Below are 144,179 nucleotides of genomic sequence, written 5' to 3' on the forward strand. Positions count from 1 at the left end.
AGGTGACAAGTGTTTCTATGGACACATTTTCAATTCTTTTGATTAAATACCAAACAGTTGATTTCCTGGCTTTAGAGCAAATTATCATTAGCTTTATAATAAAATGCCGATTTTCCCCAGATTTGTTATAATATTACTATACACTCACCACTATATAGGAATGAATCGTTTACTACATTTATTCATGTTAATATTTGATATTGTCAGTCTTTCTATTCTGATGGTCTGTGAAGTAATATAAGATTCACATTGTGATTTAAATTACATTTTCTCTAATGTTAGTAATATTGAGTACCTACTCATGGGTCCAATGTTGTTGAGTATATCTCTTGAGTTTATTAAAATCTTTCAAATTTTTTTCAAGTACTTTTATAACTGCTTTATTGAGATATAATTTTCCCTAGGAATCTTCCAATCTACTTTCTGTCTGTACATATGATTTCCTTATTTTTAATATTTCATATAAATGGAATTATAGAATTTTTAAATATTTTCTGACTGACTTCTTAGACATAGAAAAACATTTTAGGTGTTTTTTCACATGTTAGCATATCTTAGTGCTCCATTTTTTATGGCTGACTTGCATTATATATATATATATATATATATATATATATATATACCACATCTTCCTTATACATTTCTCACTTAATGAAAATTTGAATTGTTTTCATTTCTTAGCTACTATGAATAACATGCTATGAACATTTGCGTACAGATTTTTTTTAATATATGCTTTAATTCCCTAGATTATATATTTGGGAGTAGAACTTCTGGGTTGTATGGTAGCTTCATATTTGAATTTTGAAGAAATGCCAAATATTTCTAAATGCATTACACAATTTTACACTGTAACCAATAGTGTACAAGGTTAAAATATATTCACTTTGTTGTCAAAAATTATTATTATTTGTATTTTTATCTTACCCATTTCAGTGGGTATGAAGGGTTACCTCACTATGGTTTTGATCTGCATTTTTCAGATAGCTAACAATATAGGATATTTTTAACTGTCTTATTGGCAGTTTGTATGTATAGCTTAGATGATTGTTTAATCATTTTTAATTGGGATATATATCTTTTTCTTATTGAGATATAACTATTTATGTATTTTAGAAATAAATTCTTTTTCAGGTGTATGATTTTCAAATATTTATTTTATTCTGTGAGTTGTATTTTTACTAATTTGATGTTATATTTTGTACCAATAAAACTTCTTTATGAAGTTCAATTACTGATATGTTGCAAAAATTCAATGTTGTTGGAGCAATAATTTATATAAAATAAGATACATATATTTTTTCTTCCAAAGTTTTCATATAAATCCCAGTTAGTTAAAATACAGTGTAATATTAGTTTCAGGTATAGGATCTAGTGACTTATCACTTACATAAAACATCCATTGATCATCACAAGTGCTTCCTTAATACTCATTACTCATTTTACCCATCCCCTCATTCACCTCCCACCAGCAACCCTGAATTTGTTCCTATTGTTAAGAGGCTGCTTTACGTTTGGCCTTTCTCTCTTCCTCCACAATGTTCATCTGTTTTGTTTCTTAAATTTCACATATGAATGAAATAATATGGTATTTGTCTTTTCCTGACTTATTTTTCTTATTGTTATATTATCTAGTTCCATCCATGTCATTGGAAATAGCAAGATTTCATTCCTTTTTATGGCTACGATTCCATTATGTATACTACAACTTCTTTATCCATTCATCAGCCAGCGGATGATTGGGCTTTTCCATGATTTGACTATTGATAATTCTGCTATAAATATAAGGGTACATCGACCACTACAAATAAGTATTTTTGTATCATTTGGATAAATACCCAGTATTGTGGTTATTGGATCGTAGACAAGTCTTATTTTTAACTTTTTGAGAAGCCTCCATAGTGTTTTCCAGAGTGGCTCTGCTATTTTGCATTCCCATCAACATTTTTAGAGGGTTCTTCTTTCTCCACATCTTCACCAACATCTGTTGGTATTGTTAATTTTACACATTCTAACAGGTGTGAGGTGATATCTCATTGTAGTTTTTATTTGTATTTCTCTGATAATAAGTGACGTTGAACATCTTTTCATGTGTCTGATAGCCATTTGAATGTCTTCTTTAGAAAAATGTGCATTTATGACATCTTCCTATTTTTTAAGTGGATTATTTGTTTTTTGGATATTGAGTTTACAACCTTTTATATAATTTGGATACTAACCCTTTATCAGATATGTCATTTGTAAATATCTTCTCCCATTCTGAAGGTTACCTTTTAGTTTTGTTGATTGCTTCTTTCACCATGCAGAAGATTTTTTATCTTGATTAAGTCTTAATAGTTTATTTTTTCTTTTTTTTCTTTTGCCTCAGGAGACATTTTTAGCAAGAATATGCTATAGCTGAGGTCAAAGAGGTTGCTACATGTGTTGTCCTCTAGAATTTTGATGGTTTATTGTCTCACACTTAGTTATTTCACCTTTGAATTTATTTTTGTGTATGTTGATACAGGTTCATTATTTTTCATGTTGCTGTCCAGTTTTCCCAGTACCATTTGAAGATACTGTCTTTTCCATTGGATAGTTCTTCCTGATTTGTTAAAAATTAGTTGACCGTATAGGTGTTGGTCCATTTCTGGATTTTATCTTCTGTTCCATTGATCTACATCTGCTTTTATGTCAGCATTATATAATAGCTTTGTAATATAGCTTGAAGTCTGGAATTGTGATGCACCTAGCTTTGCTTTGCTTTTTCAAGATTGTTTTGACTTTTGGGATTCCATATAAATTTTAATATTGTTAGTTCTAGCTCTGTGAAAAATGCTGGTGGTATTTTGATAGGGATTACATTAAATGTATAGATAACATTGGGTATTAGAGATATTTTATTTTTTAAGATTTAAAAAAATATTTGATAGGGAGTGAGAGAGCACAAGCAAGGGGAGCTGCAGAGGGAGAGGGAGAATCAGGCCCTCCACTGGAAAGAAAGCCCAATGTGGGGCTCAATCCCAGGAATCTGGGATCATGACCTGAGCCAGATAGACACTTAACAAGTGGAGCCACACAGGCTCCCTATTATAGACATTTTAACACTATTTATTCTTGCAATCCATGAGCATGGAGTGTTTTTCCATTTAATTTTGTCATCTCCAATTTCTTTCATTGGTGTTTTATAGTTTTCAGAATAGAGATCTTTTACCTCTTTAACCCAATTAAAGTTGGGTTATTCCTAGGTTTCTTATGGTTTGGACCCAATTGTAAATGGGATCGGTTCCTTGATTTCCATTTTTGCTTCTTCATTATTGGTGGTATACAAATGCAACAGATTTCTGTATGTTGATTTTATATTCTGCAACTTTGCTGAATTTGTGTATCACATCTAGCATTTTTTGTGGAGTCTTTCAGAATATCATGTCTTCCACAAATAGTGAAAGTTTGACTTCTTTCTTGCTGATTTGATGATTTTTGTTTATCTTTTTTTCTGATTCCTGAGGCTAGGACTTCCAGTACCATGTTAAATAACAGTGGTGCAAGTATACATGCCTGTCTTGTTCCTAACTATAGAAGAAAAGGTCTCTGTTTTTCCTCATTGAGAATAATATTAGCTGTGGGTTGTTCTATATGTCCTTTATGATGTTGAGGTATGTTCCCTCTGTCCCTGCTCTGTCCCTTTTTATCAAGAAAAGATGCTGTACTTTGCTAAATGCTTTTATCTGCATCTATTGAGAGGATCATATAGCTCTTAACCTTTATTTTATTAATGTGATGTATCACACTGATTGATTTGTGAATAGTGAACCATTCTTGCAGCCCTGAAATAAGTTGCTCTTGATTGTGGTGAATGATTCTTTTAAGGTACTATTGGATTAGATTTGCTAGCACTTTCTTAGTATTTTTGCATCCATGTTCATAGGGATATTGGTCTGTAGTTTCATCTTATAGTGGAATCTTTGGTTTCAAATCAGAGTAAAGCCAGCTTGGTAGAATGAGTTTAGAGATCTTTGTTCCATTTCTTTTTTTTTTTTGGAATATTTTGAGAATAGGTTTTAACTCTTCCTTATGTATTTAATAACATTCACCTGTGAAGCCATCTGGCCATGGACTTATGTTTCTTGGCAGATTATTGATTACTGATTCAGTTTCTTTGCTTCTTTTTGGTCTGTACAAGTTTTTTATTTCTTTCTATTTATTTTGGAGTCTATATGTTTCTAAGAATGCATCCATTTCTTCTAGATTGCCCAATTTATTGGCACATATTTTTCATAATATTCTCTTATTGTTTTTCTGTGGTGTTGGTTGTGATATCTCTCAGTCATGATTTTATTTATTTGGTTCTTATCTGTTTTCTTTTTGATAAATCTGACTAGGGGTTTGTCATTTTTATTAATTCTTTCAGAGAAGTAGCACCTGGTTTTATTGATCTGTTCTACTGTTTGTTTGTTTCTATTTTGTTCTGGTTCCATTCTAGTCATTTAATTCTGTTCTAATTTTTGCTGTTTCCCTTCTTTGCTGCCCTTAGGCTTAATTTGTTGTTCTTTTTCTAGCTTTTTTAGGTGTAAATTAATGTATTTGTAATTTTTCTTGCTTCTTGAGGTAGGCTTGTATATAATTCCCTCTTATCACTGCTATTGCTGCATCCCAAAGTTTTAGACCCGTTCACTGCCATTTATTTATTTATTTATTTATTTATTTATTTATTTATTTCTATCTTATTTAATTTCCTGGTTGACCCATTCATTACTTAGTCCCACTTTGTTGCTTCTTTTGTCATTGTTTTTGGAGATTTTCTCTGTTTCTTTGTAGTCTTTTTCACTATTGGTCTTTCCCACTCAAAGTACCCCCTTTACTATTTCTTGCAGGGCTGGTTTAGTGGTCACAAACTCCTTTAATTTTTGTTTATCTGGGAATCTCTTTATCTCTCCTTCTATTCTGAATGGTAGCCTTGCTGAGTAGAGTATCCTTGGCTGCAGATTTTTTTTTCCATTTAACACATCAAATATATCATACCACTCTCTTCTGGCCTGCAGGTTTCTGTGGGTAGTTCTTCTGCTAATCTTATTTGTCTGCCTTTGGAAGTTAGGGACTTCTTTTGTCTTTCTGCTTTTAGTATTTTTTCATCTATGTATTTTTAAAATTTGTGTATAATATATCTTGGTGTTGGTCTGCTCTTGTTGATTTTGATGGGAGTCTCTGTGCTTCCTAGTTTTGAAAGTTCATTTCAAGTTCTTAACTTCCTTAAGTTTTCAGCTATAATTTCCTCAAATAAACCTTATGCCCCTTTTTCTTTCTCTTCTTCTTCTATGATATAAATACTATTATGTCTCATGGAATCACTCAGTTCTCTAAGTATACTTTCATGGTCCAAGTTTTTCTTTCCCTCTTTTGTTCAGCTATATTATCTTCCATAATTCTATGTTCTCTATCACTTATTTATATTCCTCTGTTTCTTACATACTTGTCATTTCATCCACTTGGTTTTGAATCTTGATAATTGCATTTTTCATTTAAGCCTATTTGGTTTCAACTCTTTTATCTCTGCACTAAGCATATCCCTGATATTTTCTATGCTTTTCTCAAGTTCAGCTACTACCCTTACGATTGTTTCTTTAAATTCTGGATCAAGCATATTACTTTAACTGGTTTTGATTAGATCCCTGGCCATGACTTTTGTTGTTCTTTTTTGGGGGATGGATTCTTCACTCTTGGCATTTTGTCTAGGTCTCTGTCTTTTCTGTGTTAGGAAAACCTTTTATGTTTCCTGCTCTTGAGAGTAATTGCTTTCTGAAGAAGAGGTCATATAATGCCCATGGCCTGGTGTCAGCTACATGCATTCTGGTGCTGTTTTATGGCTGTTCTTTCCCTCAGCTCAGTATTCTGCAGATTTTTTTCCTTCCCTGCAGTGGGGATTCTTTTTTTAAAGATTTTATTTATTCATGAGCGACACAGAGAAAGAGAGGCAGAGACACAGGCAGAGGGAAAAGCAGGCTCCATGCAGGGAGCCCAATATAGGACTCAATCCCAGGACTCCAGGATCATCAGGATCATGCCCTGAGCTGAAGGCAGATGCTCAACCACTGAGCCACCCAGGTGTCCCTGCAGTGGGATTAGAACTTGATCAGAGTGTGGTGAGTTTTTACTAAGTGTGCTCTGGTTTGCTTGTTAAGGAACCTGATGCTATTTCCAGGAGAGCTGAAGCTTTGTAGAACTCTATAGTCAGTAGATGTGGTAAGTATGGGGTTTGTTCTGTCTTCTGGGGGAGGGGCCTGCTATGTTATTTCTCAGACACACTTGCCTGAGAAAAGCAGTACCAGTAAAGATCATAGGGGCAGGGCTTGGTGTAAACAGTTTAGGCAGCCACTGTTGGTGCTGTACTGTTTACTGAAGTTAGTTTATGCTGACAGATGAGGAACGTAAATGGTACTAGTCAGCTTCTTTGCCCTGGAGAGGAATTTATGCTTGCTGCTGTCAGGGAAGCCCTCTCAGAAAAACCTAGCCCAAATGAATATTAGGTATTTTTCAGATCACTGTTTTCACACTGTGTCCAGGTTGCTTGCCTGCCTGGAGAAGTGCAGTGCACTTTGGGCTCCCTACCCCATCTAGGTTGGCTCACTTAAAACTCCCAACTTTAAGGACCTGATTTGGCCTGAGCCTTCACTAGTCTTCTGGGGCAGTGTCTCGCCACACTGGGATTGATTCAAGTTAGATGCAGAAGGGCAGTTACACTAGAGTACAATAACATGGGGTTTGGAACAAAGCATACTAAAGAGCCAGTGTCCAGGTTGGCCACCTTTGGGAGGTGTCTCTGTACCTATGCTGAAAGGTGGAGGGGAAGAAAAGGTGTCCACACACTCTTTTGTCCCAGAATAGGAAATGGCACCCCTCTCCGATGTGCTTCAAGAAGAAGGAGCCATCTCTTCCAGTGTGTCTTAGGTGAGCCTCAGATATTTCCATCTGTCTGAGGTTACCTGCTTGCCTTCTCTACTAGAACACTGAAATGCTTTCTGGGGTCTATACCAGCCAAGACATAGACGTCTAAAACTCCAGCCTTTGAGCCTTACTGGTGGCAAAATCTCATGAAAATCATCCCCTCTCATTTCCTCAATGTCTTTGGGAAAGTGTTTTCCTTGTGTGATCCCCCTGTGTGCTCCTCTCTCCCTAATCGGTGCTCCTTCCCCTCTGTAGCACCCTTGACCCATTTCTTCCCCACACCATTTCTCTGCACCTCCTACCTTCCATGATGTGGTCTCTTCTCTCCCTTTAGTTGTGTAGTTTGTTATGTCAATCCTCAGAATGATTTCCTGTGTATTCAGAATATTTTGATATTTATCTAGTTGTGCTCAAGGGATGATAAACGCCTACGATCCTCCTACTAATCCATAATTGTAGCTACTCTCCCTAAGTTACATATATTTTAAATATATATTAAAATGAGTTTGGGGGGCATGTTGGTGGATCAGTCAGTTAAGCATCTATCTCTAGCTCAGGTTGTGATCCCAGGGTCCTGGGATCAAACCCAGAATTGGGCTCTCCGTTCAGCGGGAAGCCTGTTTATCCTTCTCTTCCTCACTCATACACTCTCTCTCTCAAATAAAGAAACAAAATCTTTAAATAAAAATAACATGAGTTTTGGCACTTATATTTATTTCCTACATACCTAATGCAGTTAACCACTAATGAGGTTTCTATCAATATAAATCATTTTGTCACTTCTAGATCTTTATGTAAATGGAATAATGCAAAATGGAGTAATGCAAAAGGCATTGCTTTTTAACTGGTTTCTTTAAACATGTTGTTTCTGAGATTTATTCATGTTGTTATATGTATCAGTGTTTATTCATTTTTATTGCAATGTAGTTATGGCTATACTAGTGTCTTTATCCAGTCATCATTTGATAGAAATTTAGTTTCTAGTTTTTTGTTATTATGAGTAAATTAGCTGCAAACATTTGTTCATAAGTCCTTTGTGTTTACCCATTTTTTATTGAGGGAAGTATAAAAGTTTTTGTTCCATATACAAGACTTTTGTCATATATATTTTTTTATATGTATTCACTTTCATGAAGCAATTGTAACCTTGGAAAACATTAACAAACTGGTCTTGTTGAGGGTAAGAGCTAGTGTAACAGATATTTATACCAAAGAAAACCACAAGGCAACATGACATTTTCTACATAATGAAAGTGGAAGCTTTGCTCAAGGTTGCAGGAAAAGGGGACTGGAGGGAATAAAGAAGTCATAATAAGGTAGATAATGAACTAAAAAAAGAAAAAAAACAAATTCTCACTATTTTACCATATTGCCTGTGTTTTTTATTCCACCAAAATAAATTAATACTCATTTATCTGAATAAAACTTCTATTTATTTCATGTTTTATACTGTCCCTTCCTTTTTTTTTAATTTTTATTTATTTATGATAGTCACAGAGAGAGAGAGAGAGAGAGAGAGAGAGAGAGGGAGAGACACAGGCAGAGGGAGAAGCAGGCTCCATGCACCGGGAGCCCGACGTGGGATTCAACCCCGGGTCTCCAGGATAGGGCCCTGGGCCAAAGGCAGGCGCCAAACCACTGCGCCACCCAGGGATCCCTATACTGTCCTTTCCTTTTGACTCCTTTTACAGAAGGAACAAAATGGTAGGTGCTTCTCCTACCACAAATATATATTTATGGCATAACTTTTGCCAGTGAGAAAGGATGACAATACATTGTAGAGTCAAAGACACAGACTTTACACTCAGAAATATTGCAATTTTAATTATATTTCTGCTATCTTAGATGTGTGACTTTGTATAAGATACTCAGTATCTCTAAGCATCTAGGATTTCATATGTTTTATGATACATATAATGATTACATATAAAGCAGGGTAGTTTCAGGATTTAAAAATGTGTATTTATAATTTGCTTAGCTATTATGATACATGATGATTATTTGTCAGTTCCTTAATTATGGGGGTTATTTCATAATAAATAATATAGCTTTACATGCTCATAATTAAAAAGGTTTAGGATAGGCCAGATATTGCCTCTGATGCTATACTTCTGGCAAGGCCTCTAATATATCATCATCTTCAATTTAGAAACTGAAAGAGTTACATGATCTATAGAATTTATTCCTTTTAGTCTACTATTCACTTATTGTCAGGTTTCTTACAGTTTGAAGCTCCTTGAGGAATAGGATTTATCTTCACAGCAATATCATTGATTAATCAGCAGCAGAAGTAAGAAATATGGCCATTTTACTCATTATTTGTTCTTTAATAATGAGACTCAATAGATATCTTTCCCTAGTTTTATTTAATTCTTATTATTTTGATATTTGCTTTTTTATTTGTTTATTTTCCATCTTTTACCACTGGAATATAAGCTCCATACTGCCAAGATAATTTCTGTTGTATTCACTTTTGTTTATCCAGAATAAACAGTGTCTGATGCATAGTATCAGCATAGTACATATTTTTGATAAGAATAAATGATTTAATGCCATCTTCTAGAGTTTATAATAGAAAAGTCTATTAGGTAGTTTTTACAATGCCTTATGAAGTTTATGAATAAGAAAATAATCCAGTGAAGTAGAAACATCAGTTTATTTTGCATAAATAATGTGCTACTTTAAAATTCTCCTTTTAAAACTTGCTTCTGAGGGCAATCTGAAAAAGTACACCAAGAAAGATAGCTAATGATTTTTTAAAATTTGTATTTATTTGAGGAGAGAGAGTGAGCAAGAGAGAAAGAGAGCATGAATGGGAGGAGAGGAAGAAGCAGACTCCCTGCTGAGCAGGAAGCCCAGTGCTGGGCTTGATCCTGGCCCTCCAGGATCATGATCTGAACCAAATGCATTTTAAAGTAATCACACTCAACAAAGGGCTGAAACTCACAGCCCTGTAATCAAGAGTTGCTCACTAAACCAACTGAGCCAGCCAGGTGCCCCACCCCCTAAGAAGGGTAACTTCAGAATATTTCCACTTTGTCTTCAATAAATATTTAATGCCAAGGGAATAATTTTATTATTTCCTATTGAGTTTTTTCCAGTGAAATTAATACTGAATTGTTTCTTTCCTCAGAAAGAAAAGGTAGCAACAATAAAAATATAGATTTATATCCCTTTCCAGTAAAAATCGTCTAAAGTTCCAAAGTGTTGGAAGAGAAGCTGGGAGTGGTGGTGTTGACTAAAATGTTCAGTGAGTACAAGAACTGTGAAACAATATCAAACTCCACTTAACCTGTGTTCTAAAGAAAAGACTTCTGGATATGCAGTTTGAAAATCAGCTGTAGTATTGTCTGTGTGACCAAACCTTGAGTCACTTACTTAATTTTCCTAATTCACAATTATTTGTATTACAGACTCTTAAAATGAGTGAGAAAACTCATGGCTCTCTGTCTCTTTTAATTTAGTTAAGGAATGTTTATTTCATATACAATGTTCTTTTTAAGGAATATGACAAGCTCAGGCACCTGTGTGGCACAGTCAGTTAAGCATCTGACTCTTGGTCGTGGCTCAGGTCATGATCTCAGTGTCATGAGATACAGCCCCATGTCAGGCTACATGTTTAGCATGGATTCTGCTTCAGATTCTCTTCTTCTGCACTTCCCTGCTGTTCTCTCTCTCTCTCTCATAAATAAATAAATAAATAAATAAATAAATAAATACATAAATACATAAATAAATAAATATTTAAAAATATGATGAGCATAATACAAAGTATTATCTATCATTTAAAGTATTGATTTTGCTCATTAAAAACTCTTACTAAATCTTCCAACTCTGAATTGAGCTTCCTGTTTAATTCCTTAACTATGTCAAACCTTACTGCTTGTGAGCAGCTAGCAGCTTTTATACCTCACTCTTCAAATAGCATTTCATTATTGTTGCCCTATGAGTTAATCAGTGACACCAATAAAGATATGTCATTATCAATACATTTTATTCTCTACAGGTGATATGTACATAGCATAGTTGAAGCTGACAAGTGATGGCTCTGTTAAGAGGGTGTGAGGAAAGAAAAGTAGTATAAATTACTAAAATTCCCTTGGTTTCAAGGATAAGTAGAGTGTCATAGAGTGAACATTTGCATCATTAAATATACTGAAAGTACTTATCAGTGATTTTGAAGATGAAGGATTTTTTTAGCTTTTCATCTGTTTCAAACATAAGGATAAGAATATCAAATACTTTTCTGAAAACTTGCAAAATTCCTAAATTCCCTTTTTAAAATCTTTAAGCCATGTTCATCTTCTGTTTTTTTAATGTTATTTAAGAGGACATGTTCATTTGAAAAATAACCCTGCTATTTGGTTAATTTTATATTTCCTTGATTCTTCACTCATCTTCAGTCATTTTTCATCTCTAAACTCTCTTCATTCCTTTCTACCATCAAATATATAGTGGGCCTATGAAAACAAACAAACAAACAACAACGACCAAAACAAAGCAAAACAGAAAACATTGCTGTCATCATTCTTAATACCTAAATTTACATTTTTAAATCTATCTTCTTCCTTTTATCAACAAACATATGAAAAGAATAAGTTATGCATTTATTTTACTTTAAGATAAGATTTCCATCTATGTGATTTTGAATTCTGCCTTTATCACACTTACAGAAATTGTTGTCTCAGAAGTCAGCTAGAAAACCCTAAATAAAAATTCAAAAGCCTATTCTCAGTACTTCACATAATCTAAATCTGGAATATACCACTCTAATGACAAGCCACTTTTTGAAAATTTCTTTCTCTTTACTTTCATTGACTGTGCACTCTTCTATTTCTTATTCCACCTCTAACTTGTTTTTCATTCTTCACTGACTCTTCTTTGTTCATTTTCCCCTTATGTCAAAGTTGTCTTAAAACTACTCCCACAAGGTCTTTTCTTGGCCTCTGGCCCCTGCCCAACCTAAGCAAATTAAACCACTCTTAAAATTTCAATTGTCACATTTCTATGAATACGAATCCACATTTCTAATTCTGTTGTAAGATTTTGTCATGTATTTTCAATTGCCTTGAATACTGCCATATTGATATTTAGATATCAGCATGTCCAAATCCAAATATATATCATTATTCTCCCACATGTATAATTTTTATTATGTGTGTTTGTAGAACCATTTTTTTATTTTTAAAAAATATTTAATTTTTGTCTGTAACCTGTATACCCAATGTGGTGTCAAATTTACAACTCCAAGATCAAGAGTCACATGTTTTATCAAATTAGTCAGCCAGGTGCCCCAGATCAGAAATTTTCAAAGTTACAACAATATATTAATTATCTACTATTGCATCAATGGTATTTCATCTTTCCTCATAAGTTTATGAGGCAGATAATACTCTCCTTTTATATATAGGGATGTGAATAGTATTTTATCACTTGTTTATATTCATATGACATTAGGTGTTAGATTCAGAATTTGAATGAATTTGTCTCAAGTACATTGCATTATGACATGTTAACTCCCAGTCATATTCAAAAATGTGGAGTTGGTTTTAGTTTTTTATTTCTTTTCTCTGTTAGCCTCAATCCCTTAACTACACACTTAAGAGACCCCAGGAAATTTTAATCTGAAATGTTTCATGTCTATACCTCTTTTCAATTTTTTAAAAATTTTCCTTGTCACTGCTAATGCCCTAATACAGGCCTTCATCATTTCTTACCTTGATTGCAGAAATTATGATAACTGCTGTCCCTTTTTCAGTCTAATTACATACTCAATTATATTCTATATGGTCATGGAGATGATCCTTAAAAAATACTTCGCTGTTTGTGTCAATACATTGTTACAAGTTGCCTGAAAAGGAAAATCAGAAGAGAACATCATATTCAAGGTAATCCAAAACCTTATATCAATCTAACAATCCAATTACTATACTTTTATTTGTGTTTCCACTAAACCCATATCAGGTTATTTTTACTATTCCAAAAGGGTGGGACTTTACTTTTATCCCCCTATACCTTTGCTCATACATTTTCCTATATATTTAATGCATTTCTCTTTGTTAAAAAATGATGCAAATCAAGAAACAGATTTACATATAAATAGGCAGTTCATTTAAAACAAAAGTTCAAAGCAAATTGATGAAGAATCAATAGTCTTTTCATTAATGGTGCTGGAAGAATTGGATATCTCTATCCAAAATAAATAAAATAACATAACATAAGGTAAACTTGATTGAAAACTAATATTATATACACACACACTGTCTCAAAATGTTTCAGCAACCAACAATCATAAAACTAATAGAAGAAAGCAAAGAGAAAATTATGTGGCTGGATTAGGAAAATATTTATAAATATTTAACAAAATTATATTCACAGGAGAATAAAAATAAATAATGGACATTATAAAAAAAAAAAACTTTTCTCCAAAAGACATTGCCAAGGTAATGAAAAGACAAGCTACAGGTACGCCTGGGTGGCTCAGCAGTTGAGTGTCTGCCTTCAGCTTCACGTGATCCTGGAGTTCTGGGATCAAGTCCCACATCAGGATCCCTACATGGAGCCTGCTTCTCTATTTGCTTATGTTTCTGCCTCTCTCTCATAAATAAATAAATAAATAAATAAATAAATAAATAAATAAATTCTTTTAATAAAAAAGAAAAGACATGATACATATTAGGAGAAAATATTTACAAAACATATGTCTGATAAAGGACTCATAACCAAAATATAAAAAGAACATTCAGATATCAATAACATACAAACAATAAACTTACAAACAGGAGGAAATATATTAATAAACACTTAACAAAATATATGGATGGCAAATGAGCACACAAAATAATCATTTTCAGTTTTCATGGAAAAGCAGGTGAGAAACACAATGAGATATCTCTATACACCTAAATGGTTTAAATAATTTTTAATGATATACTAAGGGCTTATGAATTTATGGAACCAATCGGAGCTCTTATACACTGCATATAAAAATGCAAAATAATACAGTCACTTGAGAAAAAAAAATGGTTGTTTCTTAAAAACTTGAACATGTACTTACCATGCGATCTGGTAATCCCATTGACATGTATTTTCCCATGTAGAATAAATATTCTACTTCACACAAAAACCAATACAATGATGTTTATAGCTAATTTATTCATAATTATGAGACACCAGGAACAACACAAATACCTCTGGAAACCCATGAATAAATGAGTAAACACAGTGTAGTACATGCAGAGTTGAATATGACTCAGAAATTTAAAAAGAATAAACTATGAAAAAACTAAAAAGAAAAGACTATGAATCCATTCAATAACATTGTCAAAACGCTACATTCTAGGGAGGGGCAAGATGGTGAAGTAGCTGTCTCAACTCATCTGGCCCCACAAACTTACCTAGATAACTTTCAAAATATTCCGAACACTTACTTATGAATTCGACCTGAGATTTCTTTCTCTGTTTTTTTAATATTTTATTTATTTATTCATGAGAGATGCAGAGAGAGACAGAGACACAAGCAGAGGGAGTAGCAGGCTCCACGCAGGGAGCCCGATGTGGGACTCAATCCCAGGTCCTCAGTATCACACCCTGGCCAAAGGCAGCACTAAACCGCTGAGCCACCGACTGCTCGTTGACCTGAGATTTTAAGAGAGAACAGCTGGAGTGCTACAGAGAGAAAATTTTTCGCTTCTAACAAGGTAGGAAGGTGAAAAAAAAAAATGAAAAAGAATAAATTGTGGGGGAGGGGAACCGTGAGTAGCCCTGCTAAAGCAGATCAGGAAAGCCTCCAGGGCAGGAAAGTCCATCCCTGGAGAAGGGAGAACTTTAAAAATCCATGCCAGAGTTTTCCCTGATGGAAAAGTGCTAAGCAGGGAAATCGGGCAGAATTGCAGGAGGGACAGTGAAGCCCGAAGATTCCCGAAGTCACTATAAGGGGAGGGTAGACCAGGGGAAATCTCAACGCAAACCTTGGTCAGATATAGGTAAAGGGTTGGAGCGCTGCAGCCCTCTGGGGCATTTGGGAGAAGCCAGTCAGTTAGGCGAGGCTGTTCTGTTTGGAGGTGGCTGTGCCCCATTCCCTTTCGGAGAGGCGGTCCCCTGGAGCACAGTCCAATGGCACAAGAAGCCCAAACACACAAAGCCCATGATGCATTCCCCCTGGGACAGGCAGAAGCGAGGAGGGCACAGGACAGTGAGAACTCTCCTGTCGCTGGGTGCCCTGTGAGCTGTGCCAATCAGTGCACTGGAATCGGCCCCGGGAGCATCTAGGCCAGTGCGGACTGGGAGACTGCAATTACCCGCAGAGAGCTGGACTCCAGAGCTGGAAATCTGTTTGTCGCCATTGTTGTTTTCCCCCTTTGATTCACCTTGTGCCTGGAAGAGGCAGGGCCTCTAGGGAACAAAGGCCTCACAGGATAAACAGCTCATACTGAGTCCAGCACCTGGCAAGGGGTGGGGCATCTCTGCCTAGGCACAGAAACTTGAGAATTAGCACAGCATAACTTTCCCCCAGAAGACTAGCTGGAAGAACAAGGGAAGACCAATTTATTGACCAAGCAGCACTGGAAAACTCCAGAACTGAGGGAAAATACTATATAAAACTAGAGGGTCCTTTTTTTTTTTTTCTTAGTTTTTTTTTTCTTCTTCCATTATGACTTTTTTTTTTTTTATGATAGTCACACACAGAGAGAGCGAGAGAGGCAGAGACACAGGCAGAGGGAGAAGCAGGCTCCATACACCGGGAGCCTGACGTGGGACTCGATCCCAGGTCTCCAGGATCGCACCCTGGGCCAAAGGCAGGCGCTAAACCGCTGCGCCACCCAGGAATCCCCATTATGACTCATTTTTATAGCAAACTAGAAATTGCCAATTTCACTTCAACTATAATATTTTACCAGCTCTTCATTTTTAAGGTTTTTTTTTTCCTTTTTGACTTTCACATTTCTACAATTACATATCTTAGATATATTTTTCACTTCTGGATTCTGTTCAATGTATTCAATTTAATTTTGGGAGATATATGACATATGAGTATTTGCTTTGTTTTTTTGCTTTTTCTGCCTCATTTTGTTTCACAATAGTGGAAATTAGTATCTCCTAAAACATGACCAACATACACCCAGAACCAAGTGGTTCTGTTTTGGTTCATTATGTGAAATTATATTATCTCCCATTCTGCCCCCCCCTTTTTATCTTGTTTATGTTTTGGTGGTCAGTGTTGGGTCTTTATATAAGTATGGCTGGTTTATATAAATTTTGGATTGAGCATCTTCTAACATAAGGAACAAAACACTCAGAACCAATAGGATCACCCTCTAGAACCCCCTCAGGGAGTCTAGATTTTCTCTCCGCTACCACTTACTCACCACCACCATCCTCCCTTTTTCTATTTCTCTTTTTCCTCTTTTCTTTACTTTTTTTTCTTTTTCTTTTTTCTTCTTCTTTCTTTTTGGTTTTTAGCTTTTTATTTTTACTACTATGATTTGAAAATTGGTTTTCACTTTAGTGGTCATTTTGTTTTTCTTTGTTCTGTTCTTTTTATTCTTTTATGTTCCAGTCTGACCTCTTTGGAGTCATCTAGGGTGTATTTTACTTAGGTTGTGGTTGATAATTTTGACTCAGACCACTCATACAGTCACTCTCTAATAGACAAAAAGACTAGAAGGAAGATTTCACCACAAAATAAAGTACGGGAAACAGTATTCTCTGCCACAGAGTTTCAGAATTTGGATTTCAATATGATGTTAGTAATTCAATTCAGAAGTATGATTATAAAGCTACTGGTGGCTCTGGGAAAAAAAAAGCATAAAGGACTCTAGAGACTTCCTTACTGCAGAATTAGGATCTAATCAGGGCGAAATTAAAAATAAATTGAATGAGGGCAGGGCAAGAGGGCAGAGGAGTTGGGTCCCCAAGTCAACTGTCTCCACCACCTTACCTAGATAAGGTTCAAATCATCCTGAAAACCTACGAATTCGGCCTGAGATTGAAAGAGAGAATAGCTGGAATGCCACAGTGAGAAGAGTTCATGCATCCATCAAGGTAGGGAGATAGAAAATAAATAAATAAAAAAACATCCAGTAGGGGAGGGGCCCCCGGGAGGAGACCAGCTAAGGTCGGGCAGCGAGAGCCTCCAGGACAGGAAAGCCAGACCCGGAGAAGCATGAACTTTACAAATCTTCCCAGACAGAAAGGCGCTCCCAGGGAACTCAGGCAGGACCACAGGAGGGGCAGTGGAGCCCCCAGTTTCCCAGGGTCACTAACAGAGGAAGTGCGCCCCGCGGGAGAGCGAGCCACCCACCACCCGCCGAGCTCCCTAAAGGGCTGGAACACGTGCCGGGTGAGGCCTCGGGAGTGGCTCAGGTGAGGGCTCAGGCGGGGGCTCCGCATGGAAGGGGATGAGTGGCCCCATGAGTACGATTCCAGCCGCCCAGGCCCCGGAGCCCCGGCCGCAGGGGGACAGAGTCCAGGATCCTGCACTCTCCCCCGGGATACGGGGAGGCCTGGAGGGCACAGGACAGTGAGGACACTCCTGCTACCACCAGCCCTGAGCTGTAAAGATCAGAGACCCCGCCCCTGGAGCATCCAGGCCAGTATGGACTGGGAGACTGCAGTAGCTACTGCCGGAGGTGAATCCAGGGCTGGAGATCTGGCCGCCACAGCTGTGGTTGTTCCTCCCTGTGTGACCTTGTGCATGGGATGGAGCAGAGCTTCCAGGGAACAGGGGCCTCACAGGATAAACAGCTCCCACTGAGCCGTGCACCTGGCAGGGAGCAGGGCAGCTCCCCCAGGTGCACACACCTGAGAATCAGCACAGCAGGCCCCACCCCAGAAGACCAGCTGGAAGGACAGGGGAAGAGCAAGTTCTTGGCTGAGCAGTGCTGGAAAGGTCCAGGGGAAGTCGAGGGACTTGTAGTATATAGAATCAGAGGATAACCCTTCTTGTTTTTCCTTTTTCTTTATCTTTCTTGTATTGTTTTGTGTTTTTGTTTTTGTTCTTTGTTTCCCCCCTGTTTTTCTCTTTTTTTCCCTTCCTTTTCCTAATACAACTTGTTTTTAGCCACTCTGAATTGAGCAAAATGACTAGAAATAAGAACTCACCACAAAAGAAAGAATCAGAAATAGTACTCTCTCCCACAGAGTTAAAGAATTTGGATTACAATTCGAAGTCAGAAAGCTAATTCAGAAGCACAATTATGAAGTTACTGGTGGCTCTGTAAAATGCAAAAAGAACTCAAGAGACTTCATGACTGCAGAATTTAGACTTAATCAGGCCAAAATTCAAAATCAATTAAAGGAGATGCAATCCAAACTGGAGGTCCTAAAGACGAGGGTTAATGAGGAACAAGAATGAGTGAATGACATAGAAGGCAAGTTTATGGCAAGGAAGGAAGCTGAGGAAAAAAGAGAAAAGCAATTAAAAGATCATGAGGATGGGTTAAGGGAAATAAATGACAGCCTCAGAAGGAAAAATCTACATGTAATTGGGGTTCCAGTGGGCGCCAAAAGGCACAGAGGTCCAGAATGTGTATTTGAAAAAATCATAGTTGAGAACTTCCCTAAATTGGGAAGGGAAACAGGCATTCAGATCCAGGAGATAGAGAGATCCCGCCTAAAATTAATAAAAACCTCTCAACACGTCAACATTTAATAGTGAAACTTGCAAATTCCAAAGATAAAGAGAAAATCCTTAAAGCAGCAAGAGAAAAGAAATCCCTAACTTTTATGGGGAGAAGCATTAGGATAACAGCAGACCTCTCCACAGAGACCTGGCCGGCCAGAAAGGGAAGGCAACATATATTCAGGGTCATAAAGGAGAAGAACCTGCAGCCAAGAATACTTTATCCAGCAAGGCTCTCATTCAAAATAGAAGGAGAGATAAAGAGCTTCCAAGATAGACAGAAACTGAAACAATATGTGACCACCAAACTGGCTCTGCAAGAAATATTAAGGGGGACTCTGTAAAAGAATGAGGAAGTCCAAGGAAACAATCCACAACAACAGGGACTGAACAGGTATCATGATGACACTGAATTCATATCTTTCAATAGTACCTCTGAACGTGAATGGGCTTAATGACCCCATCAAAGGTGCAGGGTCTTAGACTGGATAAAAAAGCAAGATTCATCTATTTGCTGTCTACAAGAAACTCATTTGAGACCTAAAGACACCTCCAGCCTGAAAATGAAAGGTTGGAGAACCATATAACTTTCAAATCGTCCTCAAAAGAAAGCAGGGGTAGCCATCGTTATATAAGATAAATTAAAGTTTATCCCGAAGACTGTAGTAACAGATGAAGAGGGACACTATATCATACTTAAAGGATCTCGCCAACAATAAGACCTAACAATCATGTATTTTTATGCCCCGAATGTGGGAGCTGCCAAGTATATCGATCAATTAATAACCAAAGTTAAGACATACTTAGATAATAATACACTTATACTTGGTGACTTGAATGCAGCACTTTCTACAATCGACAGATTTCTAAGCACAACATCTCCAAAGAAACGAGAGCTTTAAATGATACACTGGACCAGAGGATTTCACAGATATTTTCAGAACTTTACATCCAAATGCAACTGAATACACATTCTTCTCAAGTGCACATGGAACTTTCTCCAGAATAGACCACATAGTGGGTCACAAAACAGGGCTTAACCAATACCAAAAGATTGGGATTGTTCCATGCATATTTCCAGATCATAATACTTTATACATAGAACTAAATCGCAAGAAGAAGTTTGGAAGGATTTCAAACACGTGGAGGTTAAGGACCATCCTGCTAAAAGATGAAAGGGTCAACCAGGCAATTAGGAAAGAATTAAAAAGATTCATGGAAACTAATGAGAACGAAGATACAACTGTTCAAAATCTTTTGGGATACAGCAAAAGCAGTCTTGAGGGGGAAATACATCGCAATACAAGCATCCCGCAAAAAACTGGAAAAAACTCAAATACACCAGGCAACCTTGCACCTAATGGAACTGGAGTAAGAATAGCAAATAAAACCTATACCCAGCAGAGAAGAGAGTCAATGAAGACTGGAGCATAACTCAATGAAATAGAGACCAGAAGAACTGTGGAACAGATCAAAAAAACCAGGAGTTGGTTCTTTGAAAGAATTAATAAGATAGATAAGTCATTAGCCGGCATTATGAAAAACAAAAGAGAAAAAATTTTAATTAATCAAATCATGAATGAGAAAGGAGAGATCACCACCAATACCAAGGAAATACAAATGATTTTAAAAACATATAATGAGCAACTGTATGCCAATAAATTAGGTAATCTAAAGAAATAGACGCATTTTTGGAAAGCCACAAACTACCAAAACTGGAACAGGAAGAAATAGAAAAAGGGAACAGATGAATAACCAGGGAGGAATTTGAAGCAGTCATCAAAAACCTCGCAAAACACAAAAGTCCAGGGTCAAATGGCTTCCCAGGGGAATTCTATAAAACATTTAAAGAAGAAACCATACCTATTCTACTAAAGCTGTTCTGAAAGATAGAAAGAGATGGAATACTTACAAACTCGTTTTATGTGGCCAGTATCATCTTAATTCCAAAACCAGACAAAGACCTCAGCAAAAAGGAGAATTAGATACCAATATCCCTGATGAACACAGATGCAAAAATTCTCAACAAGATACCAGCCAATAGGATCCAACAGTACATTAAGAAGATTCTTCACCATTACCAAGTGGGATTTATCCCCGTGATGCAAGGCTAGTTCAACACTGGTAAAGCAATCAATGTGATAGATCATATCAGCAAGAGAAAAAACAAGAACCATATGATCCTCTCCATAAAAGCAAAGAAAGCATTTGACAACACACATAATCCATTCCTGATCAAAACTCTTCAGAGTGTAGGGATAGAGGGAACATTCCTCAGCATCTTAAAAGCCATCTACCAAAAGCCCACGGCAAATATCATTCTCAATGGGGAAACACTGGGAGCCTTTCCCCTAAGATAAAGAACAAGACAGGGATGTCCACTCTCACCCCTGCTATTCAACATAGTACTAGAAGTCCTAGCCTCAGCAATCAGGCCCCCCAAAAAACTAAAAGGCATTCAAATTGGCAAAGAAGAAGTTAAACTCTCTCTCTTTGCAGATGACATGATACTGTATGTAGGAAACCCGAAAGACTTCCCCATAAAATTTCTAAGACTCATACAGCAATTCAGCAGTATGGCAGGATACAAAATCAATGCTCAGGAGTCAATGGCATTTCTACACACTAACAATGAGACTGAGGAAAGAGAAATTTATGAGTCAATCCCATTTACAATTGCACCCAAAAGCATAAGATCCCTGGGAATAAACCTAACGAAAGAGGTAAAGTATCTATAACCTAAAAACTACAGAACATTTCTGAAAGAACTTAGGAAGACACAAAGAGATGGAAAAATATTCCATGCTCATGGATTGAAAGAATTAATATTGTGAAAATGTCAGTGTTACCCAGGGCAGTGTACACATTTAATGCAATTCTTATCAGAATACCATGGAATTCCTTCACAGAGTTGGAACAAAATCATCTTAAGATTTGTGTGGAATCAGAAAAGACCCTTAATAGCCAGGGGTACATTGAAAAAGACAACCGGAGTTAGGGGCATCACAATGCCACATTTCAGGTTGTACTACAAATCTGTGATCATCAAGGCAGTGTGGTAATGCCACAGAAACAAACACATAGATCAGTGAAAAAGAATAGAGCATCCAGAAATGCCCCCTCAACTTTATGGTCAACTAACATTCAACAAAGCAGGAAAGACTATCCAGTGGAAAAAAGAGTCTCTTCAATAAATGGTGCTGGGAAAATTGGACAGCCACATGCAGAAGACTGAAACTAGACCATTCTCTTACACCATACACAAAGATAAACTCAAAATGGATGAAAGATGTAAATGCAAGACAAGCATCCATTAAATTCCTAGAGGAGAACACAGGCAACACCATTTTTGAACTTGGGCACAGCAATTTCTTGCAAGATACATCCATGAAGTCAAGGGAAACAAAAGCAAAAATGAATTATTGGGACTTCATCAAGATAAGAAGCTTCTGCACAGCAAAAGAAACAGTCAACAAAACTAAAAGACAACCTACAGAATGAGACAAGATATTGGCAAAAGACGTATAAGAGAAAGGCTAGTATCCAAGATATATAAAGTATTTATTAAACTCAACAGCAAGGAAACAAAGAATCCAATCATGAAATGGGCAAAGACATGAACAGAAATTTCACAGAGGTAGACATAGACATGGCCAATATGCACATGAGAAAATGCTCCGCATCACTGGCCATCAGGGAAATACAAATCAAAACCACAATGAGATACCACCTCACACCAGTGAGAATGGGGATAATTAACAAGGCAGGAAACAACAAATGTTGGAGAGGATGTGGAGAAAGGGGAACCTTCTTGCACTGTTGGGATTGTGAACCGGTACAGCTTTCTGAAAAACTGTGTGGAAGTTCCTCAAAGAGATAAAAATAGAACTTCCCTATAATCCAGTAATTACAGTGCTGGTGATTTGCCCCAAAGATACAGTTGCAGTGAAACGTTGGCACTCCTGCTCCCTAATGCTTATAGCAGCAATGTCCACAATATCCAAACTGTGGAGGAAACCTCTGTGCCCATCCTAAGATACATGGATAAAGAAGATGTGGTAGATATATATATAATGGAATATTACTCAGCCATTAGAAACGACAAATACCTACCATTTTCTTCGACATGGATGTAACTGGAGGGTATTATGCTAATTGAAGTAAGTCATTCGGAGAAGGACAAACATTATATGGTCTCATTCATTTCGGGAATATAAAAAATAGTGAAAGGGAATAAAGGGGAAAATAGAGAAAATGAGTGAAAATATCAGTGATAGTGACAGAACATGGGAGATTCCTCCCTCTGGATAATGAACAAGGGGTAGTGGAAAGGGAGGTATGTGAGGGATTGGGTTACTGTGTGATGGGAACTGGTGATATGCTATATATTGGCAAATTGAACTCCAATAAAAAATAAATTTAAAAAAATTAAATGAGATAAAATCCAAACTGGATATTCTGTTAGGGTTAATGAGGTGGAAGAAACAGTAAGTAGCACAGAAGCTGATGATAGGAAGGTAGCTGAGGATAAAAGGAATAAAAAACAATTAAAAGCCCTTGAGCAAAGGCTTAGGGAAATTAATTATTGCTTGAGAAGGAAGAATATACATATACTGGGGATTCCAGAAGAGGTTAAGAGAGAGAGAGAGAGGACCACAAATACTTGAGCAAATCATAGCTTAGAACTTTCCAAATCTGTGGAAGGAATTAGGCATTCAGACCCAAGAGATAGGGAGGACACCCCCACAAAATCAATAAAAACCGTTCAGCACCTTAGCATTTAATAGTGAAACTTGCAAATTTTAAAGATAAAGAAAAGTTTCTTAAAGCAGTGTGAGTCAAGAGATTCTTAAATTATATGGGGAGAAATATCAGATTAACATAAGACCACTCCACACAGACCTGGCAGGCCAGAAGGGCCTGGCATGATATATAAAGGGTACTAAATGAGAAGAACATGCACCCAAAGATACATGATCCAGCAAGGCTGTCATTCAGAATAGAAGGAGAGATAAAGAGCTTCCAGGATAGACATAACTGAAAGAATATGTGAGGACCAACCTGGCTCTGCAAGAAATATTAAGGGGGACCCTATAAAAGAAAGAGGAAGCCCAAAGAAATAATCCACAAAACAGGGACTGAATAGGTATTACAATGCACTAAATTCATATCTTTCAATACTTACTCTGAACATGAATTGGTTAAATGATTCTATCAAAAAATGCAGGGTATTGGACTGGATAAAAAAAGCAAGACCCATCTATATGCTGTCTATAAGAGACTCAATGTAGACCTAAGGACAGTTCCAGCCTGAAAATGAAGGGGTGGAGAACCATTTACCTTTCAAATGGTCCTCACAATAAAGCTGGGGTATGATCCTCATATCAGATAACTTAAAGTTTACATCAAAGATTATAGTAAGAGATGAAGAGGGACACTATATCATACTTAAAGGGCCTACCCAACAAGAAGACCTAATAATCATGAATATTTATGCTCCTAATGTGGCAGATGCCAAATCAATCAATCAATTAATAACCCAAAATAAAGAGATATTTAGAAAATAATATACTAATAGTAGAAGATTCAACATGGCCATTCTGCAAATGACAGATCTTCTAAGTAGAACATCACCAAAGAAACAAGGCCTGGAATGATACAGTGGATGAAACAGATTTCACAAATATATACAGAACATTACTTCCTAATGCAAATGAATGCACATTCTTCTCATGTGCACAAGGAACTTTCTCCAGAATGGACCACATACTGGTCACAAAGTAGGTGTCAACCAATACCAAAAGATTGGGATTGTCCCCTGCATATTTTCAGACCATAAAGCTTTGAAACTTGAATTCAATTACAAGAAGAAATTTGGAAGAAATTCAAACACGTGGAGGTTAAAGATCATCCTACCAAAAGATGAGTGGGTCAACCAGGTAATTAGAGAAGAATTCAAAAGACTCATGGAAGCTAAGAAAAATGAAGATAAAACCAAAATATTTGGGATGCAGTAAAAGCAGTCATAAAAGGGAAACACCTGTCAATACAAGCCTCCCTCAAAAACTGGGAAAAAACTCAAATACACAAGCTAACCTTGTACATAAAGAACTGGAGAAAGAACACCAAGTAAAACTTACAGCAAACAGAAAAAGAGAAATAATAAATATTTGAGCAGAACTCAATGAAATAGAGACAAGAACTGTAGAACCATTCAACAAAACCAGGAGTTGGTTTTTAAAAGAATTAATAAGATAGATAAACCATTAGCCAGCCTTATTAACAAAAGAGGACTCAAATTTATAAAATCACAAATGAAAGAGGAAAGATCGCAACCATTACCAAAGAAATACAAACAATTTTAATAATGTGTTATGAGCAGCTATATGCCAACAAATTAGGCAATCTAGAAGAAATGGATGCATTTCTGGAAAACCACAAACTACAAAAACAGGAACAGGAAGAAACAGAAAACATGAACATGCCAATAACCAGGAAGGAAATTGAAGCAGTCATCAAAAAACCTCCCAAGACACAAAAATCCAGGGCCAGATGGCTTCCCAGGGGAATTCTACCAAACTTTTAAAGAAGAATACCCATTCTACTAAAGCTGTTTCAAAGGATAGAAAGGAACAGAATACTTCCAAACTTGTTTTATGAGGCCAGCTTTACCTTGATTTCAAAACCAGACAAAGATGTCACCAAAAGGAGAATTCGAGATCAATATCCCTGATGAACACATATGCAAATATTCTTAAAAACATATTAACCAATAGGATCCAACAGTACATTAAGAAGATTATTCACCATGACCAAATGGGATTTATCCCTGGGATTGAAGAGTGGTTCAGTATTAGTAAAACAATCAACATGATAGGTCACATCAATAAGAGAAAAAACAAGAACAATATGACCCTCTCATTAGATGCAGAGAAAGCATTTGACAAAATACAGCATGCATTCCTGATTAAAATTTTTCAAAGTGTAGGGATAGAGGGGCATTCCTCAATATCTTAAAAGCCATTTATGAAAAGCCCACAGTGAATATCATTCTCAAAGTGGAAAAGCTGAGGGCCTTTCCCTTAAGATCAGGAACATGACAGGGATGTCCACTCTCACCACTACTGTTCAACATAGTACTTGATGTCCTAGCCTCAGCAATCAGGCAATAAAAAGAAATAAAAGGCATTCAAATTGGCAAAGAAGAAGTCAAACTCTCCCTCTTTGCAAAGGGCATGATACTGTATATGGAGAACCCAAAAGACTCCATCCCAAAATTGCTAGAACTCATATAGCAATTCAACAATGTGGCAGGATACAAAATGAGTGCGCAGAAATCAGTGGTATTTCTATACAGGAACAATGAGACCAAAGAAAGAAATTAAGTAATAAATCTCATGTATAATTACACCCCAAATCATAAGATACCTAGGAATAAACCTAACCAAAGAGGTAAAGGACTTATACCCTAAAAACTACAGAACACTTCTGAAAGTAATTGAGGAAGACAAAAATAGATGGAAAAACATTCCATGCTCATGGATTGGAAGAATTAATATTGTGAAAATGTCTATGCTACCCAGAGCAATTTAGATGTTCAATGCAATCCTTATCATAATTTCTTGGACTTTCTTCACAGCGTTAGAACAAAGGACCTTAAGATTTAGACCCTGAAGAGTCAGACAAATATTGAAAAAGAAAAAGAATGCTGAAGCATCACATTGCCTGATTTCATGCTGTAGTACAAAGCTGTGATCATCAAGACAGCATGGTACTGGCACAAAAACAGACACCTAGATCAACAGAACAGAATAGAGAACCCAGAAATGGGCCCTTAACTCTATGGTTAATTAATTTTCAACAAAGCAGGAAAGAATATCCCCTGGAAAAAATACAATCTATTAAATAAATGGTGTTGGAAAAATAGGACAGCCATGTGCAAAATAATGAAACTAGACTATTCCCTTACACCACACACAACGATAAACTCAAAATGGATGAAATATCTAAATGTGAGACAAGAATCCATCAATATCCTAGGGGAGAACCCAGGCAACAACCTTTTTGAACTTAACCACAGTAACTTCTTTCAAGATATATCTATAAAGGCAAAGGAAACAAAAACAAAAATGAACTATGACTTAATCAGGATAAAAATCTTGTGCACAGCAAAAGAAACATACAGCAACACTAAAATACAACCTACAGAATGGGAGAAGATATTTGCAAGTGACATTTCAGATAAAGGGCTAGTATCCAATATCTATAGAGAACTAATGAAACACCCAAGAAACAAACAATCCAATCATGAACTGGGCAGATGACCTGAACAGAAATTTCACCAAAGAAGATAAAGACATGGCCAACAAGCACATGAGAAAATGCTCTGCATCACTTGCCATCAAGGAACTACAAATCATAACTACAATGAGATACCACCTCACAACAGTGAGAATGGCTAAAATTAACACAGGAAACAACAAATGTAGGAGAGGATGTGGAGAAGGGGGAACCTTCTTGCACTGTTGGCAGGAATGGAAACTGGTGCAGCCCCTCTGGAAAACAGTTTGTAGGTTCCTCAAAAAGTTAAAAATAGAGCTACCCTATGACTCAGCAATTGGACTAGTGGGGATTTAGCCCAAAGATACAAATGTAGTGAAACGTTGGTCCACCTGCACCCCAACATTCATAGCAGCAATGTTCACAATAGCCAAACTGTGGAAGGAGTCCTGATGTCATTCGACTGTTGAATGGATAAAGAAGATGTGGTATATGTATACACTCCAATATTACTCAACCATCAGAAAGGACTAATACCCACCATTTGCTTTGATGTGGATGGAACTGGAGGGTATTACGCTGAGTGAAGTAAGTCAATCAGAGAAGGATAATCATTATATACACTCACTCATACAGGGAATATAAAAAATAGTGAAAGGGATTATTAGGGGATGGGGAACATTAGAGAGGGACACAAATCATGAGAGTCTCTTAACTCTGGGAAACAAACAACGGGCTGCAGAAGGGGAGGTGCATGGGGTGTTGGGGTAACTGGGTGATGGGCATTAAGGAGAACATTTGATGGGATGAGCACTGGTTGTTATAGTATATGTTGACAAATCAAACTTCAGTAAATAAAATTTTAAAAAAACCCTAAAGGCTACATTCTCTATAATTCTACTAATATGATATTCTTAAATAAACCAAACAATAGGAGAGGAGGCTAGAAAGATGTCAGAGTGAAGTAAGTATCCTAAGCTTGCCTTGTCTTATGGATGAAACTAGATACATACATAGCAGGGTAAATAACTAGAAAAATGTCTGGAACACCAGTAGAACAAATTCCACTACTGAAGTAGAGAACATGCCACATACAAAAAAGGTAGGGAAGGTGAGAATGTGGTTTCAGAGCAAAAGGGAACATGGCTGTTCATTGTTGGAAGGGAGCCGGGGTTACAGAGAAAAGAAAAATACAGATTATCTTAGCAAGGAGGCTGTGCAAAGAAGGCAAATCCCCATAACATGTGGCTTTAAAAGTGAGAGGGATTGAATTTTGTTATTTATTGCAACCAGTTGGTCTTAGAGCTTGAAATTTTAAGAATCAGTGGGCTCTTCTCTGACATACTACAGAGGAGGGCATTAGGAAGCTGAGTTCTTGCCCTTAAAGAGACAGCATGACAAACAGCTAGTAGAGATACAGCCTGGAAGCAGCAGTTTGAAAAATGCAGGGAGCAGATGAAAGGGAGAGTTATTTACACATTTTAATGTGTCCAAGAGAAGCAGGGGTCACTGAGACTTTCTCTAGGAATAACGAAGCTACCACATATTATTTCCCTCTACAGCTCCTAAGCATAAACTCATGGTCACCTGTTGAAACTAGCATGGTGCCAACACTCACTATCTAACTTGCTTACACCAAGCCATATCACCATGCACTTTGGCAGATCCACACGTTCCAGCCATATTTGCCTCACTTCTGGCACTGAGAAGTCCCTCCCACAGAAGACCTGTGCAAATCTCCCCAGCACCATTTTTCCCAACTACTGCCTTTTACAGGGCTTCAATTCCAGCAGCAGTGGTGGCAGGTGGCAGTTTGAAATCAGACTAGTTTATAACTTGTTAAAATGTGACTCCCCTAGCTGGTGACCAAACAATGCCTGCAACAGGCAAAGAGAGTCTCTGTAGACAACTTGACTCAAGGAGAAAGAAGCCAGAACTGAACAACAGGACACATGAAATACACATAGGAGACTCCCACTGAGGCACCAGATCCTGAAGGACAGGAGACGCTGCATTGCAGGACACTACAGGACCTTTTCTTCATAAGACCATTACCTTCAAGAGCAGGAGACATAGGTAACATTCCTAATACAGAAAAAAAGATACAGAGATTTAGAGAAAATGAAGAAACATAGGAATATGCCCTAAATGAAAAAGCAGGGCAAAATCACAGCAATAGACCTAAGTGAAATGGATATAAATAATATGGCAGAAAGACTATTTAAAGTAACAATCATAAAGATACTCAATGGACTTGAGAAAAGAGTGGAGGACATCATGAGATCCTTAACAGAGAGATACAATGATCAGAGATGAAGAACTCAATACCCAAATTTTAAAATATACTTGATGGAATAAATAAAAGACTAGAGGAAGCAGAGGAACAAAGTCATGATGTGAAAGACAGATTAATGGAAAGCAATCAAGCTGAGCAAATGAGAGGTACAACAAAATATGCAAATTGAGAATAGTCTTAGGAAACTCAGGGATTACATCAAGCATAACATTCCCCTTATAAGGATCCCACAAAAACAGAAAGAAAAAGCACAGAAAAATTATTTGAAGAAACAATAACTGAAAACATCCTTATTCTGAATAGAGAAACCAATATCCAGATTCAGCAGTCACAGAGATCGCCCACCCCAAAATCAACTCAAGGATGCCTGCATTAAGACACATAATTAAAATGGCAACAAGTAGGGATAAAGAAAAAAATAAAAACAGCAAGAGAAAACAAGACAAATGCATACAAGGGAATATGCATAAGGCTCTCAACAGATTTTTCAGCAGAATTTCTGCAAGCAAGAAGATAGGGGTATTATATACTCAAAGTACCGAAAGGGAAAAATCTCTAGCCAAGAATACTTTATCCAGTAAGGCTATCATTCAGAATAGAAGAAGAAATAAAAAGTATCTCAGATAAGGAAAACTGAAGGAGTTTATGACGATTAACCCAGCCACACAAGGAATATTAAAAGTAATATTGTGCATGGAAAGGAAAGACAATAAGTGAAATAATGAAAAGTAAAAAAAAAAAAAAGTAAAAAAAAATCACAAAAGCAGTAAAAATAAATATTTTTGTAAAAATCAGTCAAGAAACTCACAAAATAAAATTATGTAAAATATGACACCATATACATAAAATATGTATGTTGGGAGTAAAAATGGTTTCAAATTTAAGCAAAAAACTCCAATATAATAAAAACTACTATTTACATAAGAAGTTATATACAAGCCTAATGGTAACCACAATTCAAAAGAAAGTAACAGATCTCGAAGAATAAAAAGAATGTAATACAAGTTTTATCACAAAAGAAAGACAATAAACCATGAGAGTAAGAGAAGAAAAGAACAGAGAAAAACTGCAAAAATGCAGAGAACAAGTAACAAAATGGCAAGAAAATACATATCCATCAATAAATATTTTGAATGTGAATGGACTGATTCCATCAAATAAAGAAGTGAGGTGACAGAGTGGATAAAAAACCAAGACCCATCTATATGCTGCCTAAAAGAGATTCATTTTAGACTTAAAGACATTTGGAGATGAAAGTGAGAGGATGAGAAACATTTATCATGCAAATTAATGTCCAAAAGTGCCAGAGTAGCAATATTTATATAGGACAAAACAAAATTTAAAATACAGACTATAATAACAGACAAAAAAAGGGCACTATATAATTATAAAGGGGATAATTGAACAAGAAGATATAACAATTGTAAATACTTATGCAACCAAGGGAAGCACCTAGATACATAACACAGTAAATAACAAACATAAAGGAGCCAGTCAATAGCAATAAAACAATAGTAGGGGACTTTAAGAATGCACTTAAATTGATGGACACATCATCCAAACAGAAAAGAAACAAAGAATGTTATTCAGCAACACACTCAAATGTTGGGGGGGGGGAGTGGGAGACATCACAATTCTAGACTCAAGCTGTAATACACAGCTGTAATCATCAAGATAGTGTGGTACTGGCATAGAAACAGACAGATAGATCAATGGAACACCATACAGAAACCATAAATTGACGCTCAACTTTATGGTCAAATACTCTTTTGCAAAGCAGGAAGGAATATCCAATGGAAAAGACAGTCTCTTCAATAAATGGTGCTGGGAAAATTGGATAGCCACATGCAGAAGAATGAACCTGGAGCACTTTCCTAAACCATACAAAAAAAATCAACCCAAAATTGATGGAAGACCTAAATGTGAGACGGAAATCCATTAAAATCCTAGAGAAGAACACAGCAGCAACCTCTTTGACTTCAGCTGCAGAAACTTCTTGCCTTACACGTCTTCAAATCAAAGGGCAACAAGAGCAAAAATGAACTATTGGGATAGCATCAAAATTAAAAGCTTTTGCACAGAAAAGGAAACTGTCAACAATGGAATAGGAGAAGATATTTATAAATGTCTTATCATATAAAGGGCTAGTATCCAAAATCTATAAATACTTATCAAACTCAACACCTACAAAATAAAAAGTCCAGTCAAGAAATGAGCAGAAGACATGAACAGACATATCTCCAAAGAAGACATACAAATAGCCAACAAATACATGAAAAAATGCCCCAGATCACTTAGACATTGGGGAAATACAAATGAAAACTACAATGAGATTAATACCTCACACCAGTTAAATTTTGTGAGTTCTTGTGACCACCATGGCTTAAAGTTTGGAGTTTTAAAACTCAGCAGTCTTGGCACAAGGAGAGTCCAAAAGACAATGTGCTGCTCTTAGAAAAGAAGGTGGGGTAAACAACCCGCAGCTGTACCGTGTGGGAGCACTGGAACACAGTGGAGAAGTTGTTTGTTCATCTTGGAGTGTATCCCAGAAAAGTAGCATTCATGGAGAGATCCTTCTAGGAACAAAAGAACTGGCAGATGCTATTCCTTTCACCCACCCCTCAACATAAGCACATGGCCACCTGTGTAAAATAGTGCAACCTGGACCTAACTTGCTTACACCAAGCCCCTCCCCCCCCCGGCTCTGGTGAATATACCTTTCCCTGTCATATGTGCCTCAGTCCCAGTGTGGGGGATATCCCCAAAAGACTTGCCCAAAGTGCTGCCTATACAGGAGTATTACAGTCTCAGTTCCAGTGGTGGTAGTAACAGATCTCATTTCTCAAAAAAATCAGAGCACACATTTAAAATTCAACACATTCAGACCAGAGAATAAACACCATGCACAACATGCAAAGAGGGCCTCTGCAGGTGACTGGCCTGAAGGATAAAGTGGCTAGGACACAAACAGCAAAGTGCAAATAATGCACATGGAGACACTCTTGAATTTTCAGGCCTTGGGGAACAGGAAACTCTATACTGCAAGACCCCATTTCTTCTTAAGGCTACTACCTTCAAGAACAAAAGATATATCTGACTTTTCTAACACAGAGAAGCAGGAACAGAGATGTTTAGTTTACAAAATGAGGAAACAGATGAAATTGGCCCAAATGAAAGAAAAAGACAAGGCTGGAGATCTTAGTGTAGCAGATATAAGTAAGATGACTGATAGAAAATTTAAAATAATGATCATAAATATACTTGCTGGACTTGAGAAAAGAGTGAAAGGCATCAGTAAGATCATTAACACAGACATAGGAATAACATAGCATACATATACAGGTCTCAATGAATGAATTCAGAAGCATATTTGATAGAATGACTAGCAGCCTGGAAGAATCAGAGCAATGAATCAATGATCTCAGAGACAAAATAGTAGAAATTAATCAAGCTGAACAAAAGACAGAAAAATAATTATGCAAAAGAATAATAGGCTTATTGCACTGAAAGACTCCATCAAATATAATAATATTCATATTATAGGAGACCCAGAAGAAGAGAGAAAAGGAGGCAGAAAATTTATTTGAAGAAATCATAATTGAAAACTTCCCTCATCTGGGAAACAGATATCCAGATCCAAGAGGCATAGAGAATCCCCAACAAAATCAACAAAAGTCGATTCACACCAAGACATATTGCAAGAGAAATGACAAAATATATTGATAAAGAAAAATCTTAAAAGCTGAAAGGGGTGCCTGAGTGGCTTAGTTGATTAAGCATTCAACTCTTGGTTTCAGCTCAGGGTTGTGAGATTGAGCCTTGCTTGCATCAGGCTCTGTGCTGGCATGGATCCTGCTTAAGATTCTCTCTCTTTCTCTTTCTCTCTCTCTCTCATTCTGCCCTGCCTCTTCTCTGAAAGAAAGAAAGAAAGAAAGAAAGAAAGAAAGAAAGAAAGAAAGAAAGAAAGAAAGAATTAAAAATTAAAAAAAAACAGCAAGAGAAAAGTAAACAGTTACATACAAAGGAAACTGCATAATGCTATCAGAAGATTTTTCAGTAGAATTTATCCTAGCCACAAGGGAGTGAGAGGATATATTTGAATTGCCAAAAGGAAAAAAAGAAAAAAAAACCTACAACCAAGAATATTCCAACCAACAAAGTTATTACTCAGAATAGAAGGAGAGATAGTTTCCCAGACAAACAAAAATTAAGCAGTTCATGATGACAAAGTAGCCCTGCAGGTGGGGATTTTGTGAGTGGGAAGGAAAGACCAAAAGTGAGAGTTTGAAGGTAGGAAAAAACAGAAACACAAAAGCAGTAAAAAGTGAATTTTTCTATAAAAAATCAGCAAAGGAACTCATAAAATAAAAGGATGTAAAATTCGACATGTCTAAAATGGCGAGGAGAGGAGTAAAGAATATGTTCAAACACAAATGAGCATTGATTTAACATAGACTGCTAAATGCAGAAGGTGTTATATAGAAACCAAATGGTACTTACCAATTAATAACCAGTAATAAATATGCAAAGTATAAAGAGAAAGAAATCCAAATATATCACTTAAGAAAACCAGTAAATCATGAAACAGAGGAAGACAAGAAAAGATCAGAGAAAAATCTTCAGAAATATCCACAAAACAAGAAATAAAATGGTAATAAATATATACCTATTAATAAATACTTTGAATATAAGTGGATTAAATGCTTCAATTAAAAGACATAAGGTATTAGAACAGATTAAAAAAACAAGACACATCTATATGCTGCCTATGAGACTCATTTTATATTTAAAGACATCTGCAGTTTGAAAGTTAGGAGATAAAAAAATATTGATCCTGTAAATGAATGTCAAAAGAAAGCCAAAGTAGCAATATTTATATCAAACAAAATAGGTTTTAAAACAAAGACTGCAACAAGAGATAAAGAGGGACACTATATAATAATAAAGGGGACAGTCCAATAAGAAGATATAATTGTGAATATTTACGCACCCAACATAAGAGCACCAAAATACGTTAAATAGTTAATAACAAATGTAAAGGAACTAATTGGTAATAATGCAAGGGACTTTAACACTTCACTTATATTGCTGGACAGATCATCTAAACAGAAAATCAACAAGGAAACAATGGCTTTGAATGACACGTTGGATCAGATGGTTTTAATACAAAAAGAAATAAAAGGCATTCAAATTGGCAAAGAAGCAGTCAAACTCTCCCTCTTTGCAGATGACATGAGACTGTACCTAGAAAACCCAAAAGACTCCACCCCAAGACACATAGATTAATGGAACAGAATAGAGAATTCAGAAGTGGATCTTCAGCTTTATGGTCAACTAATATCGACAAAGGAGGAAAGAGTATCCACTGGAAAAAAAGACAGTCTCTTCAATAAATGGTGCTGGGAAAATTGTACATCCACATGCAGAAGAATGATACTAGACCACTCTCTTATACCATACACAAAGATAAACTCAAAATTGATGAAAGATCTAAAAGTGAGATAAGATTCCATCAAAATCCTAGAGGATAACACAGGCAACACCCTTTGTGAACTTGGCCACAGCAACTTCTTGCAAGATACATCCAAGAAGGCAGGAGAAACAAAAGCAAAAAATGAATTATTGGGACTTCATCATGATAAGAAGCTTCTGCACAGCAAAAGAAACAGTCAACAAAACTAAAAGACAACCTACAGAATGGGAGAAGATAGTTGAAAATGATGTATCAGATCAAGGGCTAGTATCCAAGATCTATAAAGAACTTATGAAACTCAACAGCAAAGAAACAAACAATACAACCATGAAATGGGCAAAAGACATGAAGAGAAATCTCACAGAGGAAGACATAGACATGGTCAACAAGCACATGAGAAATGGTCTGCATCACTAGCCATCAGGGAAATACAAATCAAAACCACAATGAGATACCACCTCACACCAGTGAGGATGGGGAAAATTAACAAGGCAGGAAACAGCAAATATTGGAGAGGATGTAGAGAAAGGGGAACCCTCTTGCACTGTTTGTGGGAAAGTGAAGTGGTGCAGCCACTCTGGAAAACTGTGGAGGTTACTCAAAGAGTTAAAAATAGATCTGCCCTGCGAGCCAGCAATGGCACTGCTGGGGATTTACCCCAAAGATACAGATGCGGTGAAACGCTGGGACACCTGCACCCCGATGTTTATAGCAGCAATATCCACAATAGCCAAACTGTGGAAGGAGCCTCAGTGTCCATAGAAAGATGAATGGATAAAGAAGATGTGGTTTATGTATACAATGGAATATTACTCAGCCATTAGAAACAACAAATACCCCCTATTTGCTTCGACGTGGAGGGACCAGGAGGATATTTTGCTGAGTGAAATAAGTCAATCGGAGAAGGACAAACATTATATGTTCTCATTCATTTGGGGAATATAAATAATAGTGAAAGGGAATAAAGGGAAATGAGTGAAAATATCAGTGAGGGTGACAAAACATGAGAGACACTTAACTCTGGGAAATGAATAGGGGCTAGTGGACCGGGAAATGTGCAGGGGGTTGGCTGACTGGGTGATGGGCCCTGAGGGGGGCCCTTGGTGGGATGAGCACTGGGTGTTATGCTATATGTTGGCAAATTGAACTCCAATAAAAAAAGAGAGAAGGAAAAAAAACCCATTCTGATTATTTAATTAATTAATGTATTTATTTATTTTTCTTTGCTAACAGGGGACTTTGTGCTAATGTATCCTAGTCTGCTGTGAGGAAATAAACTGAAAAGGGTTCATTTCATAGAGCCCATCTGCATTACTTTGGAATTCCATAACATAATACCATTGACTGGGTGACTTAAAGCAGTATAAATTTATTTTCTTACAGTTTTGAAACCTGGAGGTCCAATATCAGAGTGCCAGCATGGTCAGTTTATGGTGAAGGCTTTCTTCCTGGCTTGCAGAATTCGAACTCAATGACTCCCACTTGCTCATTTTATTAAAGATTATTTATTTATTCCTGAGAGACACGGAGAGAAGCAGAGACATAGAGAGAGAAGCAGGCTCCTCACAGGGAGCCCGATGTGGGACTCAATCCCCAGACTGGGATCACGCCCTGAGCCAAAGGCAGACACTCAACCACTGAGCCACCCAGGCGTCCTGTAATGCAAAATTATTTTTCTGAACTTTTAGAAACATTTCTTCAGGATGGTCCTTTGAAGTTTATGGTTTTAAATAGTTCAAAGTTATTTAGTTGTTTTCTGAGATTCCTCTGCCTCTTTTCTCTTGTTCTATCTAGATTTTCTTCTCTCTTTTGCCTTTGTTTCCTAGTATTTCTGTTCGAAATTTATTTCCAAGAATTTCTTCTAAGTGTAAGCCTTTGTTATATGTGAGAGTTTTGGACCTGGAAAAGGGTGGCTTAACAAGAGAAAATATTTCTGGGGTGACTGAGGGGCTCAATTGGTTAAGTGTCTGCCCCAGCTAAGTCATGATCACAGGTTACTGGGATTGAGTCGCAAGTTGGGTTTTCTGCTCAGTGGGGAGTTTGCTTCTCCCTCTGCTCCTTCCCATTGTTTGTGCTCTGTCTCTCTCTTAAATAAATAAATAAATAAATAAATAAATAAATAATCTTTTTTTTAAGAGAAAATATTCCTATCAATCTCCACCCTACTTCAGGAAAATACCAAATAAAATAATTTCCCTTGTGATTTCAGAGGGGCTAAGCCAGAGGAAAATATCCCAACCTACCCTCACACCACTCAAGAAAGCTTCAGTAGTTCCAATGGTATTGCTGTGCAGAACAGGGAGTAAATCTTCTGCCTGCCCATTTATATCGTGGGATGATCAGGGAGTTGATGGTATATCCCCTGTCCAGAAAAATGAAAAAATATTTGTTTATAGGAGACTCAGAGAAGGCAGAACATAGGCAGAGGGAGAAGCAAGATCCCCACAGGAAGCCCAGTGCAGGACTTGATCCCTGGACCCTGGGATCATGCCCTGAGCCAAAGGCTGATGCTCAACCGCTGAGCCACCCAGAGGCATCCTGTGTTTTTGTATTCTTTAGGTAAATATCCAGTAGTGGAATTAGAGCATCATATGGTAATTCTATTTTTATTTTTTTTAAGAATGTCCATACAGTTTTCCACAGTGGTTGCACCAGTTTGCATTTCACCAAAATTGTAGGATGGTTGCCTTTTCTCCACATCCTTGCCAACACTTATTGTTTCATATATATATATAATCATATATAAATATCATATATAATATTATATATAAAATATAAAATTATTATTTATATAATTATATTATTTATATTATTATATAAAATTATATAATATTTTATATATAATATTTATATATAATTTTAGCCACACTGATAGATGTGAGGTATCTTAATGCAGTTTTGATTTACATATTCCTAATAATGAGGGATTTTGAGCATCTTTTCACATGTTTATTTGCCATCTGTGTCTTTTTTCAAAAAATATCTGTAGCTTCTCTCCATTTTAATTGGATTGTTTTACCTATTTTTAAAGTTGAGTTCTATAAGTGCTTTATAATATTATGAATATTAACACTTTATCAAATATATCTTCTGCAAATATCTTCTCTCATTCATTGAATGCCTGTTTGCTTTGTTGGTTGTTTCCTTTGTTGTGCAGAAGATTTTTATTTTGATGCAGTCCCAATAGTTTATTTTTGCTTTTGTTTCTCTTGCCTGAGGAAACATATCTCAAAATGTTACACTGACTATGTCAGAGAAATTACTGTCTGTGCTCTCTTCCAGCATTTTTACGGTTTCACATCTCACATTTAGGTCTTTAATACATTTTGAATTTATTTTTGTGTATGGTATGAGACAATGTTCTGTTTCATTTCTGCATGTAGCTGTCCAGCTTTTCCAATGGGATTTGTGGGAGACATTGTCTTTTTCTCATTGCATATTCTTTCCTATATTGTCAAAGATTAATTGGCCATATAATTCTGGGTTTATTTCTGAGGTCTCTATTCTGTTATACTCATCTATTAGTCTCTTTTTGTGCCAGTACCATACAGTTTTGTCTGCTACAGTTTTTATTATATTTTGATATCTAGGATTGTGATACCTCTGGTTCTGTGCACCTTTTACAAGATTGTTTCAGCTATTTGGGGTCTTTTTTATTACTTTATACAAATTTTAAGATTATTTCCTCAGTTCTATAAAAATTCTGTTGGTATTATGGTAAGGATTGCAATAAATCTGTAGATAGCTTTGGGTAGTATAGACATTTTAACAATAATTGGTCTTCAAAACCATGGACATGGAATATAATTTGATTTATTTTCATCATCTTCCATTTCTTTCATCAATATTTATAGTTTTCAGAGCATAGGTTATCTCTTGGGCTAAGTTTATACCTAGGTGTGTATACATATAAATTTTTTTGTGCATCTGAAGTATTTTTCATTTAAAAAGATCCAATTTTATTCAATGATGCATAATTAAATCATGAATTAATGTACTTTGACAAGTGCTTTTTCTACATCTGTTGAAATGATCATGTGGTTTTCAGTCATTTTCTTGTTGATATGATGTATCATGTAGATTGATTTGTGACTATTGAAACATTCTTCCATCATAGGAATAAATCTCACTTGATCGTGGTGAATGATTTTTTAATGTGTTGTTGGATTTTGTTTGCAAATATTTCATTGATGATTTTCCATCTGTGTTTATCAGAGATATGGGCCTGTTGTCCTCTTTTTTCCTACTGTCTTTATCTGGATTTATTTTTAGGGTAATGCCAGCCTTATAGAATAAAATTGGGGATTTATTATCAGGGGAATGCTGGCCTCCTAAAATAAATTTGGAGGCTTTCCTTCTTTTTCTACTTTTTTGGAATAGTTTGAGAATAATATGTATTAACTGTTCTTTAAATATTTGGTAATATTCACCTAATCAGCTCTCTGGTACTGGATTTTTGCTTTTGGGAGTTTTTTTTATTACAGATTGAATCAATGCTGGTAATTGGTCTGTTTAAATATTATATTTTTTTTTCCTGATTCAGTTTTGGGAGTCTATGTTTCCAGGAATTTATTAATGTTATCTAGATTGTCTAATTTTTGCATATAATTTTTCATAATACCTCATTACCCTATGTATTTCTGTGATTTCAGTTGTTATTTCTCTTCCTTCTTTTCTGAATTTGTATATTTGAATCTTCTCTGTCTGTCTGTTTCTCTCTTTCTGATGATTCTGGCTAAAAGTTTCCCAATTTTATTGATCTTTTCAAAGAACCAGCTCATAATATCATTAATCTGTTATGGTTTGTTTTTTTTACTTTCTATTTTTTAGTTACTACTGTAATTGTTATTATTTCCTTACTTCTATTGGTTTTTGGTTTAATTTATTCCTTTTCTAACTTCTTTAAGTGAAAGATTAGGTTGTTTATTTGAAATTTTTCTTGGTTTTTGAGGTAGGCCTATTTTGCTATAAACTTACATTATAGACTGGTTTGATCCCAAAGATTTTGGACTACTATGTTTCATTTTTTCCTCTAATTTTTAGGTTGACTCGTTTATTTTCTACTAGCATGTTATATAATGTCAATATATTTGTGTCTTTTCCAAATTTATTAATTGTAGTTGATTTCTTGTTTCATAGAGTTGTTGTTGAAGAAAATGCACAGTATGACTTCACTCCTTTTTAATTTGTTGAGATTCATTTTGTGGCCTAATATGTGATCTGTTCTAGAAAATATTTCATTTACCTCTGAGGAGAATGTATATTCTGTTGTTTTATGATGGAATATTTAGAATATATCTGTTAGATTAATTTGGTCCCATGTGTCATTCAAAGCCACCTTTTCTCTGTTGATTTTCTGTTTGGATGGTTTACCTATTAATGTAAGTGGGCTATTAAAGTTTCCTACCATTATTATTACTACATATTTATGTTTCTTATTTTTCTTATATGTTTCCTTTATGTTTTTTATTAACTTCCTTTATGTATCTTATTAAATATTTCATATATTTGGAAGAATCCATGTTGGCTGCATAAATATTTATAGTGCTATGTCTCCTTGTTGTGTTGTTCCCTTTATAATTATATAGTGCCCTTATTTATCTCCTATCATAGTCTTCATTTTAAAGTCCATTTTGTCTATGTATTTATTGCTAGCCCTACATTCTTTTCACTCCATTCCCCTGATAAATACTTTTCTGACTCTCCACATTCAATCTGCACCTGTCTTAAGGTCTAAAATGAGACTCTTGTAGGCAGCATATAGAAGGGCCTTACACTTTTGCTCTTTGCCCTGTCTTTTGATTGGAGAATTGAGTTCATTTACATTCAAAGTGATTACTGATAGATATGTACTTATTGCCATTTTGTTACTTGCTTTATGGTGGTTATTTACTTCGCTGTTAATTTTTTTCTCTTAAGCTTCTCTCTAATGGTTTCCTGGCTTTCTTTAGTGATGCACTTCATTCCTTTCTCATTATTATTATTTTTTTGCTTCTATCACTGGTTTTTCATCTCTGGTTATGATTAAGTTTGCACATAACATCTTATGTGTTTATTAGTCTATATTACATTGATGGTCACTTATATTTGAACCCATTATTTACTCCCTTTTCCCCTCAACATTTTAGGTATATAGATATATTTCTTTTTATTTTGTGAATCCTTTTACTAATTTTTATATTTAATTTTACTGCTTTTCTGTTTGTACTTTTCTTATCCATATTTATGGTCTTTCTTTTCCCCTTTAACATTTCTTGTAAGGCTGGTATATGGGTTATGAATTCTTTAAACTTTTCTTTGGGGAACTCAATGTCTCTCTCTCTCTCTTTAAATTTTGAATAATAGCCTGCTGGATAGAGTACTCTTGGCTGCAGTTTTTTTCTAACAGTGTCTTTTACATATTATACCACTCCCTTCTGTCTTGCATTGTTTATGCTAAAAATTCAGTTGATCTCATTATGGGTTTCCCTTGTATATAACTCTTCTTTTGCTGATTTTAAAATTATATTTATCACTACTTTTTGCCATTTTAATGACTACATATCTTAGTGTGGATCTCCATAGTTTGACTTTCTTGGGGGAATCTTTGTACTTCTTGAATTGGGATTTCTGTTTTCTTCCACACTTTCAGGAAGTTTTTAGTATTATTCTTGAAATAAATTTCTGCATCTTTTTCTCTGTCCTGGGATTCCTCAAAAGCAAATAGTATTACACTTGAAGGTGTGACTGGGTTCCCTAAATATACTTTCATTTATTGTTATTTTTTCTCTTTCCTATTAATCTTGGTTGTTTTCCATTTCTCTCTTCTTCATGTTGGCAATTCATCCTGCTTCTTCTAGTCTACCATTTATTCCATATAATGCATTTTTAATTTTGATTATTGAATTCTTCCTCAATAATTGATTCTTTTTATTTTTTAATCTCTTTGTTAAGGGTTTCATGTAGTTTCATGTTTTTTTTCTTAAGGCAAGTGTTTTTAAGACCGTTATATTAAACGCTATCAGGCTTATTACTTATTTCTATTTCAATTAGCTGTCTTGCTATTATTTTGTCCTGTTATTTCTTTTTTTACAGTAAACAATTTATTTTTTAAAGAGTTTATTTATTTAATGCATGAGAGACACACAGAGAGAGGCAGAGACACAGGAAGAGGGAGAAGCAGGCTCCGTGTAGGAAGCCTGATGTGGGACCCAATTCCAAGATTCAGGGATCATGCGCTGAACCAGAGGCAGATGCTCAACCGCTGAGCCACTCAGGTGTCGCTATGGTGAAAAAATTTATATTTAGATTTATAGCCAGCTGAACTCAGTTTAGATGATCCCAACTTTGTTGGCAACATCCAAAGCATCATAGTCAGGAGCCAGTTGAACATATGCTTTCTTCTCTCTATCAAGCCTTATCAAGGTGTTGACCTTGGCCACACCAATATCATAGAGCTTCTTCACAGCCTGTTTGATCTGGTGCTTATTGGTCTTGACATCCACAATGAACACAAGTGTGCCGTTGTTTTCTATTTTCTTCATGGCTGACTCAGTAGTCAGGGGGAACTTGTTGATGGCATAGTGATCAAGTTTGTTTCTCTTGGGGATACTCTTTTGAGGATATTTGGGCTGCCTTTGGAGATGCAAGGTCTTGGGTCATTGGAATGTAGGTGATGTGCGGATCTTCTTTTTTTTTTCTGACTGTGCATGCCTTTCAGCACCGTTTTTTTATTTTTTTATTTTTATTATTATTATTATTATTATTAGCTTTCAAAGCTTTTGCTTTGGCTTCAGCTTTGGGAGGGGCAGGGCTTTCTTCTTTGCCTTCAGCACCATCTTCGTAAAAGGCTGTCCTATTCTTTCATTTGGCTAGTAGAGCTCTGTATCTTCATATTTTCTGCCTGTCTGTGTACTTTACTATGTGAGTCAACTACCTTTACAGCTTTTGAAAGCAGTGACAACTGACCTGAGATTTGGAGCAGCCAAAACACAACAGCAGAGTGCAGGCAGACACACAAAAAACAACTCCTGAAGCACCAGGCCCTGGAGATTCTGAGACCTCTTCTTCACAAAGCCAATACTCTCAGAATCAGGAAACATGACAGGCTTCTTACACAGAGAAGATGGAAATTTAGAAAAAAATGAAAAGACAGAGGAACACATCCCAAATGAAGCAACAAAATAAGGTCACAGCCAGAGATCTAAGGAAAACAGATATACATTACATGCCGAATGGATAAACTAAAGCTACCATCATAATGATACTCACTGGGTTTGAGAAAAGAATGAAAGACTTTAGAGAGGTCTTTGCCACAAAGTAAGAGTTAAAAAACTGTCACAAGGAAAAGTGCAATAACCGATATTTGAAATAAGCTTGATGCAATGAACACAAAGGCTTGAAGAAGCAAAGGAAATAATAAGTGGTATATAAGTTAAAATAATGGAAAATAATTTAGTTGAACATAGAGAGAAATAATTATTGAACATGAGAATAGATGTTGAGAACTCATTGACTCCATCAAACACCTAACATTCATATTATAGGACTCCCATAAGAAGAAGAGAATGAAAAGGGGACAGAAAATTTATTTGAGTAAATAATAACAGAAAACTTCCCTCATCTAGGGAAATAAACAGACATCCATTTCCAGGGGATACAGTGAACTCCTATCAAAGTAAAAAAAAAAAAAAGGCAGGCCAACATAAAGACACATTGTAATTAAATTTGCAAAATATAAGAAGATATGGTATATGTATACAATGGAATATTACTCAGCCATCGGAAATGACAAATACCCACCATTTGCTTCGAGGTGGATGGAACTGGAGGGTATTATGCTGAGTGAAGTAAGTCAATCGGAGAAAGACAAACATTATATGGTCTCATTCATTTGGGGAATATAAAAAAAGTGAAAGGGCATAAAGGGGAAAGGAGACAAAATTAGTGGGAAATATCAGTGAAGGTGACAGAACATGAGAGACACCTAACTCTGGGAAATGAACAAGGGGTGGTGGAAAGGGAGGTGGGTGGGGGGTTGGGGTGATAGGGTAACAGGCACTGAGGGGGGCACTTGATGGGATGAGCACTGGATATTATGATATATGTTGGCAAATTGAACTCCAATAAAAAAATAGAGAGGCAAAGAAAAAAATCTTAAAAGAAGCAAGACATAACAAGCCTCTAACCTAGAAAGGAAGACCCATAAAGCTAGTTGTAGATCCCTCAGAAATTTTACAAGCCAGAAGAGAGTAGCATGATTTATTCAATGTGATGAATGGGAAAAATTTGCAGCAAAGAATACTCTTTCCAGTAAGACTACCATTCAGAATAGAAGGAGGGATAAATAGTTTCCCAGACAAACAGAATCTAAAAAAAGTTCATGACCACTAATTAAAACCTAGAAGAAATATTAAAAGGGACTTTTTGAGTGGAAAGGACAGAATAAAAGTGACAAAGACAAGAAAAACAAAATCTTCAGTAACAACAGCAAAAAAAGTACTAAAATGGAACTAAATGCATATCTGTCAATGAATCCTCTGAATGAAAATGGACTAGATGCCTTAATCAAAAGACATGGGGCTTAAGAATGGATAAAAAAGAATATAAAGGTACTCATTCAAGACCTATATACACTTGCAGATTGAGTGAGGGGATGGAGATTTATCTTACAAGTGGATGTAAAAAAAAAAAGCTAGAGTAGCAATACATATATCAGATAAACTAGACATTAAATCCAAGACAATATCAAGAGATGAAAAGGGCACTCTATCCTAATAAAAGGGACAATCCAAAAGAAGAGTTAACAATTGTAACTATTTAAGTCCCCAAGAAAATCCAAATATATTAAACAATTAATAAGAAACTTAAAGAAACAAATTGATAATGATAAAATTATGGTAGGGGATTTCAACACCCCACTTACAGTAGTAGACAGATCATCAAAGCATAAACTCAACAAGCAAATACTGGCTTTGAATGACACACTGGACCAAATGGACTTAACAAATATATTCAGAAAATGCCATTCTAAAGTGGCAGAAAACACATGATTTTCAAGTGTACACATAACATCCTCCAGAATAGATCACATACTAGGTCATAGATCAGGCTTCAAAAATACAAAAATATTGAGATCATACCCTGCATTGCTTCTCAGCACAATATAAAACTTGAAGTAAATCACTAGAAAACATTTGGAAGTCCACAAATACATAGAGGTTAAAACATATCCTAGTAAAGAAATTACAAACGAAGGAAAATTGCATGGAAATAAATGAAAAGAAAACAAGACAGAAAAAAAACTTTGGGATTCAGCAAAAGCAATCATAAGAGGGAAATATATAGCAATATAGACCTACTTTAAGAAGAAAGAAAAACCTCAATCTACTTTGAAAATAAAGAAGGTAGAAAATGAATAATAAATGAAGCCTAAAGACATCAGAAGACTGGAAGTAATAAGGACTAGAGAAGAAATAAATGATATGGAGACTAAAAATAACAATAGAAATGATCAATGAATCCACGAGCTGGTTCTTTGAAAAAATAGTAAAATTGATAACCCCCTAGCCAGGCTAATGACAAAGAAAAGAGAAAGAAATCAAATAAATAAAATAAAAAATGACAGAGGAGATAAAAACCAATACCACACAAATACAAACAACTATAAGAGAGCATTATGGAGGAGGGGCAAGATGGCGGAAGAGTAGGGTCCCCAAATCACCTGTCCCCACCAAATTACCTAGAAAACCTTCAAATTATCCTGAAAATCTATGAAATCGGCCTGAGAATTAAAGAGAGAACACCTGGAATGCTACAGTGAGAAGAATTCGCGCTTCTATCAAGGTAGGAAGACGGGGAAAAAGAAATAAAGAAACAAAAGGCATCCAATGGGGAGGGGCCACGGGAGGAGCCGGGCTGAGGCCGGGGCGAGTGTCCCCAGGACAGGAGAGCCCCGTCCCAGAGAAGCAGGAGCTGCACCGACCTTCCCGGGCGGAAAGGGGCTCGCAGGGAGTTGGAGCAGGACCCAGGAGGGCGGGGATGTCCTCGGGTTCCCTGGGACACTAACAGGTACCTGCACCCCGGGGAGAGTGCGGCGAGCTCCCTAAAGGGCTGCAGTGCATGCAGGGCTGGACTGGGGAGCAGCTCTGAGGGGGTCGGGCGGAGGCTCTGCGGAAGGGGCTGCGTGCCCAGGGAGCAGCTCGGAGGAGGCTCCGGCAGAGGAAGCTCCGGCAGAGGAAGAGGCTCCGTGCGGAGGGGGCTGCGCGGCCGGGAGCAGCTGGGAGGGGCTCGGGTGGCGGCTCCACAGAGAGGCGGCTGCGCTACCCCGAGCGCGAATCCAACAGTGCAGGCGCGGGATCACTGGGCGCCTGGGACAAGCCCAGGATCCGGCCTCCCCCCGGGAAAGGCAGAGGCCAGGAGGGCCCAGGACAGCAAGGACGCTCCTGCCCCAAGCTAAGCAGATCAGCGGCCCCGCCCCGGAGCCTCCAGGCCCTGCAGACCGAGAGCTCCGTAGTTCCTGCGGGAGCTGAATCCAGGGAGCCAGAGCTGGCCGCCGCCACTGTGGTTGTTCCTCCTGGGGCCTCAAGGGGTAAACCACCCCCACTGAGCCCCGCACCAGGCAGGGGGCAGAGCAGCTCCCCCAAGTGCTAACACCTGAAAATCAGCACAGCAGGGCCCTCCCCCAGAAGACCAGCTAGATAGACAAGTTCCAGGGGAAGTCAAGGGACTTAAAGTATACAGATTCAGAAGACACTCCCCGATGGTTTGTTTTTGTTTTTTTTCTTTTTTCTTTATTTCTGTTTGATTCCCCCACCCTTTTTTTCCCTTTCTTTCTTTTTCTTCCTCTTTTTCTTTTTTCTTCCTTTTCCCTTTTCTCCTTTTCTCTTTTCTTTACTTCTTTCTCTCCTCTCTTTTTCTCCTTTTACCAATACAACTTGCTTTTGTCCACTCTGCACTGAGCAAAATGACTAGAAGGAAAACCTCACCTCAAAAGAAAGAATCAGAAACAGTCCTCTCTCCCACAGAGTTACAAAATCTGCATTACAATTCAATGTCAGAAAGCCAATTCAGAAGCACTATTATAGAGCTACTGATGGCTCTAGAAAAAAGCATAAAGGACTCAAGAGACTTCGAGACTACAGAATTTAGAGCTAATCAGGCAGAAATTAAAAATCAATTGAATGAGATGCAATCGAAACTAGAACTCCTAATGACGAGGGTTAACGAGGTGGAAGAACAGGTGAGGGACATAGAAGACAAGTGGATAGCAAAGAGGAAAACTGAGGAAAAAAGAGACAAACAATTAAAAGACCATGAAGATAGATTAAGGGAAATAAACGACAGCCTGACGAAGAAAAACTTACGTTTAATTGGAGTTCCCGAGGGTGCCGAAAGGGCCAGAGGGCCAGAATATGTATTTGAACAAATTCTAGCTGAAAACTTTCCTAATCTGGGAAGGGAAACAGGCATTCAGATCCAGGAAATAGAGAGATACCCCCCTAAAATCAATAAAACTGTTCAACACCTCGACATTTAATAGTGAAGCTTGCAAATTCCAAAGAGAACATCCTTAAAGCAGCAAGAGACAAGAAATCCCTGACTTTTATGGGGAGGAGTATTAGGGTAACAGCAGACCTGTCCACAGAGACCTGGCAGGCCAGAAAGGGCTGGCAGGATATATTCAGGGTCCTAAATGAGAAGAACATGCAACCAAGAATACTTTAGACAGCAAGGCTCTCATTCAAAATGGAAACAGAGATAAAGAGCTTCCAAGACAGGCAGCAACTGAAAGAATATGTGACCTCCAAACCAGCTCTGCAAGAAATTTTAAAGGGGGACTCTTAAAATTCCCCTTTAAGAAGAAGTCCAGTGGAACAATTCACAAAAACAAGGACTGAATAGATATCACGATGACACTAAACTCATATCTCTCAATAGTAACTCTGAATGTGAACGGGCTTAATGACCCCATCAAAAGGCTCAGGGTTTCAGACTGGATAAAAAAGCAGGACCCATCTATTTGCTGTCTACAAGAGACTCATTTTAGACAGAAGGACACCTAAAGCCTGAAAATAAAAGGTTGGAGAACCATTTACCATTCGAATGGTCCTCAAAAGAAAGAAGGGGTAGCCATCCTTATATCAGATAAACTAAAATTTACCCCGAAGACTGTAGTGAGAGATGAAGAGGGACACTATCTCATACTGAAAGGATCTATTCAACAAGAGGACTTAGCAATCCTCAATATATTGCACCGAATGTGGGAGCTGCCAAATATATAAATCAATTATTAACCAAAGTGAAGAAATACTTAGATAACAATACACTTATACTTGGTGACTTCAATCTAGCTCTTTCTACACTCGATAGGTCTTCTAAGCACAACATCTCCAAAGAAACGAGAGCTTTAAATGATACACTGGACCAGATGGATTTCACAGATATCTACAGAACTTTACATCCAAACTCAACTGAATACACATTCTTCTCAAGTGCACATGGTACTTTCTCCAGAATAGACCACATATTGGGTCACAAATCGGGTCTGAATTGATACCAAAAGATTGGGATCGTCCCCTGCAATTTCTCAGACCATAATGCCTTGAAATTAGAACTAAGTCACAACAAGAAGTTTGGAAGGACCTCAAACGCGTGGAGGTTAAGGACCATCGTGCTAAAAGATGAAAGGGTCAACCATGAAATTAAGGAAGAATTAAAAAGATTCATGGAAACTAATGAGAATGAAGATACAACCGTTCAAAATCATTGGGATGCAGCAAAAGAAGTCCTAAGGGGGAAATATATCGCAATACAAGCATCTATTCAAAAACTGGAAAGAACTCAAATACAAAAGCTAATCTTACACATAAAGGAGCTAGAGAAAAAACAGCAAATAGATCCTACACCCAGGAGAAGAAGGGAGTTAATAAAGATTTGAGCAGAACTCAAGGAAATCGAGTCCAGAAGTACTGTGGAACAGATCAACAGAACCAGGAGTTGGTTCTTTGAAAGAATTAATAAAATAGATAAATTAGCCAGCCTTATTAAAAAGAAGAGACAGAAGACTCAAATTAATAAAATCATGAATGAGAAAGAAGAGATCACTACCAACACCAAGGAAATACAAATGATTTAAAAAAAAATATTATGAACATCTATATGCCAAAAAATTAGGCAATCTAGAAGAAATGGACACATTTCTGGAAAGCCACAAAGAACCAAAACTAAAACAGGAAGAAATAGAAAACCTGAACAGGCCAAAAACCAGGGAGGAAATTGAAGCAGTCATCCAAAACCTCCCAAGACACAAGATTCCAGGGCCAGATGGCTTCCCAGGGGAATTCTATCAAACTTTTAAAGTAGAAATCATACCTATTCTCCTAAAGCTGTTTGGAAAGATAGAAAGAGATGGAGTACTTCCAAATTCGTTCTATGAGGCCAGCATCACCTTAATTCCAAAACCAGACAAAGACCCCACCAAAAAGGAGAATTACAGACCAATATCCCTGATGAACATGGATGCAAAAATTCTCAACAAGATACTGGCCAATAGGATCCAACAGTACATTAAGAAAATTATTCACCATGACCAAGTAGGATTTATCCCTGGGACACAAGGCTGGTTCAACACCCGTAAAACAATCAATGTGATTCATCATATCAGCAAGAAAAAAACCAAGAACTATATGATCCTCTCATTAGATGCAGAGAAAATATTTGACAAAATACAGCATCCATTTCTGATCAAAACTCTTCAGAGTGTAGGGATAGAGGGAACATTCCTCGACATCTTAAAAGCCATCTACGAAAAGCCCACAGCAAATAATCATTATCAATGGGGAAGCACTGGGAGCCTTTCCCCTAAGATCAGGAACAACACAGGGATGTCCACTCTCACCACTGCTATTCAACATAGTACTGGAAGTCCTAGCCTCAGCAATCAGACAACAAAAAGACATTAAAGGCATTCAAATTGGCAAAGAAGAAGTCAAACTCTCCCTCTTCGCCGATGACATGATACTCTACATAGAAAACCCAAAAGTCTCCACCCCAAGATTGCTAGAACTCATACAGCAATTCGGTAGCGTGGCAGGATACAAAATCAATGCCCAGAAGTCAGTGGCATTTCTATACACTAACAATGAGACTGAAGAAAGAGAAATTAAGGAGTCCATCCCATTTACAATTGCACCCAAAAGCATAAGATACCTAGGAATAAACCTCACCAAAGATGTAAAGGATCTATACCCTCAAAACTATAGAACACTTCTGAAAGAAATTGAGGAAGACACAAAGAGATGGAAAAATATTCCATGCTCATGGATTGGCAGAATTAATATTGTGAAAATGTCAATGTTACCCAGGGCAATATACACGTTTAATGCAATCCCTATCAAAATACCATGGACTTTCTTCAGAGAGTTAGAACAAATTATTTTAAGATTTGTGTGGAATCAGAAAAGACCCCGAATAGCCAGGGGAATTTTAAAAAAGAAAACCATATCTGGGGGCATCACAATGCCAGATTTCAGGTTGTACTACAAAGCTGTTGTCATCAAGACAGTGTGGTACTGGCACAAAAACAGACACATAGATCAGTGGAACAGAATAGAGAATCCAGAAGTGGACCCTGAACTTTATGGGCAACTAATATTCGATAAAGGAGGAAAGACTATCCATTGGAAGAAAGACAGTCTCTTCAATAAATGGTGCTTGGAAAATTGGACATCCACATGCAGAAGAATGAAACTAGACCACTCTCTTTCACCATACACAAAGATAAACTCAAAATGGATGAAAGATCTAAATGTGAGACAAGATTCCATCAAAATCCTAGAGAAGAACACAGGCAACACCCTTTTTGAACTCGGCCATAGTAACTTCTTGCAAGATACATCCACAAAGGCAAAAGAAACAAAAGCAAAAATGAACTATTGGGACTTCATCAAGATAAGAAGCTTTTGCACAGCAAAGGATACAGTCAACAAAACTCAAAGACAACCTACAGAATGGGAGAAGATATTTGCAAATGACGTATCAGATAAAGGGCTAGTTTCCAAGATCTATAAAGAACTTATTAAACTCAACACCAAAGAAACAAATAATCCAATCATGAAATGGGCAAAAGACATGAACAGAAATCTCACAGAGGAAGACATAGACATGGCCAACATGCATATGAGAAAATGCTCTGCATCACTTGCCATCAGGGAAATACAAATCAAAACTACAATGAGATACCACCTCACACCAGTGAGAATGGGGAAAATTAACAAGGCAGGAAACAACAAATGTTGGAGAGGATGCGGAGAAAAGGGAACCCTCTTACACTGTTGGTGGGAATGTGAACTGGTGCAGCCACTCTGGAAAACTGTGTGGAGGTTCCTCAAACAGTTAAAAATATACCTGCCCTACGACCCAGCAATTGCACTGTTGGGGATTTACCCCAAAGATACAAATGCAATGAAACGCCGGGACACCTGCACCCCGATGTTTCTAGCAGCAATGGCCACTATAGCCAAACTGTGGAAGGAGCCTCGGTGTCCAACGAAAGATGAATGGATAAAGAAGATGTGGTTTATGTATACAATGGAATATTACTCAGCTATTAGAAATGACAAATACCCACCATTTGCTTCAACGTGGATGGAACTGGAGGGTATTATTCTGAGTGAAGTAAGTCAGTCGGAGAAGGACAAACATTATATGTTCTCATTCATTTGGGGAATATAAATAATAGTGAAAGGGAAAATAAGGGAAGGGAGAAGAAATGTATGGGAAATATCAGAAAGGGAGACAGAACGTAAAGACTGCTAACTCTGGGAAACAAACTAGGGGTGGTAGAAGGGGAGGAGGGTGGGGGGTGGGAGTGAATGAGTGACGGGCACTGGGTGTTATTCTGTATGTTAGTAAATTGAACACCAATAAAAAAAAATAAATGTGAAAAAATAAAAATAAAAATAAATAAATAAATAAATAAACCTAACCAAAGAGGTAAAGGATCTATACCCTAAAAACTATAGAACACTTCTGAAAGAAATTGAGGAAGACACAAAGAGATGAAAAAATATTCCATGCTCATGGATTGGCAGAATTAATATTGTGAAAATGTCAATGTTACCCAGGGCAATTTACACGTTTAATGCAATCCCTATCAAAATACCATGGACTTTCTTCAGAGAGTTAGAACAAATTATTTTAAGATTTGTGTGGAATCAGAAAAGACCCCGAATAGCCAGGGGAATTTTAAAAAAGAAAACCATATCTGGGGGCATCACAATGCCAGATTTCAGGTTGTACTACAAAGCTGTGGTCATCAAGACAGTGTGGTACTGGCACAAAAACAGACACATAGATCAATGGAACAGAATAGAGAACCTAGAAGTGGACCCTCAACTTTATGGTCAACTAATATTCAATAAAGGAGGAAAGACTATCCATTGGAAGAAAGACAGTCTCTTCAATAAATGGTGCTGGGAAAACTGGACATCCACATGCAGAAGAATGAAACTAGACCACTCTCTTTCACCATACACAAAGATAAACTCAAAATGGATGAAAGATCTAAATTTGATACAAGATTCCATCGAAATCCTAGAGAAGAATAGTGGCAACACCCTTTTTGAACTCGGCCACAGTAACTTCTTGCAAGATACATCCACGAAGGCAAAAGAAACAAAAGCAAAAATGAACTATTGGGACTTCATCAAGATAAGAAGCTTTTGCACAGCAAAGGATACAGTCAACAAAACTCAAAGACAACCTACAGAATGGGAGAAGATATTGCAAATGACATATCAGATAAAGGGCTCATTTCCAAGATCTATAAAGAACTTATTAAACTCAACACCAAAGAAACAAACAATCCAATCATGAAATGGGCAAAAGACATGAAGAGAAATCTCACAGAGGAAGACACACATGGCCAACATGCACATGAGAAAATGCTCTGCATCACTTGCCATCAGGGAAATACAAATGAAAACCACAATGAGATACCACCTCACACCAATGAGAATGGGGAAAATTAACAAGGCAGGAAACAACAAATGTTGGAGAGGATGCGGAGAAAAGGGAACCCTCTTACACTGTTGGTGGAACTGGTTCAGCCACTCGGGAAAACTGTGTGGAGGTTCCTCAAAGAGTTAAAAATAGACCTGTCTTACGATCCAGCAATTGCACTGTTGGGGATTTACCCCAAAGGTACAGATGCAATGATATGCCGGGACACCTGCTCCCCGATGTTTATAGCAGCAATGTCCACAATAGTCAAACTGTGGAAGTAGCCTCGGTGTCCATCGAAAGATGAGTGGATAAAGAACATGTGGTTTATGTATACAATGGAATATTACTCAGCTATTAGAAATGATAAATTCCCACCATTTGCTTCAATATGGATGGAACTGGCGGGTATTATGCTGAGTGAAGTAAGTCAATCGGAGAAGGACAAACATATGTTCTCATTTATTTGGGGAATATAAATAATAGTGAAAGGTAATATAAGGGAAGGGAGAAGAAATGTGTGGGAAATATCAGAAAGGGAGACAGAACGTAAAGACTGCTAACTCTGGGAAACGAACTAGGGGTGGTGGAAGGGGAGGAGGGCGGGGGGTGGGAGTGAATGAGTGATGGGCACTGTGGGTTATTCTGTATGTTAGTAAATTGAACACCAATAAAAAATAAATTAAAAAATAATAATAAAAAATAAAAAATAAATTAATAAAATAAAGGTAAAAAAAAGATAACATTATGAAAAACTGTATGCCAACAAATTGGATAACTTGAAGAAATGGATAAATTTCTAGAAATACATAAATTAAGATTACTAAAAAAGAAGACATAGAAAACTTAGACAAAAATTCTTTCAACAATCTAAAGGGCCAGATGTCTTCAAAGGGGAATTCTAGGGGGATCCCTGGGTGGCTCAGCATTTTTGCTCCTGCCTTCGGCCCTAGGCATGATCCTGGAGTCCCGGGATCGAGTCCTACGTGGGGCTCCTTGCATGGAGCCTGCCTCTCCTTATGCTTGTGTCTCTGCCTCTCTCTCTCTCTCTCTCTCTGTGTGTCTCTCATGAATAAGTAAATAAAATCTTTAAAAAAGGGGGGGGAATTCTACCAAGCATTTATTTTTATTTTATTCTATTTTATTTTTTTATTTATGATAGTCACAGAGAGAGAGAGAGAGAGAGAGAGAGAGAGGCAGAGACATAGGCAGAGGGAGAAGCAGGCTCCATGCACTGGGAGCCCGATGTGGGATTCGATCCCGGTTCTCCAGGATCGTGCCCTGGGCCAAAGGCAGTCGCCAAACTGCTGCGCCACCCAGGGATCCCTCTACCAAGCATTTAAAGAAAAGTTAATACCTATACTTCTCAAACAATTCCAGAAAAAATAAAAATGGAAGTAAAATTTCCAAATATGTTGTATGAGGCCAGCATTACTCTGGTAAATAAATAAATAAATAAATAAATAAATAAATAAATAAAATAACTACTAAGAGCTACAGGTCAATATATCCAATGAATATTAATGCAAAACTTCTCAATAAAACAATGACATATCCAATATACATTAAACATATTATTCAAAAAAATAAAGATTAAGAAAAAAAACATTACTCACCCCAATCATGTGGGATTTACTCCTGAGTTGCAAGGGTGTTTCAGTATTCACAAGTCAAACAAGGTGATACACTACATTAATAAAAGTAAGTATCAAGGGGGATCCCTGGGTGGCGCAGTGGTTTAGCGCCTGCCTTTGGCCTGGGGCACAATCCTGGAGACCCGGGATCGAATCCCACGTCGGGCTCCCGGTGCATGGAGCCTGTTTCTCCCTCTGCCTGTGTCTCTGCCTCTCTCTCTCTCTCTCTCTCTCTCTCTCTCTGACTATCATAAATAAATAAAAAAATTAAAAAAAAGTTAAAAAAAATTAAAAAAAAATAAAAGTAAGTATCAAAATGATACAGTACTAGTTTTATACAAGAAAAATAAAAGTGAATTAAAGCTTAAAAAAATGATACAGTACTTTCAATAAATAAGGAAGAAGCATTTGACAAAGTACAACATCCATTCATGAAAAAATCCCTCAGTAAAGTAGGTTTAGAAGGAATCTGCCTCAACATCATGAAGCCATAAATGAAAATCCAACAGCTAGAGGTCAGGGCAAGCTGGCAGAGTAGGGGTCCTCAACTCACATGGAGCCACCAACTTATCTAGATAACTTTCAAACCATCCTGGAAGCCTAGGAATATGACTTGAGAATTAAATAGAGAACAGCAGGAACACTACAGAGAGAAGAGTTTTCACTTCTAACAAGGTAGGAAGGTGGAAAAAAATAAAAAAGAGTCAAGAAGGGGAAGGACACCACAAGGAGCCAGGCTAAAGCCCAATGATGAAAGCCTCCAAGACAGGAAAGCCCAACCCCAGAGAAGCAGGAACTTTAAAAAATCTGCACCAGATTATTCCTGCATAGAAAGGTACTTACCAGGGAAATCGAACAGAATTGCAGGAGGGGCAGTAAAGCCTCCAGTTTCCCAGTCACTAATAGAGGAAGTGTGCCTGGGGGGAAGCACACTGCGCACTGCAGGCCAATAGCGGCAAAGGGCTATTGATATACCCAGCGGGGCATGGGGAGAAGCCAGTCGGTCAGGAGGGAAGTTCCAGACAGAGGGGTTTGTGCCCTGCTGCCTTCAGGAGAGGCGCCCTGGAAACTTCATTCCAGTAGCAAAGGGCCCCAGATCCCAGGGTTCCAAGCAGACACAGGCCAGGATCCTGCATTCCCCCTGGGACAGGCAGGATCAGGGAAGGCATAGGACATTGAGTACTCTTCTGCCACTGGATGCCCTACAAGCCATGCAGGTCAGCACACCCATGCAGCCCGAGGAGCATCTAGGCCAGTGGGGACTGGGACATTGTGATAGTTACTACAAGAGCTGACTCCAGGGCTGGAGACCGCCACCAGTGTAGTTGTTCCTCCTAGTTTCACACTGTACTTGGGAGAGGCAGGGATGCCAGGGAACACAGGCCTCATTGGGTAAACAGCTCCCACTGAGCCCAGCACCTGGCAGGGGGAAGGGAAGCTCCCCCAGGTGCACATACCTGAGAATCAGCACAGCAGCCCCTCCCCCAGAAGACCACATTTTCCCACATTTCCCACATTTCCCACTTTTCCCACATTAACTACAATATTTTACCACATCTTCATTTTTGACATTCTTCCTTTTTGACTTTTGACTTTAGAATTTCTACAATTACAGGTCCTAGATATATTTTCCACTTCTAGATTGCCTTCAACATACTCAACTTAATTTTGGGAGATATACATGATATTTTTTTTTGCTTTGTTTTGTGTTTTTTGTTTGCCTCATTTTTTCTTCAATGGCAGAAGGTAATACCTTCTAAAACATGACCAGCATGCACCCAGAACCAAGTGGTATACCATGCAGGTTCATTCTTTGAGATTCCTCATTCCCATTCTGCCCTCTTCTTTTATCTCATTTATGTTTTGGTGGTCAGTGTTGGGGCTTTCTACAATTATTTCTGGTTTATATAAATTGTGGACTGGGCATCTTCTATCATACAGAACTTAATCTACTCAGAACCAAGAAGATCAACCTCTAGAACCCATCAGGTAGAATGCATTCTCCCTCTACTACAACTTCATCACCGCCACCATCTCCCAGTCCCCCCGTTTTTTTTTCTTCTCCTTTTATTTTTCTTTTTTTCTCTTCTTCTTGGGATTCTTGGCCCTTTATTTTTTACTACTTTGTTTTAAAATTTGTTTTTCACTTTAGTGGCCTTTTACTTAATTTCTGATATTTATTTTCAATTTCTGGTCTCTGACTTCATCAGAATCATCTAGGGTGAAATTTACTTATATCATGGTTGATATTCTTGACTCAGCATGTGCATGCATCTATTCTGCACTGAGAAAAATGACTAGAAAGAACTCACCACAAAAAAAAGGAGTCAGAAACAGTACACTCTGCCACAGAGTTACAGAAATTGTATTACAATTTGATGTCAAGAAGCCAATTCAGAAATACAATTATAAAGCTACTGGTGGTACTGGAAAAAAGCATAAAGGGTTCAAAAGACTTCATGACTGCAGAATTTAGATCTAATCAGGATGAAATTAAAAATCAATTAAATGAGATGCAATACAAGCTGGAGGTCCTAAGGACAAGGGTTAATGAGGTGAAAGAGAGTGAGTGACATAGAAGACAGATTGACAGCAAGGAAGGAAGCTGAGGACAAAAGAAAAAAAACATTAAAAGACTTGGGGAAAGGTTAAGGGAAATAAGTGATAGCCTCAGAAGGAAAGATCTACGTATGATTGGGTTTCCAGAGAGCACTGAGAGGGACAGAGGGACAGAAGCATATTTGAACAAATAATAGCTGAGAACTTCCTTAATTGGGAGAGGGAAACAGGGATTCAGATCCAGGAGATACAGGGGTACCCCCAAAATCAATAAAAACCATTCAACACCTCGAAAATAAATAGTGAAACTTGCAAATTCCAATTATAAAGAGAAAATTCTTAAAGCAGTGAGAGACAAGAGATCCCTAACCTTAATGGGGAGAAGTATTAGGTTAACAGCAGACCTCTCCACAGAGACCTGGCAGGCCAGAAGGGGCTGGCAGGATATATTCAGGTCCCAAATGAGATGAACATGCAGCCAAGAATACTTTATCCAGCAAGGCTCTCATTCAGAATAGAAGGAGGGATAAAGAGCTTCCAAGACAGGCAGAAACTGAAAGAATATGTGTCCACCAAACCAGTTTTGCAAGAATATTAAGGGGGGCATGTAAAAGAAAGAGGAAGCACAAAGACATAATCCACAGAAACAGCGAGTTAATAAATATTATGATGACACTAAATTCATATCTTTCGATGCAAACTGTGAACATGAATGGGCTAAATGATCCCATCAAACTACGCAGGGTTTCAGATGAGATAAAAAACAATCCTCATATCAGATAAATTAAAGTCCATCCCAAAGACTGTGTAAGTGATGAAGAGGAACACTCTATCATAATTAAATGGTCTAGCCAAAAACAAGACCTAAGCATCATGAATGTTTATGCCCCTAATGTGGGAGCTCCCAAGTATATCAATCAATTAATAACCAAAGTTAAGATATACTTAGATAATAATAAAACACGAAAACTGGGAGACTCCAATATGGCACTTTCTGCAAATGACAGATCTTCTAAGCACAACATCTCCAAAGAAACAAGAGCTTTAAATGATAAACTGGAGCAGACGGATTTCACAGATATATACACAACTTTGCATCCAAACGCAACTAAATACCCATTCTTCTCAAGTGCAGATGAAACTTTCTCCAAAATAGACGACATACTGGGTCACAAATCAGATCTCAACTGATACCAAAAGATTGGGATTGTCACCTGCACATTTTCAGACCATAATGCTTTAAAACTAGAACTCAATCACAAGAAGAAATTTCAAAGAAACTCAAAACGTGGAGGTTAAAGAGCATCCTGCTAAAAGATCAAAGAGCATCCTGCCAAAAGGGTCAACCAGGAAATTAGAGAAGAATTAAAAAGTTTCATGGAAACTAATGAAAATTAAGATACAACTGTTCAAAATCTTTAGGATACAGCAAAATCAGTCCTGAGAGGGAAATACATTGCAATACAAGCATCCTCAAAATTGGAAAAAAAGTCAAATACACAAGCTAACCTTGCACCTAAAGGAACTGGAGAAAGAACAGCAAATAAAACCTACACCTCGCAGAAGAGAGTTAAAAAAGATTTGAGCAGAACTCAATGAAATAGAGACCAGAACTGTAGAACAGATCAACAAAACCAGGAGTCTGTTCTTTGAAAGAATTAATAAGATAATAAAGCTTTAGCCAGCCTTATTAAAAGCAAAAGAGAAAAGACTCAAATTAAAAAATCACAAATGAAAAAATAGATAAAAAACAAAACCAAGAAAATTCAAATGATTTTAAAAGAGTATTATGAGCAGCTGTATGCCAATAAATTAGCCAATCTATAATAAATGGATGCATTTCTGAAAAAAAAACTCAAATTACCTAAACTGGAACAGGAAGAAATAGAAAAACTGAACAGGCCAATATCCAGGGAAGAGTTTGAATCAGTCATCAAAAACCTCCCAAGACACAAAAGTCGAGGGCCAGATGGCTTCCCAGGGAAATACTATCAAACTTTTAAAGAAGAAATGATACCTATTCCACTAAAGCTGTTCGGAAAGATAGAAAGGGATGGAATACTTCCAAACTCATATTATGAGGCCAGCATCACCTTAATTCCAAAACCAGACAAAGACCCCACCAAAAAGGAGAATTAGAGACCACTATCCTTGATGAACACAGATGCAAAAATGCTCAAAAAGATACTCGCCAATAGGATCCAACAGTACATTAAGAAGATTATTCACCAGGACCAAGTGGGATTTATCCCCGGGATGCAAGTTTGGTTCAACACTCCTAAAGCAATCAATGTGATATATCATATCAAGAAGAGAAAAAACAAGAACCATATGATCCTCTCAATAGATGCAGAGAAAGCATTTGACAAAATACAGCATCCATTCCTGATCAAAACTCTTCAGAGTGTAGGGATAGAGGGAACATTCCTAAGCATCTTAAAAGCCATATATGAAAAGCCCACAGCAAATATCATTCTCAATGGGGAGACACTGGGAGCCTTTCTCCTAAGATCAGGAACACGACAGGGATGTCCACTCTCAAGACAGCCATTCAACATACTACTAAAAGTGCTCGTCTTAGCAATCAGGACACAAAAAGAAATAAAAGGTATTCAAATCATCAATGAAGAAGTCAAACTCTCCCTCTTTGTAGATGACATGATACTCTACATAGAAAACCCAAAAGTCTCCACGCCAAGTTTGCTAGAACTCATACAGCAATTTGGCAGTGTGGCAGGATACAAAATCAATGCCCAGAAGTCAATGGCATTTCTATACACTAACGATGAGACTGAAGAAAGAGAAATTAAGGAGTCAATCCCATTGACAATTGCACCCAAAAGCATAAGATACCTAGGAATAAACTAACAAAAGAGTCAAAGGATCTCGACCCTAAAAACTACAGAATACCTCTGAAAGAATTTGAGGAAGATACAAAGAGTTGGAAAAATATTCCATGCTCATGGATTGGAGGAATTAATACTGTGAAAATGTCAATGCTACCCAGGGCAATGTACACATTTAATGCAATCCGTATCAAAATACCATGGACTTTCTTCAGAGAGTTGGAACAAGTCATCTTAAGATTTGTGTGGAATCAGAAAAGATCTCGAATAGCCAGGGGAATATTGATAAAGAAAATCAGAGCTGGCGGCAACACAATGCCAGATTTCAATTGTACTACAAAACTGTGATCATCAAGACACTGTTGTACTGGCACAGAAACAGTTACATAGATCAATGGAACAGAATACAGAACCCAGAAATGGGTCCTCAACTTTATGGTCAACTTTGACAAAGCAGGAAAGACTGCCCACTGGAAACAGCACAGTCTCTTCAATAAATGGTGCTGGGAAAATTGGACAGCCATGTGCAGAAGAATGAACCTAGACCTTCTCTTTCACCATACACAAAGATAAAGTCAAAGTTGATGAAAGATCTAAATGTGAGATAAGAAGCCATCAAAATCCTAGAGGAGAACACAGGCAAGACCCTTTTTGAACTCGGCCACAGCAACTTCTTGGAAGATACATCTATGAAGTTAAGGGAAACAAAAGCAAAAAAAAAATGAACTATTGGGACTTAATCAAGATAAAAAGCTTCTTCACAGCAAAAGAAACAGTCAACAAAAGTAAAAGACAACCTAGAGAATGGGAGAAGATTTTTGCAAATGACAGATAAAGGGCTAGTATCTAAAATCTATAAAGAACTTGTTAAACCCACAGCAAAGAAACAAAGAATCCAGTCATCAAATGGGCAAAAGACATGAATAGAAATTTCACCAAAGAAGACATACTTCATGGCTAACAAGCGCATGATAAAATGCTCTGCATCAATTACCATCAGGGAACTACTAATCAAATTCACAATGAGATACCACCTCACACCAGGAGAAAGGTGGAAAATAACAAGAGAAAAAACAACAAATGTTGGAGGGGATGTGGAGAAGGGGCAACCTTCTCGCATTCTTGGTGGGAATCTGAACTGAGACAACCACTCTGGAAAACTATGTGGAGGTTCCTCAAAGATTTAAAAATAGGGCTACCCTATGACCCAGCAATTGCACTACTAGGCATTTACCCCAAAGATACAAATGCAGTGAAATGGAAGGACACCTGCACCCCAATGTTTATAGCAGCAATGTCCACAATAGCCAAACTGTGGAAGGAGCCTCAGTGTCCATCGAAAGAAAAATGGATAAAGAAGATGTGGTTTATGTATACAATGGAATATTACTCAGCCATTAGAAATGACGAATTCCCACCATTAGCTTCAAGGTGGATAGAACAGGAGGTCATTATGCTGAGTAAAGTAAGTCAATCGAAGAAAGAAGCTTTATATGGTTTCAATCCTTTGGGGAATATATAAAATAGTGAAAGGGATTAAAGGGGAAAGAGAGACAATAAGTTGGAAATATCAGAGTGGGTGACAGAACATGACAGACTCCTAATTCTGGGAAACAAACAAGGGGTAGTGGATGGGAAGGTGGGAAGGGGAATAGGTTACTGGGTGATGGGCACTGAAGGGAGCACATGACAGGATGAGCACTTGGTGTTATACTATATGTTGCCACATTGAACTCCAATAAAAATATACAAATAAAATAAAATAAAATATATAATATAAGTAAGCCACAAGAATTTTAAAAATACAGCTTAGATAATAGAGTGAGTACTCTTGTAATAATTTTGTATGGGGAAAGGTGGTGATTACACTTCTCGTGGGGAAAGCTGAGTAATGTACAGAATTGTTGAATCACTAAGTTGTAGCCCTGAAATAATGTAACATTTTGTGTTGACTATACTTGAATAAATATTAAAAAAGTAAATCCCACAGCTAATATCATCCTCAATGGGGAAATATTGAGATGTTTCCCTCAATGGCAGGGAACAGGACAGTGATGTTCACTCTCAACAGTGTTATTTAACAATACTTGAAGTCCTAGCCATAGCAATCAGACAACACAAAGAAAGAAAAGGCATACATATCAATGAGATAGAAGTAAAACTGTCACTATTTGAAGATGACAGGATGCTATATATAGAACTCCCTGAAAGACTCCATCAAAGTACTGGAAACTTGATACATGGATTCAGTGAAGTTGCAGGATAGAAAATCAACTTGCAGAAATCAGTTGCATTTCTATATACCTATAATGAAGCAGCAGAGAGAAATCAAGGACTCAATCTCATTTACAATTGAACAAAAACTTAAAGATACCTGAGAAAAACCTAATCAAAGAGGTGAAATATTGGTACTCAGAAAATATGAAACATTGATGAAAGAAATTGAATAAGACACAAAGAAATGGAAAAATATTCCATGCTCATCGATTAGATCGAATATTGTTAAAATGTATACTCTACCCAAAGCTATCTCCACATTTAATTCCATTCTTTTCAAAATAACAACAGCATTTTTTGCACTTCTAAAACAAAGAATCCTAAAATCGTATAGAACCACAAAAGAACCTGGATAGCTAATGTAACTTTGAAAAAGGAAAGCAAAGCTGGAGGGATCAAAATTACAGACTTAAAGCTATTTTACACAGGTGGAGTGATCAAGACTGTATCTATGGTACTGGCACAAAAGTGAAGTGGACAGATAGGTTAATGGAACATAGTCTGAACAGTGCAGGAGACAATTAAAAAAGAAAACTAAAAGGCAACCTATGAAATGGAAGAAGAGATTTGCAAATGACATATCTGATAGGGGATTCATATCCAAAATATCTAAAGATCTTCTAAAACTCAAGACACAAAAAACAATAATCCATTCAAAGCATGACAGAAAACATGAATATACATTTTTCCAGAGAAGATTTCCAGATGGCCAACAGACAACTGAAAATATGCTCAACATCACTCAAGATCAGATAAATACAAATTAGAACCACAATGAGATGTCACCTTATACCTGTCAGAATTGCTAAAATTAGCAGGATTGCAAACAGGTGTAACCTGTTATATAACCTGCAACCAAAGTGCTTCCATACTTGAATGAATAAAGAAAATATGATATATATAATATCACATCATATCATAATATATATAACTAGTATTAACATTATAATATTAAGAAAATATTAGCTATAAAAAGAATGAGAGCTTGGATGGACCTAGAGGGTATAATGCTAAGTGAAGTAAACCAATCTGAGAAAGACAAATGCTATAAGATTTCAATCAAGTGTAGAATTTTAGAAACAAAACAAATAAAAGAATAAAGAGATACAAAAACCTGGCTCTTAAATACAGAGAAAAAACTTGTGGTTATCAAAGGGCAGATGGGTAGGTGGATGGATGAAATAATGGGATTGAGTATAATTATCTTGGTTACCACTTAGTAATTTACAGAATTGTTGAATAATTATGTTGTACACCTGAAACTAATATAAGTGTATATTAATCATATTTCAATTAATATAATATAATGTAATTAATAACATTTTAATAATATAATAATTATATCAACAAATGTAGAAAACAACATTTGAAAGAAATGGAATAACTATTCATGATAAAATCTCTCAGAAAAATAGTAATATTAGGGAATGTTATCAACTTCATAAAGAAGATGTACAAAAATCATATAGGTTACATTATTCTTAATTTTGAAAAACTTGGAGCTTTTACGATAAAGTCAAGAACAAGGAAATAATATTTATTCTCATCATTCTTTTTCAACATTATATTAGTAGTTAGCTAATGCAATTACAAGAAAATTTAAAAATATATACTAATTGGGAAGATAGACATAAAAATGGATTTGCTCACAGATAGCATGTTTGTATATATTCAAAAATGTGAAAGAATTGACAAAAAAGCTGCTGAAACTGATAAATAATTATAGCTATGTTGCCAGATACAAGTTTATTATACAAGTCAAATTCTTTCTATATGCCAGCAATGAACAATTGGAAATAAAAATTAAGAACAATAGCATTTGCATCAGTACACCCCAAAATAAAATACTTAGATATAAATCTAACAAAAATATGTACAAGATCTGTATTTAAAAAGCCTACAAGACTATGATGAAAGAAGTCACATAAAAACTAAATAAGTGGAGAGATGTTCCATGTTCATAGTTTCGATATTTTGAAACTATTAATTCTTCCTAGCTTGATTTGCAGATAAAATTCAATCTCAATCAAAATGCCCATTTTTTGGATATTAACAAACTGATTCTAATTTTAAATGGGGGATCAAAAGAACTAGAATAGACAACACAACAATTAAGACGAATAAAGTCAGAAGACTGACAGTACTCAATTTCAAGTCTTCCTATAAAGCTATAAAGATTTTAAGATAGTGTGCTGTTGGTGAAAGGAAAGGGGAATAGATTGGTGGAACAGAATAGAAGTCTGAGGTGTCAACCTATAAAATTATTGTCACCTTATCCTTGACAAAGTAGCTAAAGCTATTCAATGAAAAAAAAATAGTCTTTTCAACAAATAGTGCTGAAATAACTATATACCCACAAGCAAGCAAGGAAATCAATCAATAAATAAATATCTAGATAAATTCCTTACAATTTCACAAAAATTACCTGAAAATAGATCACAGACATAAATGTAAAATGAAAAACTTCAAAATTCTTAGAAAATAATATAGGAGAAGATCTAGATTACCCTAAATTTGGCAAATACATTTTAGATACATCATAGGTTAAATACGTGAAGGAAAGAATTGACCAGCTAGATTTGGATAATACATTTGAAAAAATCTAATATACATATTATATTTTTATATACTATATATGCATATATAATTTATATTACAGAGAGAGTTTGTGTGAACTTGGAGAATGGCTGGGGGGAGGTGGAGAGGGAGAAAGAAACTGAAGCAGACCCTGGGCTCAGTGCAGTTTGACATGGGCCTGGAACCTATGACCAGGAGATCATGACCTGAGCGGAAAACAAAAGTCAGACTCTTAACCGAATGAAACACCCATGTCCCCCCAAATCATATATCTGATCAAGGACTGATTCTTAAAGTTACAAACAACTTTTAAAATTTAACAATAAGGAAACAAATGACTTGATCAAAACTTAGGCAAAATATCTGAATAGACACTTCACCATAGATATATATGACATAATACAATTTTATGTAAATACAACGTAAAAATGGGTACTGAGTCAAATATTTTCAAAAACTATATTTATGAACATTGGGGTACAGGTGTCCCAGCATTTCACTACATCAATGAAGGGGAGGTGGGTGGGGGGGATGAGGTAACTGGATGATGGGCAATAAGGAGGGTACTTGATGGGATGAGCACTGAGTGTTATACTGTATGTTGGCAAATTGAATTCAAATAAAAATAAACAGGGCAATATGGCAGAAGAATAGGGTTCCCCAAATCACCTGTCCCCACCAAAATACCTAGATAACCTTTTTGCATCCTGAAAATCAACGAATTTGGCCTGAGATTTAAAGAGAGAACAGCTGGAATGCTACAGTGAGAAGAGTTCGTGCTTCTATCCAGGTAGGAAGACGGGGGGTGGGGGGGTGGGGAGAAATAAAGAAACAAAAGGCATCCAAGGGGGAGGGGCCCCGCGAGGAGCCAGGCTATGGTCACAGGGTGAGTGCCCCCAGGACAGGAAAGCTCCGTCCCAGAGAAACAGGAGCTTCACCAATCTTCCCGGGCGGAAAGGCGCCCACAGGGAGTTAGAGCAGGACCCCAGGAGGGTGGGGATGCCCTCAGGCTCCCTAGGACACTAACAGACACCAGCACCCCGGGGAGAGTGCTCTGAGCTCCCTAAAGGGCTGCAGCGCGAACACGCATTGACGCAGGAGCAGCTCGGAGGGGCTCAGGCAGCGGCTCTGCAGAGATGGGGCTAGGCGGCTGGGATCCCGAATCCAACAGCGCAGGCCCGGGAGCACAGGGACCCTGGGACACAGCTCAGGATCCGGCCTCCCCCCGCGACAGGCAGAGGCCGGGAGGTCCCAGGACAGCAAGGACGCTCCTGTCCCGAGCTGAGCAGATCAGCGGCCCCGCCCCCAGAGCCTCCAGGCCCTGCAGACCGAGAGCTCTGTAGTTACTGCGGGAGCTGAATCCAGGGCTCCAGAGCTGGCTGCCGCCACTGTTGTTGTTCCTCCTGGGGCCACACTGGGTAAAAAACCCCCACTGAGCCCTGCACCAGGCAGGGGGCAGAGAAGCTCCCCCAAGTGCTAACACCTGAAAATCAACACAATAGGCACCTCCCCCAGAAGACCAACTAGACGGACAACTTCCAGGGGAACTCAAGGGACGTAAAGTACACAGAATACAGAAGATACTCCCTCGTGTTGTTTTTGTTTTTTGGTTTGTTTGTTTGTTTGTTTTGCTTTTTGATTTCTGTTTGCTTCCCCCACCCTTTTTTTCCTTCCTTTCTTTCTTTTTCTTTCCTTTTTCTTCTCTTCTTTTTTCTTCCTTTTTTTTCTTTTTCTCTTTTCTTTCCTTCTTTTTCTCCTCTTTTTTTCTCCTTTTCCCAATACAACTTGCTTTTGGCCACTCTGCACTGAGCAAAATGACTAGAAGGAAAACCCACCTCAAAAGAAAGAATCAGAAACAGTCCTCTCTCCCACAGAGTTACAAAATCTGGATTACAATTCAATGTCAGAAAGCCAATTCAGAAGCACTATTATAAAGCTACTGGTGGCTCTAGAAAAAAAGCATAAAAGACTCAAGAGACTTCATAACTGCAGAATTTAGATCTACTCAGGCAGAAATTAAAAATCAATTGAATGAGATGCAATCCAAACTAGAAGTCCTAACGACGAGGGTTAACGAGGTGGAAGAACGAGTGAGTGACATAGAAGACAAGTTGATAGCAAAGAGGGAAACTGAGGAAAAAAGAGACAAACAATTAAACGACCATGAAGATAGATTAAGAGAAATAAACAACAGCCTGAGGAAGAAAAACCTACATTTAATTGGGGTTCCCGAGGGCGCCGAAAGGGACAGAGGGCCAGAATATGTATTTGAACAAATCATAGCTGAAAACTTTCCTAATCTGAGAAGGGAAACAGCCATTCATATCCAGGAAATAGAGAGATCCCCCCCTAAAATCAATAAAAACCGTTCAACACCTTGACATTTAATAGTTAAGCTTGGAAATTCCAAAGATAAAGAGAAGATCCTTAAAGCAGCAAGAGAGAAGAAATCCCTGACTTTTATGGGGAGGAGTATTAGGGTAACAGCAGACCTGTCCACAGAGACATGGCAGGCCAGAAAGGGCTGGCAGGATATATTCAGGGTCCTAAATGAGAAGAACATGCAACCAAGAATACTTTATCCAGCAAGGCTCTCATTCAAAATGGAAGGAGAGATAAAGAGCTTCCAAGACAGGCAGGAACTGAAAGAATATGTGACCTCAAACCAGCTCCGCAAGAAATTTTAAGGGGGACTCTTAAAATTCCGCTTTAAGAAGAAGTCCAGTGGAACAATCCACAAAAACAAGGGCTGAATAGATATTATGATGACACTAAACTCATATCTGTCAATAGTAACTCTGAACGTGAACGGGCTAAATGACCTCATCAAAAGGCTCAGGGTTTCAGACTGGATAAAAAAGCAGGACCCATCTATTTGCTGTCTACAAGAGACTCATTTTAGACAGAAGGACACCTACAGCCTGAAAAGAAAAGGTTGGAGAACCATTTACCATTCAAATAGTCCTCAAAAGAAAGCAGGGGTAGCCATCCTTATATCAGATAAACTAAAATTTACCCCTAAGACTGTAGTGAGAGATGAAGAGGGACACTATATCATACTTAAAGGATCTATCCAACAAGAGGACTTAACAATCCTCAATATATATGCCCTGAATGTGGGAGCTGCCAAATATATAAATCAATTAATAACCAAAGTGAAGAAATACTTACATAATAATACACTTATACCTGGTGACTTCAATATAGTCCTTTCTATACTCGATAGGTCTTCTAAGCACAACATCTCCAAAGAAACGAGAGCTTTAAATGATACCCTGAACCGATGGATTTCACAGATATCTACAGAACTTTACATCCAAACACAACTGAATACACATTCTTCTCAAGTGCACATGGAACTTTCTCCAGAATAAACCACATACTGGGTCACAAATCGGGTCTGAACTGATACCAAAAGATTGGGATTGGCCCCTGCATATTCTCAGACCATAATGCCTTGAAATTAGAACTAAATTACAAGAAGAAGTTTGGAAGGACCTCAAACACTTGGTGGTTAAGGCCCATCCTGCTAAAAGATGAAAGGGTCGGGATCCCTGGGTGGCGCAGCGGTTTGGCGCCTGCCTTTGGCCCAGGGCATGATCCTGGAGACCCGGGATCGAATCCCACATCGGGCTCCCGGTGCATGGAGCCTGCTTCTCCCTCTGCCTGTGTCTCTGCCTCTCTCTCTCTCTCTGTGACTATCATAAAAAAAATAAATAAATAAATATTAAAAAAAAAAGATGAAAGGGTCAACCAGGAAATTAAGGAAGAATTAAAAAGATTCATGGAAACTAATGAAAATGAAGATGCAACCATTCAAAATCTTTGGGATGCAGCAAAAGCAGTCCTGAGGGGGAAATACATTACAATACAAACATCCATTCAAAAACTGGGAAGAACTCAAATACAAAAGCTAACATTACACCTAAAGGATCTAGAGACAAAACAGCAAATAGATCCTACACCCAGCAGAAGACGAGAGTTCATTAAAATTCGAGCAGAACTCAAGGAAATCGAGTCCAGAAGAAATGTGGAACAGATCAACAGAACCAGGAGTTGGTTCTTTGAAAGAATTAATAAGATAGATAAACCATTAGCCAGCCTTATTATAAAGAAGAGAGAGAAGACTCAAATTAATAAAATCATGAATGAGAAAGTTGAGATCACTACCAACATCAAGGAAATACAAACGATTTTAAAAACATATTGTGAACAGCTATACGCCAATAAATTTGGCAATCTAGAAGAAATGGACGCATTTCTGGAAAGCCACAAACTACCAAAACTGGAACAGGAAGAAATAAAAAACCTGAACAGGCCAATAACTAGGGAGGAAATTGAAGCAGTCATCAAAAACCTCCCAGGACACAAAAGTCCAGGACCAGATGGCTTCCCAGGGAAATTCTATCAGACATTTAAAGAAGAAAACATACCTATTCTACTAAAGCTGTTTGATAAGATAGAAAGAGATGGAGTACTTCCAAATTCGTTCTATGAGGCCAGCATCCCCTTAATTCCAAAACCAGACAAAGACCCCACCAAAAAGGAGAACTACAGACCAATATCCCTGATGAACATGGATGCAAAAATTCTCAACAAGATACTGGCCAATAGGATCCAACAATACATTAAGAAAATTATTCACCATGACCAAGTAGGATTTATCCCCTCGACACAAGGCTGGTTCAACACTTGTAAAACAGTCAATGTGATTCATCATATCAGCAAGAGAAAAACAAGAAACATATTATCCTCTTAATAGATGCAGCGAAAGCCTTTGACAAAATACAGCATCCATTCCTGATCAAAACTCTTCAGAGGGTAGAGATAGAGGGACCATTCCTCGACATCTGAAAAGTCATCTACGAAAAGCCCACAGCAAATATCATTCTCAATGGGGAAACACTGGGACCTTTCCCCTAAGATCAGTAACAAGACAGGGATGTCCACTCTCACCACCGCTATTCAAAATAATACTGGAAGTCCTAGCCTCAGCAATCAGACAACAAAAAGACATTAAAGGCATTCAAATTGGCAAAGAAGTCAAACTCTCCCTCTTTGTAGATGACATGATACTCTACATAGAAAACCCAAAAGCCTCCACCCCAAGATTGCTAGAACTCATACAGCAATTTGGTAGCATGGCAGGATAAAAATAAATGCCCAGAAATCAGTGGCATTTCTATACACTAACACTGACCATGAGGAAAGAGAAATTAAGAAGTCGATCCCATTGACAATTGCACCGAAAAGCATAAGATACCTAGGAATAAACCTAACCAAAGAGGTAAAGGATCTATACCCTAAAAACTAGAGGACACTTCTGAAGAAATTGAGGAAGACACAAAGAGATGGAAAAATATTCCATGCTCATGGATTGGCAGAATTAATATTGTGAAAATGTCAATGTTACCCAGGGCAATTTACACGTTTAATGTTATCCCTATTAAAATACCATGGACTTTCTTCAGAGAGTTATAACAAATTATTTTAAGATTTGTGTCGAATCAGAAAAGACCTGGAATAGCCAAGTGAATTTTAAAAAAGAAAACCATACCTGGGGGCATCACAATGCCAGATTTCAGGTTGTACTACAAAGCTGTGGTCATCGAGACAGTGTGGTACTGGCACAAAAACAGACACATAGATCAATGGAACAGAATAAAGAACCCAGAAGTGGATCCTGAATTTTATGGCCAACTAATATTCGATAATGGAGGAAAGACTATCCATTGGAAGAAAGACAGTCTCTTCAATAAATGGTGCTGGGAAAATTGGACATCCACATGCAGAAGAATGAAACTAGACCACTCTCTTGCACCATACACAAAGATAAACTCAAAAGGGATGAAATATCTAAATGTGAGACAAGATTCCATCAAAATCCTAGAGGAGAACACAGGCAACACCCTTTTTGAACTCAGCCACAGCAACTTCTTGCAAGATACATCCACGAAGGCAAAAGAAACAAAAGCAAAAATGAACTATTGGGACTTCATCAAGATAAGAAGCTTTTGCACAGCAAAGGATACAGTCAACAAAACTCAAAGACAATCTAGAATGGGAGAAGATATTTGCAAATGACATATCAGATAAAGGGCTAATTTCAAAGATCTATAAAGAAATTATTAAACTCAACACCAAAGAAACAAACAACCCAATCTTGAAATGGGCAAAAGACATGAACAGAAATCTCACAGAGGAAGACAGACATGGCCAGCAAGCACATGAGAAAATGCTCTGCATCACTTGCCATCAGGGAAATACAAATCAATACCACAATGAGATCCCACCTCACACCAGTCAGAATGGGGAAAATTAACACGGCAGGAAACCACAAATTTTGGAGAGGATGTGGAGAAAAGGGAACCCTCTTACACTGTTGGTGGGAATGTGAACTGGTGCAGCCACTCTGGAAAACTGTGTGGAGGTTCCTCAAAGTGTTAAAAATAGACCTGCCCCGGGATCCTTGGGTGGCGCAGTGGTTTAGCGCCTGCCTTTCGCCCAGGGCGCGATCCTGGAGACCCGGGATCGAATCCCACGTCGGGCTCCCGGTGCATGGAGCCTGCTTCTCCCTCTGCCTGTGTCTCTGCCTCTCTCTCTCTCTGTGACTATCATAAATAAATAAAAATTAAAAAAAAAATTAAAAAAAAAAATAGACCTGCCCTACGACCCAGCTATTGCACTGTTGGGGATTTACCCCAAAGATACAGATGCAATGAAACGCCAGGACACCTGCACCCCGATGTTTATAGCAGCAATGGCCACAATAGCCAAACTGTGGAAGGAGCCTCGGTGTCTGTCGAAATGTGAATGGATAAAGAAGATGTGGTTTATGTATACAATGGAATATTACTCAGCCATTAGAATCGACAAATACCCACCATTTGCTTCAACGTGGATGGAACTGGAGGGTATTATGCTGAGTGAAATAAGTCAATCGGTGAAGGACAAACATATGGTCTCAGTCATTTGGGGAATATAAATAATAGTGAAAGGGAATATAAGGGAAGGGAGAAGAAATGTGTGGGAAATATGAGAAAGGGAGACAGCACATAAAAACTCCTAACTCTGGGAAACGAACTAGGGGTGGTGGAAGGGGAGGAGGGTGGGGGATGGGGTGAATGGGTGACAGGCACTGAGGGGGGCACTTGATGGGATGTGCACTGGGTTTTATTCTGTTATGTTGGTAAATTGAACACCAATAAAAATAAATTTATTATAAAAAATAAAAAATCCAAAAATTAAATATAAATATTTAACAAATGATTTGCAAATCAGATATCTACTAAGCTACTTGCATTTCAATTAAATAAAAATACTTTATAACTCAATAGTAATACAGACATAATTTCTTTTAGTATATGAAACTTGTACAAAACATTAAAAAATGTATAGATGATAGCCAAGGACAAGAAACAATGCTTTATTTCTAAGGACAGCAAACTATGGCTTTTTTAACCAAATAAAGCTTATTTTTACAAATAAGGTTATATTGTACATAGCATTGCTCAATTTTTTACTATTCATGATGGCTGTTTTGCAGTACAATTACAGAATCGAGTAGTGCCTAAGAGGCTTTATGACTTTCAATGCCAAAAATATCTACTATTTGGGTATTTAAAGAAAATATTTGGCAACCCTTGTTTACATCATTACTCAGAAAATAAATACATATTTTTTAAAAAGTTAGATATACTTCATACCCCATCAAATAATGAAAGTTAAAGAAACTGTCAATTGCATGTGATGGCAAGTATATAGATCAAATGGAGCTATCAAAAACTGCTGATGGAAATGTAAAGTGGTACAATTATTTTGGAAAACAGCCCACTTTTCCTTTTTTTAAAATTATTTATGGCTTAAATTTGAAAAATTGTACAGAGTTCCTGTGTGCTTTTAAGTCAGTTTACCATAATAATACCTTTAAAATAATAGCACTTTATCAAAATGACTTTGACTTTTGTATAATGCTAGTAACTGAAGTACAGATTTTATTCATATTTTAACATTTTATTGTAGTTGCTTGTGAATACAGAGATAGATGGCATAAGAAAATTAATTTCAAAACTTCAAAGGCATTAATAACAGTAAGAGTGTGTTGAATATTTGAGAGAGGTAGTTTTCTTAGTGTTTTCTCTTTACCCTGATGACTGGAGCAGAATCCTAGGACAGAAGTATTAGCCACCTTTCACTAGCCAACTTTTGAACAATATTGAAAAATAGGCAATTTTACTCCACATGTGCAGGTTCTTATTGAGGCACTTGAAGATTCCTGAATAAGTCAAGAGTCACAGTAACTTCCCAAGTGCCTTTTCCACCTTTGTTGATAGTAGTAAAATGTTTCAGATTCCCACTGTGCAGACCTCTCTTCCTACTGCTAAGTGTTGGGAGACTAAGGGATTTCAGGCTCTTAGGCTCTGTAATTCTTCATTCTTCATACCTATTTGTGAATATAACATTTAATTCTGAGGAGTCTTTCCTGACCCCCGATCATATATATAAGGATTTCCCAAAAATGTTAATTTTATATAAAATGTGTGGTCTTCTTAACTCTCAATATAATGAGGATTTATTTTTTATGTATATCTTTTTTTATTGGAGTTTGATTTGCCAACATATAGTATGACACCCAGTGGTCATCCTATCAAGTGCCCTTCTCAGGGCCCATTGCCCAGTCACCCCATCCCCCCACCCGCCTCCCCTTCCACTACCCCTTGTTCATTTCCCAGAGTTAGGAGTTTCTCATGGTTTGTCACCCTCTCTCATTTTTCCCACTCATTTTCTCTCCTTTCCCCTATAACCCCTTTCGCTATTTTTATATTCCCCATATGAATGAAACCATATAATGTCTGTCCCTCTCTGATTGACTTACTTCACTCAGCATAATACCTTCCCATTCCATCCACGTTTGAAGCAAATGTTGGGTATTCATAATTTCTAAAGGCTGAGTAATATTCATATATATATATATATATATATATAATTATAGATATCTTTCAATGGACACAGAATTTCCTTCTACAGTTTGGCTATTATGGACATTGTTGCTATAAACATTGGGGTGCAGGTGTCCCGGTGTTTCATTGCATCTGTATCTTTAGGGTAAATCCCTAGTTGTTCAATTGCTGGGTCATAGGGTAGCTCTATTTTTAACTCTTTGAGGAACGTTCACACAGTTTTCCAGAGCGGCTGTCCCAGTTCACATTCCCAGCAACAATGCAAGAGGGTTCCCCTTTCTCCACATCCTCTCCAACATTCGTTTCCTTCTTGTTAATTTTCCCCATTCTCATTGGTGTGAGGTGGTATCTCATTGTGGTTTTGATTTGGATTTCCCTGATGGCAAGTGATGCGGAGCATTTTCTAATATGCTTGTTGGCCATGTCTATGTCTCCTTTGGTGAAATTTCTGAGGATTTAATTTTGTATTTTTTTTTTGTATCCACAAGAACACACAGACACAGACAAAAGCACACTGCATGTTTATATGTATATATGTACTTTGTTTTCTTTATCTTTCCTTTTTCCTAAACAATGATAATTTGCATGCCATTTTTAATTGTTCTTTTCATATTCCACACTCACCCACCTTGATGTATGTCTATGCCATCAAAATTAATTGCTAGCTTCTCATCAATTGTAAAGAAGTATCTCTTTATTTAACCAATCCCATTATGCTGGAAATCTGTTTTTAATTTTTACAAGTATATTTAATTCTTTAAAAACGGTTTTGTATATTTAATCTCTATAATATTATCAAATATTTTCCTTGTGTTCAATTTCTTGAATAATCCTGGGTTAAACAGGGACGCCTGGGTGGCTCAGTGGTTGGGCACCCCCACTTGGGGGTGCCCAGAGGGAGCAAGCTTCTCTCTCTGCCTGTGTCTCTGTCTCTCAGTGTGTCTCTCATGAATGAACAAATAAAATCTTTAAAAAAACAGCTCTAAAAAGGCTGCCCTTTTGTACTACTACCAGAAGTATATCAATATATTTATTACAACATATAGCTCTCAAAAATATGTTCTTTAGAATCTACTTGGTCTTTGGTAATTTGATAGGAGAAAACCATACCAAATGTTTTATATGCTTCTTTTGATTACTATGAAAGCTAATCAAATTTTAATTTATTTATTGTCCATTTGTATTTATTCTTTGTTAAATTGCCCATATTTTTTGTTCACTTTTCCTATTTGAGTGACCTACTCTGTATTGATTTGTAGGGGACATGAAAATGATAAATAGACTAAAAACTTGCCTGCCATATACATTGTCAATATATATATTTTACCATTTGTCATTTTTAAAAATGTATGCTTTTAAAAGTTTTTGTTTGGCTACAGGTTGGGATCTTTCATACAACAGTTTCTAATTAATATTTATATATTCACATTTAACAATCTTTACACTTGTGATGCCTTTATCTCAATTGTGCATGAAAATGTGTGTGTGTGTATGCACATGCACAATAGATAAAATTCCTAATACCCAACTTCATACTTAATGATAAAGCAAAATTATTCCTTTTTTCACAGGCCAGTCACTTATCCCAACTTTTCCTTTCTTCTACGGTCTGCTCACTCTCACCTTAATTCCTCATAATTAAAGGGATTTGCCAGGATTCTTCATACTTTCTACCTATACCACTCTATCAATATAATGACTTTAAAGATGGCTTCCTGGGTGGTTCTTCAATTTATTTAAAACTAAAGTATCTGGCAGAAAGTATCCAAAGTTTGTGGTACATTTTTGGCAACACCCATTATTTTCAGTATGAATAGGCATCTTCATCAATAATATGAAAAGCCATACCAATTATATACACAGTACCATTAAGTCCTTGAGCCTATTGCCATATTCTGTTTGTTTCATTGATCTGTTTATGCCTGTATATCACACTGTTTTAATTACTTTCTATTTTAAAATATAGTATACTGTCTAGTTGGAGAAATGTTTCCACATTATTTCATTCTTTCTCAAAAAATGCCACAATATATCACACATTTATCCCACCATATTAATTTTAGAATTATTTTTCCACAAGTATAAGGTAAGTGGTTAAAGGAGGTTGACAGTACTTGTATTTTGATTGAAAAAAGACACAAAGAAATATTTAAAGAAAATTGACATAATTACAATATTGAGATTTCCTACCCAAGAAATAAATGATTTTGCAATTTATTAACATCTCATTTTATGTTCTTAAATAGAATTTAAATTTTGTTTCAGTACGATCCCTGAATAATACTTTCTAATTTTATTCCTAGACATTTTATATCTTTATTCTTGTTATGATTATGAAGTAGATAATTTCCCCAATATATTTTCTAAATGATAATTATTGGTGTATGTTAAAGTTTATAGTGTGTTTTTTTGTAACTGGCTACATCACCTAACTCTTATTATTTGTAATAGTTTCTCAATCGATTTTTAAATATTTCCTAAATGGCTCATCATACCATCAACTAATCATTCTATTTTATTTCCTTTTCTTACATATATTACAAATTTTTTATTAATTCCATTGGCTTCAATGTCTAAACAATGATACAGTCGTGAAAATAGATACTTTTTCCTTGCTCATGAAATAAAAAGAATAATTTTTACTACTAAGTATGAATTGGGGTATTGGTGATTTTATCTCCTTACAAATCTGAGTTAGGCTAAGAAAGTGTTAGTTGAATTTACCAGAACGTTCTACATTTTCTCTTCCTAACTTGTCAACACTCCTTCAATTTGGGGAGGTTTTTTTTTAAGATTCTTGTTATTATTCAGTAGAGAGAGAGAGAGAGAGAGATGCAGAGACACAGGCAGAGGTAGAAGTAGGCTCCATGCAGGTAGCCTGACGTGGGACTCGATCCAGGGTCTCCAGGATCACGCCCTGGGCTGAAGGTGGAGCTAAACCACTAAGCCACCAGAGCTGCCCTATTTGGGAAGTTTTTTGATGGCTTCCTGAATATTCCTTCAATCCATTTCAAAGTGTAAAGTATCTGGCAGAAATTATCCAGATACTTTACAGTATGATAAAGTCTATGCACTTAACATACTCTATTTTCAGACTTGGCAAAGTCCCATTACCACAGCATCAATTTTTGCTTCTTTTATATCACTGTGTTTTGTTTGAGGAAATGTTTTTTTTTGTTTGTTTGTTTTAGGTTTAGTTTTTGGCTTTTTGTTGCTTTTCTCAATTTTCCTTTGCATTATTTCATTTCCTGGAAGTAAAAATTTAAGCTATTCTTTTTTTAACTCTACAGATAGACTAACGTAATTTAGAAAGTAGAACACTCAAACTGATATTGAATTATAAGTAGATTACCAGAAATGATAAGCAGCAAGGTATAAAAGACTTCAGTCTTGCCGTGCTTTACATAATTTGAAAATTAAGCTGCATATTACAGCATAATACCATGTTCACTTATTATACAATCATGAGAAGACACTTTTTCAGAGTTATATGCAAATAAATCATTGCTTATAGATATACAACATTATTTTCAATAAGATCCCATGATATTCTATGTTGGAGGAACCAATGAAGGAAGAAAAAATCTCATAGAAATCATTTAAATAATTTGAGCTCCTTAGAAATTTTAAAGAATTGGATGAAAAGAATACCTCACTGTCTTAAATATCTTTTTAATTCATATTTTGCATCCTCAAAAACTTAAAGAAAGGCAACCAGATTCTATACAGTGTTTCTATGGTTACATCATGAAACAAAATCATGTTTTTTTAGATTGTTATTAAAGGGTTTCTTACTAATTTTTATCACCTTACTTTCCAGATTTTTCTATATACCTATAGGTAGTTTTAAAGGAAAAAAATCTCCCAATTGCTAGGGGATAATTTTGAACCACCATGATATTCCTTTTCAAGGAGATTAATAAAGGAGTCATTAAAAATCAGGAATGTAGGATTCGCGCTCCCGGGCCGCGCAACCCCCTCCGCGCAGCTGCCGCCCGAGCCCCTCCGAGCTGCTCCTGGAACCGCGCAGCCCCCTCTGCACGGAGCCTCTTCCTCTGCCCGAGCCCCTCCGAGCTGCTCCCGGGGCCGCGCAGCCCCCTCCGCGGAGCCGCCGCCCGAGCCCCTCCGAGCTGCTCCGTGTCCCGCCGGGTCCCGCCGTGCGCTGCAGCCCTTAGGGAGCTCGGCGCACTCTCCTGGGCTCGCAGTTGCTCCAAAAAGGAGAATTACAGACCAATATCCCTGATGAACATGGATGCAAAAATTCTCAACAAGATACTGGCCAATAGGATCCAACAGTACATTAAGAAAATTATTCACCATGACCAAGTAGGATTTATCCCTGGGACACAAGGCTGGTTCAACACCCGTAAAACAATCAATGTGATTCATCATATCAGCAAGAGAAAAACCAAGAACCATATGATCCTCTCATTGGATGCAGAGAAAGCATTTGACAAAATACAGCATCCATTCCTGATCAAAACTCTTCAGAGTGTAGGGATAGAGGGAACATTCCTCGACATCTTAAAAGCCATCTATGAAAAGCCCACAGCAAATATCATTCTCAATGGGGAAGCACTGGGAGCCTTTCCCCTAAGATCAGGAACAAAACAGGGATGTCCACTCTCACCACTGCTGTTCAACATAGTACTGGAAGTCCTAGCCTCAGCAATCAGACAACAAAAAGACATTAAAGGCATTCACATTGGCAAAGAAGAAGTCAAACTCTCCCTCTTCGCCGATGACATGATACTCTACATAGAAAACCCAAAAGTCGCCACCCCAAGATTGCTAGAACTCATACAGCAATTTGGTAGCGTGGCAGGATACAAAATCAATGCCCAGAAGTCAGTGGCATTTCTATACACTAACAATGAGACTGAAGAAAGAGAAATTAAGGAGTCAATCCCATTTACAATTGCACCCAAAAGCATAAGATACCTAGGAATAAACCTAACCAAAGATGTAAAGGATCTATACCCTCAAAACTATAGAACACTTCTGAAAGAAATTGAGGAAGACACAAAGAGATGGAAAAATATTCCATGCTCATGGATTGGCAGAATTAATATTGTGAAAATGTCAATGTTACCCAGGGCAATATACACGTTTAATGCAATCCCTATCAAAATATCATGGACTTTCTTCAGAGAGTTAGAACAAATTATTTTAAGATTTGTGTGGAATCAGAAAAGACCCCAAATAGCCAGGGGAATTTTAAAAAAGAAAACCATATCTGGGGGCATCACAATGCCAGATTTCAGGTTGTACTACAAAGCTGTGGTCATCAAGACAGTGTGGTACTGGCACAAAAACAGACACATAGATCAGTGGAACAGAATAGAGAATCCAGAAGTGGACCCTGAACTTTATGGGCAACTAATATTCGATAAAGGAGGAAAGACTATCCATTGGAAGAAAGACAGTCTCTTCAATAAATGGTGCTGGGAAAATTGGACATCCACATGCAGAAGAATGAAACTAGACCACTCTCTTTCACCATACACAAAGATAAACTCAAAATGGATGAAAGATCTAAATGTGAGACAAGATTCCATCAAAATCCTAGAGAAGAACACAGGCAACACCCTTTTTGAACTCGGCCATAGTAACTTCTTGCAAGATACATCCACGAAGGCAAAAGAAACAAAAGCAAAAATGAACTATTGGGACTTCATCAAGATAAGAAGCTTTTGCACAGCAAAGGATACAGTCAACAAAACTCAAAGACAACCTACAGAATGGGAGAAGATATTTGCAAATGACATATCAGATAAAGGGCTAGTTTCCAAGATCTATAAAGAACTTATGAAACTCAACAGGAAAGAAACAAACAATCCAATCATGAAATGGGCAAAAGACATGAACAGAAATCTCACAGAGGAAGACATAGACATGGCCAACATGCATATGAGAAAATGCTCTGCATCACTTGCCATCAGGGAAATACAAATCAAAACCACAATGAGATACCACCTCACACCGGTGAGAATGGGGCAAATTTACAAGGCAGGAAACAACAAATGTTGGAGGGGATGCGGAGAAAAGGGAACCCTCTTACACTGTTGGTGGGAATGTGAACTGGTGCAGCCACTCTGGAAAACTGTGTGGAGGTTCCTCAAACAGTTAAAAATATACCTGCCCTACGACCCAGCAATTGCACTGTTGGGGATTTACCCCAAGATACAAATGCAATGAAACGCCGGGACACCTGCACCCCGATGTTTATAGCAGCAATGGCCACGATAGCCAAACTGTGGAAGGAGCCTCGGTGTCCAACGAAAGATGAATGGATAAAGAAGATGTGGTTTATGTATACAATGGAATATTACTCAGCTATTAGAAATGACAAATACCCACCATTTGCTTCAGCGTGGATGGAACTTGAGGGTATTATGCTGAGTGAAGTAAGTCAGTCGGAGAAGGGCAAACATTATATGTTCTCATTTATTTGGGGAATATAAATAATAGTGAAAGGGAATATAAGGGAAGGGAGAAGAAATGTGTGGGGAATATCAGAAAGGGAGACAGAACGTAAAGACTGCTAACTCTGGGAAACGAACTAGGGGTGGTGGAAGGGGAGGAGGGCGGGGGGTGGGAGTGAATGGGTGACGGGCACTGGGGGTTATTCTGTATGTTAGTAAATTGAACACCAATAAAAAATAAATTAAATAAAAATCAGGAATGTAGATCTTGTCATTTAGAATAAATCAGTGATTTTAAATATGTGCAATTCTGTCAATCCTTCAGCAGACACCTGAATCACAGAAATACAAAAATATTATACAAGCAACAAGTGATGGAGGATATGTTACTAGAAATCATAATGGCAGACAAGAGTAGTTTCAGAGAGCATGGGCTGGGCATGTATTGGTAGGAAATAACTATAGGAAATTAGTTTTCATTCTGAATAGAAAACATTCTATTAACCCAAAAGACCAATGGAAATAGTAGCACTCACAGAGTATTGCAACGAAGACCTCCAATTTAGCCAACATATGCATTCTCTGTTTGTTGGGAGCTTTGCTAAAATGACTATTAGATTTGATTGTGTATTTCAATTGGTTCCCCTTTCAATAAGTTTTAAACAATGAAAGTGCACTGGTAAGATTACTAACAGCCAAAGGATTAGTAGATAATATTCTGATGCCCAGCCCAGTGACACCAAATAAGAACTCTTAAGGGTGAAATGATATTGTCCTTACCAAATAGAAACTGTAGATTATATGTAATTCTTAAGTTGATGACCTGGAGTTTTCTTTTGAGAAACCTCTGAAATTAGCAATCAGTAATACCATAGAATATCCTTAAGAAGTCAGAGATTATGATTGTCTTCTAAGTGAATCATAGTGTTCTGAAAGAACCAGCACTTGTCTTCAGCTCTCTGAAATTAAAATGTATGATTTATAAACTATTTTCATCTGCTTCAGAGGTAATTTCTATATATTTAAACTATCAATAGAGATTTAAATAATCTAAATCTGTAATCACCATTATTTCTTGAGTCCTATCTTGCTCCATGTTTTTAAGAACTTCTGACTGAAGCTTCAAAGAGAATTATCAAACTGGATGTCATAGCCCAAAGTATAGACATAAAGATCCTGATGGCATAGTGAAGTCATATCAAAGCTGAACATTTCAAGGCCATAAAGAAAAATTGAAGGGACAGGGTGTCAAATATATATATCTAGGTAAAATTACTCTTAAATCAGCTTTAAATATGGAAGGAAGGGGTCAGAATATACCACTTAAACTCTCCTTTTATTGTGGTTAATTTTTAATAGATAAGTTACTTTTGATATATGTATATGAGCCAATACGCAAGTATAAGGAAAAAGAAGGAAGAACAATAATCAAAGTAAAGTCAAAAAGGAATGAGGAACCTATGTATCTATGTATAAGCTAGATTTAACCAATAGAATTAGAACTCATTAATTAGCAGAAACTAGTGATAACAGCAGAGAAAAATCTGGAGAGCTTTAAATTGATGAGATAAGAATAAATACATTTGAATCTATGAAAAAAGAACAGGTAAAAGAAGAACTAGGAAATGGGGGGGGAGGGGCAGCATACAGGGCACAAAGGATATGACATCACAAAGCCCACTAGCTCAAAGCAGTTACTAGCACTGTTTATCTGCTTGGGAAGCAGAAGGTGAGACTTCCCCTTAGAGAACGGCCCATGTCTTCCTCACTGGTTCTTCCAGATCCACGTTAGTCCTAACTCAGCCATTCCTAATTCCCAAAATAGTGAAGACCAGCCTCATGAGTATGGAAGACACTGAAGAAACCCCAGCAGGTAACCAAAGCCTGACTGAAGGCACCTCAGTCACATTGAATAGGGACACTGGTCCAGATAAAGTTCTTGCTTCACTAGAGGGCAAGAGGAAGAGAAAAGGGTACTTGCCAACTGAGTCAGTGAAGATCCTCCGAGACTGGCTGTATGAACACCGGTTTAAGGCCTACCCTTCAGAAGCAGAGAAGCGAATGCTGTCTGAGCAGACTAATTTGTCTTTCCTGCAGATCTCTAACTGGTTTATCAATGCCCGCAGACGTGTTCTTCCAGAAATGCTTCAACAGGATGGAAATGACCTCAACCAGACCATCATATACCACCAAAAAGGCAAGGCTGCTGATGTGACCCATGAGCAGAGCACAGATTTATCTCCACAGTCCAGGTCAGGGCCTCGAGGTCCAGACAAGATGCAGTGCCTGCCCTTGAGCCTCCTTCCAGTGGGCCAGAAGACAGAGGAGAAGCTGCTAGATTCAGAGTTGTCTCCAGGCCAGAAGCTGACCCCAAAGGCCCAGCCAAATAAAATGGTCAAGTTTTCCACTAGTGAATCCTTGCTTATGACATCTCCCAAGCCTGAGTTAACAGAGGAGTACAAGGACTTCAGTAGCTTCCAGCTGCTGGTTGATGCAGCTGTGCAAAAAGCTGCAGAACTGGAGCTACAGAAGAAACAAGAGCCCAATCCATGATGTCCAATGTCCCTGAAAAGCTCAAGTTGCCAGTCCCTTGTCTACAGTGGTAGATCCATTTATGTTCCCCCAGCTAACTCATAGTTTTACCTTTTATAGAGACATTATTCTTCCTAGGAATTTTATGAGAGCCATCACTGGCTATTAGGACTCAATTCTCTAGCTATTTCAGCGTTTCCAAATGGACTTGTCATGATTGACACTAAAGTAAAGATATCTTCTCTACTTCTACTTCTTCCTACGTTTAAAGGCTTCAGACAATCACACACCTGAGACTAGACACGGTGCTAATGAATCTTCAGAACCCTTGCTTTGTTTTTTCTAGCCAGACTTTATTGTCCTAGGACTGCTGCAGATACTGAATCACCAATCTTTCTCCCTCTCTCTAACTTTCCTTGTCAATTAGCATGAATAATGGAAAAGAAAGGCTCTATAAAAGATGACTATAACAGCACTGGCATAATTTTAATGTTGAGCTTTTTGTGAAAATATCAACTTTATGTTTTCTTTTGTAAGTTTATTGACAATCTTAAAGAGTAGCTAAATTTATGCAAGAAGTAAGCATGAGCATCAAAATACAGTGAATTCATAAACATGTTACAGATAAGGATGCACTCTTATTTGGTGTACTAGAGAAAAGTATGCAGTAAATATAGGAGAATTCTATGTGGTAATCTCCTGCTGTTGCAGTATAGTGTTAGAGAATACTTCTTTGTTTCTTTTCATTTTGTTTTGTTTTGTTTTTTGAAGGGCTTAAACAACAAATTTATTTTCCACAGTTCTGGGGCCTGGAAGTCCAATCTCAAGATGCCAACTTGATCACATTATTATGAGGGCTCATCTCTTGGTTCGTACCCAGCATCTTGTATCTTGTATGATGAAAGAAACTGGCTCTCCCGGGAGCATCTTTTATAAAGGCATTCACCCCATTCATGAGAGGTCTACCATTATGACCTAAGCCCCTCCCAAAGCCTTAGCTCAAATATAATCATTTTTGGGATGTTTTCAACACATGAATTTTAACATATGAATTGGGGGGGACACAAACATAACAGGAAATAGTAGTAATGTGTACGTGCTAAATATAAAAATATATTACCATTTAAATATGTTAAGTGTTAAATATCTATATATGTATTTAACATTTCAGTTGCTGCTTATTGTCCTTAGGATAAAATATAATTTATTTTTAAACACTTTTTTAAAATTTGAATGCAATTGACACACAATGTTGCATTACTTTCAGGGTAAGCACAATACAGTGCTTCAATTTCTCTTTATGTTATGTTCACCACAAGCATGGTTACCAACTATCACAATGCAATACTATTACAACATAATTGATTACATTCCCTATATGGTGCATTTTATTTCATGACTTATTTATTTCATAACCGGAATTCTGTACTTCCACCTTCCCTCATTCCTTTTGCCCACTGCCCCTTCTACGTCTGGTAGCCATCATTTTGTTTTCTGTATTTATAGGCTTGATTCTGCTTTTTGTTTATTCATTTGTTTTGTTTTTTAGAGTCCATATATGACTGAATCATGTGGTACCTATCTTTCTCAGTTTTACTTTACTTAACACAATACCATCTATGTTCATCAATGTTACAAGTCACAAGATCTTATTCTTTTTTACAGTGTCAATTTGCCTATTGAAGGACACTTAGGTTGCTGCCATATCTTGGCTATTATAAATAATGCTGAAATAAACATAGATGCACACAGATCTTTTTGAATTAGTGTTCTCATGTTGGGTACATAAACAGTAGTGAAATACTGGATTGCATGGTATTTGTATTCATAATTTTTTGAGGAAACTCCATAATGTTTTTTACAGTGGTTGTACTCATTTACACTCCCACCAATAGTGCAAGAGGATTCCTTTTTCTTTATATCCTCACCAACACTTGTTATTTGTTTTTTGCTTTTTCTTTTTTGCCATTCTGACAGATGTAATGTGATGTTTCATGTAGTTTTCATCTGCATTTCCATGATAATTAGCAATATTGAGCATCTTTTCATGTTTTTGTTAGCCATCTATTGGTATTCTTTAGAAAAATGTCTATTCAGGTCCTCTGCCCATCTTTTAATCAGGTAGTTTGTTTTTGAGTTGTGTATGTTCTTGATATATTTTGGATAGTAATTCTTTACTAAATATATCATTCACAAATATCTTCTCTCAGTAGATTGCTTTTTTGTTTTGTTGATGGTTTCCTCCACAGTACAGAATACTTTTATTTTTATGTAGTCTCTATACTTTATTTTTGCTTTTGCTTCTCTTGCCTTAGGAGACACACCTAAAAAAAAGAAAAAAAATGTTGCTATGGCTAATGTCAAATTAAATCACTACTTGTGTTCTTTTCTAGGATTTTCATGGTTTAAGGTCCCAAATTTAGGTCTTTATTCCATTTGGAGAGTCTATGGTGTTACAATGTGTTCCAGTTTCATTATTTTGCATGTAGCACTCCAATCTCCCCAGCACCATTTGTTGAAGAGAGTATCTTTTCCATATTGTTTGATCTTATGTCTTTTATCATAGATTAATTAAACATATATGTGTGGGTTTATTTATGGACTCTCTATTCTGTTATATTGATCTTTCTATTTTTGTGCCAGTACCATACTGTTTTGATTACTACAGTTTTGTGGTATATCTTGAAAGCTGGAACTATGATACCTTCAGCTTTGTCCTACTTCTCCACAATTATTCCGGTGATTTAAGGTCTTTTGTGTTCCCATACAAATTTTAGTATTACTTGAGCTAGTTCTGTGAAAACTGCTCTTGGTATTTAATAGGGATCACTTAGAATCTGTAGATTTCTTTAAGTAGTGTATGGACATTTTAACATTATTCTTCCAATCCATAAGCACTGAATATCTTTCATTTGGTTGTGCTGTCTTCAGTTCCTTTCATTAATGTTTTATAGTTTTAAGAATACAAGTCTTTCACCTTCCTGATAAAGTTTATTCCTAGGTATTCTATTTCTTTTGGTGCAATTGTAAAAAAAATGTTTTCTTAAATTCATTTTCTTCTTCTTTATTATTAATGTATAGAAACACTACCAATATATTCCCTATCTCTTTATTGAATATCTCACTGAATTCCTGTCTTTTCTCCAGCCTGGTGGGCATAATTACAATCATTAATTCAAATTCTTTACCAGGCATATTGTTTATCTCTATTTCATTTAGGTTTTATGGAGGTTTTGTCCCTTTTTTGGTATGTATTCTTTTGTCTCTCCATTTTACTTGACTTTCTGTGTTTGTTTCTATGGATTAGGTGGAACAGCTACTTCACCTAAGCTTGAATGAATGATTTTCTGTATGGTCATCCCCTAGGATGTGTGCTTGATAAATTTTGCTGGCTTGCTGGAGCTGTGGCTGGCATGAGCTGGTTATCCTGTGGCTAATCCACACAGTGGGTACCCTGGAAATAGTGCTAAAACTTAAATGATCATGGGTTGATGTAGTCCCTGGGCTCTTCACACATTAGGTGGCCTGATGGGACATTTAAAGCTGAAGTGGGTATAAGCTGGGTTATCCAGAGGCTATAATTAGATTGCCCTGGCAGAGCAGCCAGAGCTGAGGCAGCAAGTAGGTTGGGAAGTCTCAGTGTTTTCCATGCAGAAGGCATTCTGACAAGACATTTAAAGTGGGTGAAGTCTAGAAGGTCCTGTGGTTCTTCATTCTGAGGGTACCCTGACAGGATAGCTGAATCTGAACTTAGTGAAAACTGGGGGATCTTTGGGATACTCCCTGATAGGGATGTTCTAGCAGAGTAGTTGAAGCTAAGATGGTCTGCAGATTGGGAGGTTCTGGGGCTCTCCACGTAGAATGCACCCTAGCAGGACAGCTGAAGCTAACATGGATATAAGTGGGAGGATCCTGTGGCTTTTAGCAAACTGAACATCGTGGTAGGACAGCTAAAGCTGAAGTGGATGCAGGCTTGGGTGTCCTGGGCTTCTATGTGCTGAGGCCACCCTGACAGGACAGCTGAAGCTGAGGTAGGTACAAGGCAGGGGACTCCAGAACATTCTATGGAGGGATGCTCCCTGTAGGGTAGCTGGAACTGAGCTAGTGCATCAGCCAGGAGGTCCCTGGGCACTCTAAGCAGAGAGTGCCCTAGCAGGATAACTGAAACTGAAATGAGTGTAAGCTGAAGTGTCCCAGAGGTCTACACACAGAAGGCATCTGAGCAGAATAGCTGGAACTGAAGTGGGTATAAACTGGGGTGTTTGAAGAGTCTCCACACAGAAGATACTCTAAAGGAATGGCTATAGCCAAGGTGGGGTCTAGACCAGGAGGTGATGAGGCACTCTGTGCTAGGGGCATCCTGGCAAGACATCTAAATATAAAGTGGGCATGGGCCACTGTGATCTCTGGGCTCTCTGTGCAAATGTGTCTTGGCAAGACAGCTGAAGCTGAACTGGGTTCAAACCAGGGTCTCCCAGGGTGTTCAGTTTTGTGGGTGCCCTGGCTGGGTAACTGAAGCTATTGTTCTGTGATTTTGGGGTGTTCTACATAGAGAGAACCCTGGTGGGGTAGTTGGATCTGAAGCAAACATCAACTTGGAATGTACAAGGCCATTTAGTACTAGGATACTCTAGTAACCTGCCTGAAGCCAAAGGGGTACAGGCAAGGAATGTTTTGTGGTACTTTTTACATGTGTCAGATATAAAGTTTGGAAATAAACTGAATGCTAACCAGGGGTGTCTGAGTGTGTACCACACTATGGCTACCCTGGTGAGATCATGGGGGCTGGTGTGGGCTAGAGGCCCAGGGGTCACTGAGGTGGTATGCCAGTTAGGGCACCAGGACTGTTCCCCAGTCTGTGCTTTTAAGTTAAAAGGAATTGGAATTTTTTTTTTTTATTCATGAGAGGCACAGACAGAGAGAGAGAGAGGCAGAGACACAGGCAGAGGGAGAAGCAGGCTCCATGCAGGGAGCCCGATGTGGGACTCGATCCCGCGTCTCCGGGATCACGCCCTGGACCGAAGGCAAGCGCTAAACCGCTGAGCCACCCAGGGATCCCGAATTGGAATTTTTTAAAAAGATTTTTATTTATTTATTCATGGGAGACACAGAATGAGAGAGAGAAGCAGAGGGAGAAACAGGCCCCATGCAGGAAGCCTCATGTGGGATTCAATCCTGGGACTCCAGGATCACTCCCTGGGCCGAAGGCAGGCACTAAACCACTGAGCCACCTGGGGATCCCATGGAATTGGAAATTTGAAGCTAATAAATCTATTTAATATGACTGGCTTTCTTTTTAGACATATACTTAGGTATAAAATAAAGTCTACACATACAAATCATAAGCTCAAATCTAGATTTGAATTTTCACATATTACGTGTATGAAAATATTTTAGAACAACAGAAAAAGAGGCTAGAAGGTGGCAGAGTAAGAGGATTATAAGATCACCTCATCACACAAATAAAACTAGATAGTACTAACATCAGTGTAAATAAACCAGAAAACGACCCAAATCATGGCAGAAGAAAATACACAACTAAAAGTGGAGAAAATGCCACATAGAAGGAAGGAAAGGGTAAAGAAGTTCTATAGACAGGGTTGGAGATGCTATTGGGAATTAAACAGACCATAGCCATCCACTGGAGGAAGGGAGCTTCTTTCTGGTGCTGGGAAGGGAGAGAATCAGACAAAAAGATAAGAGAGCCTGCACCGGGAAGACTAACCCTTGTAATATTTGGCTTTGAAAGCCAGAGAGGCCAATTTTATGAGTTCTTACAACCAGCAGGACTTTTAGTCTAGAATTTTAAAAATCAGCACGCTTGCTTCTGAGAGAACCTGAAGAATGATAGGAAGCTGAGTCCCCAACCTTAAAGAGACAGCACAGCAAATAGTTGGCAGAGAAACAACTTAGAAGAAGCAAATTGAAAAATTCCAGGGGGCACACTTCTTGTGGCTTTTGCCCTTCCTGCTCTATGGCCATGCTCCTGATCATCACTTTAGAAGAAATCACTGGATCCTAAACTCAGGGTTGGGTCCGACAGCCTCAGGTTCTCCCAGCCCAGCACGGATCATCTGGAAAAATGGACCATGACACAGATACAGAATGAATGAATGCACATGTTTGTTGCCTGAGAGCATTGGCCTTCAGCCAGCATTCAACTTTTTTCTTATTAAAGCACATTAATGAAGTAAATAGAGCAGGCAAGATGGCTGAAGAGTAGGGTCCTCAAGTCACCTGTCCCCACCAACTTACCGAGATAACTTTCAAATCATCCTGAAAACCTACAATTTAGGTCTGAGATTTATTTTTTAATGAATTTATTTTTTTATTGGTGTTCAATTTGTCAACATATAGAATATCACCCAGTGCTCATCCCGTCAAGTGCCCACCTCAGCGGCCATCACCCAGTCACCCCCACCCCCTGCCCACCTCCCCTTCGACCACCCCTAGTTCGTTTCCCAGAATTAGTAGTCTTTCATGTTCTGTCCCCCTTTCTGATAATTCCCACTCATTTTTTCTCCTTTCCCCGTTATTCTCTTTCAATATACTTTATATTCCCCAAATGAATGAGACTATATAATGTTTGTCCTTCTCCGATTGACTTATTTCAATCAGCATAATACCCTACATTTCCATCCACGTCAAAGTAAATGGTGGGTATTTGTCGTTTCTAATGGCAGAGTAATATTCCATTGTATACATAAACCACATCTTCTTTATCCATTCATCTTTCAATGGACATTGAGGCTCCCTCCACAGTTTGGCTATTGTGGACATTGCTGCTATAAACATCGGGGTGCAGGTGTCCCGGCATATCACTGCATCTGTATCTTTGGGGTAAATCCCCAGCAGTGCAAATGCTAGGCCGAAGGGCACATCTAATTTAACTCTTTGAGGAAACTCCACAGTTTTCCAGAGTGGCTGCACCAGTTCACATTCCCACCAACAGTGCAAGAGGGTTTCCCTTTCTCCACATCCTCTCCAAAATTTGTGGTTTCCTGCCTTGTTAATTTTCCCTATTCTCACTGGTGTGAGGTGGTATCTCATTGTGGTTTTGATTTGTATGTCCCTGATGGCTAGTGATGCGGAGCATTTTCTCATGTGCTTGCTGGCCATGTCTATGTCTTCCTCTGTGAGATTTCTGTTCATGTCTTTTGCCCATTTCAGGATTGGATTGTTTGTTTCTTTGCTGTTGAGTTTAATAAGTTTTTTATACATCTTGGAAAATAGCCCTTTATCTGATACCTCATTTGCAAATATCTTCTCCCATTCTGTAGGTTGTCTTTTAGTTTTGTTGACTGTATCCTTTGTTGTGCAAAGGCCTCTTATCTTGATGAAGTCCCAATAGTTCATTTTTTCTTTTGTTTCTTTTGCCTTCATGGATGTATCTTGCAAGAAGTTACTATGGCCGAGTTCAAAAAGGGTATTGCCTGTGTTGTCCTCTAGGATTTTGATGGAATCTTGTCTCACATTTAGATCTTTCATCCATTTTGAGTTTATCTTTGTGTATGGTGAAAGAGAGTAGTCTAGTTTCATTCTTCTGCATGTGGATGTCCAATTTTCCCAGCACCATTTATTGAAGAGACAGTCTTTTTTCCAGTGGATAGTCGTTCCTGCTTTGTCGAATATTAGTTGACCATAAAGTTGAGGGTCCACTTCTAGATTCTCTCTTCTGTTCCATTGATCTATGTGTCTGTTTTTGTGCCAGTACCACACTGTCTTGATGACCACAGCTTTGTAGTACAACCTGAAATCTGGCATTGTGATGCCCCCAGATATGGTTTTCTTTTTTAATATTCAACTGGCTATTTGGGTTCTCTTCTGATTCCACACAAATATTAAAATAATTTGTTCCAACTTTCTGAGGAAAGTCCATGGTATTTTGATAGGGATTGCATTAAACATGTAAATTGCCCTGGGTAACATTGAGATTTTCACAATATTAATTCTGCCAATCCATGAGCATGGAATATTTTTCCATCTCTTTGTGTCTTCTTCAATTTCTTTCAGAAGTTTTCTGTAGTTTTTAGGGTATAGATCCTTTACGTCTTTGGTTAGATTTATTCCTAGGTATCTTATGCTTTTGGGTGCAATTGTCAATGGGATTGACCCCTTAATTTCACTTTCTTCAGTCTCATTGTTAGTGTATAGATATGCCACTGATTTCTGGGCATTGATTTTGTATCCTACCACACTCCTGAATTGCTGTATGAGTTCTAGCAATCTTGGAATGGAGTCTTTTGGTATTCTACATACAGTATCATGTCATCTGCAAAGAGGGAGAGTTTGACTTCTTCTTTACACATTGAATGCCTTTTATTTCTTTTTTGTTACCTTATTGCTGAGGCTACGATTTCTAGTACTATGTTGAATAGCAGTGGTGAGAGTGGACATCCCTGTCGTGTTCCTGATCTTAGGGGAAAGGCTCCTAGTGTTTCCTTGTGAAGGATATTTGGTGTGAGCTTTTCGTAGATGGCTTTTTAGATGCTGAGGAATGGTCCCTCTATCCCTACACTCTCTGAAGAGTTTTGGTCAGGAATGAATGCTGTGTTTTATTTATTTCTGGGTTGCAAGGTTGGTTCAACACTTGTAAAACAATCATCGTGATGGATCATATCAACAAGAGAAAAACCAAGAACCATATGATCCTCTCATTAGATGCAGAGAAAGCATTTGACAAAATACAGCATCCATTCCTGATTAAAACTCTTCAGAGTGTAGGGATAGAGGGAACATTCCTCGACATCTTAAAAGCCATCTATGAAAAGCCCACACCAAATATCATTCTCAATGGGAAACACTGGGAGCCTTTCCCCCCCTAAGATGAGGAACGAGGCAGGAATATCCACTCTCACCACTGCTATTCAACATAGTACTAGGGGTCCTAGCCTCAGCAATCAGGCAACAAAAAGTAATAAAAGGCATTCAAAACGGCAAATAAGAAGTAAAACTCTCCCTCTTCGCAGATGACATGATACTATACATAGAAAACCCAAAAGACTCCACCCCAAGAATGCTAGACCTCATACAGCAATTCAGCAGAGTGGCAGGATACAAAATTAATGCCCCTAAGTCAGTGGCATTTCTATACACTAACAATGTGACTGAAGAAAGAGAAATTAAGGAGTCAATCCCATTTACAATTGCACCCAAAAGCATAAGATACCTAGGAATAAAACTAAGCAAAGTGGTAAAGGATCTATACCCTAAAAACTAGAGAACACTTCTAAAATAAATTGAGGAAGACACAAAGAGATGGAAAAATATTCCATGCTCATGGATTAGAAGAATTAATATTGTGAAAATGTCAATGCTACCCAGGGTAATTTACACATTTAATGCAATTACTATCTAAATATCCTGGACTTTCTTCAGAGAGTTGGAACAAATCATCTTAAGATTTGTGTGGAATCAGAAAACGCCCCGAATAGCCAGGAGAATATTAAAAAAGAAATCCATAGCTGGGGGTATCACAATGCCAGATTTCAAGTTGTACTACAAAGCTGTGGTCATCAAGACAGTGTTGTACTGGCACCAAAACAGACACATAGATCAATGGAACAGAATGGAGAATCCAGAAGTGGACCCTCAACTTTACGGTCAACTAATATTTGACAAAGGAGGACATACTATCCACCAGAAAAAAGACAGATAGAAAGAGATGGAGTCCTTCCGTAAATGGTGCTGGGAAAGTTGGACATCCACATGCAGAAAAATGAATCTGGACCATAATCTTACACCATACACAAAGATAAACTCAAAATGGATGAAAGATCTAAATGTGAGACAAGAGTCCATCAAAATCCTAGGGGAGAACACAGGCAACACCCTTTTTGAACTTGGCCACAGTAACTTCTTGCAAGATACATCCCTGAAGGCAAGAGAAACAAAAGCAAAAATGAACTATTGGAACTTCATCAAGATAAAAGCTTTTGCACAGCAAAAGTTTGTCAACAAAACTAAAAGACAACCTACAGAATGGGAGAAGACATTTGCAAATGACCTTTCAGACGAAGGGCTAGTATGCAAGATCTATAAAGAACTTATTAAACTCAACAGCAAAGAAAAACAAACAATTTAATCATGAAATGGGTGAAAGACATGAACAGAAATTTCACAGAGGAAGACAGACATGGCCAGCAAGCACATGAGAAAATGCTCTGCATCACTTTCCATCAGGGAAATACAAATCAAAACCACAATGAGATACCACCTCACACCAGTGAGAATGGGGAAAATTAACAAGGCAGGAAACAACAAATGTTGGAGAGGATGTGGAGAAAGGGGAACCCTCTTGCACTGTTGGTGGGAATGTGAACTGGTGCAGCCACTCTGGAAAACTGTGTGGAAGTTCCTCCAAAAGTTAAAAATAGACCTGCCCTACAACCCAGCAATTGCACTGCTGGGGATTTACACCAAAGATACAGATTCAATGAAACGCCAGGACACCTTCACCCCAATGATTATAGCAACAATGTCCACAATAGCTAAACCTTGGATGGAGCCTTGGTGTCCATCATAAGATGAATGGATAAAGAAGTTGTGATCTATGTATACCATGGAATATTACTCAGCCATTAGAGATGACAAATACCCACCATTTGCTTCAACCTGGACGGAATTGGAGGTTTATATGTTGAGTGAAATAAGTCAATCAGAGGGGAAATATTATTGGTCTCATTCATTGGGGGAATATAAAATATAGTGAAAGGGAATAAAGGGGAAAGGAGAGAAAATGAGTGGGAAATATCAGAGAGGGTGACAGAACATGTGAGACTCCTGTCTCTGGGAAATAAACAAGGCGTGGTGGAAAAGAAGGAGGTCTGGGGTGGGGTGACTGGGTGACAGGCACTGAGGGGGGAACTTGATGGGATGAGCACTGGGTGTGATGCTATATGTTGGTAAGTTGAACTCCAATAGTATGAAATTTTAAAAAAATAAATTAAAATAAAAATTTAAAAAATGCCAGGGGCAGTTATTTACTCATCTCAAAGCATATCCTGGATGGGCAGGATTCCCAGTACATCCCCTTTAGGAACAATGAGCTAGAAAATTCTTTTTCCCTTTCACATCCTTCAGCTAAACAGTCATTGGTGGGAACCAGCACAGTGTTCATATTAACTATCTACTTAGCTTACACCAAGCACTACCCCCAGCTTTGGTGAATCAGCTCTTTCAAGTCATGCTTACCTCACTCCTGGCCCTGTGATTCCCCTCCCATGGAAAACCAATGCAAACATTGCCAATGCATCATCCTCTTACTCCTGTGTTTTGTGGGGCCTTGCATGTGGGTGTGGTGGCTGCAGTGGTCCCTGCGAAATTCCAGTCGGCAGGTGGTTAAAATTGTACATTCCATCTGCATGCTTTGTGAATCCTCTTAGGCCAGCCCAGTCCCAACAGCAATAATAGCATGTCTCATTTCACAAGGAGATCCCTTTGCACCTTGGTAAAACTGTGTACCACAGCACAGCTAGGGACCTAATACTGCCTATTACAGGCAGACTAAGATACTTAAGATGAATAAACTGAAGGAAATAGTGGTCAGAATAAAACATCAGTGTGCACACAACGAACATAGGAGACACACTTCAAGTGCCAGATTTTGATGAACAGGGACTCAGCAGTGTAGGGCAATAGGATCTCTTCTTTATAAGGTCATCAACTTCAAGAACAGGATATATAGCTGACATTTTTAACACAGAGAAACAGACCCAGAGAATTAGCCAGAATAAGAAAACAGAAGAATATGTCCTAAATGAAGGAACAGAACAAAAAAAAAATAGACCTGAATGAAACAGATATAATATGCCTAATAGAGAAATTAAATTAATGATCATAAAGATGCTCACCTGACATAGAAAAGAGTGGAGGGCATCAGTGAGATCCTTAACAAGAAGATAAGAAAGAATAAATCACAGATGAGGAACATATACCTGAAATTAAAACTACACTAGATGGAATAAGTAACCCGCAAAGGAAGCAGAGGAACAAATTATTGACCTGAAAAATGAGTATTAGAAAATCAAGTTTAGAATGTGAGAGAAAAATAATAATCGAAAATGAGGTTAGATTTAGGGAACTTAGCAAGTCTATCAAGCTTAATAATATTTGCATAATATGTATCCCAGAAAAAGAAGAGAGTGAAAAGTGGGCAGAAAATTTATTTCAAGAAACAATTGCTTAAAATTTCCCTGATTGGGATGCCTGGGTGGCTTAGCAGTTGACTGTCTGCCTTTGGCTCAGAGTGTGATCCCAGGGTCCTGGAATTGAGTTCTGCATCAGGCTTCCTGCATGGGACCTGCTCCTCCCTCTGCCTATGTCTCTGCCTCTCTCTGTCTTTCATGAATAAATAAATAAAATCTTAAAAAAATAAAAATAAAATTTCCCTGATCTAAATAAGGAAACAAATATCCAGGTCCAGGAAGCATAGAGATCCCCCAACAAAATCAACTAAAGGAGGTCACACAAAGACACATTGTAATTAAAATGATGCAAACTAGTGATAAAGAGAGAATGTTAAAATTACCAAGAGAAAAGAAGACAGTTACATACAAGGAGAGCCCCATAAGGCTTTCAGCAGATGTTTCAACAGAAACTCTGCAAGCTGGAAATGAGTGATATGATATATTAATAGTGCTTAAAAGAATAAAAAAAGTATTGTAGCCAATAATATATCCAGGAAGGCTATCTTCACAATACAAGGAGAGATATTTTCCCAAACAAAAGCTAAACAAGTTCATAACTATAAAATAAGCCCTATAAGAAATGTTAAAGGAGGAATTTCTGAGTGGAAAAGAAAGATCATAATTAACAATAAAAAAGAAGAAAGCACAAAAGCTGAAAAATATGTATATTTCTAGAATCAGTAAAGAGACATTAAAAAAGGATGTAAAATATGACATCATGTCCTTAAAACAGGGGTGGATGGTGGGGGATGGGGAAGAGGATTAAAGAATGTGTTAAAATGTAAGCAACCATCAACTATATGTGGGATGCTATATGAAGAATATATTATATACAAACTTAATGGTTACCATAAATCACAAATGCAAAAAAAAGAGACATAAATCTAAGCATATCACTAAAGAAAGCCAGCAAACCATGAGAGAAGACTAAAAGAGAATAAAGGATCAGATAGGAACTACAAAAACAAACACCAAACAAGTAACAAAATGGCAATAAGTATACATCTATCAACAATTATTTTGAATGTAAATGTACTACACACTCAAATAAAAAGACATAGGATGACTAATTGGATAAAAAAATACAAAACAAAACCAAGAATCATCTATAAGCTGCTTAGAAGAGATTCATTTCATAATTAAAGACACCTGCAGGTTGAAAGTGAAGGGATGGAGAGATATTTATCATACCAATGGATGTCAAAAGAAAGAGACATATATCAGGCAAAATAAACTTTAAAACAGACATTATATGGTCTCATTCATTTGGGGAATATAAATAATAGTGAAAGGGAATAGAAGGGAAGGGAGAAGAAATGGGTAGGAAATATCAGAAAGGGAGACAGAACATGAAGACTCCTAACTCTGGGAAACGAACTAGGGGTGGTGGAAGGGGAGGAGGAGGAGGGCGGGGGGTGGGGGTGAATGGGTGACGGGCACTGAGGGGGGCACTTGACAGGATGAGCACTGGGTGTTATTCTGTATGTTGGCAAATTGAACACCAATAAAAAATAAATTTATTATTAAAAAAATAAAAAGTTAAAAAAAAATAAAACAGACATTATGCCAAGAGAGAAAGAGGGAAATCATATAAAGGAGACACTATAAACAGGAAGATATAACAATTATAAATATTTATGCATCCAGCATAGTAAACCCCAAATACATAAAGCAACTCTTAAGACATTAAAGAAATTGATAGTAATACAGTGATAGTAGGGGAATTTAATACCCTGCTTATATGAATGGAGAGATTAAACAGAAAGTCTACAAGGAAACAAAAGTTTTGAAGGACAAACTGGAGCAGAGGAATTTAACAAATATATTCAGAATACTCCACCCCATCCTAAAAGAGCAGAATACATATTCTTTTCAAGTACATATGGATCAATTTACAAATAGATCACATATTAGGCCACAAAATAAATCTCAATGAATTAAAAAAAGATTGAATACCATGTATCTTTTCTGACCACAATGTTATAAAATAGAAATCAACCACAAGAAAAAAATCTGGGAAGAGCACAAATACATGGGAGTTAAATGACATGCTAATAAAAAATGAATCCTCAACCAAGGAATCAAAGAAGAAATAAAAAGTACACAGAGAAAAATGAAAATTAATGCATAATGTCCCAATATCTATGTTATACAGCAAAAGTGGTGCATAGAGAGAAGTTTGTAGCAATGTGGATCTAATTCAAGAAGCAAGAGAAACCTCAAATAAACAACTTAACCTTATATCTAAAGAGCTAGAAAAAAACACCAACAACCAAAGCACAAAGAATAGCAGAAGGAACTAAAAAATACAAATTATATCAGAAATAAATGATATGGAAACTAATACAACAGTACAACAGATCAATTAAATTATGAGCTGGTTCTTTGAAAAGATCAATAAAATTGATAAACCAATATCCAGACTCATCAAGGAAAACAAAAAGAGAGACAGGACTCAAATAAATGAAATCACAAATGAAAGAGGATAAAGAACTGAAACCACAGAGAGGAGGCAAGATGGTGGAAGAGTAGGGGTCTTCGTTTAATCTGGTCCCCTTCATTTTATATAGATAACTATCAAACCATCCTGAACATGTATGAATTCAACCTGAGATGTAAGGAAAGAATGGCTAGAACCCTACTAATAGAAAAGTGACCACTTTTTGCAAGACAGGAGTTCAGAAATGAGGATTGGAAGGGATAAGTCAGAAAATGAGTAGCAAGGGGATGTAGTCTTTGTAAACTGGATACAGGAAAGTGAAATGGCCTTGGACCTCGAAATCGGGACCTTTAGAAATCTGTTTTTGCAACAGAGTTCCCTGCCTGAAGGGTGCTCAGTGGCCAAACAGGGCAGAATCACAAGTGGGACAGTGGAATCTCAATATTCCTGGAGGACAGAAAGAACATGAATGCCTGAGCTGACAGAGTTCCCAAGCACTGGAGCAGGGTAATGGGTTTAGGTTAGTGAGCCTGGGAGGAGGCTCAGCTTGTTGTGCCATAAACTACAAACTGTGGCTGTAACTGCAGCTGGATCAGGTGACTGTACACCATGTTGGGTCCCTTCAAAGGACTGGAACACAATAACTATCTGCCTTCCTCTGGGAGAGGAGGAGGGGGTGTAAACTCCACCTGGTGAACACTCTCTGTGCCAGGGCCCTGCAAAAGACAGAAACAGGGCAACCCTCAGCTTCCTCCGAGAAGGGCAAAGGGAGTGCATGCATGAACAGGCAAAAGCTCTCCCTGCTAAATCCCTAAAAATTGCACAAATGAGTGACCCGCTGCCTGCTCCCAGGGAAGATTAGAGTTGGCAGGCACCATGGAAGTCTGCAGAGTTTGGCAGATGCTGGGGTTTCTCAGATCCAGGGTTGGAGATTAGGGCATGGCCATTTTTATTTTCACCCTCTAAAGAGGCACCTAATGTTTCAGGCAAAAATGCATCACACAGAAAAAGCTTAAACTGAGCCCAGCCCCCTGGCTAGAGGCAGTGAAACTCTGCCCAGACACAACAGCTGAGAATCAGCACAAGATGACCCTCCCCAAGAAGACTAGCTGGAAGAAGAGGTGAACAACAAGTTTACTGGCCAAACAGAACTGGAACACTTCAGACCTAGGAGAAAATAGTGTATAGAACTCAAGGTTTTTTCTTATGATTCATTTGTTTTTTAGTTAAAAATTTTCCAATTATTTTTATCTTTCTAACCTTTTAAACTAGTTTCTAATTTTACCATTTGTTTTTAGGTCTTTAATGTTTTAACTTTCATATTTTACAATTAGATGTTATAGATGTATTTTTCATTTTTGCTTTCATTTCACTGCATTCAATTTTATTTTATCTATATATGAATGTTTTTCTTTCATTATAATTTTGGAATTTAGTATCTTCAAACACACAAACCAAAATATACTCAGGACCCAGTGGATCATTCTGTTTTGTCCAGTCTGTGAGATTATGTTCTCTCCCCTTCCCCCATCCACTCTTTTTCCTTCTCTCTCTCTCCCTTTTTCGTTTTTGCCTTTCTTTTTTGTTGTCTTTTTTCTTTTCTTTTTTGTTTCTTGAGCTCTTTGGAATTGTCTAGTGTGTATTTTGTTTAGGTCATGGTTGATATTTTTGACTCTGCTCATTCAAACAACCATTCTTCACTGAACAAAATGACTAGAATGAACAATTAACAACAAAAGAAAGAACTAGAGGTAATACTCTCTGCCATTTATATGGATGTAAGTAAAATATCAGAGATGGAATTCAGGAAAACAATTATAAATTTACTATTTGGGCTTGAAAAATGCATAAAAGACTAGAGAATCCCTTAGTGCAGAATGAGATATAATCAGGCCGAAGCTAAAAATACTCTAACTGAGATACACTAAAAACTGGATACTCTAAGAGCTAGGGTAAATGAGGCAGAAGAGGGAATAAGTGACATAGAAAATGAGCTGATGGCAAGGAAAGAAACAGAGGAAAAGAAGGAAAAACAGCTAAGAGCCTATGAAGAGTGGCTTCATGAGTTAAGTGATAATTGAAAAAAAAATATAACATCTATATTATTGGAATTCCTGAGGGGCGGGGGTGGGGGGAGAAGGTATATTTGAGCAAATCATAGCTGAGAACTTCCCTAATCTGGGGAAGGAAACAGGCATTCATATCCAAGGAGTAGAGAGAACCCCTCCCAAAGTCAATAAAAATACACCAACAACCTGATATATAATAGTGAAGCTTGCAAATTTCAGAAATAAAGACAAAATGCAGAAAAGAGCTTGAGACAAGAGATTCCTAACATGTAGAGAGAGAAATATTAGATTAACAGCAGACATTCACGGAGACCTGGCAGGCCAGAAAGAGCTGGCATGAAATATTCAGGTTACTAAATAAAAATAATTTAAAAAAAAAGCATGCGGTCAAGGTTATTTTATTAAAAAATGCTGTCATTCAGAATGGCAGGAGAGATAAAGAGGTTTTAGGACAGACAGAAACTGAAAGAATATGTTAATATCTTTAATATACCTGCAAGAAATATTAAAGGGTATCCTATAAGCAAAAAGGGAACCCAAAGAAACAAAGACAATCTGCAGAAACAGTAACGGTACAAGTAATATAATGGCACTAGATACATATCTATCAATAGTTACTGTGAACATGAATAGGATAAATGCCCCAGTCAAAAGACAAAGGGTATCATGTTGGATTAAAAAAAAAAAGACCCATCCATATGCTGTCTACAAGACACTCAGTTTTTTTTTTTTTTTGACACTCAGTTGAGACCTAAAAATACTTCAGACTGAAAATGAGGGGGTACAGAAATATTTACCACCAAATTGAGCTCAAGGAAAGAAGAGGTAGCAATATTTGTATCAGGCAAATTATTTTTTAAACCAAATACAGTAGTAAGAGATGAAGAGGAACACTATATCATAATTAAGGGTCTATCCAACAAGAAGATATAACTATTACACAACTTGGTAGCATTCAATTATATCAACCAATTAATAACCAAAGTAAAGAAAAATGTAGATAATAATAAGTTAATAGTAGGAGACTTCAACACCCTACTCACAGCAATGGACAGATTATCTAAACAGAAGATCAACAAGTAACAAGGGCTTTGAATGACACACTGGCCCAGCTGGGCTTTCCATCCTAATGCAACAGAATACACATTATTATGAACTGCATATAGAACTTTCTCCAGAATAGACCATATACTGGGTCACAATTCAGGTCTCAACTGATATGAAAAGATGTAGATTATCCCCTGCATATTTTCAGACCACAGTGTTTTGAAACTGGAGCTCAATCACAAGAGGAAATTTGAAAGGAGCCCAAACACTAGGAAGATAATGAACATTTTATTAAAAAATTAATGGGTCAACCACAAAATTAGAGAATAATTTAAAAGTTTCTTGCAAACTAATGAAAATGAAATCACATCTGTTCAAAACTTTTGGGATACAGCAAAGGTGGTCCCAAAAAGGAAGTATATTTCAAAATAAGCTTCTAAAAATTAGGTAAATCTCAGATACACCATTGTAACCTTACATCTAAAGTATCTGGAGAAAGAACAGCAATTAAAACTTAAACTACTCAGGAGGAGAAAAATAATAAAGATTAGAGCAGAAATGAATGAAATAGAAAACAGAAGAACGGTAGAACAGATCAATGAATCTAAGACCTAGTTCTTTAAAATAATTAAAAAGATAGATAAAACCCTAGCCAGACTCAATTAAAATAAAAGGGAAAAGATCCAAATTAGTAAAATCACAGATGAAAGAGGAGTGATCACGACCAACACCAAGGAAATATCGGTTCTGAGTGTATTTTGGTCCATCTGTTAGAAGGTATGCAACTCCAAAATTATAAAACAAACTAAAACAAAACAAAACAAAAAACAACAAAAATCTGTCACAACTTATATAGCTACTAAAATTAAATTGAATATGTTTAAAGGAAGTAAAAAATAATGAATATATCTATGAGCTATAATTATAAAGATATGAAAGTCAAAAAGGAAAAAAAACTTAAAAATGATTAGTTGATAAAATATTGTAGTTAAGACAGGAAAAAAAAGAATATTGGAAATTTTCAACCTGAAAGATAAATGAATCATAAAGAAAACACCTCAGTTCTATATAATATTTTCTCTCAGTCCTCGAGTTTTCCAGTGCTGCTTGGTCAGTAAACTTGTTCTTCTGGGAGAGGGGCCTGCTGCTCTGATTCTCAGGTGTCTGTGCCTGGATGGGGATGTTCAGCCCCTCACCAGGTGGCTGTGCTCAATGTAAGATGTTTGCTCTGTGAGGCCTTTGTTCCCTGCAGGCTTTGCTTCTCCAGGGTGAAAGTAGAAAAAAAACAAAACAACAGAAAAATGGCAGCAATCAGATCTCCAGCCACGGAGCCAAGAGCTCCAAGTGTGTACTGAACTGCAGTCTCTTAGCGGGCACTGCCTCATATCCTCCAAGGTGCAGGAGCTAGGGCACTGACTCATATAATATGAAGAGTGCTGATTTGTGGGAGGGCTCACAGTCTTTTGAGCTCACCAGATTTGCCTCTCCTAGAGGGAGGGGAGGATAGCCCCCTTCTCTCTGCAGCCAGGTCCTGGGGCGTTCACCTGCTGGATGTGTTCACACCTGATCTGCCTCTCCCAGATGCTCACTGAAGGGTTGCTGCATTCCAGTCCTTTACTGGAACATAGGAAAGCAGTGGTCCCCTGATCCCACCTTGGCTTGCAGTTTATGGCAGAAGCTGAGCTCTCTCTCGGACACCCCTATTCTTTCTGTTTCTTCGGGAATACTGAGACTTCACTGCCCTTCTGTGATTTTGCCCTATTTCACCACTGAGTACTTTTCAGGCAGGGAAGACTGTCTCAGGAACAGATTTCTAAATGATCCAATTGTATCCCCTAGTGCTGTACTATTTTCCTGGTGCCAGCTTCCAAAGAATTCCTCCCCTTGCCTTTTATCTTCCAATATACCCCTTCCGTTTCTCTTCTCTGCACTCCTACCTTGTAAGAAGCAATCATTTTTCTCTCTAGTATTCTAGCTGTTCTCTCTTTACATCTCAGGTTTAATTCATAGATATTAAGGATGGTTTGAAAGTTATATAGCTAAATGGGGGACCAGATGAAATGAGGACCCCCTACTCTTCCATCATCTTGCTTCCTCCCTCAAGGCCATCATTTAAAAGAGCAACTAGTTTATAAAATAGCCAGCCTTAGAACTTTACCAAATGGTGGAAAAGCTGCTGGAACTCTCTCTGGGTCAGAGGGAATGGGAAGCCATATGATTTATACTTCCCTTCAACCTTGAAAGTGCAGACCAGAGAAAGGTCCAGTGTCATATCCACCTTGCCATTTCAGCAAGCCCCAGGTCTCCTAACCCACACAGGCCCAGACATGCTCCAGCACAGGATAAAAAGCCCCCATTTAAAAGAACAACTAGCATATAGAAGATCTAGTTTTAGAACTCCACAAAATGGCAAGGGAGCTATTGGAATGCTCTCTGGGAAGGAAGGAGTGAGGACATGATCTATGCTCCTCTTCCAACTAAAAATCGGCAAACAAAATTCTTCTTTAGTAATAATTCTTGAGATGATTATAAATGCAATTGAGGCAAATCGTCATAATCTCCACATACTCCTCTCAGCAAATCACAGAATAAGGACAACTATATTTGCTGGCAAATTAGTTGATTATTTAGAAAAAAGAAACTAGTTATTTTTGTTTGTTTCAATTTTAAGTAATTACCTTCTTTCAGTATTTTATTTTGTCTATATAGTGAACTAAATATTTTAGTTCAGGAAAAGATATTCCTATAGAAATAAAAGGCAAAAACAAAATTTCATTAGATTATTTTAGATCTGATAATTTCCTTAACCCCACACATGACCCAGTGTCATTATAATACAGAGATCTTATCCTGTTTGTTAATAATCATTTTCACCTGACATTGTTTCTACTCATTATTTACATAAAATTAATACAAGAGTATTTAAATGCAGATTGTAGAAACTACAACTGGTCAATTTAATACAATTCAAATATAAATGCTTTTTTAGAAAAAAGACTCAGTAGATATACATTAAAATATATGCATATTATTTTTAATTGAATAAACTTGGTTGACAATTTTAATCCTGTGACACTATATTGACTTAAGAATATTTCATGAAGGGCAGCCCAGGTGGCTCAGCGGTTTAGTGCCACCTTCAGCCCAGGGCCTGATCCTGGAGACCCAGGATTGAGTCCCAAGTCAGGCTCCCTGCACAGAGCCTGCCCTCTCCCTCTCCCTCTGTCTCTGCCTCTCTCTCTCTCTCTCAATCTGTGTGTGTGTGTCTCATGAATAAATAAATAAAATCTAAAAAAAGAATATTTCATCAAGATGAATTAAAATTATGTCATTTGTGACAATATGAGTGGACCTTAAGGGTATTATGCTAAATAAAATAAGTCAGACTGAGAATGACAAATACCATATAATTTCACTCATATGTAAAATCTTAAAAAAGAAAACAAAGCAAAACAAATAATAAGCAAACAAAAAGTGGAATCAGATCTATAAATACAGAGAACAAACAGTCCCCAGGAAGGAAATGGGTGGGAGGATGAGCAAAATAGGTGAAGAGGAGTGGAAGATACAAGTTTCCAATTTTGTAATGAATAAGTCACAGGAATAAAAGGCACAGAATAAGCAATATAGTCAATGATATTATAATATTATACATATATAATATTATAATAGCATTATATGATGACATATGGTAGTTATGGTGAGCATTGCATAAGCTATAGAGAACTTCAATCTCTATGTTGTACTCCTGAAATTAATGTAACATTGTGTGTGTATTTATTTATCTATTTATTTATTTATCTATTTATGAAATAATGTCTAATTTCTGCAGTTGAGTTATATTGTAATTATTTTTTCCTAATTTATGTGAAGCTTTATTTTCCTTTAATTTTTAATATTACTAACAGTTCACATTGATGCTTAGCCTTTTTAAAATCTATGCTCATTTTTTTTCCTTTTAGTTTTTTTTATTGGAGTTCAATTTGCCAACATAGAGCATAACACCCAGTGCTCATCCTGCCTACTACCCCCTCAGTGCCCATCACCCAGTCACTCCAGCTCCCTCCCACTTCCCCTTCCACTACTCCTTGTTCATTTCCCAGAGTTAGGTGTCTCTCATGTTTTGTCACCCTCACTGATGTTTTCGCTCATTTTCTCTCCTTTCCCTTTATTCCCTTTCACTAATTTTTATATTCCCCAAATGAATGAGACCATATAATGTTTGTCCTTTTCCTATTGACTTATTTTACTCAGCACAATACCCTCCAGGTCCCTCCACGTCGAAGCAAATGGTGAGTATTTGTTGTTTCTATGCTCATTTTTCAAAAGATTTTACTTATTTATTCATGAGAGATAGAGAGACAAGCAGAGACATAGGCAAAGGGAGAAGCAGGCTCCCTGTAGGGAGCCCAATGCGGGACTCAATCCTGGAACTCGGGGATCACCCCCCAGGTGGAAGGCAAATGCTCAACCACTGAGCCACCCAGGCATCCCCATGCTCATGTTTTTACTATGATTAATGCAAGTGAGTGGATCTCTCTCTCTATCCATAGTCCTGTTTTAAATGTGTTTATTTTATTCCCCTGTATATCCCTAACTATACTTCTTAAGCCTGCAAGGTAAAACTTTGAGATATACATATAATATATATCATATAGTTATATTATTGATACATATATATCATATATATACTTTGATACATATATATTTATATTATATTAATTTATTCATAAAAATAGAAATATATAAATCAATATATATGTATTGATACATAAATGTATATAATAAATATAACATATAAATATAAATCAATAACTTTAGTAAATCATTAAATGTGTTTATTGTGTAAAGGTGTTTAATGATTTTTACCCCTCCATATCTGTATCTATACTTCTTAAGCCTGCATGGTAAAACTTTGAAATAAATAAATAAATAAATAAATAAATAAATAAATAAATAAATAAGATATGACATATTTATTTCATTTATTCATAAATATTTGAAACATATATAGAAATAAATATATACAAATCAATAACCTTAGGAAATGTAATAGTGATACAGGTATATGCTGCTAAATTTTGACAACTTGGTAATGATTGAATTTTACAGTTGGTAAATTAGTTTTATTCTGATGTTTCATCAGCATTCATAACTGCAGCAATTTGGAAGTTTTATTTTTCTTTTACATATCCCAGCACATCTTTAGACTAGTCTTAATTATTACATTAACAGTTCTTGTTAAAATAAACCCACCAGCTTTATATGTTTTGGTTTTTGGTTTTTGCAGTGCTATGAATTGAAATAATAATAATGGTTGTAAAATAGTAATTGCTTAACATATGGATCTGGTTTAATCAAAAGATGGAAATAGTCTTGTGACTGCTTAGTAAACATTGTATGTTCTTCCTCTGAAAATTATATTTGTGTATGATACAGCTTTCAGAGATGAAATTCTCAGGTTAAACATGAGCCTTTGATATTGTCAAAAAAATGATTTTCTTCATTTCTCTAAAATGTCACAGAATGATAAAAAGATTTATCTTTTCTTATACTTTCTGTATATCACATAATTGCTCTTTTCTACCTTTTCAAATATTTGGTGGGTTTTTTTATTTGATTTCTTTCAATTTCAATGAAATCCACTTTTTTATAATATTACAAATTTGAACTCTTTATCTAATGTGCACATGAAAAATAAACCATTTTGTCCAGTGTTAAGTCTGGTCTACTCAGGTGGTAAAATGAATACATTAATTAAATTTTTAAAAGGATAGCTAAAAAAAAGGATAACTGTTTAGAAGTTGTGGACTTTATGATATGAATACTTGAATTCTAAAACCAGAAAACTTGTCTTTAGTTCTATTGAATAAGCATATATACAGCCCCCTCTTCTTTTGTTTCTAAGAGAGACTCATTTAGTTGCAAGAATGAGATATATTCAAGCTAGTTCAGATAAGGATAATCTCTCGAATAGCTTGAAGAACAAAAATATTGACAAAATATCATACATATGCAAGAATTCAAAAAAGACAATCTGGTTTTAAGGTTTTCTTAAGAGACTTCTATAAACAGCACTGTTGTTACAAATAAAGGTTCATGATCAAAACTGCTTAGAGCTAATTCTAAACTCTGTCAGGAGTTTGATTTTAGGCAAATTATTTAAAGCCTCAATTTTATTTTTTGTTTCGTTTTCAAAAATCCAAAAATGATAAGAACCAACTCATAGAGATAGTATGAAGATTAAATGAAATTATTTGTGCTGGTAAATTATTTTCATGATTGAGTTACTACTTGGTAAGTTCTTTATTACTGAAATTATGTATATTTGCTTCCTTCAGCTCTACTATAGAATACTAAAACTTCCTGTTCTTCTAGTTCTAATCCTAAGGGACTTATTTTTTTTTTATAAATATCATGTCTCTATAGCAGCAGCTCCTTGTACAAGGTATGTCGTCACTTTCTGGTCAACCTATACGTGATCCAACCTTGAGTACTTTTAGCTGCTGCTGAAATAACAATTTCAAATGATAATGAAAATTGTTGTCTAGTCATCAGGGATTTGAGATGGTAAAATCTGTAAGATTAAGATATAGGTAAAATAGGCAATAAATGCTGTCATAACCTAATTAATCACTTTTTACAAATGATGGAAATTATCCAAATATACTTTTTCAACATCAAAAACAACAATTAAAAAAAAAACCGCTAACTTGAGAAAAGAGAGGTGAACAAAATATGTGACCATCTAGGGGATCTGTGAATAGATTAAAAAGTTGTATGAAACACAGAGATTTGCTATTGCTGTTCTCATAAAGGGATATAGTAGGGCCTGAGAATGTATTGCATATCACAAAACATTTTGCATGTCAAATAAAAATATCTGAAAAAAAGGCTGCCCATTAGTGATTCAGTTTAATTCTAAATGTTAATGAATAGTTTTCTCCATTTTTATAGTTGTTACTCATCAGTAAGTAAACGATTGATATTTAATTATATAATAGCCAACATTAACAAAGATTTTTTTGACAGAATAGCCAGTTAACTATTTCAATTCTTACTTCATTTCCATGGCATTATCAGATATTTTTACTCTATATTTGTATTTCATACACATTTCTGTAATTCAATATTCATGAACACACTAAATGCTGTACATGAGAAATCTGATATTCATTGGAAATGGAGTAAAACTAAATTGGTGGATATTTGAAGAAAATTGGCAAATAAATAAAAAACAGATAGAATTTAAAAAATAATAATATAATTTTCTATAGTTTTTACCTGGGAAATATAAGCAGTAGGTCATATTGTTTTATTTATTCTTTTAATAAATTAATTTAATAAATTAATTCTTTAATTGGTGTTCAATTTACCAACATACAGGATAAGACCCAGTGCACATCCCATCAAGTGCTCCCCTCAGTGCCCATCACACAGTCACCCCCACCCTTTGCGCCTCTCCCCTTCCACCACCCCTAGTTCATTTCCCAGAGTTAGGAGTCTTTATGTTCTGTATCCCTTTATGATATTTCCCACACATTTCTTCTCCCTTCCCTTATATTCCCTTTCACTATTATTTATATTCCCCAAATGAATGAGACCATATAATGCTTGTCCTTCTCCGATTGACTTACTTCACTCACCATAATACCCTCCAGTTCCATCCACGTTGAAGCAAATGGTGGGTATTTGTCGTATCTAAGGCGGAGTAAAATTCCATTATATACATAAACCACATCTTCTTTATCCATTCATCTTTTGATGGACACCGAGGCTCCTTCCTCAGTTTGGCTATTGTGGACATTGCTGCTGTAAACATCGGGGTGCAGGTGTCCCGGCGTTTCATTGCATCTGAATCTTTGGGGTAAATCCCCAACAGTGCAATTGCTGGGTCGTAGGGCAGGTCTATTTTTAACTCTTTGAGGAACCTCCACATAGTTTTCCAGAGTGGCTGCACCAGTTTACATTCCCACCAACAGTGTAAGAGGCTTCCCTTTTCTCCACATCCTCTCCAATATGTGTGGTAATCTGCCTTGTTAATTTTCCCCATTCTCACTGGTGTGAGGTGGTATCTCATTGTGGTTTTGATTTGTATTTCCCTGATGGCAAGTGATGCAGAACATTTTCGCATGTGCATGGTGGCCATGTCTATGTCTTCCTCTGCGAGATTTCTGTTCATATCTTTTGCCCAATTCATGATTGGATTGTTTGTTTCTTTAGTGTTGAGTTTAAGAAGTTCTTTATAGATCTTGGAAACTAGCCCTTTATCTGATACGTCATTTGCAAATATCTTCTCCCATTCTGTAAGTTGTCTTTGAGTTTTGTTGACTGTATCCTTTGCTGTGCAAAAGCTTCTTATCTTGATGAAGTCCCAATAGTTCATTTTTGCTTTTGTTTCTTTTGCCTTCGTGGATGTATCTTGCAAGAAGTTACTGTGGCCAAGTTCAAAAAGGGAGTTGCCTGTGTTGCCCTCTAGGATTTTGATGGAATCTTGTCTCACATTTAGATATTTCATCCATTTTGAGTTTATCTTTGTGTATGGTGAAAGAGAGTGGTCTAGTTTCATTCTTCTGCATGTGGATGTACAGTTTTCCTAGCACCATTTATTAAAGAGACTGTCTTTCTTTCAATGGATAGTCTTTCCTCCTTTATCGAATATTAGTTGACCAAAACGTTCAGAGTCCACTTCTGGGTTCTCTAGTCTGTTCCATTGATCTATGTGTCTGTTTTTGTGCCAGTACCACACTGTCTTGATGACCACAGCTTTGTAGTACAACCTGAAATCTGGCATTGTGATGCCCCCAACTATGGTTTTCTTTTTTAAAATACCCCTGGCTATTCGGGGTCTTTTCTGATTCCACACAAATCTTAAGATGATTGAATTTCCTCCCTGGTTATTGGCCTGTTCAGGTTTTCTATTTCTTCCTGTTCCAGTTTTGGTAGTTTGTGGCTTTCCAGGAATGCATCCATTTCTTCTAGATGGCCTAATTTATTGGCATATAGCTGTTCATAATATGTTTTTTAAATTGTTGGTATTTCCTTGGTGTTGGTGGTGATCTCTCCTTTCTCATTCATGATTTTATTAATTTGAGTCTTCTCTCTCTTCTTTTTAATAAGGTTAGCTAATGGTTTATCTATATTATTAATTCTTTCAAAGAACCATCTCCTGGTTCTGTTCATCTGTTCCACAGTTCTTCTGGTCTCGATTTCGTTGAGTTCTGCTCGAATCTTATTAACTCTCTTCTTCTGCTGAGTGTAGGATCTATCTGCTGTTTTTTCTCTAGCTCCTTTATGTGTAAGATTAGCTTTTGTATTGGAGTTCTTTCCAGTTTTTGAATGGATGCTTGTATTGCGATGTATTTCCCCCTTAGGACTGCTTTTGCTGCATCCCAAAGATTTTGAACGGTTGTATCTTCATTCTCATTAGTTTCCATGAATCTTTTTAATTCTTCCTTAATTTCCTGGTTGACTCTTTCATTTTTAGCAGGATGGTCCTTAACCTCCACGGGTTTGAAGTCCTTCCAAACTTCTTGTTGTGATTTAGTTCTAATTTCAAGGCATTATGGTCTGAGAATATGCAGGGGACGATCCCAATCTTTTGGTATGGTTCAGACCCGATTTGTGACCCAGTATGTGGTCTATTCTGGAGAAAGTTCCATGTGCACTTAAGAAGAATGTGTATTCAGTTGAGTTTGGATGTAAAGTTCTGTAGATATCTGTGAAATCCATCTGGTCCAGTGTATCATTTGAAGCTCTTGTTTCTTTGGAGATGTTGTGCTTAGAAGACCTATCGAGTATAGAAAGAGCTAGAATGAAGTCACAAAGCATAACTGTATTATTATCTAAGTATTTCTTCACTTTGGTTATTAATTGATTTAAATATTTGGCAGCTCCCACATTCAGGACATATATATTGAGGATTGTTAAGTCCTCTTGTTGGATAGATCATTTAAGTACGATATAGTGTCCCTCTTCACCTCTCACTATAGTCTTCGGGGTAAATTTTAGTTTATCTGATATACGGATGGCTACCCCTGCTTTCTTTTGAGGATCATTTGAATGGTAAATGGTTCTCCAACCTTTTATTTTCAGCCTGTAGGTGTCCTTCTGTCTAAAATGAGTCTCTTGTAGACAGCAAATAGATGGGTCCTGCTTTTTTATCCAGTCTGAAACCCTGTGCCTCTTGATGGGGTCATTAAGCCGTTCACGTTCAGAGTTACTATTGAAAGGTATGAGTTTAACATTATCACGATATCTATTCAGTCATTGTTTTTGTGGATTGTTCCACTGGACTTCTTCTTAAAGGGGTATTTTAAGAGTCCCCCTTAAAATCTCTTGCAGAGCTGGTTTGGAGGTCACATATTCTTTCAGTTCCTGCCTGTCTTGGAAGCTCTTTATCTCTCCTTCCATTTTGAATGAGAGCCTAGCTGGATAAAGTATTCTTGGTTGCATGTTCTTCTCATTTAGGACCCTGAATATATCCTGCCAGCCCTTTCTGGCCTGCCAGGTCTCTGTGGAGAGGTCTGATGTTACCCTAATACTCCTCCCCATAAGAGTCAGGGCTTTCTTGTCTCTTGCTGCTTTAAGGATCTTCTCTTTATCTTTGGAATTTGCAAGCTTCACTACTAAATGTCAAGGTGTTGAATGGTTTTTATTGATTTTAGGGGGGATCTCTCTATTTCCTGGATATGAATGGCTGTTTCCCTCCCAGATTAGGAAAGTTTTCAGGTATGATTTGTTCACATACATATTCTGGCCTCTGTCCCTTTTGGCGCCCTCGGGAACCCCAATTAAAAGCAGGTTTTTCTTCCTCAGGCTGTCGTTTATTTCCCTTAATCTATCTTCATGGTCTTTTAATTGTTTGTCTCTTTTTTCCTCTGTTTCCCTCTTTGCCATCAACTTCTCTTCTATGTCCCTCACTCGTTCTTCCACCTCGTTAACCCTGGTCGTTAGGACTTCTATTTTGGATTGCATCTCATTCAATTGTTTTTTAACTTCTGTCTGATTTGATGTAAATTCTGCAGTCATGAAGTCTCTTGAGTCCTTTATGGTTTTTTCGAGAGCCACCAGTAGCTTTATAATAGTGCTTTTGAATTGGCTTTCTGACATTGAATTGGTATCCAAATTTTGTAACTCTGTGAGAGAGAGGACCGTTTCTGATTATTTCTTTTGAGTTGAGGTTTTCCTTCTAGTCATTTTGCTCAGTGCAGAGTGGCCAAAAACAAGTTGTTTTGGGAAAAGGAGAAAAAGAGAGGAGAGAAAGAAGGAAAGAAAAGAGAAAAGGAACAAAGAAAAAAGAAGAAAAAAAGAAAAAAGAGAAGAAAAAGAGAAAGAGAAAGTAAGGAAAAAAATGGGTGGGGGAAGCAAACAAATCAAAAAGCAAAAAAAAAAAAAAAAAAAAAAAAAACACGGGGGAGTATCTTCTGATTCTGTATACTTTAAGTCCCTTGACTTCCCCTGGAACTTGTCCGTCTAGTTGGTCTTCTTGGGGAAGAGCCTTTTGTGCTGATTTTCAGGCGTTAGCACTTGGGGGAGCTGCTCAGCCCCTGCCTGGTGCTGGGTTCAATGGGGGTTGTTTACCCCGTGCGGCCCCAGGAGGAACAACCACAGTGGAGGCGGCCAGCTCTGGAGCCCTGGATTCAGCCCCTGCAGTAACTACAGAGCTCTGGGTTTGCAGGGGCCTGTATGCTCCGGGGCGGGGCCGCTGATCTGCTCAGCTCAGGGCAGGAGCGTCCTTGTTTTCCTGGGACCTCCTGGCCTCTGCCTGTCCCAGGGGGAGGCTGGATTCTGGGCTGTTTCCCGGTGCCCAGTGCTCCCGGGCCTGCGCTGTTGGATTCGCACTCCTGGCCGTGCAGCCCCCTCTCCGCAGAGCTGCAGCCCGAGCCCCTCCGAGCTGCTCCGGGGGCCAGCCACGCGGGCTGCAGCCCTTCATGGAGCTCGGCGCACTCTCCCCAGGGCGCAGTTGCTCTGTTACTGTCCCAGGGAGCCTGAGGGCATCCCCGCCCTCCTGGGGTCCTGCTCCAAATCCCTGCGAGCCCCTTTCCACCCGGGAAGATTGGTGAAGCTCCTGCTTCTCCTGGACGGAGCTCTCCTGTCCTGGGGCACTCGCCCCAGCCTCAGCCCTGCTCCTTGCGGGGCCCCTCCCCCTTGGATGCCTTTTGTTTCTTTATTTTTCCCGTCTTCCTACCTTGATGGAAGCGTGAACTCTTTTCACTGTAGCATTCCAGCTGCTCTCTCTTTAAATCTCAGGCTGAATTCGTAGATTTTCAGGATAATTTGAAGGTTATCTAGGTAATTTGGTGGGGACAGGTGATTTGGGGACCCTACTCTTCCGCCATCTTTCCCTTCCTCCCCCGGTCATATTGTTTTAGAAGAAATGGGAATTATTTTTGTTCTCACCAAAACATCTAAATCAGGAGATAACGGGAAACAACACTCTCCCTTTAATTTATCTATAGCTCAGAGAAGAAATACAGAAATCTTCCTTTCTGATTTACTCAGAATGTGAAAATTAAAGGATGCAAAATACACAGTACAAGATAGTACTTCTAGCATATTCCAGAGAGTATCTAATCTGTGATTTCAATTAAGTTTCTTCTTTATTTTTTTTCCTATGGGTAAAAAGTGATAGAAGAAGAAAAAATAGGGGATCCCCGGGTGGCTCAGCGGTTTAGCGCCTGCCTTTGGCCCAGGGCATGATCCTGGAGACCTGGGATTTAGTCCCACATCAGGTTCCCTGCATGGACCCTGCTTCTCCCTCTGCCTGTGTCTCTGCCACCTCTCTCTCTGTGTCTCTCATGAATAATTAGATGAAATCTTTTTTAAAAAAGAAGAAAAAATAACATTTCCCAAATACATTGTGTTTAGATAAGGATGACTCTATCTGTATCTCTCTATATTAATCTATGTATTGCTTATTTATAAAGTCTACTGACAATCTTTAAAATATGGATAGTAAAGCATTGAGTACTTCTAAAACATTTTTATCTGTCACACACATGATACATAGATATTCATATCACCAGATTATGGAATCAAGGTCTGTACTCTATTTTTTATTTTAGTATTCTGTTGTTTTTCTCTGTATTATTAGTTAAATAATAGGGGGTCCCTGGGTGGCTAAGTGGCTTAGTGCCTGCCTTCGGCCCAGGGTGTGATCCTGGAGACCCAGGATCAAGTCCCGCGTCAGGCTCCCTGCATGGAGCTTGCTTCTCTCTCTGCCTCTCTCTCTCTCTCTCTGTCTCTCTCTCTCTCTCTCAGTGTGTGTGTGTGTGTGTCTCTCTCCTGAATACATAAAATATTTAAAAAATAATTTGGTCTCTTTACTTAGACCTATATAATAAATTTTGAAATACTTTGCACTTGCAAAATAATTCCATGTAAATTCAGGAGGAATAGACTTTTGCTTAAAGTAAAGTGTAAAGTTGAATCCCAGCAGGTTAAAATAATGAGTTATTTTCCCCTTTGAGCTATAGTGATTTATTATCACCACAATGATTATTAGGACATCAACACTCCATTAATTAGGATTTTAGTAACCTAAATTCTTGCCTAGTTGCTCTTATTTTTATCTCATTAAAACCACTTTTATAAAAATATATTTTCCTGTTGTAATCAAAAAGGTAATGGGATATCAAAAGCATTTCTGTTATTTTTATTAAATTAGGTTAACAAGGTGAATATTTCATAGTACAACAAAGACTTGTAATATATCATTTGTCAGTGTCATTCTTAATAATTTACTCTCTCATGTTTGTTTTATGAATTATGTTTGAACTATTTCTATAGTTTTATTTTTAATTGATATGGCTTCATTCAATCATTACTAGAAGTCTTCTCAATGTTGTTCACCTTTTACAATCATTTCATTATTTGAACAAGCTGATATTCAAAATTCTGCTCTCTAGTGCCCCTTTTTAACTAGTTTAGTCTACTCATACTATTCCCTTGCCTTGCTTCCATTGGCTTTTTGCTCTGACCTTGTACTCTGTCCTTTCATGTGAAAAACAGCCTGTATCAATTCACTTTTTTTTACTTTGCAATTTCTACAATTTAAAAAGTGTCATTTTCTTTCTGAGAAAGAAAATAAAAACATGAGTCACTGAATAGTAGTAATTATAAGTGTATGTCTTTCCAATAAAAGATTTCTATGTATAAGGAAGGGGAGAAAGAAGGAGTATTCCCATATTGTACATTTTTAAAACAGCATATTTCTCAATAAATTAGAAATAAGAGTAGATCATCATGCTGTAAAAAATACTAGTAGGGTGATATCATAAAGTTTCCATGGAAATTTTGTATCATGATTAGCTATCAAATTAAATGATGAAGTCATAAGTAGGTTAAAAATGGACCCCCCAAAAATGCTGTCATATAACTTCAAGCAACAAAATGTTTATTTCGACCAGCAAATTTGTTGACAGTTAACTGCTTAACATAACCAGATTCATTACTTGAGCCAACCTACACATAATTGTTCTGAATATGTAAATGTACTCTGTCAAAGTCTTAATTAAGGCCTTTCATACAGATTTTTAAAGGATACAACATAGAGATTTCTGATCATCTTTTCATTGTTCAAGATATGTACAAGTATGCATATATACACAGAGCTTGTGACACAGTGTCAGAATTCCAATCAATTATATATCTTTATATATAAATAAATCTCTATATTAAAAGTGCAAAGTATGAAGCTGAAACTGTGACCTTTAGAGATTAAAAGGCAATATAAAATTTAGAGCAATAATTAAAGAAATTGAAAGACCTCTTTACTATATGATATTTTGGCTATTAATCCTTAACTGTGTGATACAACTCTTTTTATTGATAGAGAGATAAGGAGGAGAGGGAGAGGGACAAGCAGACTGTACTTAGCATAGAGCCTGATGCAGGGCTCAATCTCATGACCCTGAGATCATGAACTGAGCTGAAATCAAGAGTCAGACATTTAACTAACTGAGCCATCCAGACACCTCTGTGTGATAGAATTCTTATTTAGTCCAGTTGAAGTGTCAAAACTCATCATGATTTTTTTTAATTTTTCGAGTGCCTGGTTATAAGGAACCTAGAAACTTTTCTCAGTTAAAAATTCTGCATAGACATTAACAAAGAAGCTAAATAAAATGTTCCCTGTTAGTCATTTCCATGACCAGTTTGAAATCCTTCCATGGACAGAATATCTATGTGGGAGCTTGTGAATCCAGTTAAGAGTTTATTAAATTCGGAGATCCCTGAATGGCTCAGTGGTTTAGTGCCTGCCTTCAGCCCAGGGCATGATCATGGAGTCCCAGGATCGAGTCCCACATCGGGATCCCTGCATGGAGCATGCCTCTCTCCCTCTTCCTGTGTCTCTGCCTCTCTCTCTGTGTCTGTCTCTCCTGAATAAATAAATAAAATATTTTTTAAAAAGAGTTTATTAAATCTTGGAGCAGTCCAAGATTAAGCAAAGTTGATTAAGAAGGTAGTCTTACATCCAGGTACAGTGGTTATTCCTTCAGTATGTCTTCCTCTTATCAGTAGCACCACAGACCAAGGACGCAGAAAAATCATGTCCACCTGTGGCTTGAGTGATAAGCATCTATAGACCTAAATACTGGCTCTAGACCTTGATGTGGCCCACGAACTAGCTGTATTCCCTACACAGAGTGGGAGTCCTTGGAAGTCTGCCCAATAAATTTAATCAGGCTATGTATTCTGAAATTAGCCTAACTTGTATTTAGCCTAACACAGAAACAGACCATGGACAGTCCCAATGGCAAAGGGACCAGAAGTAGATACAATCATTTTTGCCACTGGAGATCCACAAGATTTCATTCTTTTTGATGGCTGAGTAATATTCTATTCTATATTAGACATGTTCCCAGAGGTAAGGGAAAAAAGAAAAAATGAACTATTGGGACTTCATCAAGATATAAAGCTCCTGAATAATGAAGGAAACAATCAATAAAACTAAATGACAGACTATTGAATGGGAGAAGATATTTGCAAATGAAATATCTAATAAAAGGTTAGTATCCAGTATAGATTTAGTATCCAAAATCTATAAATAGTTTATCAAACTCAACACCCCAAAAACAAATAATCCAGTTAAGAAATGGGCTGAAGACATGGATAGACACTTTTCCAAAGAAGACATCCAAATGGCTAACAGACAAATGAAAAGATGCTCCATATCACTCATCACCAGGGAAATATTAAATCCAAAGCATTATGAGATACCACATGATGCCTGTCAGAATAGATAAAATTAACAACTCAGAAACAGTAGGTATTAGTGAAGATGTAGTGAAAGGGGAGTCCTCTTCTATTATTGGTAGGAATGCAAACTTGTGTAGCCACTCTGGAGAAAAGTTTGGAGGTTCTTCATCAAGTTAAAAATAGAATTACCCTATGATCCTGCAATTGAACTATTAGGCATTTACCCAAAGGATACAAAAATATAGATTTGAAGGGGTACATGCAACCCAATGTTTATATAATATATATATATTAGATACATATATATGTATTCATATAATGGAATATTATTCAGCCATTAAAATGAATGAAATGTTGCCATTTGCAATGATGTGGATGGAGGTAGAGTGTATTATGCGAACTGAAATAAGTCACTCAGAGATAGACAAATACCATATGATCTCACTCATATGTGGAATTTAAGAAAGCAAACAGATGAACATACGGGATGGAGGAAAAGAAAAAAGAGAGAGACAGAAATAAGACATAAGTGACTCTTAATGATAGAAAATAAACTGGGGATTCATGGAGGGATAAAGGTGAAGGATGGGCTAAATTGGTGATATGTATTAAGGTGGGCACTTCTTGTGATGAGCACTGGGTGTTATATGTAAGTGATGAATCAATTAATTTTACTCCAGAAACCCATATTGCACTATATGTTATCTGAGAGAATACAAATTTAAAAAAAGTAAGTAAAATCAATGGATTTTGGGATTTATAACATGTGTGGAAGTAGCACATATGATAAATATAGGAAATGAGTGGAAATGGTAAATGGAATTGATAAACTTACTTGAAATTTTATATGGAAATCCAAGAGACAAAAATTATTGAACAATAATATAGTTGGAGTATTTATAGTACTGATTTTAATATTTACTATAAAGCTACAGTATTTTATTTGGCAACTGCAATGGGACAGAACACTGTCCAAATATAAATTCATAGATATTTGGTCTTTGATTTTTAATAGTGGTGCCTAGGTAATTAAATGGTCAATAAATGGTTTTAGAATAATTTCCTGGGGGAAAGAATATCTTTTTATAAATGTTTTGAAATATCTGGTTGTTGATATACAAAACTATGCACATGAAGATGAACTCATGCTATATAGAAAAGCTAATTTGAGATATATCATAACTGAAAGTGTAAAACTCCTAGAAAATTTTTAAAAATATTTTGCTAATTTCAAGTTATCAAAGAATAAACAAGAGGAAAAATGTTAACAATTAAATAAAAATATAACAACAAATTATGCTTCATTAAAATTAAAAAAGTATAACCTTCAAATAGCAAGTTACAGCAAAATTTACACTTTAATAAATATTTGTAATACAAAATCTGACAAAATACTTCTAAACTAGAATATATAATGAACTCATGAATCACACTAAAAATCAATTAGAGGTGGAGATATATGTATGTATGTATATATATATATATATATGTATATATATATATATGACAAACAACTAGAATTCATAAGAGAGGATTCAAATAAATGTAATTATAAATGAAAGAACACATACTAATACCATAGATATACAATCATCATAAGAGAATACTATGAGCAATTATATGCTCAAAATGTACTATCTACAAGAAATGGATATATTCTTAGAAACATACAACATACCAGAGATGAATCATGAAGAAATAGAAAATATAAACAGATCAATTACTGCAAAAGGGATTGAATCAGTAGTTTAAAATCTATAAGCAAAGAAAAGCACAGGTCCAGATGACTTTACTAGTGAATTCTACCAAATATTTAAAGAATAACTAAAATTATTCCTTCTCAGAGTCTTAAAAAATAGATAAAAGAAATTTTCAAATTTATTTTACAGGTCCAGCATTATCTCAATATCAAATCAGAGAAAGAAAATACAATAAAAGAAAATTATAGGTCAATATTCCTAAAGAACACAGATGCAAAAATATCCACAACAAAAATATTTGCAAATCAAATTCAATAATAATTTAAAAGGATCATATACCATGATGAAGTAAGATTTATCCCAGGGATGAAAGGATGGGAAAAAATGGCTAAAACAATAAATGTAATAACTACATTAGAAGAATAAAGGGTAAAAAATCTTATTATCACAATAGATGTAGAAAGAGTATCTGAAAATTTCAACATTCTTTCTTTATTTTTTATTTTTTTTATTTTTATTATTATTATTTTTAATAAATTTATTTTGTATTGGTGTTCAATTTACCAACATACAGAATAACACCCAGTGCTCATCCCATCTAGTGCCCCCCCAGTGCCTGTCACCCATTCACCCCCACCCCCTGCCTTCTTCCCCTTCCACCACCCCTAGTTCGTTTCCCAGAGTTAGGATTCTCAACAAACTGGGTATAGAGGGAATGTATCTCAATATATTAAAGATAATATATAACAAGCCCACAGCTAACATGATTCAAAGTAGTGAAACACTGAAAGCTTTTTCTTTAAGATCAGGAGCAAGACAAGGATACCCAATCTCACCATTTTTATTCAACATATCACAAGAAGTCCTATTGAAAGGAAGTACAAATTGGAAAGGAAGAAGGAAAATTATCTCTATTTGAAGAAGACATGATATTATAAATAGAAAACCCTAAAGATTCCAGAAAAAAATCCTGTTAAAACTAACAATTTTAGTAAAGTCAACATCAAATCCCTATCAGCATTCCATTGACATTTTTCAAAGAAATAGAGAAAATAGTCCTAAAATTCATATACAACCACAAAATATCCCAAATTGCTAAAGAAATCTTGAGAAAGATCAAAGCTGGAAGCAACACATTTACTGATTTCAAACTATATTACAAAGCTATAGTAATCGAAACAGCATGGTATTAGAACAAAAACAGACATAGATGAATGGGACAAGATTGAAAGGTAGAAATAAACCCTAGCCAAGAATATCCACTAAAGTAATGCAGTATCTTTAATAAACGGTGGATAGCCACATGCAAAAGAATGAAAATAAACAAAAATCAATCCAAAATGAATCAAAGATTTAAGCATCAGACCTAAAACTATAAAACTCCTAGGAGAAAATATAGGGGTAATCTCTCCTCGACATTAGTTTTGGCAATATTTTTTTAAATATTTTTTAATTTATTCATTCAGAGAGAGAGAGAGAATTTTTTGGTTTTGATACCAAAAGTATAGACAGTAAAAGCAAAAATAAACAAGTGGGATTACATCAAAATAAAATGTTTCTAGACAATAAGGAAAGCCATTAATAAAATGAAAAAGGAACATATGGAATGGGAGAAAATATGTTCAAACCACAAATCCAATAGAGTAAATACCCAATATACAAGGACCTTATACAACTCAATACCATGAAAATGAATAACTCAATTTAAAATGGGCAAAAGACCTGAATTTACATTGTTCTGAAGAATCCATGTAATTGGCCAACAGGTGTATGAAAAGGTGTTCAATATCACTAATCATCATGGAAATAAAATCAAAAGCACAAAAGCTTTCACCTGATCCCTATTAGAATTTGTATTATCAAAAAGACAAAAGGTGATAAATGTTGGTGAAAATGTGAAGAGAATGAAACTATTATATGCTGTAGGTGGGAAAGTAAGCTATTACATCCACTAGGGAACAAAGTATAGAAGCCCCTCAAAAAATTTAAAATAGAACTACCATATGATCTATCAATCCCACTTCCAGGAATGTATCCAAAGGAAATTAAATCATTATCTTGAAAAGATAACTGTGCTATCATATTCATAACAGCATCATTCACAATAACCAAGGTAAGGAATCAACTCAACTCAAGTGTCCATCAATGGATGAATGGATAAAAATAATCACATACACACACACACACACACACACACACACACATTAAAATATTATCCAGCCTGGGGGCAGGGCAAGATTGCGAGGAGTAGGGTCCCCAAGTCACCTGGCCCCACCAACTTACCTAGATAATTTTCAAATCAACCTGAAAACCTAAGAATTTGACCTGAGATTTAAAGAAAGAACAGCTGGAACCCTACAGAGAGAAGGGTTTTCACGTCTAACAAGATAGGAAGGTGGAAAAAAAATAAAAAAGAATCAAGTCGGGGAGGAGCCCCACGAAGAGCCTGGCTAAGGATGGGCGGTGAAAGCCTCCAGGACAGGAAAGCCCAGCCCCAGAGAAGAGGAACTTTAAAAATCCGCACCAGATTCTTCCCAGATGGAAAGGCACTGAGCAAGGAAATTGGGCAGGATCCCAGGAAGGGCAGTGGAACCTCCAGTTTCCTGGAGTCACTAATAGAGGAAGAGTGCCTGGGGGAAAGTGCGCCACAGACTCCTGGCTGATCTTGGTAAAGGGATGGAGCACACGCGGCGATCACAGGAGAAACTCAGGCGGGGTCTCCGAGTGGAGGGGGCTATGCCATGATGCTCTCCAGAGCCCTAAGGAGGGAGCCCTGGGAGTATGATTCCAGGAGCACAAGGCCCAGATCCCAGGGCACCAAGCAGACACAGCCCCCAATCCTGCACTTCTGCCTAGACAAGCAGAGGGCACAGGACAGTGAGGACTCTCCACCGCCGGGCGCCCCCAAGCTGTGCAAGTCAGCATCCCCCACCACCCCAGGAGCATCCAGAACAGTGCAAACTGGGAGACTGTGGTAGTTACTGCAGGAACTGACTCCAGAGCTGAATAGCTGACTGCCACCAGTGTGGTTGTTCCTCCTGTTCCTCCTTGTATCCCTGTGTGCATGGGAGGGGAGGGGCCACCAGGGAACAGGGGCCTCATTGGGTAAACAGCTCCCACTGAGACCAGCACGCAGCTGGGGGTGGGGCAGCTCCCCTAATTGCACACACCTGAGAATCAGCACAGCAGGCCCCTCCCCCAGAAGACCAGCTGGAAGGGCAGGGGAAGAGCAAGTTCTTGACTGAGCAGCACCAGGGAAAGAAAGGGATTTGCAATATATAGAACCAGAGGGTACCCCTCCTTTGTCCTTTCTTCCTTTTTCCAATGCAACTCGTTTTTATATCAGACTATAAATTTCCATTTTTTTCTCTTATCCCACCTTAAATACAATATTTTAGCATCTCTTCATTTTTAAGTTTCTTCCTTTTTGACTTTCATATTTCTACAATTAGAGGCCCTAAATATATTTTCCACTTCTAGATTCCCTTCAATATACTCGAATTAATTTGAGGAGACACTATATATATATATATATATATATATATATATATATATATATATATATTGTGTTTTGTGTTTTTTGTTTTTGCTGCCTCATTTTGTTCTACAATGGCAGAAATTAATACCTTCTAAAACATGACTAGCATGCACCCAGAACCAAGTGATATTCCGTGCTGGTTCATTCTGTGAGATTCCTCATTCCCATTCTGCCACCCTCTTTTATCTCATTCATGTTTTGGTGGTCAATGTTGGGGTCCTCCACAAGTATTTCTGGTTTATATAAATTTGGGACTGAGCATCTTCTAACATACAAAACTTAATACACACATAAACAAGAGGATCACCCTCTAGAACCCCTCAGGTAGACTACATACTCCCTTCACTACAACTTCTTCACCACCACCATCTCCCAGTACCCGCTTTCTTTTTCTTCCCCTTTTTGTCTTTTTTCTTAATTTTTCCTATTCTTTTTTTTTTAATTTTTATTTTTATTTATGATAGGCACACAGTGAGAGAGAGAGAGGCAGAGACACAGGCAGAGGGAGAAGCAGGCTCCATGCACTGGGAGCCCGACATGGGATTCAATCCCGGGTCTCCAGGATTGCGCCCTGGGCCAAAGGCAGGCGCTAAACCACTGCACCACCCAGGGATCCCTAATTTTTCCTATTCTTCATCAGGTTTCTTGACCTTTTATTTTTTACTACTTTGTTTTAAAATTTGCTTTTCAATATACTGTTCCTTCTGTTTTCTTTCATTCTGATCTTTGATCTCAATTTCTGGTCTCTGACCTCAGCAGAATCATCTGGGGTGAAATTTACTTAGGACATAGTTGATATTCCTGATGCAGGCCACTCATACAGCCACTCTGCCCTGAGCAAAATGACTAGAAAGAAGAACTCACCAGAAAAGAAAGAATCAGAAACAGTACTCTCTGCCAGAGAGTTACAGAATTAGGATTACAATTTGATGTCAGAAAGCGAATTCAGAAGCACAATTATAAAGCTACTGGTGGCTCTGGAAAAAAAAGCATAATGGAATCAAGAGACTTCATGACTGCAGAATTTAGATCTACTCAGGCTGAAATTAAAAACGATTAAATGAGATGCAATCCAAACTGGAAGTCCTAATGACGAGGATTAATGATGTAGAAGAATGAGTGAGTGATTTAGAAGACAAGTAGATGGCAAGGAAGGAAAATGAGAAAAACGAAAAACAATTAAAAGACCATGAGGAAAGGTTAAGGAAAATAAATTACAGCCTCAGAAAGAAAAATCTATGTTTAATTGGGGTTCCAGAGGGCGCAGAGAGGGACAAAGGGCCAGAAAATATATTTGAACAAATCATAGCTGAGAACATCCCTAATTTGGGAAGTGAAATGGCATTCAGATAAAAGAGATGGAGAGGTCCCCCTCAAAATCAATAAAAAACATTCAACACTCCAGCATTTAATAGTAAACTTGCAAATTCAAAGATAAAGAGAAGATTTTTAAAGCAGTGAGAGAAAAGAGAGCCCTAACTTATATGGGGAAAAATATTAGATTAACAGAAGACCTCTCCACAGAGACCTGGCAGGCCAGAAAAGGCTTGCAGGATATATTCAGGGTCACAAATGAGAAGAACTTGCAGCCAAGAATACTATATCCGGCAAGGATCATTAAGAATAGAAAGAGAAATAAAGACTTTCCAAGATAGGCAGAAACTGAAAGAATATGTGACCAACAAACGAGCTCTGCAAGAAATATTATGAGGGACCATATATAAGAAAGAGGAAGCCCAAATAAATAATCCACAAAAAGAGGGACTGACAGGTATTATGATGACACTAAATTCATATCTTTCAACAGTAACTCTGAAAGTGAATGGGCTTAATGATCCCATCAAAAGGCGCAGGGTTTCAGACTGGATAAAAAATCAAGAACCATCTATTTGCTGTCTGAAAGAGACTCATTTGAGACATAAGGACACCTCCAGCCTGAAAATGAAAGGTTGGAGAACCATTTACCATTCAAATGATCCTCAAAAGAAAACAGGGGTAGCAATCCTCATATCAGATAAATTAAAATGTATTCCAAAGACTGTAGTAAAAGATAAAGAGAGACACTAGATCACATTTAAATGGTTTATCCAACAAGAAGACGTAACCAACATGAATATTTATGCCCCTAATGTGGGAGCTGCCAAGTATATGAATAAATTAATAACCAAAGTAAAGACATACTTAGGTAATAATACACTAATTCTAGACTTCAATATGGCACTTTCTACAAATGACAGAGTTTCTAAGCACAATATCACCAAAGAAACAAGAGCATTTAAAGCTCTTGGACCACAAGATACACCGGACCACATGGATTTCAAAGATATTTACAAAACTTTACACCCAAACGCAACTGAATACACATTCTTCTCAAGTGCACATGGAACTTTCTCCAGAATAGACCACATACTGAGTCACAAATCAGGTATTAACTAAGATCAAAAGACTTGGATTGTCCCTGACCATAATGCTTTGAAACTAGAAGTAAATCACAAGAAGAAATTTGGAAGAAACTCAAACACGTGGAGTTTAAAAAGCATCCTGCTAAAAGATAAAAGGGTCAACTAGGAAATTAAAGAAAAATTAAAAATATTCATTGAAACTAATGAATATGAAGATACAACTGTTCAAAATCTTTGGGATATAGCAAAAGCAAACAAGGAGGGAAATACATTGAATTACAAGACTCCCTCAAAAAAATAGAAAAAACTCAAGTACAGAAGCTAACCTTACACCTAAAGGAAGTGAAGAAAGAACAGCAAATAAAAACTACACCAAGCAGAGAAGAGTTAATAAAGATTCAAGCAGAACTCAATGAAAAAGGGACCAGAAGAACTGTAGAACAGATCAACAAATCCTGGATTTGGTTCTTTGAAAGAATTAATAAGATAGATAAACCATTAGCCAGCCTTATTAAAAACAAAAGAAAAAAGACTCAAATTAATAAAATCACAAATGGAAAAGGAGAGATCACAACCAATACCAAGAATATAAACATAGTTTTCAAAGTGTCTTATAAGCAGATATACGCCAACAAATTAAGCAATCTAGAAGAAATAGATGCATTTCTGGAAAACCACAAAACACCAAACTGGAACAGGAAGAAATAGAAAACCTGAATGGGCTGAAAACCAGAGAGAAAATTGAAGCAGTCATCAAAAACCTCCCAAGACACAGAAGTCCAGGGCCAGATGGCTTCCCAGGGGAATTTTACAAAGCGCTTAAAGAAGAAACAATATCTATTCTATTAAAGCTGCTCCAAAACGTAGAAAGGGATGAAATACTTCTGAACTCATTTAATGAGGCCAGCCTCACCTTAATTCCAAAACCAGACAAAGACCCCACCAAAAAGGAGAAGTCTAAACCAGTATCCCTGATGAACACAGATGCAAAAATTCTCAACAAGATACTAGCCAATGGGATCGAACAGAACATTAAGAAGATTATCCACCATGACCAAGTGGGATTAATCACCGGGATGCAAGGCTGGTTCAACACTCGTAAAGCAGTCAATGTGATAGATCATATAAACAAAAGAAAAAACAAGAACCCTATGATCCTCTCATTAAATGCAGAGAAAGCATTTGACAAAATACAGCATCCATTCCTGAACAAAACTCTTCAGAGTGTATGGATAGAGGGAACATTCTTCAGCATCTTAAAAGCCATCTATGAAAAGCCCACAGCAAATATCTTATTTTATTTTTAAAGATTTTATTTGGGATCCCTGGGTGGCGCAGTGGTTTGGTGCCTGCCTTTGGCCCAGGGCACGATCCTGGAGACACGGGATCAAATCCCACGTCGGGCTCCCGGTGCATGGAGCCTGCTTCTCCCTCTGCCTGCGTCTCTGCCTCTCTCTCTCTCCTCTCTGTGCATTCTCATGAATAAATAAATAAAATCTTAAAAAAAAAAAGATTTTATTTATCTATTCATAGAGACAGAGAGAGAGAGGCAGAGACACAGGCAGAGGAGAAGCAGGCATCATACAGAGAGAGCCTGATGTGGGACTTGATCCAGGGTCTCCAGGATCACGCCTTGGGCTGCAGGCAGCGCTAAACCGCTGTGCCACCAGGGCTGCCCACCCACAGCAAATATCATTCTCAATGGGAAAACACTGGAAGCCTTTACCCTAAGATGCGGAACACAACGGAGATATCCACTCTCACCTCTGCTATTCAACATAGTACTAGAAGTCCTAGCCTCAGCAATCAGGCAACAAAAAGAAATGAAAGGCATTCAAATTGGCAAAGAAGAAGTCAAACTCTCCCTTCACAGATGACATGATACTGTACATAGAAAACCCAAAAAACTCCTTCTCAAGATTGTGAGAACTCATACAGCAATTCGTGAATGTGGCAGGATACAAAATGAAGGCCCAGAAATCAGTGGTATTTCTATACACTAACAATGAGACTGAAGAAAGAGAAATTAAGGAGTCAATCCCATTTACAATTGCACCCAAAAGCATAAGATACCTAGGAATAAACCTAACCAGAGAGGTAAAGGATGTATACCCTTAAAACCACAAAACACTTCTGAAAGAAATTGAGGAAGACACAAAGAGATGGAAAAATATTCCATTCTCATGAATTGGAATAATTAATATTGTGAAAATGTCAATGCTACCCAGGGCAATATACACGTTTAATGCAATCCCTATCAAAATACCATGGAGTTTCTTCAGAGAGTTGGAACAAATCATCTTAAGATTTCTATAGAATCAGAAAAGAACCTGAATAGCCAGGATAATTTTAAAAAAGAAAACCATAGCTGGGGGCATCACAATGCCAGATTTCAGGTTGTACTACAAAGCTGTGGTCATCAAGACAGTGTGGTACTGGCACAGAAACAGACACATAGATCAATGGAGCAGAATGGAGAATCCAGAAGTGGACCCTCAACTTTATGGTCAACTAATATTCGACAAAGGAGGAAACAATCCACTGGAAAAAAGACAGTCTCTTCAGTAAATGGTGATGGGAAAATTGGACATCCACCTGCAGAAGAATAAAACTAGACCACTCTCTTGCACCATACACAAAGATAAACTCAAAATGGATGAAATATCTAAATGTGAAACAAGATTACATCAATATCCTAGTGGAGAACACAGGCAACACCCTTTTTGAACTTGGCCACAGTAACTTCTTGCAAGATACATCCATGAAGGCAAGAGAAACAAAAGCAAAAATGAACTATTGGGACTTCATCAAGATAAGAAGTTTTGCACAGCAAAACAAACAGTCCACAAAACTAAAAGACAACCTACAGAATGGGAGAAGATATTTGCAAATGACATTTCAGATAAAGGGCTAGTATCCAAGATCTATAAAGAACTTATGAAACTCAACAGCAAAGAAACAAACAATCCAATCAGGAAATGGGCAAAAGACATGAACAGAAATCTCACAGAGGAAGACATCGACATAGCTAACAAGCACATGAGAAAATGTTCTGCATCACTTGCCATTAGGGAAATACAAATCAATACCACAATGAGATACCACCGCACACCAGTGAGAATGGGGAAAATTAAGAAGACAGGAAACAATACATGTTAAAGAAGATGTGGAGAAAGGGGAACCCTCTTGCACTGTTGGTGGGAATGTGAACTGCTGCAGCCACTCTGGAAAGCTGTGTGGAGGTTCCTCAAAGAGTTAAAAATAGACCTGCCCTATGACCCAGCAATTGCACTGCTGGGGATTTACCCCAAAGATATAGATGCTGTGAAACTCCGGGACACCTGCACCCCAATGTTTATAGCAGCCATGTCCACATAGCCACACTGTGGATGGAGCCTCAGTGTCTGTCGAAAGATGAATGGGTGACGAATATGTGGTCTATGTATACAATGGAATATTTTTCAGCCATTAGAAATGACAAATACGCACCATTTACTTCCACGTGGATTGAACTGGAGGGTATTCTGAGTGAAGTAAGTCAATCGGAGAAGGACAGACATTATATGGTGTCATTCATTTGGAGAATATAAAAAATAGTGAAAGGGAATAAAGGGGAAAGGAGAAAAAATGAGTGGGAAATATCAGAAAGGGAGACAGAACATGAGAGACTCCTAACTCTTGGAAACGAACTAGGGGTGGTAGAAAGGAGGTGGGCAGTGGGTGGGGGTGACTGGGTGATGGGCACTGAGGGGGGCACTTGATGGGATGAGCACTGGGTGTTATTCTATATGTTGGTAAATTGAACACCAATAAAAATAAATTTATAAAAAATAAATAAATCATTTTAATTTGTTAATTTTGACAACAGAGAATTATTTGTTTAGTCTCCTTTGAACTTAAGTATAAAGAAAATAAATTACTAAGTTATTATATAGGAAAAAAAGAAATAAATGAGAACAGTAATTTAAAAAGTGGTTTTGTTAGAAAAAATATAGATATTAAATGAGGTTTCACAAAATTTATTTAAATGTTCTCTTGATGGCTTTTACACCAAAAGTCTTTCTTTCTGATTTGTAATCAGCCAACTGGGGACCCATCAAACTTCAGACTGATTAAATACCTATTCTCCAAGTTTTATTTTTTTTGTTTTAATCTATGCAATAATAGTTAACTACTGACACTTTGCTAGAGTGATGTAAGGATTAACTCAATTAAAATACAGCATGTAAGAAAGCTGATGGCAGAACCTACCAATAAACTCTACTGAAATAATTGTTCCTGGATTCTGCTACTGATTGTGTAATTATCAGAGAAAAATATTACATATTATTTACAGAGATTTTCAGCAGTAAGAGATAAGTTTAAAAATGACTGAAGCTTGTGTGTCACTTAACCAAAAACTTAATCAACCAGAGATTAGCTTTAATCATCTTTAAAAGTAACTGAGATTTTATTAACTCTTGAATTTTATTTTCACCTGGGTTTCCCAAGTAACTGTATAAAAGAATCATGCACTAATCAATGTTATTTTACTATACCGATTTTCCAAATAAGGGCAAAATTTAAAAACTTAACAATATTAAATAGATATAGTTTAAATAACTCAGGCAGATTATAACATCTATCAGATGATCCCGTTTTTATTTGAAATTTATTTAAATCAAAAACATCAGGGCAGCCCAGGTGGCTCAGTGGTTTAGCGCCTCCTTCAGTCCAGGGCATGATCCTGGAGACCCGGGATCGAGTCCCACGTCGGGCTCCCTGCATAGAGCCTGCTTCTCCCTCTGCCTGTGTCTCTGCCTCTCTCTCTGTCTCTCTCTGTCTCTCTCTCTGCGTGTGTGTCTCTCATGAATAAATGAATAAAATCTATTTTAAAAAATCAGAAAATATCAAAGAAAATCAACCAATTGCCCAAACCACTAACTCAATAGATGCACACAAAAAGTAATTTTATTATGTAGTACTGCACTTCTCTCTTCTCTACCTACCACAAATAATTACTACATAATTAATGGATATCAAATACAGTGTTGAACAAGGAGGGAAAAGATAAAAGACATTAAAACAATTGGGCAGAAAAAAAAAAAAAAAAAAAAAAAAAAAAAAACAATTGGGCAGAGAAATATACAATTATGTTTTCACAGAAATGGAATGCATTTTGATCTTTCATATTCTTGTGACCTTTTGGAATGGTAAGACATTGAGAAAATACTTTTATCATTTTCCTGTTTCAAAATTACACTATTAAATATTACACAAATTTGTCCAATGATAAAACTATAATGAAAAGTTATATTTTCTTTGTAGACATTCAATCAATAACTGGTAAACTAGGAGTATCCCTTTAAATATTTTTTTAGGACTTAAAGTTTCACATTTTTAGAGAAAATGTAGTACAAATTGGTTTTGTTTGGTTAGATGGCCTTCCAAATGACACAATGAGACTATTCTGTTTAGGAAAAGATCTCTCTTTCTCTCTTTCTCTCTGTATCTTTTTTTTTTCTTTGGATCTGATCATTTCCACCCCTGCCCCCTTTTTTTGCCTCTGGCTTTAAAACAAAAATAAACTGTAAAACAGTATTGGAAATATCAAATTACAGCATTTGGCATTCATCAGAATAGAAGAAATTGATACATTTTCCAGTAAAGTTTTTTTTAAAGATTTATTTATTTACTTATTCATGATAGACACACACAGAGAGAGAGGTGCAGAGACACAGGAGGAGGGAGAAGCAGGCTCCATGCCGGGAGCTGACACGGACCTCGATCCCAGGACTCCAGGATCATGCCCTGGGCCAAAGGCAGGCGCTAAACCACTGAGCCACCCAGGGATTCCCTTCCAGTAAAGTTTTAAATTAATGTCCTTGAGTTCATACAAGAAAACACTGCTTCCTTAAAATAAATGCCATAAAAAATCTGAATTTTGTACCAAAACAGGAGTTTATGAAAGAGAAAATTATTATATTTATTCACAATTGTTCTATAAAATAAAAATATGCTAGAGTAGTTTAGTGATGCTAACATATCAGAAACTTGACTAGAACTAAGCACTAAACACTGAAATGCCATAGTAATTTTGGTTAACCTAAAAGAAAATTTATTAATTTTTGTGTTGAAACAGTTGAAATCAAAGAAGAATCCCAGTGGATCAAATTTGTCTATAACTGACCCTAGTTTCCCTAAAACTATTAATCTAAGAAAGTAGCATGTTTAACAAAACTAAGGTGATATTCAATTATATTTCCAATTCCTAATACATTTCCTTATGTATACATACTGCAAATAAAGAATACACTTGGTGGATAACATACTGTTATGTGTCCCCCATGATATATGCTAAATGATGTTCAAGTCATAGTGTGATCCACTCTTCTTTAAGTGTGGGTAGGACCTGTGATTTCTTTCTAACCAAAAGGATATGGCAAAAGTGATGGGTTGTCACTTCTTAGACTACATTTTATACTCTATCTTGCTTGCACACTTGCTGGCTTATTGAATAAAATCGTCAAATTGGGAAAGCCCATCTGCCAAGGAATTGTGGGCAGCTTCTGGTTAATGACAAGGAGAATGCAGGGTCATCAGTCCTACAAAAGCAAGACAATAAATTCTGATAAGAATTTTTTTAAGATTTTATTTATATATTCACAAGAGACACAGGGAGAGGCAGAGACATATATATAGGGAGAAGCAGGCTCCTTTCAAGGACCCTGATGCAGGACTTGATCCCAGGACCCTGGGATCACACCCAGAGCCAAAGTCAGATGCTCAACCACTGAGCTACCCAGGTGTCCCTGACAAGAATCTGAATAAAATGGAAGTGGATATCTCTGTCTATTCAGGCCTCCAGATACAAACAAAACTGTACTTATACCTTGATTGTACCCTTGTGAGACCCTAAGAAGAGAGCCTACTAATCCGTGCTCAGATTTCTGATCTACAAGAAATTATGAGTTTAATAAATATGCATTGTTTTTTTGCTCCTAAATATGTGGTTATTTGTTCTGAAACAATATAAAACTAAAATAAGATAAATAAATAATTCAATAATGTTGGCTTTTGGAAAACTACTGAGCAGCTCCATGCTGCTATTTTATAAAGAGTTAAACATTTTCCTCACTTGCTAAAATAGCATCTATGGATTTAAGACCAATGTTGATTTACAAAAATATCTATATTACACCACCACAAGCAAAACAAAACAAAGCAAATGTTACATACTCATTCCTAACCAAGCACTTCTGTTACAATATACCTTTTATTTATCACTTAATTTAATTCGTGGGAGAAAAGATTGAAAGACCTTATAAAATCTTAAGCTGCATTAGAAAAACAGTATAAGCTGTGCTTTTAATATTATGGTATCTTTTTCTCCATTAACTTAGGCTTTAGCTGGTTATTTCTCAAATGCACTATGTAGTTTTGCTAACATCTTTAATTCTTATTAAAGAGAAGAATAAATCTTTATGATATCAATGCTTTAATTTTTAAAGACAGTGTTTAATAAAGATGTAGCTTTACAAGTAAAGATGTTTAAATTACTCTTGCATAATTCTTTCCTCTATGTCATTTGCTTATTGTAATGAGCATAAATGAAAATCCAGAAGTACTGCCAGATTTTCAGAATGTAACATATTGGATTGACTTTCTAAAATAATTCTTCCACTGGGGATATATTTTATGAAAATTGAACAATTTTTCCTTACTAAAAGTTCAAAGTTTTAAAAAGAAAAAAATTGACTGAAAACAGAAAAATCAGGGATGCCTGGGTGGCTCAGTGGTTGAGCATCTGCTTTCCGCTTAGGCCATAGTCCTAGAATCCTGGGATCAAGTCTCACACCGGGCTCCCTGCAGGTAGCCTGCTTCTCTCTCTGCCTATGTCTCTGCCTCTCTCTGTGTTCTCTCATGAATAAATAAATAAAATCCTTTAAAAAAAAAAGAAAACAGAAAAATCAGTTCTGCTAATAAAACTTTCTCAAAATATCAGAGACCTGTGAGACTGCTTGTTTTTTAAAATTTATTTTTTATTTAAATTCTAGTTAGTTAACATATTGTGTAATATTAATTTCAGGTTTAGAATTTGGTGATTCAAGACTTCTATACAACAGCCACTGCTCATCACAGTAAGTGCCCTCCTTTACCTATTTAGCCCATTTCCCAACCTCCTCTCCTCTGGTAACCATCAGTCTACTCTCTATAGTTAAGTCTGTTTCTAGGTTTGCCTCTATTTCTCCCATGTTTGTTTCTTTTATTTCTTAAATTCCATATATGAGTAAAATTATATGGTATTCCTCTTTCTCCAACTGACTTATTACACATAACACAATACTTTCGAATTCCATCCTTATCATTGCAAATATCAAGATTTCATTCTTTTGGTCTGAGTATATATATTATATATATATATATAATAAAATAACATCTATCTTCTGTATCCACTCATCAGCTGATGCACATTTGGGCTCTTCCTGTAATTTGGCTGATATTGATAATGCTGCGATAAATATTTATCTCTTTGAATTACGATTTTTCATTCATTGGGTAAATACCTAGCAGTGCAATTGCTGGCTTAAACGTCTATTTTTAACTATTTCAGTAATCTCCATAGTGTTAAGAAATGAATAAATCTTATTAGAACTTATTACATATGTATGGAATAAAATATCAATATATATTAATATTAAATATTTATATAAATATAAATATATATAATTTACTCCCAGAGTTGGAATGCTAATCATTATTTAAATATTCTCTGCACTTTTTCTTTTTTATTTTTGGTAATTATATTTTTATTAAAGGAATATTTAAATGAAGTTGTGAGTTTCTGTTATTTATTTATTTATTTATTTATTTATTTATGTATTTATTTTTTATAGGAGTTCAATTTGCCAACAAATAGCATAACACCCAGTGCTCATACCATCAAGTGCCCCCCTCAGTGCCCATCACCCAGTCACCCCCACGCCTCGTCCACCTCCCTTTCTACCAGCCATTGTTCGTTTCCCAGAGTTAGGAGTCTCTCATGTTCTGTCTCCCTTTCTGATATTTCCCACTTTTTTTTTCTCCTTTCCCCTTTATTCCCTTTCACTGTTTTTTATATTCCCCAAATGAATGAGACTATATAATGTTTGTCCTTTTCTGATTGACTTATTTCACTCAGCATAATACCTTCCAGTTCCATCCACCTCGAAGCAAATGGTGGGTATTTGTCGCTTCTAATGGCTGAGTAATATTCCATTGTATACATAAACCACATCTTCTTTATCCATTCATCTTTTGACGGACACTGAGGCTCCTTCCACAGTGTGGTTATTGTGGACATTGCTGCTATAAACATCGGGGTGCAGGTGTCCTGGCATTTCACTGCATCTATATCTTTGGGGTAAATCCCCAGCAGTGCAATTGCTGGGTCATGGGGCAGATCTATTTGACTCTGAGGAACCTCCACACAGTTTTCCAGAGTGGCTGTAGCAGTTCACATTCCACCAACAGTGCAAGAGGGTTCCCCATTCTCCACATCCTCTCCAACATGCCCATTTCATGACTGGATTGTTTGTTTCTTTGCTGTTGAGTTTCATAAGTTCTTTATAGATCTTGGATACTAGCCCTTTATCTGAAATGTCATTTGCAAATATCTTCTCCCATTCTGTAGGTTGTCTTTGAGTTTTGTTGACTGTTTCCTTTGCTGTGCAGAAGCTTCTTATCTTGATGTAGTCCAAATAGTTCAGTTTTGCTTTTGTTTCTCTTGCCTTCAAGATGTATCTTGCAAGAAGTTACTGTGGCCAAGTTCAAAAAGGGTGTTGCCCGTGTTCTCTAGAATATTGATGGAATCTTGTCTCACATTTAGTTATTTCATCAATTTTGAGTTTATCTTTGTGTATGCTGTAAGACAATGGTCCAGTTTCATTCTTCTGCACGTGGATGTCCAATTTTCCCATCACAAATTATGGAAGAGACTGTCTTTTTTTTCCAGTGGATAGTGTTTCCTACTTTGTTGAATATCAGTTGAACATAAAGTTGAGGGTACATTTCTGGAATCTCTATTCTGTTCCATTGATCTATGTGTCTGTTTTTGTGCCAGTACCACACTGTCTTGATGAGCACAGCTTTGTAGTACAACCTGAAATATGGCATTGTGATGCCCCCACCTATGGTTTCCTTTTTAAAATTCCCCTGGCTATTCGGGGTCTTTTCTGATTCCACACAAATCTTAAAATAATTTGTTCTAACTCTCTGAAGAAAGTCCATGGTATTTTGATAGGGATCGCATTAAACGTGTAAATTTCCCTGTGTACAATTGACATTTTTACAATATTAATTCTTCCAATCTATGAGCATGGAATATTTTTCCATCTCTTTGTGTCTTCCTCAATTTCTTTCAGAAGTGTTCTATAGTTTTTAGGGTATAGATCCTTTACCTCTTTGGTTAGGTTTATTCTTAGCTATCTTATGCTTTTGGGTGCAATTGTCAATGGGACTGACTCCTTAATTTCTCTTTCTTCAGTCTCATTGTTAGTGTATAAAAATGCCACTGATTTTGGGCATTGATTTTGTATCCTGCCACACTGCCAAATTGCTGTATGAGTTCTAGTCATCTTGGGGTGGAGGCTTTTGGGTTTTCTATGTAGAGTATCATGTCATCGGCGAAGAGGGAGAGTTTGACTTCTTCTTTGCCAATTTGAATGCCTTCAATGTCTTTTTGTTGCCTGATTGCTGAGGCTAGGACTTGTAGTCCTATGTTGAATAGCAGTGGTGAGAGTGGACATCCCTGTCTTGTTCCCGATCTTAGGGAAAAGGCTCCCAGTGTTTCCCCATTGAGAATGATATTTGCTGTGGGCTTTTCATCAATGGCTTTTAAGATGCTGAGGAATGGTCCCTCTAACCCTACACTCTGAGGACTTTTGATCAGGAATGGATGCTGTATTTTGTCAAATGCTTTCTCTGCATCTATTGAGAGGATCCTATGTTTCTTGTTTTTTCTCTTGCTGATGTGATGAACCACATTGATTGTTTTACGAGTGTTGAACCAGCTTTGCACCATGGTGATAAATCCCACTTGGTTATGGTGAATAATCTTCTTAATGTATTGCTGGATCCTATCGGCTAGTATCTTGTTGAGAATTTTTGCATCCATGTTCATCAGGGATATTGGTCTGTAGTTCTCCTTTTTGGTGGGTTCTTTGTCCGATTTTGGAATTAAGGTGATGCTGGCTTCATAGGACAAGTTTGTTTGGACTCCATCTCTTTCTATCTTTCCAAACAGCTTTAGTAGAATAGGTATGGTTTCTTCCTTAAACGTTTGATAGAATTCCCCTGGGAAGCCATATAGCTCTGGACTTTTGTGTCTTGGGAGGTTTTTGATGACTGCTTCAATTTCCTCCCTGGTTATCACCCTGTTCAGGTTTTCTATTTCTTCCTGTTCCATTTTTGGTAGTTTGTGGTTTTCAGATGTGTCTAATTCTTTTAGATTTCCTAATTTATTGGCATATAGTTGCTCATAAGAAGTTTTTAAAATCATTTGTATTTCCTTGGTATTGGTGGTGATCTCTCCTTTCTCATCATAATTTTATTCATTTGAGTGTTTTCAATCTACTTTTTAATAATGCTGGCTAATGATTTATCTATCATATTAATTCTTTCAAAGGACCAACTCTTGGTTTTGTTGATCTGTTCCACGGTTCTTCTGGTCTCTCTTTCATTGAGTTCTGCTTGAATGTTTAATAATTCTCTTCTTCTGCTGGGTGTAGGATGTATTCACTGTTTTTTCTCCAGCTCCTTTAGGTGCAAGGTTAGCTTTTGTATTTTATTTTTTTTCAGCTTTTGGATGGAAGCTTGTTTTGCAATGTATTTTCCCCTTAGGACTGCTTTTGCTGTATCCCAAAGATTTTGAACAGTTGTATCTTCATTCTCATTAGTTTCCATGAATCTTTTTAATTCTTCTCTAATTTCCTGGTTGACACTTTCATCTTTTATCAGGACAGTTCTTAACCTCCACGTGGTTGAAATCCTTTCAACTTCTTCTTGTGATTTAGTTCTAATTTCAAAGCATTATGGTCTGAAAATATGCAGTGGAGGATCCCAATCTTTTCGTATCTGTTAAAACCTGATTTGTGACCCACTATTTAGTCTATTCTGGGGAAAGTTCCATGCGCACTTGAGAAGAATGTGTATTCAGTTGCATTTGCATGTAAAGTTCTGTAAATATCTGTGAAATCCATCTGGTCCGATGTATCATTTAAAGCTCTTGTTTCTTTGGAGATTTTGTGCTTAGAAGACCTGTCGATTATAGAATGCGCTGTGTTGAAGTCACCAAGTATAAGTGTATTGTTGTCTAAGTATGTCTTAACTTTGGTTATTAACTGATATACTTGGAGCTCCCACATTCGGGGCATATATACTGATGATTGTTAAGTCCTTTGGTTGGATAGATCCTTTAAGTATGATATAGTGTCCCTCTTCATTTCTTACTACAGTCTTTGGGTAAACTTTAATTTATCTGATATAAGGATGCCTACCCCTGCTTTCTTTTGAGGACCATTTGAATGGTAAATGGTTCTCCAACCTTTTATATTCAGGCTGTAGGTGTCCTTGTGTCTCAAATGAGTATTTTGTAGACAGCAAATAGATGGGTCCTGCTTTTTTATCCAGTCTGAAATCCTGCACCTTTTTTGGGGGATCATTAAGTCCATTCATGTTCAGAGTTACTATCAAAAGATGAATTTTTGTCATCATGATACCTATTCAGTCCCTGTTTTTGTGGATTGTTTCCTTGGACTTCCTCTTTCTTTTAGAGAGTCCCATCAATATTTCTGGCAGAGCTGGTTTGGTGGACACATATTCTTTTAGCTTCTGCCTATCTTGGAAGCTCTTTATCTCTCCTGCTATTCTGAATGAGAGCCTTGTTGGATAAAGTATTCTTGGCTGCAGATTTTTCTCATTTAGGACCCTGACTATATCCTGCCAGCCCTTTCTGGCCTGCCAGGGGTCTGTGGAGAGGTCTGCTTTTACCCTAATACTTCTCTCCGTAAATGTTCGGGATCTCTTGTCTCTTGCTGCTTTAAGGATCTTCTCTTTATCTTTGGAATTTGCAAGTTTCACTATTAAGTGTCAAGGTGCTGAGCGGTTTTTATTGATTTTAGGGGGGTATCTGTCTATCTCCTGGATCTTAATGCTTGTTTCTCTTCTGAAGTTAGGAAAGTTCTCAGCTATGATTTGTTCAAACACATATTCTGCACCTCTGTCCTTTTCGGTGCCCTGGGTAATCCCAATTAAAGGTAGATTTTTCCCTCTGATGCTGTCATTTATTTCCCTGAACCTATCCTCATGATCATGTAATTGTTTTTCTCTTTTTTCCTCATCTTCCTTCCTTGCCATCAACTTGTCTTCTATGTCACTCACTCGTTCTTTTACCTCGTTAACCCTCTTCCTTAGAACCTCCAGTTTGGATTGCATCTCATTTAATCGATTTTTAATTTCAGCCTGATTAGATCTAAATTCTGCAGTCATAAACTCCCTTGAATCCTTTATGCTTTTTTCTAGAGCCACCAGTAGCTTTATAATTGTGCTTCTGAAATGGCTTTCTGACATTGAATTATAATCCGAATTTTGTAACTCTGTGGGAGAGAAGACTATTCCTGGTTCTTTCTTTTGTGGTGAGATTTTCCTTCTAGTCATATTGTTCAGTGCAGAGTCCAAAAACAAGTTGTACAGGAAAAAGGAGAAAAAGAGAGAAAAGAAAAAAGGGGGGGGGGACAAACAGAAAGCAAAAAACAAGGGAGAGTATCCTCTGATTCTATACACTGTAAATCCCTCTACTTCCCCTAGAACTCTCCAGCGCTGCTTGTCAATAACTTGCTTTTCCCCTGTCCTTCCAGCTGGTCTTCTGGGAGAGAGCCTGCTGTGCTGATTCTCAGGTTTGTGCACCTTGGTGAGCTGCCCAGCCCCCTGCCAGGTGCATGGCTCAGTGGGAGCTGTTTACCCTGTGAGGCCTCTGCTCAGTTCCAGGTACAAGGTGACACCAGGAGGAACACAACAGTGGTGGCGGTCAGCTCTCCAGCTCTGGAGTCAGCTGCCACTGTAACTACCACAGCTCCTAGTCAGCAGGGTCCTGAATGCTCTGGGGTCCGGGGCTCCAATCTGCACAGCTCGGGGCCACCTGGTGGCAGGAGCGTCCTTGCTGTCCTGGGCCCTCCCGGCCTCTGCCTGTCCCAGGGCGAAGGCCAGATCTTGGGTTGTGTCCCCCCGGCGCCCTTGGCTGTGGGGCCTGCACCCGCTGGAATGGAGCTCCTGGAGCCGAGCAGCCCCATCCACAGGGAGCCGCCACTGCCACTTGAGCTGCTCCAGGGGCCCTGGGGGGAGTGTGCTCCAGCCCTTTAGGGAGCTCAGCCTGCGGTGTGTGGCACACTCTCCCTCACGGCACTGTTCCTCTGTTAGCGCCCCTGGGAGCCTTAGGGCATCCTTGTGGCTCCTGGGATCCTGCCCGAGCTCCCTGCGAGCACCTTTCCATTTGGAAGATTGGTAAAGTTTCTGCTTCTCTGGGACTGGGCTTTCCTGTCCTGGGGGCAGTCGCCGCCTGGCCTTAGCCTGGCCCCTCCCCCTTGGATGCTTTTTTATTTATTTATTTGTTTCCATCTTCCTACCTTGATAGAAAGGCGAAATCTTCTCAGTGTATCATTCAAGCTGTTCTCTCTTTAAATCTCAGGCTGAGGGATCCCTGGGTGGTGCAGCGGTTTGGCACCTGCTTTTGGCCCAGAGCGCAATCCTGGAGACCTGGGATCGAATCCCATGTCGGGCTCCTGGTGCATTGAGCCTGCTTCTCCCTCTGCCTGTGTCTCTGCCTCTCTCTCTCTCTGTGTGACTATCATAAATAAATAAAAATTTTAAAAATAAATAAATAAATCTCAGGCTGAATTCATAGGTTTTCAGGATGATTTGAAAGTTATCTAGGTAAGTTGGTGGGGACAGGTGACTTGGGAATCCTACTCTTCCTCCATCTTGCCCCACCTCTCCCCTGTCTTGTTCCTGGCCATGGCAGAAAAATTATTTATGTGTGGCTTTTGTTATATTGATGTAGCTTCCCTCTAGCCATACTTGTTAAGATTTTTTTTTTTATCATGAGTGGATGTTGTACTCTGTCATATTCTTTTTCTGCATCAGTTGAAATGACCATATTGTTCTTACCTTTTCTTTTATTAATGTGGCAATTGATTAATTGATTTGCAAATATTGAACTACCTTGCAAACCAGAAATAAATCCAATTGGGTCATAGTGAATGATGTTTTTAATGTATCATTAAATCAACTGTGTCAGTATTTTGTTTGACTCTGTATTCATCAGGGACATTGACCTGTAGTTCCTTTTTTTTTTTCTTCTGTAGTGTCTTTATCTGATTTTGGTATCAAGATAATGCTCTTCTGAAAGAATGAATTTGGAATTTTCCTTCCTTGTGTATTTTGCAATAATTTAAAACAATAGGTATCAACTTTTCTTTAAATATTTAGTAGAACTTGTCTCTGAAGCCATCTGCCTCTGGACTTTTGTTTGTTGGTTTTTTTGTTTTGTTTTGTTTTGTTTTGTTTGTTTTAGTTAATCATTTAATTTCCTTTCTGGTTATTGGTCTATTCAGATTTTCTATTACTTCCTGTTACAGTTTTGGTATTTTATATGTTCCTAGGAATTTATCTTCTTCCAGGTTGTCCGATTTGTTGGCATATAGTCTTTCATAATATTCTACTATAATTGTATTTTTATGGTGTTGGTTTTGATTTTTCCTGGCATTTTGTGGTTTCATTTATTTGTGTCCTTTTTCTTTTCTTTTTTATAAGTCTTGATAGAGGTTCATCAATTTTTTATTAATTTTTTCAAGAAATCAGTTCCTAGTTTTATGGATCTATTCTAATGTTTTTTATTTGTTTTATTTCTATATAATTTATTTATGCTCTAATGTTTATTATATGCTTTCTTCTGCTAGTTTTCAGTTTCCTTTGTTGTTATTTTTCTAGCTCCTTTAGGTGTATGGTTAGGTTGTTTATTTGAGAATTTTCTTGCTTCTTAATGTAGGCATGTGTTGCTATATATTTCCCTCTTAAAACCAATTTGCTGCATCTCAAGGGTTATACACTAGTGTGCTTTCATCTTTTTGTTACTGTGTATGTTTTTATTTCTTTTGAATTTCCCCGTTGGCTCATTCATTATTTAGTTGCATGTCATTTAGCCTTCATGCATTTCTCATCTTTCCAAAGTCTTTCTAACAGTTGACTTCAAGTTTCATAGTGTTGTGGTCACAAAATATGCATGGTATGATCTCCAACTTTCTGTAGCTGTTGATGCTTGATTTGTGACTTAGTACATGATCAATTTTAGAGAACATGCTATGTGTACTGAAAACAATGTGTAATCTGCTACTTTGTGGTAGAATGTTCTGAATATATCTTCTAAGTCCATTTGATCCATTGTGTCATTCAAAGACATCGTTTCTTTTTTGGTTATCTACTTATATGATCTGACCGTTGTTGTAAATGGGTTGTTAAAGTCCCTGACTATTAATGTATTATTATCAATGAGTTACTTTGTGTTTGTTATTAATTGTGTTATATATTTGGCCCATGTTTGGGGCATAAATATTTACAATTGTTCTATCTTTTTGTTGTATTGTCCCCTTCATTATGATATATTGACTTCTTCATGTCTTGTTACAGACTTTGGTTCAAAATGTAGTGTCTAATATAAGTATTGCTACTCCAACTTTCTTTTGTCATCCTTTTGCATGATACCTAGACCTCCATCCTCTTAATTTCAATCTGCATGTGTCTTTAAATCTGAAATGAGTCTCTTGTAGGCAGCACATTGATGGGTCTTCTTTTATTATCTATTCTTACACCCTCTGTCTTTCATGGAGTATTTAGTCCATTTATATTCAGAGTGATTATTTAATGCTTTGTAATTTTTTTAGTTATTGGAGATAGAGGGAGGGAGAGAGAGAGAGAAGAGAGAATGAGTGCGAGGAAGGAGCAGAAAGAGAGGGAGAAGCAGAATCCCTGCTGAATAGGGAGCCTGATGTAGGGCTAAATCCCAGGACATTGAGATCATGACCTGAGCCAGAGGCAGATGCTTAACCAACTGAGCCTCCAAGGCACCCCCAGACTGATTATTGATAGTTATGTATTTAGTTTCATTTGATTACTTGTTTTGTCATTGTTTCTGAGATTTTCTCTCTTCCTTTCTTGCCTTTGACACTTTTGGTTGGTCCTTTGCACTCAGAGTCCCCTTTCATATTTCTTGTAGGGCTGGTTTTGTGGTAAAAAATTCCTTTAGTTTTTGTCTGGGAAACTCCTTATTTCTTCCATTCTGAATGACAGCCTTGCTAGATTTCATAATCTTGACTGGAGATTCCCATTAATCACATGAAATATATCATAACACTAACTTCTGGCTAGCCACCTTTCTGTTGAGAGGTTATAGCTAGCCTTATGGGTCTTCTCTTGTAAGTTAGGAATTTATTTTGTCTTGCTCCTTTAAGATTTTTTCTTTATAAGTATATTTTGCAAATTTAATTATAGTATGTCATGATGTTAGCCTGCTTTTGTTAATTTTTAATGGGCATTCTTTGTGCCACTGGGATATTGTTTCCTTCCCCAGTTTAAAGATGCATTCAGCTATTATTTCCTCAAAGAAAACTTCTCCTCCCTTTTCTTTCTTCATTTTCTTGGACTCCTATAATACAGATATGACATGTGATGGAGTCGGTGATTTTCCTGAGTCTATTTTCATGTTCGATAATTCTTTCCCTCTTTTGTTCAGTTTCATTATTTTACATTATTTTATCTTCTATATCATTATGTATTTCTCTGCTTCTTCCATTCTTGGGTTCATTGCATCAAGCCTCTTTAGAATCTCAGTTATTGGGATCCCTGGGTGGCGCAGCGGTTTGGCGCCTGCCTTTGGCCCAGGGCGCGATCCTGGAGACCCAGGATCGAATCCCACGTCAGGCTCCCGGTGCATGGAGCCTGCTTCTCCCTCTGCCTGTGTCTCTGCCTCTCTCTCTCTCTCACTGTGTGCCTATCATAAAAAAAAAAAAGAATCTCAGTTATTGCATTTTTCATTTCTGATGAATTATTTTAAACAATTTTTATCTTTGTGATAAGGGTCTCCTTGAAGTCTTCCATTCTTTTCCCAAGCACAGTGGTTATCTTTATACTTGTTGCTTTAAATTTCCCATCAGGCATGTTACTTATATCTGCTTTGCCTAGAACTCTGGCCATGAACTTACCTTGTTCTTTCATTTGAGATGGATTTGTCCATTTTCACATGTTGTCTAAGTATCTGTCTTCTCTGTGTTATAAAAGCCCATTATATTTCCTGCTCCTGAGAAGAATGGCTTTATAAAGAGCAGATCATTTATGTAGTGTTCAGAGCCTGACACTTCAGAGAAAGCTTCTGGTTTGTGCTTTGTGTACACTGCCATTGTGTTTTGGCTGCTGTATCCTTCAGGTCAGTATTCTGCATAGACTTTACTTGCATACAATGGGCAAGGGCCTTCACTGGTCTTCTGGGGGAGGGTTTCCCCATGCTGGGACTGAGGAAGGACAGCACAGAGGTATAGGATTTAGTGTAAGCAAGTTAAACAACCAGTGTAGGGATTGAGCTGTTTATGCAGGTGGATATTTGTTTATACTGAGGGGCAGGGAGGCAAAAGGCACCAACCATTTGTCCTTTGTCCCAGGAGAGGTGTATCTGTGAATGTTACCTCTCAGGGGTGTCTTCCAAGAAGAGTAAGTAATCTCCCCTCTGTGTACCCGAGATACTTCAGATTGCTGTTTCCATGCTCTCTGTCCTTGAGTTGTTTGTTTGCCTTGTCTCCAGGAGTACAGCAGCACCCTCAGAGCTCTATCACAGCTAAACTTGTTGATTTTACAACTCTAGGCTTTAAGCCCCATGATTGCAAGAGCTCATGAAAATCAGCCCCTTTGATTTTTCCAGCCAATGCTTTTGGAGAAACGTTCTTCTTATCTATTCCACTATGTGCTCCTCTCTCTCTTACCTTTCTCTGCAACCATGGATCTCTCCCTCCACAACACCCACAATCTGTTTCTCTACCAAATCACATCTCCACATTTTTACTTTCTTTCATGTAGATTATTCTCTCCCTCTAGTTGTGGAATTTTTCTGTTAATCTTCAGATGGATTTCTAGTATATTTATAATGATTTGAGGGACACTTGGGTGGTTCCTTCAGTTAAGTATGTGGCTCATGATTTCAGCTCAGGTTGTGATCTCAGGGTTGTGGGATTGAGCCTTGTGTGGGGCTCTGTGCTCAATGAGAATCTATTTGCCCATCTTGCCCTGCTCCTCACCTGACTTTCTCTATCTGAAATAAAAGAATAGAATATTTTTAATTAAAAATTTAAAATGTAATGATTTGATCAGTTATCTAATTTTGTTGGAAAGATATGTCAAACCTAAGTTCTTCATACTATGCTGCCATCTTCAAGAATGCATTTATAAAATCACCTTCCAAAACCAAATTTCCAGAATTAGTAGCTAAGTTTTTTTCCCATATTACATTATGAATTTTGTTTCCAAGATATCAAACATATTTTAATCTTCTCACTGTGCCCTCCTTCCTTTTTAAAAATTACCTTATTTATTATAAAACTGATCCATTTATTAGAATATTTGGGATAACAAAAGTATAAATCTGAATATTAGCCTACTACCTTATTTCACCATTTGATTATTTTCAGTATGATTGACCTATGATTTAGACACCACACCAAGATTTACTACCATACACAAATGGGCTTGTCTAACCAAGTAGTTGCACCCAAAAATATTTTTAAAAGTATAAAATATTATCCACTGTATCTTATGAACCCAGAAAGAATTATAAGAAAAAAACTTTATTTAAACTCAGATGGACACAGTTTTGAATCATGCCTCAAAATAATACTAATTGAGGAAATAATAGCTGAAAATGTCCCTAATCTGGGTAAGAAAAAAGATATCCAGGGCTAGAAGGCACAGAGATCCCAAAAAAACAAAAGGAGATCCACAACAAAACATAGTTATTAAAATGCCAAAAAGTAATGATAAGTGGGACTTTTGAAAGCAGCAAGAGAAAGAAGATAGTTGCATGCAAAGGAAACCCCTTATGAATATCAGCTGTTTTTTGAGCAGAAACTTTGCAGGCTAAAAGGGATTGTCATGAT

The 144,179-nt window shown here is 37.2% G+C and overlaps 1 protein-coding gene and 1 long non-coding RNA gene across 2 annotated transcripts; one reads left to right on the forward strand and one right to left on the reverse strand.

Moving 5' to 3' along the window:
• Positions 1 to 10,962: 10,962 nt before the first annotated feature.
• Positions 10,963 to 81,051, reverse strand: LOC119868210. The gene is made up of 5 exons (XR_005385975.1): positions 80,920 to 81,051; positions 80,634 to 80,812; positions 36,837 to 36,955; positions 12,639 to 12,772; positions 10,963 to 11,381 (listed from the first exon to the last, which is right to left on the reverse strand). It is a non-coding gene; the product is annotated as an uncharacterized LOC119868210 (long non-coding RNA).
• A 476-nt stretch (positions 81,052 to 81,527) lies between these two features.
• TGIF2LX (TGFB induced factor homeobox 2 like X-linked) lies at positions 81,528 to 82,895 on the forward strand. Its single transcript, XM_038586554.1, has one exon. The coding sequence runs from the start codon at positions 81,693 to 81,695 to the stop codon at positions 82,404 to 82,406; it is 714 nt and encodes a 237-aa protein (XP_038442482.1). The 5' UTR covers positions 81,528 to 81,692; the 3' UTR covers positions 82,407 to 82,895.
• The last annotated feature ends 61,284 nt before the right edge of the window (positions 82,896 to 144,179 follow it).

Source organism: Canis lupus, chromosome X (genome assembly GCF_011100685.1).
Source record: "Canis lupus familiaris isolate Mischka breed German Shepherd chromosome X, alternate assembly UU_Cfam_GSD_1.0, whole genome shotgun sequence".
Taxonomy (NCBI): Eukaryota; Metazoa; Chordata; class Mammalia; order Carnivora; family Canidae; genus Canis; species Canis lupus.

What these genes read in the sequence shown, in the direction of transcription:
- TGIF2LX (XM_038586554.1), top strand. Translation starts at nt 81,693, where the DNA reads ATGAGTATGGAAGACACTGAAGAAACCCCAGCAGGTAACCAAAGCCTG.